The sequence below is a fragment of the Micropterus salmoides genome, unplaced genomic scaffold, assembly GCF_014851395.1.
Source record: "Micropterus salmoides isolate LMB-PRFRI ecotype aquatic unplaced genomic scaffold, ASM1485139v1 Ms_hic_scaffold_7, whole genome shotgun sequence".
NCBI classification, from domain to species: domain Eukaryota; kingdom Metazoa; phylum Chordata; class Actinopteri; order Centrarchiformes; family Centrarchidae; genus Micropterus; species Micropterus salmoides.
In genome coordinates, this window is record NW_024044459.1 from 6,924,469 (window position 1) to 7,068,647 (window position 144,179).

Consider the following 144,179-nt stretch of genomic DNA (forward strand, 5'->3'; position numbering starts at 1 on the left):
CCAGGCGACTGTCGTAAGGATGGTCAAGGGACAAAGGGGCCTTCAGATAAAGCAGCTTTTAGGGTGCCAAATGGAAGCTCCAGCAGTGGCACTGCTTCATGTCCGTCCTTTCCTCCCCATTCCCAGTCGCCCAGCTCCAGCTCTCCTCCCCTGCACACTCAGAGCCAGCCCCACAGACAAAGCCATTCCCCCTCCACGCAGCCCCCACCACACTCCCAAGCTCCGCACATGGACAACAAACCTGGGAGCTCAGAGCAGGTCAGCTCGGACAGTAACAACAGCAGCGCTGGCAAAAAAGTCTCAGATGCAGCTAAGTCGGGGATGGATGGGGCTCAGTTAGCCAACTCCAGCCACATACGGGCCAGCGCCAACTCCAGCAATGCCAGCTCTGCCAGCAGCCCGCGGCCGGAGAGCAAGGCTGACCCGCAGGCCTCCTCACAGCCTGGCTTGGGCTCTGGGCACATCGCACCTGTCTCCCCTTTTAAACCAGGACATTCTGTCTTCCCCCTTCCTCCTGCTACCATGGGCTACCACGGATCCATTGTGGGGGCCTACGCTGGCTACCCCTCCCAGTTTGTTCCCGGCTTGGATCATACCAAGTCAAGTTTGGGATTAGGACTTCCAGGGAAGCACCCCAGTTCCAGCCCACTTACTGGAGCTTCACCTCCATCCCTGATGCAGGGCTTATGTCGGGACCCATACTGTCTGACTTACCACAATGCACCCCACCTAGGAGGAAGTAACTGCTCCACCTGCGTCCATGATCCCTCCAGCCTCAAGACTGGTTTCCCCTTGGTTTACCCTTCCCACCACCTCCATTCCCTGCACTCCAGCTCCCTGACATCCAGCACCACCCCCACCCTTTCCCACCCCCTCTACACCTACGGTTTCATGCTCCCCAATGAACCACTGCCTCACGCCTGTAACTGGGTGTCAGTCGGAGGTCCCTGTGATAAGCGTTTTTCCACATCAGAGGAGCTACTAGCCCACTTGCGTACCCATACAGCCCTGCCTGGGATGGTGGACAGTAAGTTGTTGTCAGCCTACCCTTCATCAGTTTCATCAACAGCATCCTGCCACCTCCACCTGCCCCCACATAGCAGCCCAGGTGCCATGCCCAGCTCTTTCTCCCTCAGGGGCTCCCCTGGCTTGAGCCTGGCTCGCTACCACCCCTACAGTAAATCCCACCTGCCCGGAGCCCCAGGACTCCCCATGCCATCCCTCCCTTCTTCCACAGCCTATTACTCACCCTATGCCCTCTACAGTCAGAGACTGGGCTCAGCCTCAGCCCTTGGATACCAGTGATATAAGAAATTGTGTTAACGCCCACAGACTGCAGGCACCAGCTTGGACTCTCCAGAACGGCCCTGAAGCTGGATTCTTGGGACTCACCAGTCATCACCAGTACAGGGCATCATGCCTGATGGCCTGCCTGCCAGGAATACCACCTGTTAGCCTCCGGATTGTGACTGGCGCTCCAAAGGCATAAGACCCTGTGATAGATTGTCAGCAGCACAGAAACAACAGACTTGGGACACAGGCGAGACACAGAGCTAGAAAATGATGGAATTGTGGGATTATTACAGTCTTGATTTTGGTTTTTGTTTTGTTTTTCTCTTTATCTCTCTCCCAGAACTGAAAGTCTGTATTTATTTTTCACTCAAGCGCTTGGTATTCAACTCTAGGGGGTGGGGTGGGGGGGTTGCTTTCCAAATAAATTGTCCCTAAGTATTCTAACTGAAAGCGAATGATTTAAGTATAGTACCATCATGCCTATCATACACTCTAAAAATAAAAATCTTGCACCATGATGAAGATGGGGACCTCTTTGTATCTCCTTTTCTCTCTGCTGTTGTTTTTGTCTTTCCTTCATCTTATTCAGACTCTGGAGAATTGCATGTCCATGAGAATTATCTTGAACAATGCCATTATTTTTAACTGTAAATATGCAAAGATGTAATATTTTTTCAAGCTTACTTGGGGTCACTGATGCAAATGGTACAAAAGATAAGAAATGATGACATAAATAAAAACAATGAATGATGGCTGTGCTATCCAACCAACAGGAAGAGGTCTTATTTTGTTAAATAAATGATACATGATTGCATTTTAACTTGTTTTCTTCCTTACTGATTATTATATATAGTACCATGAAGTAGCTTTTTGTCACATGTGTCAGAGGATGGAGGAAATCTTGCCAGACTGCTGCACTGCCCTTATCTAGGTCTATCTATCATTACTGGCTGTTACAGCCACGCTATATGTGGCTATGTGTAATATTTCATGGCTCCTATCAGTTGACAGGGTTGTCCCAAGGAGGGTAGGCCAGGTCACATTAGCCCTGCAAGCTAGTCTCTGAGGACTCCCATCCATCCGCCGCTGTTCATCACCGACATAGCTTTTGTTGTTCCGAGTACAGCTTTTAATTGCTGATTCTTGTTTGTGAGGCCTGGAAACAGCCTCCTCAGCAGAGTGGATGGTTGTGTGGAGTGGCTGCTGGGTCACTGGGACTTCAATAATGACCTGAGGGAGGTGTCGACCCGGGATCTCCTCACGGGTCTGACGAATTGGCCTGCAACACAAAGGCCAGAGCTGACAATGGGAGGCGGTTAATAGAGAAATATTCATCAAAGTCCTGACACCTCCCCCGAGGAGAGCGGGCTCGCAAAACATGGAAGCCTCCGTCCTGATTGAAGAGCCATTTTCTTGCTGCTCTCTGCTGCACTTTGGTTTGACTGAAGTCAGCGTTCTTGACTCCCAAGCTGTTAGATACTAATTCAAAAGGAAGGAATTGGTCTATCTTAAAGCTGCACCACTGCCATTAGAGTGTTTCAGCCCTGATAATGTCTCTGTGTCTCCACTCTATTTGGCTGACAGGGTGTAGGTGGCACAGAGAGTGGAGTGGCTATAGTCTCCGAGCGGCTATTGACCCCGACTCCCAGACTCCTCTACTCTCGCGGTTCATTAGCACTCCAGACAGGGGAAAGGCGAGCACAGGTGTCACTTGACAGGACCATTAACAAAATGGATGACCCTCCCAAACCACATCCAGCCCCTGCCACACCAGCAAGGTCACAGCGCCCTGATCACCACTGTGGGCAGCTCTTTGGGACGCTACACTTATTTTTCTTCTTTAGAAACTCCATGGAGCCATACACCGGAACAGGACAGACTTACTTTCTTGTTGCTGCTTTTTTGATGGAGTTTATCAAGGAGCCTAGACAAAATAGGTCAAGGATATTCTGGTTTTAATGCTGTACTACACATATGTATTCAGTGCAACATATTTCTTTGTGACTTGCAGAATAGTGCCACTAGAACATACACTAGATTCTGTTGCCCCCTAAAGTTGTCTTGGTGCAGTACAGGTGAAAACTGTAAGCAGGGCACGTATCTATCTCACACATGAGGTGTGAGACACACCTACAGCGCTATCTTGCTTTTGATATGGATGAGTGTGGATTTTGGGATGCTGAAGTGGAGGCAGAGGATTGGTTACATTGGCTTAAATCTGAAGATGATTCACAACGGAGGTCATGCAGAGGGGAGAACTTTCAATCTTGTCGGGGAGGTAGAATTAATTCCACTGTTGCCAGTTTACACTCGTTCATCAAATGCCTCACTATTCTCCCCATCCCCACGCTCATCAGTCTCCTCCATCTATCTTTCCCCCCACACACACTCTCGCAGCTGAGTCAACACCCACACACTCCATTTATGTCGCCCGTGTCTGTGTGTGTGTGTGTGTGTGTGTGTGTGTGTGTGTGTGTGTGTGTGTAAGTATGTGCATTCAGCCCCAATCCTTTGTGTGCAGTGGGTGACACATGAGCCTGATTTTTGAGTCTATGAATCCTGTTTTAAGTTATTCGTTATTTGGTAAAAAAAAATGCAGATGTTATGTTAGAGCAATTCGTCAAGTTTTAAAATTTAAGTCTAATCAACCTAGTAAAGTTCAAATAAGCTCCAAACCTCAGAGACATTTCAGGAGACTTAGGGCCCCAAATTGTCACCAGTTTGTGAAGAAGAAGGAGTTAATATTATCATCTCAAAACATTTCAAAGCCACTGTCTGACTCTGCTTTGGGTACATATTTCTATACATCCATAGTACACAGAACAAATTTCCAAAGTAATTTAGTATTATATTATAATTTTTAACAATTAGACAGCTATTCCATTAGCACAAAACTATTCTGGTGGTGTACAGGGCCTTCTCACAGGTTTTTATTTAAATAAATGATAGTATTTACAAACACAGCAGAAAGTGGCATTTCACTTGAAAAAATATGTCATTATTAAGGGAGCAAAGGACAAAAATACTTCACGTCATAATCATTTAAAGGAAAATTGAGACTTGACCAAAATTGTAGTTTAAAACATAAAAAAAACAAAAAACTAACATGATTAATGTGAAGAAGTAACAGCTCTGACACAATGTCAAAGACGTCCCTGTATATACAGGTGCTGGTCATATAATTAGAATATCATCAAAAAGTTGATTTATTTCAGTAATTCCATTCAAAAAGTGAAACTTGGATATTATATTCATTCATTACACACAGACTGATATATTTCAAATGTTTATTTCTTTTAATTGTGATGATTAAAACTGACAACTGATGAAAATCCCAAATTCAGTATCTCCGAAAATTAGAATATTAATTAACACCAATACAAAAAAAGGATTTCTAGAAATGTTGGCCAACTGAAAAGTATGAACATGAAAAGTATGAGCATGTACAGCACTCAATACTTAGTTGGGCTTACTGCAGCAATGCAGCGTGGCATGGAGTCGATCAGTCTGTGGCACTGCTCAGGTGTTATGAGAGCCCAGGTTGCTCTGATAGTGACCTTCAGCTCTTCTGCATTGTTGGGTCTGGCGTATCGCACCTTCCTCTTCACAATACCCCATAGATTTTCTATAGGGTAAAGGTCAGACGAGTTTGCTGGCCAATTAAGAACAGGGATACCATGGTCCTTAAACCAGGTACTGGTAGCTTTGGCACTGTGTGCAGGTGCCAAGTCCTGTTGGAAAATGAAATCTGCATCTCCATAAAGTTGGTCAGCAGCAGGAAGCATGAAGTGCTCTAAAACTTCCTGGTAGACGGCTGCGTTGACCTTGGACCTCAGAAAACACAGTGGACCAACACCAGCAGATGACATGGCACCCCAAACCATCACTGACTGTGGAAATGCAAAATTTACTTTCATCAGAGAACATAACTCTGGACCACTCAGCAGCAGTCCAGTCCTTTTTGTCTTTAGCCCAGGCAAGACGCTTCTGCCGCCATGGCTTGACACAAGGAATGCGACAGCTGAAACCCACGTCTTGCATACGTCTGTGCGTGGTGGTTCTTGAAGCACTGACTCCAGCTGCAGTCCACTCTTTGTGAATCTCCCCCACATTTTTGAATGGGTTTTGTTTCACAATCCTCTCCAGGGTGCGATTATCTCTATTGCTTGTACACTTTTTTCTAGCACATCTTTTCCTTCCCTTCGCCTCTCTATTAATGTGCTTGGACACAGAGCTCTGTGAACAGCTAGCCTCTTTAGCAATGACCTTTTGTGTCTTGCCCTCCTTGTGCAAGGTGTCAATGGTTGTCTTTTGGACAGCTGTCAAGTCAGCAGTCTTCCCCTTGATTGTGTAGCCTACAGAACTAGACAGAGAGACCATTTAAAGGCCTTTGTAGGTGTTTTGAGTTAATTAGCTGATTAGAGTGTGGCACCAGGTGTCTCCAATATTGAACCTTTTCACAATATTCAAATTTTCTGAGATACTGATTTTGGGGTTTTCACTAGTTGTCAGTTATAATCATCAATATTAAAATAATGAACATTTGAAATATATCAGTCTGTCTCTATTATTAAGATAAGGTCTGACGTTACATGTGATTAGAAAAGAGAAGTATTAGTATTTTACACACTGAAATTCACACATGCACATGGACAAATGGGAAAACATTTTGTGAAATAATTGTATCCTCTTTCTTGCCAAAAGCTCTTATGGAACTTTATGTCGGGTTCTTCTCAACGGACACACGGCGTGTCAGGTTAACTACAGCAGCAGCTCCTTTTCTGTCTGAACTCAATACCTCTACAGCCAGTTAGCTCAGCCTAGCAGAAAGGCTGGAAAAAAGGGGGAAGAAGCAAGCCTGGCTCCACCCAGAGGCCCAAAATGCTGAATTATTCTTAGTATGGATGGTGGTCAGGAAAAACAGTGGAATAGTAACAAAAGCAATGGTTCGCAAATGTTGGTAGTAATCAAAGAAGAACTAGTAGTAGAGATAGTGATGGTGATGGAGGGGACTAATATTTTCCCCTTGCGCGTCAGTGCCACTGTGAGGTCCTGAGCAGCCGGCTGACAGGCCTGGTGATTAATGACGACAGGGTGTGGAGCTGCTCTTCAATTAGACGCCAGCTCTACCCCAGCTCACCATCCCTGCTGACAGCTAGGACGGAGAGAGAGAGAGGGAAGAGTACTTAGTCTTTCTCTCTCTCTCTCTCTCTCTGTCTCCAGAACAAAACATTAACCTCAACTCCATGACTACCACCTCTGTGTTTAACATCAGGACACAATATAGAGCCTTCGGCATCCAACAGTGACCGCAGTGATAAAGCAACCCAGATGGCGTGAACACATCCCTCATCGGGGCCTGTCACACAATCTCTGCTTTATTTCTCCACGTAAACCCTGTGACTGAGTATTTTACATGTCTCCTTTGACTCCCCTCTCATTCATGTCTGCAGTCAGCCATGCTGTAATGCTTGCTACAATAACAGCCACATTAAAGACTTCCAGGTTGTTTAGCAGGTTTTGTGCTGGTTGGAGCAACTTCCTCCCACAGTAGTGGGAGTACAGTAATGAACAGAGGAATAAAACGATCATAAGAATGTGACTTTCTCTTTAGTAGTGTGCAGACTTGTTCCAGCATTTGGTTTATGAAACTTGCATACATTAGCCTACTTCAGAATGCTGGTTACTGCTTTCTGTCACGGGTGGAATTAAATGATTGTGGACAATTGTGATGAATGTGATGATCATAATACATGTCATAAACATAACATGAAATTAAAGTTTAACAAAGCAAACTGGAAGGAAATAGATTTGATTAACAATTTTCTAAATGGGCCACTCTGTGATATAATGGTTCATGTTATCTTCTGGTTTTGTCCTAGAAAATAACATGCAGGCTTCAGGCTCTGTTACTTCAGTGTTTCAGTGTTGCTTCAGAGGCAGCTCAACACCGTCTCCGTACCGTTCATACAGCGCAGCGAGACAATGGCATATTAGCAAAATACTCCTGGAAAAAAAGGCACAGCGGCTGTAGACAGACAGGGAGACAGCTTCACACAACATCCTGGAAACTCGGGTAAACTCCCACAACGTTACAGGAATATTTTTATCAGCTTGAGGTTGAACTAATCCATGCTGGTTACATGTTACATTTACTGCATATACTGTATGGTGAGTTCCATTTGACATGACTTGGTTTGAAATTCCCAAGTTCAAAGTCGGAAGTCAACTTGGGAAGTCGGGAGAATCCAAGATGGCTGTCGGGGTATCAACAGTAAATGAAAGCTGTAGTTTATACTGTTTATTAGCACTTCTGTGTACTTGTGACTCATTGAAATGTTCGTACACAAAGTGCTGTCCAGCTGCCGACTGTATAGTTAACCTGGCTAGTTGTAAACAACGGAACGTAGCATTAGCCGACGTGCTACATCATTGTTAGCTCGCCTGTCTGCTTTTCAGTAACTAACTTTACTATTTCTGTGTCTTTCGCTGGAGTCTCAGCAATGTCAGCACAGCTACATGTACTGGATGGTAATGAAACGGTTAGTGAACTAGACTGAATATTTTAAAAGATATTGTTGCTACACTTCACAACAGTTAGGCTGCAGTAAGTAACTTTACTGTAAGTGGATGAGTCTTCCTCTGGGTTCTTGTGGCAGTTTTGTTGTAGTATTGTATATTATGTGGGTCACGTTAGTTACAGCAATTGAGACGGTGGAAAAGTGGGGACCTGGGTATCGGTAAAATGTCAATAAATCTGAATTGAACGTTACAATGCAACAGCGACAGGTCCTAGTTAATGTAGCATTAGCTGGCTGTCCTGCCTTGCATCACTATAGGCTAGTAAACAAATCGCTCTACATTTGCTTTGTACCATTACATCACTTCTTGCAGGCTAAATCAACAATTTAACATATTACCGGTGCTACACAGGACAGATATATGGGTCATGTTAGCTGGTGAAGAACTTTGGAAAGCATACAACATTGCACCGGATAACGATAGCAACTCCTCTGCGTTAGCCGGCACGCTAACATGACTCTCTACATAACACAGCTTTTCTGATGTTCACCGACATCATCTGAATCTTGTTTGGTCTGATGGGCTTCAGCACATAAAAGGGTATTGTTGTTTTGTTTCCTTACGTGGAGTTTATGTTGGAGTCTGTGTTGTGCTAGGAGCCAGTTGTTTAGTGGGCGTTGTCGCTGTAGTCGGAGAGAGGCTCAGAAGAGTGCACAGGGCTTCATCCCGGCCTGGTGCCCTCATAAGAAGAAGTGTCATTTCTTAGTGAGGTTTGAGTCCATTGAAAAAAAAGACTACATATAGCCCCTTTAAAGAGAGAGTGGGCAATTTTACAGAGTAATTGTTGATATTTGAATTTAACTGTCAAACAAATACACCCCTCCATTTAGTGCTCCCTTAGAAGATCCAGCCCCAGACTGATGAACGTGCATTGCCTAGACGACCAACACTAATCTGCTGGCTGAGGGCACGTTAGCCTCAATAAGGTGGCATGTTTTTTGCAGTACTGTAGGAAGTTTGACAAAAAGCCTATTATAAGCCTAATATTTAAATATGTATTGAGGCAAAATACTTTTTTAAGCCTTTTTGTGTGAAACAGCAAAGCTAATGTTACTCACCTGTCAAGCAGAAACCTCCAGATCGGTTATTATTCCTTTCAGATCTCCAGCATTGAAACACCTCACCGATGTTAACACAGGAATTCGACCTTGCATGGTCATTTAACTTGTTTTACAATTTGTACTTTTCAGACCTTTTCCTCTTTGGCTAATTCTCAGCCATCTCTCCTTCCGGACAATGCCTAGAGTCCAGCCATGAATCCAGCATGTTCGAATGCACTGGTGTGAAGAACTTTCTCTCTCCCACTGTTCCTGTGCACGAGCGTAGACGCCACCGGTTGCTGATTGGCTGGAAAAATATTGTGGGGAAGGTCCGCACCATTTTCTTTGTTTTCCATTTACAGAGCAAGGGTGGTGTAGGAAAACCAGATTGTTTTTCAGAGCACACACAAAAGAGAGCTATCGAACCGTGAGGAAATATTAACTAAATTTAAGATATGTGTATTGGATTACAATCGCTTACTATCCATTTAGAGAAATGCTTTGACATGTTTGGAAATCCACTTTCTTGCCAAAATGTAGATATCACTCTCACATTTGTCTGTTAAATATGAAACTACTGCTAGCAGGTGGTTAGCTCAGCAAGTTCTGTCAAATGGTAACAGAATCTGCCCACCAGCACCTCTAAAGCTCCCTAGTTAACATGTAAGACTATATCTAATTTGTTTCATTAGTTTGACAAAAAACAAACTCTTTCCCCGTTTCCAGGCTTAATCCTAAATTTAGCTTACTGTTTCCTGGCTGCTCCTTCATAACAATCCTAACGATAGGATAACGGGTCATTATGGCATCTAAAATGTGTTTTGTCCTTGTCACTAACTTAACAAAGGACATTGGCAGCTCTGTGAAGAAGCAGAAAGGCCCTGTAATTACTGAAAAGGCAATAAATTAGGATGCTGAGAAATACAATAACAATACTGTATTGCAATTTATTTTAAAGCCTTAAAATTAGGCTTTAATTTTCAAAGCTGAAATGTGTTGCTACACCAGTTGCTTTGCATGATTGCCCACCAAGTTTACTACAACAGTTCTTGATAACTGACTTGCATTCCAAAATCCTACTAACTTACACAGTCTATACTCACATGCACACCTAAACATTTCAAATACTTGTTGTATGAGTTATTATATTTTGAAAATATTCAAAGTCTAACAAATGTAACTAAAAATGTACCAAAAATCTAAGTGATCATAAAATGTCTGGTCTTGGGTTGATCCATTTATTTATTAGCAACAAAGAGGGGCTGTTAGCTCATCTGTAGAGAAACAGTGGTTTTGATTTGATTATCAGTCAGCCCTGACCTTAGCAAAACTCACTTGGCTTTGACATGGAAAGCTGCCCAGAGCTGCTGTGGTCTCTCCAAAGTTCCAGTGGTGTGAGTGAGCACCGTTAATAGACATACCCTCCCTAACCACCGGTGGAGAAATGAATGTTTCAATTACAGTACGGTGCACTGCTAATAGCACTTGGACTGGGTGTCCAGCTGGATTCCATTTGTTGCCGAGCAGGCAAAGATGTCATGAGCATTCGGCAATGAACGTGCCTTGGCGGGGAATGAGGGGCAGCGCTGACGTTTGCGTTTCATGCTCTGATTGACAACTTGGTTTTTTCTTCCACTTTGGGACGGCCTGTGGTCATACTGCATTCACCTTAAGCATCATGGGCCTAATGTCTGTTTTATGTCGCCCCTGTACAGGAATCCTGTTTCAGAGGCTGCCGTTATGATGATTACACTCATCTTATCCACTGCACCGCCGGCCAGGACACACAGTTTATACCCACATATATAGTAGCTGCTTAATTTCTCTTGCAGGATTATTGCAGCCACTTTAAAGTACATTTCTGAAAATACCTTTATAGTAATATACTGGATAATAAACAATGTAGAGAAACAGGAAAGATCAATAAGAGGGAGGATAAAATGCAATAAAGGTCACCACTTAGGAATGAGCATGCAGAAACAAGGCCAAACACGCTGATAAGATGAAGTGGAATAAATTGCCTAAAACAATATATGTGAATCTGACTGTGTGTGTGTCCTAGCCAAGCGTTTTTTAAAAAAAGATATCAAACAATCTCTCTGTGATCACAACAACACACAAGAGATGTTTGGTAGCTGAGTGACAGCACAGTTAGCAAACAGTGTGGAGAGTGTCTGTGTGCCCCCATCACTCAGCTGTGTGGTATTCAGACGTAGTTGCCTCACAACTGTTCAAACAGATACATTATTCCACTTGTCAACACATTGAAGGAGCCCAGCCCAGACACACACTTGCTGTATACATTACACATCTGCATACATCATAGGCTGGACCATTTTTACTGGGGCACGTGCCCCAGTGTTTATATGCTGTGCACCAGTAAAATAGTCAAGCCCCCTTGGCGTTGGTTTTTAGCGTTTTTGGTCTTGTAGGGCTCCGCGGTCAAGTTAGCTATAATAAATATCCGGTTAAACTTTCAAAATAAAACTACTGGTTAATGGTTAACATAGTTAACGCTGTGAGAAGGTAAAGCTATTGTCAGAGTTTAAAAGTTTGATAAGAGGATGAAGAGGGACTATCCTTTGGGGACCGAGAAAAGAAAAAAAGTTTTGGGACCAGCAGTCAGGTAAACGTGTTCTCTCCTAACAAAGTCTGATGTCAGCAAATAACAGTAATGTTAGGTTAATGTGCAGCTGCAGTGCATCTCTCTAGTCTGTCTGTCTTGCTAACCCAGCAGGGCAGTGCAGCGTGCACGAAATGAAACTTGTGCATTCCAGCAGTGACATCAGTGGGACCAGTCCAGACCAGGCCTGTGCCCCAGTAGAGCTTTAAATCTAGCAACGCACCTGGCATACATTATGCAGTCAGTCAATACGTATAAGTTGTGTTTCCCTGTCTGTGTAACAGTGCATTAAAGCTATGAATAACTGGGTTTTTTGGATGTGTACAATGGCAACGTACATTTGGGGTGACTCTAGCCAAATTTTTGGCACCAATAATCATCTTGTTTTGTACAATACTTGTTTTTAGTTTTGCCAGAGTTTTATTTAATTTTCCAACTTAGGAAAGAAAAAACACTTTACATTACATCATACATATACTTATTATCATGATAAACATTAGTAGGAAAAGCACAGGTCCAACTAATAAACTAAATGGTGGCTCACTTCCATTAAGTGTCCTTGTAAACCATACAAGTGAGCTAGCATGTGAAACAGCAGGACCAGCTCTCCTAAATGGAACAGACCCATTCATTTTATTAATGATGGTATTGTGCTTACCCATGCTTTTCCAGCTGTGGCATCAATATTCCTGCCATGAGAACTGTATATAAATTTTCTTGCAAATTTGTTTGGAATGCATCAAAATGGTGCATTACAATCGATTCAGGTTAAAGGGTTACTCAAGCAATTTCATGTTGCACTTCCATAAAGTTTTTGAAAAGAGACAGATTTAAAACGAAAAGCCAAAATTTAATGCAAAAGAGGTTTAGATGTCTTGACTTTAGTCCTTAGTATGGGTCAGGCACAAAACACTGGATATGGCATTCCCATAACGCATCTTGCAAAACAGCCACATCTTTCAAATTCCATGCACATCACAGATTTATAGCGCAGAGTTTCTGTTATAAATTTGCAATCTCCAAGCTTGAGCCAAGGTTTTTTTTCTCAGACTTGGCTAAGCCCCTTCCCAGCCACAGAAAACTTTATACAATTGTTTTCAGGCTTAATAGTACTACCCATGGATAGTAATGTTTAGTATATAATAATCTAGATGTGTAAAATCAGTGGAGTGGCACTTGAATGATTTCCCCATGAGAAGCACTTTAATACTGTTCAGTTCTACAGTAAATATTCTGTAATTAGTCAGCCTGCTTTACATTCATCATATTGGAGGTAGACAAAACTACAATATGACTACTTACTTCGACTACCTTTTTAACTCGACTGCAAGTTGGAGTCAGCTCTAAATTGCTGAAATGTATCAGTAAAACACAACATTTTTCAATGTGACACTTTCAAATTCTGTTTTCAAAAATAAAAAATAAAGAAATACATTTTTTGAGGGGGGAAATTGAATTGTGGCTGGGTGTGTTGATTGCAACATGTAGGAACTCCTGGTCACATCAACTCATTACACACATTTTGCCTTACGTTTTCATATTTTCATTTACATGTTTAAGTTCCCGACAACCTTTACACACGTTCATAGTTCATGTTAGTGGTTCCACACCATCCATGAGTTTTCTGTGTTTAATCTAGCACGACTGTGTCAGTGTGAGAGTGTGTGCTCACACACACAAGTTTATATTAGCAGAGGCCTTGCGGTTTGTTGAGTGAGGGTGAAAAAAATGTTTTTCCACAGGCGGCGTGATTATTTTTACTTTTTTGGAGAAGCCTTTTAGACGTTGAGAGACCCCTCCCTCACCTCTACAGTCCCTCCTCCACCTTCTCCTCCTCTAATAGTGAGTTACCCACATGCCTATGATGGCGCTCTGGGCAAACAAAAAAAAAAATATATAGAAGAAGAAAATGGGGAGGGGATGGGAGGCAGAGCCAGGGAGAGGGCGGGAAGGGAAACAGAGCTGATTATCCAAATACAGTCATTAAAGGGGAAATGTGTTTTTCAAGCTGTCAAGATGATTAATGGGTGAGAGCAAATCCTCACAAATGCTCTTGTTTAGTCTAACTGGCAGACACGATCCTGCCCATTGATTTATGGCAGGCCTGCTGTGTGAGACCATAGTGAGGTTAGAGGGTGTGTGTGTGTGTGTGTGTGTGTGTGTGAGTTTGGGTGCACACGCATGTATTCATATGTGTGGTGGCGTGTTGGTCCACATGGCCAGAGGAGTTGAGGAGGGATCAGGCAACAGAGGAGAGCAGTGAGGGAATTCTCCTCGTCAGCTTTTACCCTCTGCTCTGACAAATCAGCTACACAAACCAGAGAAGGTTAGCTGAGCCCTTTTTTTTATTTTATGGCTCCATGATTGAACATCAACAACAGGATCGATGCTCCATAAAGAATGAATCAAACAGCTGTCCAAATGTACGTAGGCTTTCATTTGTCACTTGCCAATATACCTCCTCACAGATGAGATTGGAACAGAATAAGTAATATTTCTCTCATTGCTCAGCTGTAATGTTTATCTGGCCTGTGTTGTAGAAAACATTACCTAACAACACCTCTTTAAAGGGCAAGGAATTTACAATTGAATAAACAGCATGGTGTCAAGACATGTTTTTATGTTTTCAAATGTCTTAGGAATAATTTGTAGCATCCAAACTGTATCTGTGTGCTAAACATGAAGCCAAAGCCAGCAGCAAGTTCGCTTAGCTTAGCCCATACGCCCATACGCCCATAAATCTGTGGCTCTAAATCAAACTGTTCCTTTCAAGGTGGGAAGTTTGCACACATGAAGCAAGTTATTAGTAATTTAAAAGAATAGTTTAATGTGTGGAGTTTGGTGAAATTATTCTCACTAGTGCACGTTTTAACTGATATTTATTTTTTTTAGCTGCTGCCCCCTTCCATAGCAGTACATTGCTTAGCTTCTGTGCTACTATTCCTGTCTGCTTCTCCAAACTGGGGGTGTGCAGTCTGCCATAGCAATACACTCACTGCGTTTAAGCACCTGTGCGGTGCGGTGCCCTTTGGTGTGAGAGAGCCGGGTTCAAGTCCCTACTGTGACCCATCCACCAGTGTATCCCTGAGCAAGACACTTATCCGTTGCTCCAGAGGCGTGTGACCTCTGACATAAGCTGCGTTTCAACCAAAGGAACTATGTACCCCAGAAGTAGGAACCTTTGGAGGAACTCACTGTTTTTCCACTGGAGGGGCCAGGGTCTAAATGTAGTTCTGGGGTCTTCATTTTACCCCCCAAAAAGTACCTGCTCGGGGGGGGGTAGTACTTTCCGAAAGTACCGGTACAATTGGCGAGTAGAGGCTACTGGCTGTAACTGGAGAATGTCTGCTGACGACTGCGCGTCTCTTTTCCACCTTTGTTTGCAAACCAATAAATCACAATCAACAGTCAGATAGCCACACAAGTCTTGCCGATGTGTTTTAATAACCTTCCAAACTGTCGCGATTTTATTTTTGTGTTGCTTTCTCTGTGCTGGACTTATTTTAAGAACTTGATGGTTTTATCCAGTTTGTTATCCACGCAAGTCTCATCGATGTCCGCCTGAGATTGTATGTCGGCATTAAATTTATAGCTGGGAAATAGCAGCCAGCTGCAGCGGTGTGTTTACAGTGAACAGCTGATGGAGTTATGCTAAATACTGGGTCCTGAGTTGTTGTTTTAAGTTTTCATCAGCCAGGAAGTTTCTACACGGAGCCGAATTCCGTCTCCTCTCCGTAACAAGCGAAACAGCTGATTACAGCAGGTAATAAAGCTGGTTAAACATCCCCTTCTTCCAACGCAGGCGGACACAGACGTGATGCTGCAGCTGATCTGCAGCTCTTGTCGGCTGGAAATGTTTAATAACCTTCCAAACTGAGAACTTTATGGCTTTATCCAGTTTGTTATTAAATGTGTAACGAACTTTATCGTGTGTCTCTTCATTATAGCTCCCACACAAAAAAGCTGCTTTACTGGTTAAGCAAGCCTGTAGTTTTTCATTATATTCCAGTCAAATCCGATGTTCATTTATAAATGTTGCTCATGGATAGTGGTTACAAATAATGATGCCTGTGCATCACTTTGTATGGCTACAGCCTACGGCAGCTGATTAATTTGTCTAATCTTCGCAGGTCTTTAGACCACGGTGGAAACGCACACAACAGTGGGCTGAAGAAACCTTTAAGTTCCTTGAAAAGAGATCTGGGGACTTAAAAGTCCCCGGTACCTTTGGTCGAAAAGCGGCTATATATAGCAATTATAAGTCGCTTTGGATAAAAGCATCAGCTAAATAATTAAATGTAATGTAAGTACGTCATACCACCCCACTCAAAAGAAATCAGAACTATCCCTTTAATTAGTGAGCGTTACACATTCTGGACTTTTTTACCTTTGGTCTGAGATAGTCTTCCTGTTTCCCCACGTTTCCAGTCTTTGTGCTAATGTAAGTATCCTCACTGCTGGCTTTAGTTTCATATTAACCATACAGACATGAGAGGAGTATCGATCTCCTCATCTAACTCTCAGCAGAATGTTAAACTATTCCCATAAATTGCAAAAACATTTCTCCGTTTAGGCACAGAGAGGAACTTTTCTCACCTTGAAAGAAATATAGAAATAGCACTGTGGTTGCTTGGGTGTAGTTTCCGGCTCATAAATCAACTTGCTGTTGGAGGTACATAGTCTTTACATGATTCATGTCCAAAACATAATATATATTCTGTTTTAGAATGGTATTTCACAAAGGTTTGAGAGACTATATTGCAGTATGTTGGTACGCTTTCTTGCCCACAATCGTCTTGTACTGGAAGGTTTCCAAGATTTGTACTCAGTTTAGATGATGTACTGCATTATGTGCAAGGCTAACAGTAATAAACCAAAACATTTACACATACACACTCACCGGACACTTTTTTAGGTACACCTTGCTAGTACCTGGTCGGTGTTGGAAACATTCCTCAGAGACTTTGGATCCATATTGACATGATAGCATCATGCGTTTGCTGCAGATTTGTCAGCTGCAAATCTCCCATTCCACCACATCCCAAAGGTGCTGTATTGGATTGAGATCTGTAGTCTGTCGTGTTTAAACAATGCTCAGTTGGTACCTAGGGATAGCCAAGAAAATATCCCCCACACCACCACCAGCCTGACCCTTTGATATAAGGCAGGATGGATCCATTCTTTCATGTTGTTTATGCCAAATTCTGACCCTACCATCTGAATGTTGAGACTCATCAGACCAGGAAACATTTTTCCAATCTTCTATTGTCCTCTTTTGGTGAGCCTGTGTGAAATGTAGTTTCTTGAAATTCAGTTTCCTGTTCGTAGCTGACAGGAGTGGTCTTCAGCTGCTGTAGCCCATCTGCTTCAAGGTTTGACGTGTTGCGCGTTCAGAGATGGTATTCTGCATACCCTGGTTTTAACGAGTGGTTATTTGAGTTACTGTTGTCTTTCTGTCATCTTGAACCAGTCTGCCCATTCTCCTCTGACCTCTGACATTAACGAGGCATCGTCCACTGCCGCTCACTGGATTGGCGACCGGTCCAGGGTGTACCCTTCCTTTCGCCCGATGGCAGCTGGGATTGGCTCCAGCCCCCCGCAACCCTGTACGCAGGATAAGCGGTTGACGATGGATGGATGGACCATTCTCTGTAAACCCTAGAGATGGTTGCGTGTGAAAATCCCAGTAGACCAGCAGCCTCTGAAATACTCAGACCAGCCCATCTGGCACCAGCAACCATGCCATGTACAAAGTCAATTAATTCCCCTTTTTTCTGCTCGGTTTGAATTTCAGCAAGCTGTCTTGACCACATTTACATGCCTAAATGCATTAAGTTGCTGCCATGTGATTGGCTGATTAGCTATTTGTATTAACAAGCAATTAAAAAAGTGTGCCTAATAAAGTGGCCAGCGAGTGTTTATACGTTTGTTTTGACACTCTGTATTTTCCGTTGACATAACACCATAGTGATCTGACCTCTGACCAATTGAAATATTTTGCATTTGCTGAACTTAAATCAGTAAAACCTTGCTACTTGCTGCTGCAACAATCCATATTCACCATAGCCATAACTAAATCTTATTATTATTATTGCATTTGAATAAACTGGGCCTTCAAGGGATTTTAAAACAAACTCCATGAATTTATTGCAAATACTTATGTAGCCTGCTCTGATGGAAAGTCCCAGTGCACCCGTCCCCAGAAGGTGAATACGTCACTGCAGAGTGGTCTCGTCCAGCACTCAGGGCTGGTCCAGATGGATGGCTAGCAGCTGTTGGCCCTACAACCTCTTCCCTCAGCGCAACCATTAGTCCTATCTGTCTGCAATTTCCTCATTCTTCCACAGTTTCCTCTAAAGTCCACTCTGATCGCTTTCCCACACCCCCACAGCTCAGCACAGCAAATACACTGTATGTACACTGCAGCAGCGTTTGGCCTGAGCAGACCTGGGCACATTCACTGGACCAATTACCCTGTCCACCCACACATGCATGCACAAACACACACACACACACACACACACACACACACACACACACACACACACACACACACACACAGCGGACACCCATGAGGAAGATGTTAAAGGGAGATTTCTGCAACCAGGGGAAGATTAATGTAGCACGGCAGACAGAGAGGCCAGTTGTGTAACTTTGTGCTGGAACCTCCTCTGGGATTCTGCAGCACTGTGAAGAGCAGGACATCCTAAACTCTCATCCAGTAATGGTAACAGATGATACTGAGAAAACGAGAGGAGAGGGGAATGAGAGCAGGCGTCGAAACCTTTTAAGTCACCTATTATTATTGGTGTCACATCGTCCAACTAGAGTAATCAGGATGCAACAGACCGAATGAATTGCTCACTTTACTTTAAAGTTGCTGTTAAAAATGATCAAATTATTACTTATAATGTGAAATGGGTTGCTCATAGTGACAAGCCAACAGAAAATCAGACTCTGCAGCTCCTCTCATTTCTCAGTTTTATAACATCTTTCAAATCATTACTTGGGTTTTCTTGCCCACAACTCAGCTGTTTTGATTCACTCTCATTACCATACTTCTTAACTAGAGCAGGCAGCCCTTTTCAGGGAAAAACTACTAAAAACCCACTGTACACTACCTGCTGAGCACCACACAGCAGACAGCCAACGTTAGCTACTAGCTTGTGAACATAATAGAACATTTCAAAGCACAAGTATTTGATATATAAAGGTACCCTTCAGTGTCCGCATGAAAAGCTTTTTTAAGATGTGGTTAATGTTGTGAAGTGGTCGCAGTTTGGTTAGGTTTAGGAAAAGATCTTGCTTTGGGTTGAAATAAGTATGTGACATAACTCACATATGGAACGGTAAGTAACTTAAAATATAAGTCATCTTTGATTACACTGTGTTACCTGATGTGGATGGGTTACATTGGAGTTGCCAGGAGTACGCTGAGCATTTAGCGGCAAATAGCCAAATATTTCCCGCAGGATTTCCTGGAGACCAAAACAGGAGAAAGAATATTAGACTTAAATTCACCAGGTTCCTTAAAACATGACTCCAAATATTTGATAATGTAGCTCCGTGTCTGCTGGATGGAACAAGTTCGCCATTTCAAAGGTATAGCATGTCAATGCTGTGTTCACAACTTGCTTCTGCTGCCCTCGAGTGCAAAACATTTGCTATTGTAGATTAAAACTTAGTGGTTTATAATGCTGCTTTGCTTGCTGAAAGTTCTTTCAGATTTCAGGTTTTTAAGACATTTTGAGGACCGACTCATCAGAGAGAGGGATCCAAGATACAGAAGTCACTTGGGAGCAGCCCTACGCAAGTTTAAGGTAGCTTTTAGTGAGGGGACACACATGTGAAACCTTACAAAAGGATAAAGAAGGTGATGTTAAATTGCTATAAACTGTCGCCAACATTATACTTAAATGCAAAATCCAACCTAAACTGAACCAGAGTCTGCTAGATCAACTGAGTTCTGTTTGGGTACAAGTATGCAGCGCTGGAATGGAGGAGGAGTGTGGGAGCTTGGCGGGGGAGTGAGGCATGTAGCCCAGCTGTGAGCTCATTCTTTGTGTATGTATATGTACACACACACACACACACACACACACTATATATGTATTCACTTAATGCATGTATACATGTTCACTTGGGTTTATTCCAACTGCAAGCTCAGCACCAGTACCCCCCTCCCCCCAAGCCTCATAGCTACATGTACGTGTGTGTGTGTGTGTGTGTGTGTGTGTGTGTGTGTGTGTGTGTTCACGTGTCACCGAGCAGTGATTAATGACCCACAGCCCCAGCTTTCTTCAACTTCCTTCCTCTCCAGTCACGTCACACACGTCATCACGCATCAGCATAATGGACGCTGTCAGACGGCTGTAGCTGCTCCTGCTCTGCCTCGTGGACCCAAACAGACCATAACATCCTCCACATGCAAATACACACGTGTATTTACATTTAAAGCTGCACTGAAATTGTTTGCATGTCAGCAGCCCCATCATGTGACATCAGCAAATTGTGTCTTCCTCTGACCTGAAGTGGGGGTCAGCTTTATGGGGGTCCGGGTTTTTCTGGAGTCACTGACTGCAGTTTGAAGAGACCTTTTTATGTTCCACTTTGAAGTTTTGAAGTTGACAGTGCACTTGTCAAAGTAAGTGCTTAGGTTTTGACTATTCTCTATACTTGAGGTGCAATTTCATTTAGACAAAGGAAGAGAAGCTACATCAAGCATCTTAAAGGAACAGTTCAAACTACTCGGAACTAGTTATTTGCTTTTGAAGCACTGAACTAGTATTTTGCAGTATTACTTGTAAGTAATGAAAAGGTTCCTTAGATCTTAGCTCCTGTGGTGTTCTGTCAGACAACTTCAGAACACCACAGGAGTCAAAGTTAGGCTTTTATGGAACTTTACTTTCTTCTCAAAGAACACACAACGTGTCAGCTATTTTTCTATCTGAACTCCTTTTGGCATTTTTTTTTTTCAATTCTTCAACTACGGCAAGCAACTTAGGTCAGTATTAGAGAGAATAACATTTCTCATACCACTGTCAAATCTGTCCATTAAAGCGGATATAATTTACAAGTTGTTTTCACTTCTCCCACATGGCAAAAAAACATCTGGAAACAGCTAGCCTGGCTTTGATCAAAAGCAAACTATATCTTGTGTAAAAATAACAATTTGTGGCTTTACAGGGGGGTTAGGGTTATGGTTATTAGCCAGGATCAACCTTCCAGTCTTTATGCTAAGCTAATCGCCTGGCTTTATTTACATGAGAGTGATATTGATCTTCCATCTTACCATGGCAAAAGCAGATTTCCCAATATGTTGAAGTGGAGCTAATTAGCAGAGTTTCAGGAGCAGGACCACACATCAATCACGTCATTGCCAGCATTTCCATAAATACCCACACGTCCCATATCGTCTTCTTCGCTCTTGCCTCCTGATCTCCTTCTTCCTCTCCATAGGGTTTTAGAGGGTCCGTCTTGCCCGGGTGCTACGGTGGATATCCCTATCGTACCTTCCCCACAACGCTTTCGAATGTCTATTCAGCAACTGCAAGCCTCATACATCTTTCCATTTCGATCATCAATAAATCATTTAATCGTATCTGTTGATTGTGTGATCCTTCCTAGTGAATATTTCTTTAACAAGAGAACAAAGCTGTTAAACACTTATAATTTTAACAATAGATACATTTCAAGTCCTAGATTGCAACCAAGGAATATTAGACAGCTAGAGTCCGACCTACTAGACAAACATATACATGTAAATATATATTCCCTAAAAGGCACAATAGTACGCTTTGAGAAATGTTACACCAAGAAGAAGGAGGAAGAACAAACTATATTTGCACATTCACAGACAGACCCAGTGAACACATCTCATCCATCAAAGAATCACAGACTTTTCCAAAGCTGTCCCGTCACACACACTTATGTACATGACGCCGAAAGGAGAAAAAAAAGTGCTGCAAAAGGCAAGTGTGTGTTCGTGTGAGCACATGTGTCCTGGGCTGTGTGCTGACATGCAGCAATGTGCTGTAAGTGTGTTTGAAAGAGAGGGAAAGAGACAGATAAAAGAGAGAGAAATAGAAAGAAAGGGAGTGGTGCTGACAAAGAGAGAGGGAACTGGGGGATAAAGAAAGAAAAAGAATGAGCTGCAGAAAGAGAGGGAGAGGAGCAAAAGCAAAGGGAACAGCAGAGAGACAGAAAGCAAGCAAGTCTTGCATGTGTGTTGGTTCCCAGCCCTGTCAGGGCCCTGTCAGCCTGTGATTTATGGCACCGAGACTGGGAGCAGTCTTCGCTGCCAGCTCAGTATTGTTACAACTGACAGCTAATGAGGCCGGACGGGCTTTCAAGCACAGCACTTAACAGAGGCCTCCATCTTCACGAGTCACGAGCTCTCCTCTTTCTTTTCTCCCCTTTCTCTCTCCCATTTATTTCTTCTTCCAGGGTGGCAGCAGTGTGGTGAGCTAGCACAAGATTTCTGGGGGCGCAGAGAGAAAATAAGGCAGGACGACAGAGATATATGGGCGACACTCTGTTACTGCCGCACTTCCACTCTCGTCCTCCTGCATGCTATTAAGCCAGAGGCTCGGCTCATATAAATGAGGGAGAGAGGGTGAAATACACAAAGGGAGCCACTCCACTACTATATACTTCTCTTCCCAAACCAAAATATTCCAATCTTTCTACAATCGCCCTGTTGTGTTTGGGCCTGGGTATCTTCTCAGTCTCTCTGTGATTATGTGAGCGTGATCTTTGTGAAGGTACCTGAACTTTATAGCCTTGGCTCTGTGTGTTTTACCTTCAACACCCCTGGCCCGGACTGCTTGGACCCCGTTCTATAATCACTACCAGAGTCTCTGGCAGAGCTGCCCCCTCCCTCCCTCCCTCAGCCCCTGGTTTCTTGTCAGTCGTGATTAATGGCACTAGGGCCCCGGCGCGGCTTACGCTGCCAGTTCCAGCGATGTTCCCTTGATACTTAATGAACTCTGACAAACTTCTTTTCCCTTGCTCTGTTGTTCCCTTTCCCCTCCATCACCCCGCCCCTCCCTGTTTAAAATGCAGGGCACAGAGCTGCCACTGCAGCACCTTGGGGTTAGCTCTGGTCCTTTGTAAAATTTCTCAAGAGGCCAACGTCTAAAAATAAAGCACCACAGCCATTATAGTGTCAAGACCCTTAGCTGCGTTTCACTTCCAGTGGCTTGCTGCTGATTGCAAATTAAATATATAGACTTTTTGATTAATCTTTTTTTACAGCGATTGCTCTTTGTAATCGGTAGATTGTAATATTCTTTTATAAATGCCAGACTTTCTGCAAACCTTATCCACTGCAAATGAATGAATATTTAAAATAAACATCTGCTGCCAGATAGCGGTGAAAGTCTCCAAAATTCTAAAAAGCATGCCAAGATAGTAGGCCTAATGTGTGCTTTTCTACAGTTTTCTCATGATCAAATGAAGCTGTGCGTCTCTGCTGGTCTCTGTCTCCATCTGCTGTTCACATTAGAACACTTTTCTCATCAACTTTCACATCTTTGCTGAAAGATGGGAAAGACAAATATTTTTACTACTAGTAGGCAACTTCTACCTCCACAGTTTGCAGTGTTGGATTTCCTGGAGGCTCATTAACACAAGACTTTTGGCTTATTATGGGTTCAAATGAGGTGGACAGTCAAAGAAACCTTGCAACTAAAAACAACACTAATTTAATTAACTACTTAATTTAATAAACACTAATTTGCAGGACAGCTTTATGGAGTGTTGGGAAAAGGGAAGAACAGGAAGATATTAACGCCACTTTGTTCCATTGGGGGAGATAACAACAACAAAGAGTGTGTGTCCTTTTTATGATTTGGGAGGTATTTGTGCTTTTATTAGACAGAAACAACAGAGAGATGACAGGAAATGAGGGAGAGAGAGATGCAACAAAGATCACCAGCTGGACTTGAACCAGGAACAGTGCTGTTTATGGACAGCGCCTTAAGTCACAGGCGTGCCCCAAGAGTGTAAATCCTTGATCTTGTCGAAAGTATGCTGTTTTCTTTTTATGGAAAGCACACATTGTCCCCCCCGTGTACTGTAAATAGGTTGTTTAATTTCAAATAAACAAGTTAATCATATTTACCTCTCGACAGCAACGGCCCCAAATGACCAAATTACGAGTCGACTCTGGTCTCTGGAATCTGGTCGACTCACTCAATGGCTTGTTGACCACACACGAGAGGGCGCTAATGTAGCAACTTGGCTGACTAAGAAGAAGAAGAAGAAGAAGAAGACGACGAAGAAGAAGAGGAGGAAGACGGTAGCAGGTGTCTTCTTCTGTTTCTTATCTGTTGTTGGGGTCCTCCCGGGCAAAGTTACAGGTAAGACCTGTTGGGCAAGACGAAGATGTGTTACTCTGTATTTAATCAAAGTATATGGTATCCCCAGTCGTGTTTAATATAACAGTAGCTTGTCTAAAGGAGATGAAAAGTGCTGATATTGTTTGATAACTTAACGTTAGCAACGGGTCATCAATATTGGCCTTGTGTTGTGCTTTCACGCAAACGGTAACGTTAATAACAATAAGCGTTGCTAGGTTGTGACATCTTGGTAAACTAACTGATAGTATCACTGAACCGGTCTGCTATTTAAAACGCCTCCTCTTTTTGAAGCAGCAGTAATATAGTAACTTGCATTATGCTATCACAGCTAGCTCCGAAGCGCTCGAAACCAAATTCTGTTAAAATGTTTGGGTATTTTAAGTTGAGTTTCTAATCATTCACACATACCTGTCACAATATGATTAATTTACGGCTGTATACACATCTTTAGATTCGTCGCTTATATTCGGCATACATGTGTTACCAGAAATTGTGTTTTTTTTTTTTTTTTTAAATAAAGTTTGAACTTTGAACTATTCGAAAGCTGTATCATTAACGTTAGTTTCCGTGAAGCAGAGGAAGTCCACCACTTTTCGTAAACATTTTTATTCACACATGTTGTATTTGTTCGATAATTCTAAATGCTGGAATTGTCGGAATACCTTTTTTTATTCGTGCAAGATGTTAAACAATGTTGTATTTTGTTAAGCCGTTTTGTGCCTTTGCTACGATACAAGATGAGTGTTACCTTCTTTCCTTCTAACGACACACCTTTTTCTTAAAAAAAAAAAAAGTTCCTATTGCAGATCAGTTGATTCTAACATCTCACTTAATTGTATTTTGGTTCATTTACATGAAAAATTAGAATTTTCTAAGAAAAACATAATCGGCATCAAAACAAACAACAAAATACAAAAGCACCAACTGCAGAAAGGGAAATGTGTGTGTACCGTGTGTATATAATAGGATCTAACATGAAAGCATGAAAGAAACACTGCTGTATAAACATAATGACTTTTAAGACAAGTCCAGTATTGTGCCAGCAGGGTCACCAGATTGTATCTTAGCAAATCCTTACTAACCAAAGCTTAGAGACAGCTCCTCGTCCAATTCTTTCATCTTAAAATAGCTAAAATTAACGTTATCATGTGTTAGCGAATGTTGTAGAATGCACTGGCCAGTTTATTTTATGCATGACGAGAGGTTACAATGTTTTCACGCTTTAGCCTCAATCCTCTTTCAAGTGTGACAAGGTCACTGAGTCCCAGCTGATGCCTGGCTAAGCCTGAGCTGAGAGGAGATAAACCAGTGAGCAAGAAGCCAGCTCCAACGTATTACTGCAGTACTACACAAGCTGCTGACTGTGTGCAGGTCATGCTGACTGTATGGATAGACAGAGTTTATTTGTGCTAGTCGTTGGGAGCATTTGATTGTAATTAAGGAAGAACACTGCGTAAACACCAAAAGAGACACTCTTTTCCTTTCTGCTCCTTTCCACATGCTGTCTTCTCTTTGTGTCTGTCTGCCAGGATGGCACAGTGGGGTGCCATATTCTCAATAATCACTGCTCTCGGAGGAGCAGCGCTCTTAGCCTCCGTGCACAAGATCGAAGAGGGACACACTGGAGTTTACTACAGGTGAGACTGCCGCACATGTTGTATTTTTATTTTATTTAGATCAGACATTACCGGCATCAGCAGTGCTCTTTAAACAAATAATGGGCTGTCACTGACTAAGTGTGTCATCTCTTACGGTTAATGGTAGTGTCATCTAGTGGTCGACCGATATGGGTTTTTCAATGGCTGATTTTACACAGCTGGGCAACTGATGGCCAATATATAATACCAATATCTAAACAAAGAAAAGTCATGTATAATTCCATTATTTTCCACGCAGTGTGGGGTGATGATGGAACAATGGATAAGACACATACCTTTGGTGTGAGAGACCTGGGTTCAATTGCTCACTGTGACACATCCACCAATGTGTCCCTGAGCAAGACACTTAACCCCTAGTTGCTCCAGAGGCGTGTGACCTCTGACATACAGTACTTAGTAGGGCTGAACGATTAATCGTTTTCCAATTGAAATTGTGATTTTGATGTGATTAGCTAATCGTGAAGACAGATTAGCAGATTATATATTGCATCTGACCGTTTTAAACAGTCGTGTAGATTTTGCTGACTTGTTCAGATTTTGTTGATTTGTTTGGGTTTCCTTGATTTTTGTGCTTCTATTATGGTTAAGTAGGGTACATAGTAAAATTGTTCATTTTTTTGTCTGTGTCAACCATGTTTGTTGTTGACATACGACCAGGAGTCTGCACAGGATATTTTATTTTGAAAATCGACCGGATCATCTGCTCTGTGCTGCTTGACGCGGCTTCCGTCAAAAATAGACAGAATAGGCAGTGAATATTGAACTTTAGCCAAACTCTAAAAATGCAATCACAATATCTGGCATAAAAATTGCAATTGGATCCCCCCCCCCAAATCGTTCAGGCCTAGTACTTAGCAATTGTAAAGCAATCGCTATGGATAAAAGTATCAGCTAAATGAATATATGTAATTTTAATGTACAATCAAGTAACATGTTATTTTAGATGGAATTTTTGTTATTGAATTAAATAGAAAAATACATTGGGTTATGCTGTAGATTTTAGAATGTGATTGGTGTTTAAGGGAGAGTGGGGTACAGTTTGTCAGACATGACGTCATCCAGCTGTATTATACTACTGAGTACTCCCCTGACATTTTAGTAAATATTTGATTAACTTTTCATTTGACAACACTGAAGAAATGACACCTGGCTACAATGTAAAGTAGTGAGTGTACAGCTTGTATAACAGTGTAAATATGCTCCTCCACCTTCTGTTTGAGGAGGCCCCTCAGATGCTCAGTAGGGTTTAGGTCTGGAGACATGCTTGGCCAGTCCATCACTTTACCCTCAGCTTCTTTAGCAAGGCACTGGTCATCTTGGAGGTGTGTTTGGGGTTAACAGCCCAATCTCTGAAGGGAGGGGGTCACGGTCTGCTTTAGTATGTCCCAGTACATGTTGGCATTCATGGTTCCCTCAGTGAACTGTAGCTCCCCTGTGCGGGCAGCACTCATGCTAGGGATCGACCGATATGTTTTTTTTTCTGGGCCAGTCCCGATACCGAAAATTTTAAATATTGGTGTCAAAATTTAGAATAAAAGAAACTCCAACACAAAACTTTGTTAAAAATAACAAAATTAAAGTTAATTGTCATGTTTAATCTTTAAAATAGTAAATTAAATGAATTAGAGATCCATCCCAGAGATGGACTTGTTACCTATGATTGATAAATTGTCATGAACTTTGTCTTTACCTGCTGCCATTTACATTGTATTTATTTTAAAGTGTTTAGATTTTATTGATACATTTACTTGTTCTGTTCTTTATCTATACTTTTATTGTTTTTTCATTACAAAATAATTGTCTTTAAAAATATATATTATTTAAAAAATAATAATAAACTCAGAACAGTAATCAAATTTAATATAACTAACTGTTGACAGCAGCAAAGTCACTATATGAAATCAGTATCTCACTGGAAACAAATGGAACAAGTAAAATAAACTATATTTCTGACATCAAAATACTGAGTGAAGTTTAGAAAGAAGACATCACTCGATCCTCGTGTCCTCCTCCTCTCTCTGCTGCTTGTAGAGAGGAGCTGGTTTCTCTCAACAAGCAGCTGAGTTTACAAGGAGAAATTTTAAGGTACAGCATCTTGGCTAAACAGGTTACAGACAGAGATTTTGTTATAGCTTAATAACAAACTAGCTATAAGCCGAGCTAGCACACGTGCTTGTGTAAAACCAAAACACAGCTGCGGTGGATGAGACAGAGCAGATTAAAATATCACTTGGTGCAGGTACCTGCTTGTTGTACTGATAGAGTATCAGCCTTTTACTAGTGCTGCTGGTTTTGCTGCACTTACAGTAACGAGCATAATTATAGTCAACTGGTGTAAGCTGCACTGATCTCTGCTTACTTCGCCCTGCATGTGTATACTCCAGCACACAGTGTGGTGAGTACAGACTGAGAGAAGTGGCTGCATCAGAGCCAAAGGAGCGCATTTTTTATTAATTATTTATATCGGCTATCTGTTTTTAAAATGACCGTGCACATAATTGGAAAAATGATGAAATGAATATCGGCGCCGATAATAGGCCAGACTCATGTCTTGCCACAAATAATCCATTGTTTTTCTGTTTGTTACAAGCTAAGTGTGTGTGTGTGTGTGTGTGTGATGTAGGGGAGGGGCTCTCCTGACCACCACCAGCAGCCCTGGCTTCCATCTTATGCTTCCATTCATCACCACCTACAAGTCTGTTCAGGTAAGTCGTGAAGTCAAAAATCACTAATCTGTGCAGCATACGACACCTTCTGTTGTAAGAGCCTCAATTCAGATATGTGAAAACAAACATTTTAATGGGTTGTCCATGCTGGGAGAAGCAGACATGCAACACATATTGTATATACAGAAATACCAAGTGGAAAATTATTAATAATATATTCTGTTCATTTGTAAATGTTGTATTTGGGTTATTTGTGTAATTAGTATCAATAAAAAACAGGAAAATGCACAATCCGAGGAAAAACAATTATAAAATCCCAATAATACATAACAGAAACAAAATACATCCTACATGACTACCCGAGAGGCCATGTCTCTAGGTGGCCCTGTTTCCTTGCCTACGTTTACATCTGGGCAGGATAAAAAGAAAGGAAAAGAGAGGTATAGACAAAATCTTTCCCTAACCTGTGTACTTTCTGAATAGTCTGTATTAATTTAACCCTTTATAGGGCACTCATTGAAATATTTGGAAATTCTAAATTTTAACCTCAGAAAGCTAATGGGGGATGTTACAGGACATGAAAGAAAAAGTCTAAATTTTTTTTCATCTTTGCATTGCAAATCAAGGTCAATGAAGTTACCATATATGAGCACTTGCCTGTCGAGGGTAAAATAAATTACAGAGAGTGAATTTTTAAAAATATGAGAAAAACACACAAACTGCAAGGAACATTTATTTAGAGACATCTCTGTCTTGAGGTACTGATACTGGCATGACTGTCATACAAGAAAAACGCATACCATTCAGTTCAGAACTGTTTCTGGAACCGATAACAAGACCACTCAACATTGGCAAATAAGAAGTAAATAAATAATAATATGTGAAACAAACTTTATAATTGATCAAAGAAAAATAAATAAATCATAAATACTTGATGAATACAAAATAATTCTAAACAACAAATAAAATATCAGCAGCCATGAGGATCATGGTTAAAAATAAAACACGTTTTGTTTTTTAAAAAGTGCATGTATAAAAACTAGAAGAACATTTAGGAACATTGCATAATGAACTCATTTCTTCTCATGTCAGTCCAGTTCAGGCCATTTTAGGCACTTCATGGTACTTGACAAAGCAGTTGCGCTCAGCATTGAGGCACAGATGGAGCTGGCAGACCCTGCAGAGAAGGTTTGATCTCATGATGTTACCCTTCCTGCTGCATTGCTTGCAGGTCTGGAGGTTTTTGCTGTAGACAGGGGCACGGAACAGTGACGCATCAAACCGCACAGAGTAGTGTGGCACGTGACTGCGGTGTCTCCGGATAGGCTTGGGGATATCAGCAGAGGTGCTGGAACTGCCTGGCAGTGGTGCTGAGCTCCTGCAGGGTCGAGATGTCTTTGACTTTGAGCTACTGGCTGTCTTGAACACCGGGATGCTGAAGTTCTTCAGTGACAGGCCATCATTCACGCCTATACATTATCCAGGCATTAGTGAGGCTGACATCAATGGCATATGCAAAGAGCCGCATGTTCCATCTCTTGGCTCTCAAGGGAGTGCGGTAGAGGTGGACCAGCCTGTCACTCTTGTCAATCACTCCCATGTTTGCATTATAGCTCTTGATGAGATATGGACAGCTCAGTTGTCCCTTTCGCTTGGTTTCACTGCAGTACCTGTAGACTGAGGACCAAGGCTCTACCCCCATGTCTGTTGACATCAGATTGGCAACCTTGTTGTCTTTCCACCTGACCATCAGGATCCCATCATCACTAGTGATGTAGTCACAGGTACCACGAGGGACAGCCTTCTTCATCATCTCTTTGATGGGCCTGAGTGGAGAATTGCCAGTCCTGTTGTCCCTGACTGTTCCTGTGTACCGGCAGTCCTTGCTCTTGAGGTATCGCACAATATCTTGGCCACTAAAGTAATTGTCTGCAAAGATGGTTTTTGGGCTGGAGGAGGACATGGTGCTTGCCAAGACAGAGACTGTCACATGGTGACACCCATGACTTGTTGTTCAGGTGTCAGAGGGACACCGTGGGCCTCAAGTGTAGTCTGCCCTTGGTGTAGGATCAAGTCGTGAATGACGCCATCCTGAGAAGCCCTGGCAAATAATGTAAAACCCCATTTGTCTTGCTTGGATTTTATGTACTGCCTCAGGTTGCCAGCAGTCTTGCCTTTGTAGGCAACCATCACCTCATCAACAGACTGCTTGGGGGTCTCTGGCTCTTTTCTGAAGGCAGTAACCAGATAGTTCAACAATGGCTGGACTTTGAAGAAGCGATCATTGTTACTAGGGATCTGAGCATTGTTATTGAAGTGGACAACCCTCTTCAGTAACTTGAAGCGCTTGGATGACATCAGGTTTGCAACTTGTGAGACCCTGGTCTCCATTGCCCAGTAGTCATCAACAGAGGGCAGCTGAGCAATCCCCATGTAGATGAGTATAGCCACAAAGTTCATAATTTCTTCCTCAGTGGTGGCAAAGGTGGTGTTGATGTTCATCTGGGTTGCATATAAGTTGGTTTGATATGTTATGTTCGAGATTACTTCGTGACTGAAGTACCTGCTGAAATAATCAAATGGACTTTGGATGAAGTCAGGGGGAATGTGCTGGTATTCAGGCAGGGGTGGGTTGTCCAGGTCAACCTTCTTCCAGAGGGTTCTCCGGGGTTCTGGCTTCCTTTTGTTGGCTGGCCTCTTTGCTGGCTCTTGATTTTCATCATTTTCGTCCAGGTCCTCGTCTACAAGCACCTCCACTGCAGGCCGCACGCACTTCCTTTTGGCAGAAGGGCCATCGATGTCCAGGTTGTGGGTGGGTGGAAGGAAGTCGGGATCTGCCACATCATAGTCTTCTTCCTCTGAGCTATTATCATCGCTAATGGCAGGGAAAAAAAAAAACATACATTCATAAGGCATATGTCTAAAAATGGACACTTGTGCCACTCATGCTAGTCTTAGGTGAACGGGGCATATGATCAAATATGGTGCATTTAGTTTTAAGCCAAACATTAAGCTAATTTTTACAAATGCTATGCAAATAACAACAATCTTAATCTTTAACACAACTATTCAACCAAATAATTTGTGAGTTACATCAACTTACCATGTTTAGTTATGAGCAATTGTTGGGTCAGATGTACGACCAGGTTGGGCCAGTTAAGCCAGGTCCCCACCTTCACCAACTTGATAAACTTTGTCAAAAAATACTCCATTAGCTTTCTTTTATAGTCAATACATTTGCAATCAAAAACTTCTCTGGAGACGAGTTTATTCCAAAACAGGATACATAAACCCGTACAACATCCCAGCAGATCGGAGGATGAAGTCCATCCTATGGTCTGCAGACAGTCTTATATATATCTCTTCTTGGCTGGTTTGCCCCCTCCTTTCCTCATGATGAACTTCTTTTCCTCTGTTATTGTGTTATTTTTACCAATTAACACTGTTCCCCAGCTGTCATGTATTACTATATTGTAGACTTTCTATATCTTTATACTAGTGGATAAGAAGTTCATCATTTACATTTCATCTTCAGTCTCACCGTGTTTTTTTTAAAAGGTTACTGTGCTTAATTTGACACACAATTGTATTTTTTTAAAACAATTAATATAAGAATAACATAAGTAAAGTTGCATTTTTCATTAATGCTTGGTTTCTTACCGCAATCTTGATTATTAATCTTGTTATGCTGACTGCTTTCTGCTTATCATCTGTCTGTCGTGTTTTTGCAAAGCATGAATTCCTTCAGCAAGTTCACTCAAAGCTCACACAGGTCAAAAGCAAATTCACTCAAAGCTCATACTGGCTATTATAACCAGAGGTTGGAAGTTGACAGTCAAATCCCCTTAATCAGTAATTAAGCATATAGTCTTAATGTTAGCAGATTAACACCTCAGCAGTTCCTCGTGTAATCACAACAACAGTAGATGACAGTAGACCAAAGCATGCACTGTCACAGTGTCAGCAGATCTTACACACCTGCAGCCTCTCCTATGGTCATAATCTACAGTAGATGACAGTTGGACAAGGCAAACCATCTGCAGCCACTTCCTGCAGTCATTCCTCCCACTCAAGGATCTAACCACAGTGAGCTTGTTTCTGTGTTCAAGACTACAGTTCACTAATTATAAGTAAAAACCACATCTATGTAAAAAGAAAATGATTAAGAATGATGATATAAGAATTATTACTTAAAGTAACTGATTAAAGATAATAAAACTGATTAAAATGATTAACAATGATTATTAATATCGATTAAGGATAATCACTGACTGTTTCTTGACTGATGTCTAACTTTTTATCTGCAATGCTCACCCTCTCTGTGTCCTGGGCATGCCCTCTGCTGATCATGCTATTTTAACCAAAGCTCCAGGCTCCACTTTTGTTTCAAAATGAAATTAGGCAGCTTCCACTGGCAGTCATCCTTACAGCTGCTTTTGTACCCATTCATAGTGTATGTTTTTTATTAATGTACAGATGAAGTGTCATGACGTAGTAAAAATGAGTGACATGATATGTTTGAGTGATGATATGATATGCATGTGATTGTTTTGCCTAAGACTGTTGTTCAAACAGTCCCGACTTCCTTCCATAAGAGGAGGACTGCAGGACAAAACCTCTCATAGGTATATGAGTCCCATTTATAAAAATGACTAGCCGGGCCTTATGCAGAGGGTCTGTCCTTCATTAGAAATACTATACTTGCTGAATAAGCTCTGTGTACAAATGTGGAATGAACAAACTCATACGGGTTGCATACTATTGAAATACTATTCCAGATTGATTGCCTGTTCAGACCTGCTGCAGGAATCTGGATGTCACTTCTCCAAAAAAAGAGGCCTGTGAGAATCCTTAAAGAGGTCATATTGTGCTCATTTTCAGGTTCAAAGTCTTATTTAGGGATTGTACCAGTAAAGGTTTTGGTTTCATTTTCAAAAAACCCTGTATTTTGCTGGACCACAAATGAGAGCTGTTTTCAAGCAGAGCTTTGTTTTCTGTGGGAGATGGGAACTCCCTTTGGGATGGACTTTGGGCTCTTTCACTTTGCAAACCTATTTACATGCACAAAAACGATATTTCTCAATGAAGAGGGCAACAGCCAAAAGGCATAATGACCTCTTTAACTAAAAAAGTGAATAAATTCTGGCCACCAGACTTTTGGAACCTGATCTACATTGAATTGTGGTATGGAGGGAATGAGACGACAATCTACCAGTCAAGGGCGTAGCTGATCTCTGCCGCACATGAAAGAAGTTGAGCAGCCAAGAGGATTGAATGTCTTGAAATGTGCGCAGACCTCTGTGACCATAAATATGAGCTAATTTATGCACTCCTCTGCTGCTCCGAGAGGGGAAATGAATAGTGTCTTGGCCTATTAGCACACCACCTACATTTTAATGACAAACCTATGAATTAACAGCCCTGTAATGTGAACTACCTTTGTGAAGGATACAACATTAAGTTTGTGTTGACACATTTTGCCAAAGAGATGGTGATTCAGCTCTTAGTGTTGGCATATTGCATTTCATGATACTGACCAGGACTTCCTGTGTTGATGAACTACTTCACTGTGTTTCTGGTATTTTTATATTGTCAGGAACATGTTTTTGTGTTCCTGACAAACCCGTAAAGATGAATTGAACATGAATCTATGTTTTTGGCTCATAGACGACACTGCAGACAGATGAGGTGAAGAATGTACCATGCGGCACAAGGTAAGTCTGCTGTTTTGATTGAAGTAGAATCAGATGGTGGTCTTGATGTATTACACTGAGCATTCGTCTCACACCTTATGCAGTCCCACATAACACATTGACTGTTAACACTGCTGGAGTCAGAGGTTCATTGGCATGTAGTGTTGTAGTACTTGAGACCGGTCTTAAGACCACTTTTTGATGGTCTTGGTCTCGTCTCGGACTCGACCGCGTTTGTACTCTTCTTGTCTCAGTCTCGGAAATTGAGGACTCTGGATTTTATTTCAAGACCATAACTTTGGGAATTTGAAGAAATGGCTTTTGCATCATCTGATTTATTTGTTAACTTTGATTGGATGTAAAATGTATTGCTTCAAATGCAAACAATGACCCTAATGTGTTGAGTAAAGATGCTTACGTTGATTTCAGCTCTTACTGTTTGTATGTGGGTGTTTTAATGGGAATGTGGATCTTCCAGATCAATTTGAGAAGTACCTGTGATCTCGTTCCACATTTTATTGTGTGTCATGTAATGTGGGGAACTGGTCTCGGTGTTGGCTCGGTCTCGGTTTGGGCGGTCTTGACTACAACACTATTGGCATGCACCATTTTTATCTGGTGCTGGTGTTCTGGATAAAGTGGCTCGTGTTTTGTATTTTCTTTCTTTCAGTGGAGGAGTGATGATTTACTTTGACCGCATAGAAGTGGTGAACTACCTCGTTCCATCAGCAGGTAAACTCACGTGCCAAAAACATCAGTGTGTTTATCCTATACTCCCTCTTCATTTCTTTTTCCCATCTGAAGATAACGAGGCACTGACACACATTAGACATTATTTTGTTTCAGCTGCCTCCAGCAGAGCCAAATGTGTTTGTTCTCCTTCCTGACTCGTTCTCTCTCTCTATGCAGTGTATGACATAGTGAGAAACTTCACCGCAGATTACGACAAAGCTTTGATATTCAACAAGGTTCACCATGAGCTCAACCAGTTCTGCAGCGTTCACTCCCTACAGGAGGTCTACATTGGCTTGTTTGGTAAGTATGGTGGGCTGTGTAAACTAACTACTAATTTGAAAAACCTCCTCAGTTTCTTTTCTAAAGGTGCATATACATAAACAGCATGTCGCCAACCCCAAGTTGGGGGCTGGTATGAACTGAACCACCCTACCAGAATGTAAACACGACCATGGCCATGATGAGACTCTATACACACACATCGTCATTATAAGAGGAGTAAAACATTTAATTACAGTCTACAAATGAAAAGGTCCTTCTATCTATGTTAGTATGAATTAAAGTGAACCATGTTCAAATGCTGATAGTGTGTATCTGTATTTCAGTTCGGACCAATCCAGAACTGTTCTTAATTTCAAATCGGTTTTCGGTACCTATCCCTAGTCATGGTGAAGTGACGAAGAAATAGCAATACAGAGCAGAGTTTGCGTTAGACTTTCTCACTCAATTTTTTGTCATGATATATTGTTACTCATCATTTTAATTAAATTGCAGGCACCTCACAGGTCTATAAAAAAATTTATTAGAAGCTTCTTTCTTTTCACATACAGCTTTAAATGTTGATATTCATATCATAATTGTCTGTATGTTAACTCATTGGGAGAAAACTGGTAGTTCTGATAAACCTTACCAGTATTACTTGCTTGTCCTTCACTGGCACCGCATCAGTCCTTCTGTTTTTCAGAAGGATCAAAGACAAGACTACTAGACAACAGCTGTTTAATATGCACACTTGCCACCAACCGGACAGGAGGTCTACTACAGGTGGTCTACATGTGGTTATTGACCTTGTTGCATATAAGTTACTTAACTGCGGTAGATCCCCTTTAGTCTTAATCTGTTATAATGTTGGGAGAGATTAAAGAGTTTTCCATCATTGTTAAAAACAATGGAGAATATTAACGCGACCCCTGAGTCAGAGCACTCTATAAGCAGACCACTTCTTTTTAAGAATTAAATTTTGATATTGATCCCAGATTACAGACTGCATTTTGAAGCAGTTGCTGTCTGATACCACCGAGGAGACTGATGTGTTATGCACTGCTGTGTCAGAGAGAAGTTGACTATGCAGTATTTATATTAATGTTCTCTGCATTGTGTCTGTAGCCCCATATGAAATGTGTCCGTCCTCTGGGTGCCAGATTATTTGAGACTTGCTGTTTTTAGGTGTGAATTTAATGTTTTGCACAAACTGTATATAAGAAATGGACGTAGTCATCGTGACATCACCCGTTGGTTTGTGGACTGCCGTTTTGAAGCCTCAAGTTTGGCCGATAGAGCCAACGGCCGTGTGCAGAGCTAGCTAGCTTGCTTAGCTAGGTGCAGCTGTAACTCACGTTAACTGTCATTTTAACAGGGCTGATAACTTTGTCTAGCGAACAACAGTATTAAAACTAAATGTACTCACCAGAGAAAGTGAACAGCCAACTCCTAATAAGCTTTTTCAGCTGCACGGTGGGTGGGTACGAGTCGGCTCTAGCCTGATTGACAGGTCGCCATGGTAACGAGTTGTCAATCATAGATAATCCCACCCTGAAACATACTCTGCTTTGTGGTCTATTTTAAAATAAATGGGACCATAATTTACTAAATGAACATCATTTTGTGTTGAGGAAGACTTGAAACTAGTGACTGAGACCATAAACTCATCAGGAAAGTGTTTACTGAGGGAATTATTCAGTTGAGAAGTAGGGTCATTTTGCCATTATTTCTAATGGAGCCAGACTTCTTCTTGCAACCAGAAGAGTCGCCCCCTGCTGGATTTTCAATAGAATGCAGGTTTCAGGGACTTCCGCATCGGCTTCATATTGTAGACCGGAAGCTTCCCGCTTGGTTTTGTGACCCTGACTCAAATCTAACATAATCCACTCGTTCAGAGATTTAAATTAATGTTGCTACTTCTACCGCCTTGTGTGTCTTTCGTGCTTTACCCCCACAGACCAAATCGATGAAAACCTGAAGTTGACCCTACAAGAGGATCTAACATCCATGGCTCCTGGACTCATCATACAGGTACAGTAAGTCGCCTAAAGACTGCAGTCAAGACAATGTCCAAAAACTAGAGAAAGTTAATGTAAAGTCATGAGTAAACTATGCCAACCAAAAGGTCTTAACCTACCTAGATCCATCAGCTCTGTTAAATTAGCTATTGGTCATCTACTTTGTATTTAAAGGATCATTTTGACACTTTTTGTATTTGTGAGGTTATTTTTATGCCTTCATTACATGATTGACAGTAGAGAGAAATTGGGATTGACATGCAACAAAGCTCCTCGGCCAGACTTGAAGCAGGGGCATTGGGTTTCATGGTCAACACTTTAAACCCTAGACCACCATGGTGCCCTGGACCATTTTAGAAATTTGATGAATATTTATATTTCTTTACAAAACTGGTAGATGTGAACCTACATTAATGCTGTATGGATGTATCAATCAGTGCAAAAGATATGTAACAACATAATCTAAGTTCACTAACCAGCTTTCAACCAGCACTCAAAATTAAGGATGTCCCATTGTCCCGGAAATGAATCAATGAAGTGACACATCAAAGGGTGGAATCTGCTACCTCAAGGAAATTTATTGTTCTGAGACTATTTGTAATAAAATCCAGATCAGCTATAATATTAGTTCAGTTAGTTCATCAGTGCTTTTCGTTATTTTTGAAGAGAAAGCACAGAATTACCATTGTTTTATTTTCTAAAATGTAAAATAAACAATTATTTAGGGTACAGCAATATTTTGAACAAATCACTGATGGAGACTGTAATGTTGTGATGATGGAAATGTAAAACGGACGAAATACACAATTATTTACTGCATGAAGTTATGAACCACCCATAGCTAAACAATCAGCTGGTTACTGTTAATTAGTAACAGTAATAAGTTAGTTAACTACTCGTGCTAGCATACATACCTGAAGTCTGTGAACTACAAGGCAGGCAGTGGAAAACTATGTATTTCTCTGCCTGTAGTCTATATGATGCACTTTCCATAAATGATGGGACAGATTGCTCTCAAACATCTTCAGCATCGACTCTGCCACATTTACGTCTCTCGGCCATCTTGTGTGTGCTGTAGTTTTTGAGATAATGTGCACGTAGGCTCAGCGAGAGATCTCTCTTCTGGATTGTAAATGGCAAAAATGCATCATAGCTGTATAAATGTCTCAATCTTGTTACAAGTTAGACAGGTTTGGTGAGATAAAATATGCAAGACAACATTTAAGTAGCAATAATAACTAGGAAATGTATTTTCTTAACTTCTCCTGATCTGAAAGCAGAACCGATAACATCGGAGCTTATCGATACTACAGTCTTTCATAATTTAGCCCAAGGAAGGAAAACCTTTGAACTGGCGACAGGGCATGAACGGCCAAGGCTCATTGATGCACGTGGGGAGGTAAGGCCAGCCCGTGTGGTCTGATGCAACAGACCAGCTACTGTAGGGCACATTGCTGAAAAAGTTAATGCACTAAGAAAGTGACGGTTCCTCATTGTCGCCATGTCTCTCTTCAGAAGGATACTTTAAAAACTTCTGAAAGGCATCTATACCCAGACTAGACTGCGGTGCAGAACCAGGGCATTGAGGTTATAAATAGTAATGTCAACTTGTATAACACTGTATACAAAGCCCCTAATAACAATAACAGTTTGCAGCCTTATACTGACTTTAACACAACTCTCCTGGAATGTGTTTAATAACAAAACTTTGAAGGAAAAAGGTTTTGTAATGATACACACACACACACAGATGCACTCGTTTCATCCCTGCATGTTAAACACTCCACTGGGTTTTAATGCTCTTCTTTGTTTTTGTTTTTTTTGTTTCCAGTAAATCTCTAAAAATAACAATTGCAGTTTCTTTCTGAAACACCAGTAATCCCCCAGTTCAGAGGGTTTTGAAAAGGACTCTTTCTCTCCAGGCTCCTTGCCAACTGCTATTTTATTTTATTTTTATAACTCCCCTGGTAGTCATGTTTCTTGCTACTTCGCTGCGGTCTTTGTCTACCAACTTCACAGTGATGACTGTTTTTCTTTTTCATTGTTTCTGTCTCACTGGTCCACAGGCGGTCCGAGTCACTAAACCCAATATTCCAGAGAGCATACGCAGGAACTACGAGCTCATGTGAGTTTTCTTTTTCCTTTTGTGCTCAACACAGTGTTCCTTGAAGCCTGTTTAGTTTTCTCTCCCAAATGGATGGGCATGATGTTCCTCCAACACCCCCTGCCAAGTCCTGCAGTGGAGGAACACTCAATTTCATGCCTTTCATCAATCAACAGCATGTGCTAAGTCACAGCAGCTATTATAAAGAGGAAATGAAGGATTTGTAGTAAGCTGTAAGGTTCAGGAAAGTGGAAAGTGAAAGTCTTGAAGTCAGATGCATACATATTCAGGCAATGGACAGAATTTTGATACTGTTTAATGTAAAGGGCAGTGTGTCTAACCTGTCCCCCCCACAAACCCTGATTTAGCGTCAACTGCTCTGCTTTATTACCTCTCAGGTCTATTTATATTATGTTTTGATTGTAGTGGCTCTAACTCAGCGTTGTGAATACAGTCCTCGCTTCAAAGGAATGTCTTTAAGTTCTTTTTTCCATGGCATCAGCGTAAATTTCCTGCTGCTGGAGAGAAGCAAAGCATTCAGTTTTTTTTTTTTTTTTTTTTCTTCCTTTCCCTCAAGTTACACTCTCATACATTTGACATTTCTCTCTAATAGTAGTAGTTGAATTGAATTCAGCCACATACACAAATGTCAATTTAGTATTATTAAATGTTCATTTAAATGGTAGCCACTTCATGTCATTTTGCATCTTTGAAAGTTGTCTCCTTCTCCACACTGTTTCTTTGTTTTTGGTATTGGAGGGCTGGTGCACTGCTCACTTCTGTGGGATTTTTCATTGCTGTGGATGGAGTCAGGCAGCAACAGGGAGCAGTCAGACCATTGCAGAAGTTGTTACCAGTTTCCCACGTTGAAAGTTTTATTTGTATTCTGCTAAACAGCATTAGATATTGCAGAGCTACATCTGGATTTAAAGCTACTGCAAAAACTGTCGTATTTCACAAATGCAATTTCAGTAGGCAGTGGATAATTAGAATTTGGATGATCCTCATTTTGGTTTCACTTTCTAAGTGAGTCAGAATATGTTTAGATTAAGCTGTGTTTTTACTGCCTGTGAGACAGTCTGAGCGTTGGTGTCGCTCAACTAACTCGGCTCCAGTTATATAAACGGGTCTCGCCAGTTAAAATGTGATCACAGGAAAAAATGAGCCAGTTTGGAGCTGAAAGTGTTGAGGTTTTAGGCTCAGTCCCAATATCTGTCCTGGCTCAGACTGGCCGTGCTTGAGTGTCTGACTTTTTTCTGCGAATTACCTACAATGCATTGCTTTGTACTTTTAAAAATTAAATCTTAATTTAAAAAAAACACTGCCAAGAACAAGTTTACATGCATCAGTAAAGGAAATGTCTCGCCTGTGATGGCATCTAAAATCTGTGCCAGTACTGGGTGCTTCACTTTTTATAGGATTTACTGTAATTACCAGCCATACCCTAAATTGGCACCCTTCACATCAGCACCCAAGTCATAATTACAAATGATTGCTCAGATTTTTCTGAAAGCACCAATATCTGCATATAAAATAGTACTTAGCGCTGTTTAGCATTTTAACCTAACTATCTTTGCTGTCTGCCAGCAATGGCTAACCTAGCAATTATGAGTGCTTGAAACTTGTTGTATTGACATCCTTACTCTACCGACAGCAATCTATTGCTTTTTCACTTTATTCTGACAAATGGACTTTTACTATTATGAATGTCGTGCCACGATATTTCTCGTCAGGGGAAAATCTGTCTCGCGAGACGCATTTGACACTTTTCACATGCTGTCACACCACACATCAGTTTTCTTCTCACTCAGCGAAAAACAAGTGAACAACTGACAACGTTGACTCACTTCGCAAATCATCCCCACCTAGGTGACGCTGTGATAGTAATCAAGTGAACCCTCGTTGGCGCTTTGAGTCGCATCCAGTTTCTGACTGAGTGTTTGCGTGTCTGGTAGCGTTTTGCAATATAAACATCAAAAAACTGAAGTGTGCCCTGTTTGGGACTGTGAGCTGCACTTGGTGAGATTTCTGCCTCATCACAAGTGTTTTCAGTTGGTTTGGATTTCCACCTCTTTGTCTCGTTAAAATACGACGTCTGTGTAGAGAACACAGATGTGGGAGGGATTCTGAATGTGCAGAAAGTTTTGAACATGAGCAGAAAACCTGATGACACACACGAGCTATTGAAGTGCACAGGTTTATAACTTACTTTATCACTGAGGTGAAAAGGTGCCACATTTGAAAGCATTATAATCTGTTACATATTTATATTTTGAATTGTCACCTGCCACCTGAATTTTGTTTCCCTTTACATATATTTTTATTAGATCTTATATATTTATTACAATAAAACATTTCCATTGATGCAGGAAAAAATCACCAGAATGCAAGGAGGTTTCCAATTATCCAGCATTAAAGATTTCTTAAAAATAGTGTTAAAATCTGGTCTCGATCTCATGATTCCAAAATCCTGTCTTGTCTGGTGAGCTAAGTTTCTCGTCACACCACTACTAAATATCCAACTTTGTGCTTTAGTTATGCAAAGTGCCTATAAAGGCAAAGATTCACCTCAGCCAAAGTCCAACTCACGTCTCTCCAATCATACAGTGTCTTCACTTGTTGACGTGAACATGGGAAACATTGGGATTTTTCCATCGCAGTCCAACGTGCATAACGTGAGCGCAGCATAATGTCTTGTTCAAGAACTCCATAGAAGCACTGAATTTTAATTAAATGCCTCACAATCTTACTATAATAATAATAATTAGGCTTCTGATGATGTGCTGAAAATGTGTTCCATTTAAACAGTATTATTGGGAGAGTGAGGACGATGTCAGTGAAGCCGGCTCTTTACATGCCCGCACAGTCCTGAGGAGAGGTCTAATCAAAGTGTTTGTGTATGTCTGCAGGGAGAGCGAGAAGACGAAGCTGCTGATCTCTCAGCAGACTCAGAAGGTTGTGGAGAAGGAGGCAGAGACGGAAAGGATCAAAGCTGTGATAGGTGAGGAAGGAAAAACAAAAGATAACAATCATGGTTACCGGAAAAATTCATTGTACACGCTGCAGGTTGAACATTTCAATATGCTTCTTTGGTTTTTGTAGAGGCTGAGAAAGTGGCACAAGTGGCAGAGATCAAGTTCGGACAGAAAGTCATGGAGAAGGAAACAGAAAAAAAGATCTCTCAAATCGAAGGTTTGTATCCAGTGGTGAAAAAGTACCTAGACCCAGTAAAAGAACCAGTACAACAATGTATTTAAGGAAAAGTACAGAACTGCTTTCAGAAAAATATCCAGGTATTCGTGGTGAAGAAAATAGTTTGTTTAGTTATTGTGATGTCAACACTGGGAGAGATGCATGCAACCCTACACGAAAAAGAAATTAGTTTAAAGTCAGTTAGTGCCCCAGCCAGACTTTTTATAATGAATTAATATTACAAAGCAACCAAGGTTGTGACCCACTAATCTTAACAATGTATTGTATTATGCAAGCTTTTATTTCAATTTTTAATCTCAAACTAACTGTAGTTGTCAGAAAATGTAAAGTGAAGAGTAAAGAAATACATATTCTCTGAAATGGAGTGAACTAGAAATGTAAAGTAGCATAAACTGAAAAACAAGTACAAATGTCTCTAAATTGTACATTATTTACGAAAAGTAACTGAGTGAGTAAATGTACTTAGTTACTTTCCACATCTGTTTGTAGGTTCATATATATGTATGTGTACTAAAGCTCATAAGTACTTTCTCTCCTCAAGGCCTTTTTCACACAGACAATTAGCCATGTAATATCCTGAATAATGGCTGCATGTTATTTAGACAGTGTAATTGCACAGGCCTGGGCGTGTGCAATCTGACTCACTGGACATTATGAAATCCTTGATTAGAAACACAAGTTTTTACTGTAAGACAGACAAGATGAGCATCAGGAATCAATGCGAATAAAAAGATAACTGCTGTAAAGGTTATGAGGGAATCACGAAGGGCCTTTCTGCAGCTGTGTACATTCAGAATTGCTTATTTTCAAGCACACTTGTTTTGTGTGCTGGTTTGCTGTTCAAGTGTGGGAAGCAGCTGTTTATATGTAATTCAGTTTGGAGGGTTTCTTTGTTCTGTTTTTTTAAATCAAACTGCTGCTGTTGACTCTGACAGTGTTTGTTTCTGATTTATAGACAGTGCTTTCCTGGCACGCCAGAAAGCCAAGGCAGACGCAGAGTTCTATTCAGCACAGAGAGCTGCTGAGGCCAATAAGGTAAAGAGATGACACAAGCACATGCCGCACAACTTGGCAAGGACACATGGGGACTGTAAAGTCCAGACTCTGCTGTTAACTCTGTTGCCCCTCTTGCAGTTGAAGTTAACACCAGAGTACCTGCAGCTAATGAAGTACAAGGCCATCGCAGCCAACAGCAAAATCTACTTTGGGAACGACATACCCCAGATGTTTGTGGACTCTGGCTCTGCAGGGAGCTCTATCAAGGCCTCTGCAGCCATGGACATTGTTGGTGAGCAGATCCTGGACCTGGATTAGCTAGGAAAGTAGTGAGACCCACAGGACCATCCAGGGGTGGAGGACTACCTGCTGGAGAGCATGAGCCTGGCTCACAGGCTGGCTGGCAGGTTCTCCCTCTGGACCAGAGAAGCTGACTATGGCCCGTAATTCTCAAGCATTTCAGAATCACTGCTAGAAATCACATTAATTTTTAGGATGTAAAATTCTCCTACCTCACAGCAGAGGACTTGATATATTTAGGAAGAGAGGGATTATAATAAGCTCCCTTTTTTAAACTCATTTAGCCAAAATAATAATTTGAAGGAGTCGACACCGCTGCTGCTCAGATCATATGCATCAAGTGCGCTCAGTCCATTTAGCCACGGCATCAAGGATCACAGATCCATTGCTGCTTATGTGTTATCCATTTACGTGCACGTGTCCTCATTGAGCATTTGAAGCAGCAATAGTTGAAACCTGTTGATACTAAAGAAGAAAGCTTTAAGGAGCAAAGAATTCATGAAAGTAGTGAAGAACACATAGTTGTTTTAGCTGCTTTGTCCTCACCCCGTGAATTGACCGTTTGCTAAACCCCCAGGCACCCCTAGTTCCTGTTGCTATACCTGTCAAGTTTTCACAATAACTGCAGATTTACCACTCGAAATTGTCATTTGTCATTTTTGAAACGGTGGATTCTTGATTTCACACAGAGGCAGACAAACAGGCCTCTTATATCGAGCTGGCGACCTTCAATTTTGTCGAAACTGTCGCTAGCAGATTTTAGAAACCAAGTCTGGTTAAGCTAACGTTAGCTCCATGAGTTGGTTGAAAATGCTATTTCTACTGCCTTTTTAATGTTATCAGCTGATTAGTTTTAAATTCAGCATCCTCACTACTTCCATGTTGAAGACATGGAAATAAAGAAACCACTGTTCTTGTATTACTTTGAGGAGCTACTTAGCCATGGTATTTTATGTATGATGAGACTTCTAGGATGAGAACTAACGGATGTATTTAGCAAATGTTAAGCTTTCTCAGGTAATGCTGGTTGGGGTCACTGTAGTGTAAACTTTCCTAAATCCACTACTGTAACTTTTTTGTCCTCCGGCCAAATGGCTAGTGAAGGTTCAGACTCTACCCGCCACTCAATAGATTATCATTGTTTTTTTGGCTGGTGACTAAAGCAAATCTACCAGCCACTTGCAACTGGTGCTAATTTTGTGTCCTGCTTAAGGAAAGTCGCTGTTCGGTGGTGGGGTGTAGTAAGCGGTCAGTTGCAACAGCTTCTTCATTCACAAAACTTTAAATAAATTATTAAAATTTGATACTCCTGCTTAAAAGAAGGACCAAATATGTGTCACTCTGAGGGCTAGGCTGTGATTTCTTACTCTGAGCTGCTTGATGAAATACGGACCCTGACCAGATATGTCACTGTAGACAAACACAGGGATGATGAATGTACTGTGTGGTAGCTGCTGGCTGTCAGATGAAATATCATTTCTTTGTGTTGATATGTTTTTGTGAAATTTCTTTTGAGCACAGGGAACCTATTGAATATTAATTAAATATGTGCAACTGTTGTTGTTGCACCACATTTTTCTGTAAATGTAAGCATCACTTTGTTTTTCACACTGTACATTTAGTGGAGGGACTAATGTGTGCAGCAGTTGCTGTTTTGCATTAGGAGGTTTATTCAAAACTGGACCCACTTTAAGATTATGTTGGGTTATACACAAAAAACTGCTTTTGAACTCGAGGTTTTTGTAACCAAACTGCAGACATGTGATTTCAGCTTTTCACAGTAGACAATTTTCAACTTTTTTAATGATCTAAAGTAATCATTTCATGTGCGTCATGTAAGAATGTTTACAGGATATGCCCTGGAGGAGGTTGTTGAACTGCAGTACACAGGTTGGCTGAACCAGCTGTTTAACAGAGCTTAACTTAAGGACTCATTGTAGAAATGTTACCAACCCTGTATGTCAGAATGTCTGTTTTTTATTCATTCTGGATGCCTCAAAACCCTAAAAAAAAAAAAAAAAAAAAACTTCAGTTAATGTGTCACCCCCTGTCTTAGATGACTGGCTCAGTCTTTGTCTACTTGTTCACAAAATATTTAGTTTCCCAGCAAGTTTTTGTGGAATCATCTAAACCGAGGGTTTTTGGTGTTGCACAGAATGTTAATGACCACATGATGGTTTCCAAGGAACCATTCATTGCATAATTTACTTCAGGAAAAAGGTATGTAGGCATGTTTAGACAATGATTCTGGGAACTTGGTAGGGATATTTTCTATTGGTTGAGCAGACGCAGTGAGAAAATATGTCTTTAATCTGAAGTTAAATGGCTTGGTCTGAATTCACCGTAACTCAGTACAAGTTGCATTGATCATTTCTTGTGCAAACAGTGATTATATTATGTGGTCTGGGCTCTGTTATCTCTGTTGTCTAAAGTTGGTCCAGTTAGCCCTCAAAGTGACTTCCAGTTGTTCATTTAAAAATAATTTCTTTGATTGATTGAGACTTACAATGACTTGAAAGGCAAATGTCTTTGCACTGATTTCAGTTGTGAATGTGCAATCAGGATATTGTCAAATTGACAGTGAAGGTTTTTCTGTGGGGAAATCCATTGCATTAAGATTTTTAAGAACTTACATTGCAAGTCCACTGTGATGTAAAGGATGTTTGTTATTAATAAAAATGTGTTTCAGACACAGTAAAACATATATTATAAAAACAACTTGTAATTTCATTCAAAAAATTACTTTTGAGTAATAATTATACCATAATGAATGCTTCCTCACTGTTTGCATTTGTCATCACAAATCAATTTAACAAACTTCATTTTAGGCTTAAATATGAGTAGTTCCTTTTTATCCAGGTTGTAAGGGACAGTGAATTACTCTGATCAGATGACAGATATTAACAGAATAAATATGAAAGATACTTCAGTGTTTAGACTAGTGTTAATGCTTTTAAGTAGGGGGTGGGGTGGATAGGGTAATGCTTGTCAGTAAAGGCACAAGCGATGAGCAGATCAGGAGTGACCTGATAATTAATGGATCACTTCTAAGTAATTCCTGAATACCTCTGAAAACTAATCATGAGTAACTGGGAACGAACCTCTGGATCCTATTTAAATGTTTGTGTAATGATGAGATCATATTTGGGAGGTGATAATCACCAACTTTTTTCATGAGTCGCTCCTGATGAACTCTGATATACATGAATAATTACTTGGTTACTTTTTTTTTAGCCTCCTTACATAATATAGTACATCCTACTATGACTATTAAACTTTCATTACATCATCATTATCTTCATCCTGGAAACTTTATATGTTTTAACGTATGCTTTCCTGTTGACAAAGTAGGAGTTTGTCCACAGAAGGTTTTTTGTTTTTGTTACTGCCAAATGGTTGTTTTTCAGTAACCATTCAGGAAATGACTGAATATACATAAATATATAATATAACATAAAGAAGCAGCACCACAAAACATTGCTCTTTTGACCCTTGAGGTTCACATAGGCCTACAGTCCACACAGACTGGCCTCCAGGCTTTACAGTGTCTCCGCTATTTTAAAGGTTCAGTGTGTAAGTTTTAGTGACATCTAGTGGTGAGGGTTGTGAATTGCACCCCCCTCCCCTATCCAAACGAGCAGTATAGCTATGGTGCCTGAGACAGGACAAACATGTCATCTATGAGAGAAGAGATTGCCGTTCAAGAAATTAGGTAAAACTATGTTTTTCTGAATATTATTGTTACTTGTTCACTAATAAACAGCCACATGAAGAAATGAAGTGCTACATATCTCATACTCCTGTAATACAGTATTTTACATCTTGGGAGGGTTGGCTCATCTGGACTAACATACCAAAGTAAATGAAGAAATTCTCAAAAACTATCACATCTAGTGCATCAAGTCTGACCACTGACAGGTGTGATAGAGATAGACGCCTGCTGGGCGCAAGAAATGCGGCTGCCATCTTGAACCGGTCGGCAGACCATCGCAAACATGGCTCAGGGGATTACTTTTCACAAGTAAGATTTAACATTACCGTACTATTAGTTGTATTTTGTGAATAGAATATTACCAAAGAGTTGAGAAGGAGCAAGGATCTTTGATATTACTGTACTGTAATCGTAGCCATCTAGCTAGGCTAACGTTATGTTTACTGTTACCTGGCTATGAACTGAGACTTGATAAATCATATTTGTATATTAAGGTTGCTTTGTTCTTATTTTCTCTGCTCTGTAAATTGTCTTTGAGCACTGTGTAAAGCGCTATATAAATACAAGGTTGCACATTACAAGGTGCTGAGAAGTGCAGAGGTTGACCCCGAGCTTCAACTGTGCAAGTTCCTAAAGTGTCAACAGTCACACACATTATCCGGGAGGAGATTGGAACAGAGTATGCTGTTCTGCTCGGGAGCACATTGAGGAGACACAGTTTGGCATGGACAACCACCATTCTGATTTGACATTGGTTGTGTCTGTGTTTCTCAGAATAAGGCTGCACCACATTGCCAAACTCACCTCTCTTGAACTGCAGAAAGGGAGCACGAGAAAAAAGCTCTGCAAAACAGGGGTTTTAGCTCATGCAAAGCTTTCATGTGTGTGTGTGTGTGTGTGAGTGAGAGACAGAGGGACAAATATAAAAAGCTTCAAGTAGACTAATATAATTGAATCATATTCAAATCAAATCATAATCAAATATTGTTTGTTTGTTAAGCATATATTGTATTGGTTCAAATTATTAAAATAGCCTATCTGACAGTCCCCTTTTTTGGTTGCCTGTCCCTGACTAAATACAGAAAAAAAACTCTGAATAGAAGTAATAGGCAATGGTTCATTATGTGAGGTCTTGTTCATAGTAAACATAGTTATGGATCTTATATTGCATTGCTATCAATAGATCTACTAACTAACTAAAACTAGACACAATGTCATTTGATACATTGTTAATATAAAAGTATTGATTATAGGCTACTATATGTTTAAAAATGACATTGGTTAGAATTAAACAATGACTGTAGATTATACCCTGTGTAAATTTGAATATTTGGATAATTTACCTTAGAATACGTTTGATTTTGATGGCACAATCATTCAGAAATAATTCTGACATTTGTAAGGGTTCATTTGATTTTTCTTCATCGATGTCCTGAATCTTTTGTCTCTTTAAATCTTGCTTTCATACAGACAAAGAAAGATTTAAATGGTTTTAAGTTTTTTCCCCCTCTGCATCATTCATTATATCATTTTGTTAACGTTGTGCCATAGTTAAAGTGTAATCACTCTTTGTGTCAGATGATAATCAGACCTCCCCATTGCTAAAGAAATGGTCCTGTTATGTGACAGTATCTATCAGAAATCCCCTGAGTTTCCAGCTGCCAACTTTATGGAGGCGGCTCAAGTACATAAAGCGTAGTGGTTCCGTCTGGGGCAGTCACACCGTGCTTCCACATAAAAGATATAGGAGAGAGGCTCACTTTTAATTAGATTTAAACAAGAGCCTAGTTTTTCAGGCATGGGGCCCCTCCTACCAGCATATGAAGAGAAAACTTCTCCAGAAGTATGAATCGCCTTCTGAATGCTCGTGACAGCAGCAGAGGAAAAGTACCTAGATTACCTTATTCTAAAATGTGATGGCAGAGAGTTGATCCAGGATTGATCCTTCTGGAGTACATTCAAAGTGGAGACATATAGCCCAACGTATTTGAAGATCTTAGTTTGGAAAGGAAAAACTGCAGTATTTTTTATATTTAAAACATTTTTTTGGTAAAATTTGGTGATGTTGCTGTTCGCCATACAGAGGTAAAAGCCGTGATGGACGTAAGCTATGCAGAAGATGGAGAAGCATGCGCGCTCATCCTCCAGGGGATTTGGGAGTATGCGCGAGCAGGGCAGGAGGTTATCCTGCTGTCCCCGTACCTGCCTGCGTCCTACGCCTTCTTGACGCACGTCCTGCTCTGCGCACCTTTCCTCGCGCTGGACGCGCTGGCGAGCGTCAGTGAGCGGGTCCGGTCGTGGAGGATCGCGCCAGACTCGGGTCCACCGCCGTCTCTCAGACGATGGTTTGACTGTTTTTGGAGGGTACTGTACAGATACCTGACTACCGTCCTCCCCGCCACCGCAGTCTTTCAGACGCTGAGGAGCCCTGGTCCGTTACCGGAGCTGGCTCCGTCCTGCTGGCAGCTCTTTGTGGAAGTCTTCTCATGTTTCCTGCTTTTTGACATGCTCTTCTTCATGTGGCACTTCTCCATGCACAGGTGAGCAGATGCGCCTATGTTATGTTATGTGCCTGGGCTTCACCTTTATTCTACTGCCGATCATTGATGCTAAACTTCTTCTGAAATCTTTCCTTTATTTGTTATTGATCTGGGTTTCCTTTGGGAGCTGTAGTTTCCCAGTGATGTTGTAGACTCTTTTCCAACCACTAAAATACACACATTATTAGCCTGCTTTTGGGATTACTGGAGCAAAAAATGATCTGTTGGCAACTTCATAGTCCCCATCAGTCTATATGTCATAATCAGTGGTGGAAATAACTAAGTACCCAGCCATCCAATCTTATGAAAAATAGCTAGAATCATCTCCACCATGTGTTCTTACATGTTAATGGATCAGTAATAATAATGCAGTAGTATAATAATACTGTGACAGAGATCATTTTGCCTGCATAGTGGCTACTTTTATACTTAAACTACATTTTGCTGATACAGGACCTTTGCGTAATGAAGTATATTTACTGTGGTATTGCTTTTAATTAAGTAAAACTGAGTATTTCTTCTACATCTGATATTCGTTTATGCTGTATAATTATTACTTTTAAATACTGAAATAATTTGTACAAATCCTGTTTAGTTTTGTCTTGATAATTATCTTTTAATAAGATGTAGCATCATTTGTAATAGTTGTAGTATTGGTAGTAGCGATTGTAATAGTAGTATTAGTGTAGTAGTAGTACTAATAGAAGTAGAAAAATCAACTTTCTTTGAGTAGACTGCACTGACATTATACCATTCTGGGAATATGATAGTGATTTTCCATTGTAGTAACAGTAGCCTATAAGCAGAGACCGCTTTTTGTCTGTTCCTCATCAGAGTTCCCGGGCTCTACAAGAGGATCCACCAGCTGCATCACCAGCACCACACACCCTTCGCTCTGGCAGCTCAGGACGCCAGCTCAGCTGAGCTGCTGTCTCTGCTGCTGCTGGCTCTGACCAGCTCCTGGGTGGTGGGATGCCACCCTCTAAGCGAAGCCTTTTTCCACCTCATCAACAGCTGGCTGGCGGTGGAGGATCACTGTGGCTACGACCTGCCCTGGGCTCTGCACAGGCTGCTGCCCTGTCTGGGAGGAGCCCCCTACCACCAAGCCCACCATAGTACCTACAGTGGCAACTACGCCCCCTACTTCACCCACTGGGACCTCCTCTTTGGTACATACTGTACATCAGTGCTGCATTCACGTCCAGAGTGACAAAACTGTTGCAGGAAAATCTGTCAAGATGCCCTGATTTTTTCTACAGATTTTGGTTGTTACTGATCAACTTTCCATTGCACGCTCCGTGAGGGATATGGGATCCCACGGTTTACATCACTGCCATTTCAGTCACATCCAAATATCTTTTTAAAATGTATAATTCTCTAAGCAAGACTGCATACTGTCATGTTAACCTGCAATTTCTACAGCTGTTCTATATCAAGTGAATGCAGAACGAGATGAGGAGGGATGACACGTGAACTAATGTGCAACTTTGTTTCCCTGACATGGGAGTGTCTTTGGATGGATTCTTAAGCTTTCATATTGTAGATGTTAAGCAGATAATATGTCATAGATGTGTTTTGGTCAATGCTGATCATACATGTAGTTAAAAAGGGAAAACCACAAATCTGAGTGAATGTCTGCAGTGAGCTCTCATGCCGGGCCACTTTACAAACTGCTCATGGGAATAGTTTGACGTTATTGTGACATATGCTTATTTGCTTTCTTGCAGTGAATTAGATAAGAAAATTGACATCCTTCCCAAGTCTATACAGTAAATTAGAAGCTAAGCCAGTCAGCTTAGTTTAACACAAAGACTGCACTCAGGGGAAAACAGCTAGCCTGGCTCTGTGGAGGCTCCAGTAAGTGGCTACACCTGGCCAAGAAATGGTATGGCACATAGACTGTAAAACCACACATTTTTGTACAGATTAAACAAATGAGATATAACATGCTAATTGGTGAGCGGATCTTGTTCCCCTTGTTTCCAGTCTTTACATTAAGCTAAGATAAAATGGCTGCTGTTGCTTGATATTTACTGTGCAGACATGAGAGTGGTATTCATTGTCTCATCTAACTCTTGGCAGGAAAGCAAATAAGCGCATGTCACAAAAAGCTACTCCTTTAATATCACAAAATGATTTGATATCTGTCTTTCATTTATTATGAAAGGTAAAGTAAGTCTGTAGTTTGTGCAAAACTAAAATATGTAAGAGGCTGTCTCCAGTGTAAGAATAATGTAAACATTTGAAGTGAACAATCCTCTTTGAGCAAGTGAACCATATTTCTTAATTGTATTTATCTTGGCAAAGACTCTGTTATATTCAATGCTATGTTTGTTCCTTTACGCATGCTTGTAAGGCTTTTTCATGAATCATTATTTCTGCACAAATTTCTGCACAGCCTTACCAACATTGGGCTTGATGAGCATGAGAAAATGTATTAAAGCTGCACACAGACTTAGTGTGTTGTTATTCGCCTCAGGTTCAGGTTTCTGCTGTGCTGCTCTGGTTAGTGAATTGGATGCCCTGGGCTTTTCAAGTGTCTGTTCTCTGTAAACTGGTTCCACAGGGATTGCCGTAGCAATTAAAATCACATGTTTTTAGAGATGGGAAGCTTTTCAGTCACTATGCAGTTTTACCTTTGTTAAAAAAAAAAAAAAAAAACAAACAAAAAAACCAGCATCCTCAGCATGTTTTATACAAACTTCTGCTGGCATCATGCCAGAGGATTTGTAGCTGCCTGCTTTTGGAACTTAAAAGCACTTAATCACTCACGATGGGGTGCCAAATTTCAAAGTTCATATAGCATTACTGTCAGGATTATGCGTCATTTTGAGCATGATTTTAACATGTAATAATGCAACACTTTTCAATTCTTTTCACACGCAGCATCCTTCTCTTTAATGACCAATTATATATATTTTTAGGGTTATTACTTTAAATGAAGAGTGACAGTTGTGTTCTCTTTGTCCTGAGAAATCTGTCTGAGTGCAGTTTTTCTTGGCTTGCATAAAAGCATGTGATCAACATTGAACATCTGTTTTTCATTACTGCCTCTTGCAATGGGCTTTTTGAAATTGCGCAACATCAGAGTCAAATACAAATTGTTAAAAGGTGTTTGAACATTTGGAGGTACTTTTGCATATAGTCACAAAAGTAATAGTTGAGCACAGTTTTGTCTCCCTGGGAAATGAAGAGATTCGAGGAAAGAGCGAGGGGTGAGTACTGGGTGGTGGTGTTGCCAAGAGATGGAATGATAAACATGTGACCCAAAACGGAAACAATCAGGCCCTATTACAGACCCCACGTCAGAGTCAGGGCGAGTCATGCAGCTTTGGATGACACACCAAAACACACGTTCACAGCGAGACACACGTCGACGTCCTGCAGCCAACGTCAGGATGTCAGGCACGGGAGCATTACAGGATTTTGAAGCCCTCTGAACTGTCTGTACATTGGATGTTTGTTTACTTGTTGTAAGGTGTGCTCCTAAGTTAATCACGTAGGCTAAAGCCTTCACAAAATTCTTTCAACAGATGGAGCCCTGTCAAAACAAGACAGAGAAAAAGCACAGAGCACTCTCCAACAGTCCTTATCATTAGAGCAAATACTAAAGACTTCCCATTTCATCATATTTCCTGAAAGTTTGCCATTCAGTGACAAAGGCCAGATCCATATTTCTTCCACTATTCTGTAAATATTCAATTAGTGAGCTATACATAGCTGACACCGCCTGTTGTCACAGTAACTGGCCGAGGTTCTTGCCCTCTGGTCTGTAACCATTTTTAGACAACTTGTTTGCTTTCTGAAACATCTCAGTGCACTTGTCATTAGTGGGCTGTTGCCAAATACTTTTTGAGGAAGCTCAACAGCCAACATTATCATATGCTTTTAAAGCTGAAACTGCAGTTACAACACACACTGTATGTACAGCCACAAAAATAAAACAATAATTGTGTCAAAACAGGACACTAGGAGGTAGCAGACGCACTGCATAATCATCATCAACAGTGTAGCAATGGTATTATTGTTGCATATTTATAATATACCTCTCCCCGGCATTTTCTAAAATAAATAAATGACTAGAATAACTGCACTAACATTGATCATGGGTCTCAAAAGCCCTTTAAAGGAAATATGCTTAAATCTACAAATTCCACTTAATTTTTTTTTATATATACAATACTCACCTGCCTGCTACAAACCAATTTCTCCATTACAGACATATCTCGCTCTGTGTTTTATGTCTGTCTGCATCTTAGTCTTTGAATTTCATCTTTGACCTCAGTTCTGCCGCACAGACACACACGTGTGGGATACACGTTGTTAACATCAAAGAAATAATAGAAAGTTTTACACGTTTCAGGCAACGAACCTAACCTGTATCCTTTATTGTTCTCCTCTGCATGTTGACACATAAAAAAACCAATAGTGTTCTATGTGCTGATTTAACTATCATAGACATTTAAGGAGAGCAGAAAGAGATGCTGGAGTCCAGATGTTTGTTTGTTTTTTGTTCTCTTCACAAACAGGTTTTCCATCACAGCCGTCTGCATCTGCTAGCTGTCAGTGTGAGCAGCAGGCCATCCATTTTGTTCATTAGCAAGCCTTCCACTCAGTTTCCCATGGTTCTTTGTTTGTGTGTCATGTCTGAACTATGACCTGTGAGCTGATACTGTTGGACTGAATGATCTGAATGTCAGCAATGCATTGTATCATTGGTCCAGCAGCTTCTTCCTAAAATAATGGAAAGGAACGCTGACAGACCAAGATGCTTTGATTGACAGCTGTAATGTGGGAAATAGATCATGTACAATTAACTATGAAAAATAACATCAGTGTGGCATTTTAGCTCCAAATGTTTGCGTTCATCTTGAAACGAGATAATGACATTTTTAAAAAACATGGTATGTAAACTTTCTGAAACAGTAAGGATCAGTGATTCATTCACAGATAAGGAGACATTTTGCATTTAGGATTTGTTAAGCAGCTGCTCTTTATTGTTTTAGAAATTGTTACCATTTCTCTTCCCAACAAAATGAATATTGTTCTGCCAATGCATTGTCATGGATACAAAACCTGCTCTACACTAGGTAACTTACAAATTTACATATATAGTTATCTACTCTGTTGTAAAAATTAATAAATTAAAACAATAAATAGTCTTTTATTTGACACAAGCAGCAGAGGTATCAAAAGGCTTTTAAAAGAAGGTGTCCCCTTTATCCACTCCTGATTTGTAGCCTTCAGATATTAACTGTCCAAAAAGGCATTTTTACCATAAAAGTGATGGATAACTCAACTGAGGAGCTGGAGACATGTTAGGGGCACATGGTGCTAGGTCAGTGAGTTGAGACAGTTGAGATTGTTTGTTGCCTAGGAATGTGGACAATCCCTGCCCCCTTGTCCTGTCCCACTCCCCCATCCCACCACCTCAGAAGTTGCCCAGAATGCCGTCCAATGGTGGCATACATGTTTCTCAACCCCCCACACCTTGCTATCGCTATAGCTCAGGGGAGTGGAAAAGAGGCATGTGAAGTGGGAAACAGGGTTGGGTAGATAACCCTGCCAGTAGGACCCCTGCACAGCGCCTACGTATCAGGAGGCTGCAGGAGGCAGGAGCTGGGCCTGGAGAGTTCATGTCTTGTCAGGTTGCCTGAGGGAGGTCATTTCACTGCGCCAGGACACATGAAGTTGCTGATTAGTGTTTGCATCGAGTGGGCAGGCCAGAGATAAGTGGAGAGGGAGACAGATGTCAGGGGGGATGAGGGGGAGGGGGACAACTGGCCCACAAGTTCCCACCAGGCTGCACACACTTTAGAATGTGCTTGGTTCAGTCCTTTGGGAAATTGTGTGCCTTTTATTCTTGTGGGTATGAGGACACACCTTGACATCACTACTGGCAACATGTTGACACACGATCTCTCTCACGCTGTCTGAATGATATTCATGGCTTTAGCTGTGTTAGATGAAGTCCTTCTTTCTGTTTTGCTGTTTAAAACATATTTGTCCTTACTCACTGACTTGGAGCGCACAAAGTTTCATGAATAGTGAATGTGCACTTCCAGTGTCACTGAGTAACCCTTACAGAGATTCCAACAATTGTCCATTTGTTGAAGACAGTTTTGGTTTATCTCCTTTTCCAGCTTTTTGTTAGTTCTGTGTCTTTACTCTTACTGTAAGACTTTACAAACTGTTGAACCCTCTCAAAGCATGGACTATCTGCAGCCACACTCAGCCACCACCATGCCTTCAAACTTGTACTTGTAGGTGACCACGCCTGTGTCATCCAGATACAACAGGGAGATGGGGTCCAGCTTGGTGGGCACGCAACAAGCTCGTGCTGCCTTCTGAGGACTGTTGATGTTCACCAATGTCTGGACAATGGCATGCTTGGTGGGTGTGACGTGCTTGGTCAGAGGAAAGGAACATATGCCAGTGCACTCAAAGGCATCGTAACCGGTGGGTGCCAGAATCCAACTGTCCCATCCAATATCTTTGAACTCTACGTACAGAGATTGTTTCTTGCAATGGTTTCCCTTGGCATTGCGACGAATTCGGGATGCTGTGTCATAGATCAGATTGGAGCGCATTTGGATGAGGTCCTCTTCATCTGGCTCAGCTTCTTCAACACCCTCATCCCTGTCCCTCCCCTGCTCCCCCCACAGCCCATTCAGGCCAGTCCCCAAGTCATTCTGGAGAACCATGTTAGAGGTTTCGTGGTCAATCATCTCGTTCAGCTCACGCTTGTCATCACGGTGATCACTACTTTGGTCATCAGAGAAAACAATCAGCAGAGGTTTGTGTTTTTCCTCAGGGCTGGTGTCAATCTTCATGTCCCCTTCAGGTGGATTCCTGTCTTTGTTGTCCCCTGTCATCCCTTGAACATCCTCTTCATTAGCCATGCTGGAAATGTGCACCTCCAGCCGGTGCGTGCTTCCACGGTCAGATTTACGCCAGCGTTGAACAGCAGCAGTGAGGTCAAAGGCCTGCCAGCCGTTATCAGTGCCATAGACCTGACGTGAAGCCAATTCCACCAGCTCTATCCGCTCTCCTCCCCCTCTGAATTTGTCGCCTCTCACAGTGTTTTCATCTGTCACGTTGTCATCTCCGTCATGCGATTCCAGTTCATAGATAGCAACCTTGCGGTCAACACCAGCATACAGGTGGCGGTCAGTCTGGACAAGGGTGTAAAGGCGAAGCTCAGCTGCTGTGATGCGTTCATGATGGGGGACAGACATGTTGAAGAGGAGTGGGTGACGCCTCACTCCTCCAACTCCCACAACACTGGGAGATGAATCTGGGGAAGAGAAATAAATGGTTGGTTAAAATTATGCACATTTTGTATAGTCGTTTTATCGAGGTTTTCACTTGAGTTCTGCAATGCATCCTATCCCTATCTAACCTCATCCTAAGAATGTCAGAATAAGAATCGCATTTTGATTGGAACATTGCCTAGCAAAGAGAAGTAACAAGTAAGCTTAGATTTAATCAACAAATTATTTGTTCGTACACACTTGAAGCTACAGTCTACTTGAAAAACTACACATGTATACAAGAAGACTCTTTTTGTCTTACATTCTACTTACATTTGGCCTTGCAGAACAGAGAGTGATGAGAAAAATACAGATCATATTTAAATGAAAAAAAGCTCAATAAACATGCCAGCAACTAAGAAAGAAAAAGTAGCTCTCGTTTTTAATCAGTCTGTATGATCAACAGGTGCATCATCATGTGGAGCAGAGGATCTTTACCTTCATTTTTGAAGCTGCGGATGATGCTGGCGGTGGGCATGGCAGTGCGGTCATTAGCGAAACGGTTATAGAGCTCCATCATGTACTCAGGGGGCTCTTCTCGCATGCTTCCAGGAGGCAGGGGAGGAGGACTCATGCCAGACAGGTTGAAAGTCCGCAGAAACTGTTCCTTCAGACTCTCCAGCAGGCTCTGCATGTTCATGTTGTTGCCCTGCTCCAGCAGTGACGGATCCACCACGCCTCCATGACCATCTCCCAGCCCCGGAGCAGAGCGATGCCTCTGATGGGTGTTGGAGATCGGCTGCTCTGTCCACGGAGAGGCCCCTGGAGCAGCAGGATGGAAAACACCAAGAGCAAAGTCTTGGAGCTGCAGATGGTTCCCGGTTGAGAGACCCAAATGCTCGCCATGGGAAAAACAATCCGCAGCTTTCTATTGTACACCCCCGGGATTGATGCAACAGCAAAACAAAATTATTGTGATCTCTGAACGCCTTAATCCAAAGGTTAATTTAGATTGTGGTCAGTTCATCTGTAGTCTAAGAAAGTTCTGGTTCCCTGGCAGTAGGCAGTAGTGTTGTTGACCCTTGCACTGACCAGTGTGAGCGCCTCTGCAGGAGTGTGTATTCCTGCTGCTCTCTTCCAGATCTCACAGCATTTATTCTCATGCACACCTTTTGATGTCCTTTGCGACAGGGCTGCAGTTCCGGTGACAGGGTGGCCAATGCTTGGCTCTGTCCGCCCAAGTCATCTCTGTTGTGTCCTCTCCTCTGTCAGTCTCTCTCTGTGCTCTGCGCTCTTCTTCCCAGCTCTTTCTTTCTGACTCTTATCTATGATACTGTGGGCTCTGCATTGCTCAGTGCTTATGGTCTCTTTGCTGGTGTGTGTGTGTGTGTGTGTGTGTGTGTGTGTGCATGCGTGCGTGCCTTCAACTTTGTGTGATGCACATGAGCGTGTGTTATCTCACAACTTCCTTAATGAGGATTTTGTAAACATTGTCCTGTAGCCTCTTCCTTGTGGAAGCGCTATTTTGTTTGGGTGGGTGCTCCATGGTTGATATTCTTCATTTGTTTATTTGCTTTGTAAATGGTGGAGTTCTGTGAGCTGCTGTCTAGGCTCCATTGACCATTTCTTTTTGACAAAATACACCAAGGGTCTGTTGATATCGTTGAATGTAACAGGATATATCTATTAGACAACACTTGTTCAAATGAAATTGAAATGCAATGAGGTGTGAGGCCTTAATGATCGAGGATGAAAGATACTGAGCGTCTGGAAAACATTTCAAGTAGACAGCAGAGTTGTACAAAATAATTATTGTAATGTGCTCATTCAACAATGTAACAATCATCCCCCAACCCTTACGCCCCGCCACCGCCACCACCCACCCTGTTGTGCTTGCTAAAATGTTCTGTGTACTTCCTCTTCTGGTAAGTGGACACTGTGTCTGAAATTGGTTATCTGGGTACAAGAGGCTCCTTCGAAAAAAGTGCAAGAACAAGGACGTGCACCACAAGAATAGATGAGGCACATTCTCAAAGTTTCATGAGGGGTACACGTACACATTCCTCTTGATAAGGGAGACACCAAGTCAAATGTGATGTAGGTATGGGAGCTGGGTGACTCATGGAGAAAGACTTCCACCATGCAACAAGTCCTTGTTGAAACAGGCTGGCACTGGTTTGTTACCTGAACCCTCATCCCACTACACAACTTCCTGAGCTTCTTTGGGTGACCTGCAGATACACTCCTGAATGCAGTGCGTCACAGAGATGGGAAGGAATGAGCTTTTCCTGCCTCTGCCACTCATCTGCCAGGCTGACAGATGACAGACATGCTGTTATCTGTCACTTTGTTGAACTGCTGTCGCAACAGACTATCACATCTTCCTGATGGCCGTAAGAAGGCTTGATAATGCACACACACACATTCACACAGTCAGCCCCATCCATATGGTCTGTATTATGGACCTCAGTTGTAACAGTTAAAGGGGTGGTATTATGCTTTTTGGCTTTTTCCCTCTCCTTTATTGAGTCTTGAATCTTTTTTGTGCATGTAACAGGTTTGCAAAGTAAAAAGCCCAAAGTCCAGCTCAAAGGGAGTTCCCATCTCCCACAGAAAGCTCTGCTCTGAACTGCTTGAAAACTCGTTAGTAGTCCAGCCCTTCACTTCCTTTACTTGTGACGTCACAATGAAAAGGCGTCATAAAGCTTGCCAAGCGGCTAGCGGGGTCAGGCACGTCCTCAGACCAAGCTAGTCTGAGCGGAGGCCCTTTGGCTCGACTTGCCTTTGTTTGGGTTTCCATTGTAGAAATGTTGCACCTGTACCTGCTTCCAGGTACTTTTTTTCGTATCACTTCACCTCCGTCGAGGTTCCAAGCGAGCTGAGGGAAACTAAAATGTAACGTGAAAACACGACAGACTGCTGATTGGTCAGAGAGAATATTCACTATTCACTGCATCATCATTGCTGCGCCAGACAGAGGCCAGCAACAGAAAGTTTTATATTTTACAGTTTTCGTATGGAATTTCATCACTAAATCCACTTCTGAGAAGTTTTGAGGTGAGAAATCAGCTGTGTAGATTTTGAATATTGACAGTTTTACGAGAAGTGATGGCGGAACAAAAATGTGCTTGAATATTTTCGGAGTTGAGGAGCTCACAGAGCCCTCTGCTCCCACCGTCACACAGACCGCTGCAGCAACAACGGCAGAGGAAAACACAGCTGGAAGGTTTTCATACCGCTTATCTGTCTTCTGAGGAATGTTGAAACATTTTAACTTAAAAAAGAGAAAGCCGTGTGGATCGCTGGTGTGTGTCGCATTGAACATTATGTCACAGCAGTCGTGTGTGGCGTCGCTATGACGACAAGCTACGTACTGTCTCTGGGTACTATCTGCAATGGAAAACGGAGAGTCGAGTCTATCGATTTGCGCTATGGTAGCATTTTTTGGCAAGGCAGCATAGAACGTCAGAACACCGGCAACAGTTCAACGTTTAGTCCTAAAAGACGATGCAACTCCGACTCTGTTTGGGCCTGGAAATTCACAACCACAACCTGTAAGTATGCTTTATTGGTTGTGAATTATATTTAAAATAAACACTGCAATGTAAGTTCACAGACTGTTCAAGTGCGGAGTTGTTGTAAACGTTGGCTAAAGTTATAGCTATAATGCTAATGTTACACCTGATGTGAAAGCTACTGATTAAACGTTCAAATTGTTTGGCCATTTTTTATGTAAAATTGAGATGAAATATGATGATTTTTGTAGTGGTTTATGGTAAGATGTGGAACAATGATATTGTGTGGTTGTGGACTTGTGAGTAACTTACACCATCTGCTAGGTTACGGTCGCAGTCTGAAGCGGCTTTGTTTGGATCACACTACCTTGTTTCTTACGACCCGCCCTTCTCTGCTTCTGATTGGCTAGTAGTCCTTACCTTATATGTGCAACTCCCAACAAAGATTTTGTACAAGTAAGATGCATCACTCTCAAGCTCAAGAGCGGAGCGAACAACACACAGGGTGAAAAGAGGAGCTGCAGCAATGTGCAGTATGACAAAAATATGGTGTTTTTTTAAATTAAACCATGTAAACCTGTTCTGGTATAACCCCTAATTAAGATTTTGAACCTGAAAATGAGCAGAATACCACCTCTTTAATTTAGGAATGCCAAAGTTGCTATTTTTGGATTGAACCTTCCAAAAGGAAATGTATTGTGCTGATATCCAATGTCCAAATTTCATGATTTTCTTCTGCATTTCCCAGTGTTATGTTTTTTAGAATGGGAAAACTCCCAGATAATACCATTCTCACCACAAAATATCTATTAAAATCCATTAAGGTTTTTTCAGTCCACCTTACAAAACTAGGTCTATATACGCTTTTAGTTGATAGGGTTAGGGTTACCCAATCAGAAGCAGAGTAGGGGGCAAGACTTGATGCAACGCTGGTGTCCGTCAAGTGAGACTTGTCAAAAATGGGGAACAAAATAACGTGTGCCATAGGTGGTTAGCCTCTGTCTGCTAGCTCCATCCACACTCCAGCTCTTTACCCATTTTTGGATTTGTCATCATTTCAGGGTTTGTTTAATTATTTCCTGTGTTGATCAAGTCCTTTCTCATATGTCTTTGTTTAACTTCACTTACTGTTTTGTGTTTTCCCACCTGTGTGATTGTTGACTAGCTCTCCTCCCCTCACTAGTGTATTTAGTCTGTGTGTTCCCCTTCCTCAGTGCCAGCTCGTCTTCGTCCCTGTTTCAAGCGTTCTTGCCATTCCTTGTCTGTGGTTCTCTGTGTCTTTGGATTTATTTCCCTGGTCTTTGCCTATCGTTTGGATTTGGCCTGCTCCCTGTTGGATTTATTTGCCTGTTTGGTCTGCCTTTCCTGGTTTTGACCTCTACCTGCCTCACCATCTTGTTAACCTTTTGTTCACTGACTTGCTATTAAATCAAATCAACTGCACTTCCTTTGCCTCCCAGTCTGCATTTATGTCCAATTTCTTGCGTTCCCTGTTATCCTGCTTGCACATCCGCGACAGGATTAGCTGGCTGCCAAGATGGCAGTGGCTGGAGCCAAGGCACTGAGCTTCATAATTGCTCTTCTGAAATGTCAAAGGCAGTCATCACTGCTTCTTAGCAAAGTACAAATACTTAGGGTACAATGTTGTGTTGGTATAGTAAATATGTGGTGTATAATTTTATACATCAACAAAACACTCACATTTGTGCTGTTTTATTAATTTACCACTTAAATGAAACATCAAATAATATTTACTCCAAATATGACAAATAGTATTTTGTGTGGCACTGGCACAAACAAATGAGCCAATAATTTATCCAATCCCACAATCCAGTGTCCCACTAGAGGACAATAGTACTTCCCATAACCAGTTCATGGGAAATTAGCTCAGAGTCATAAATCCATATACTAGTGAGTCTGAAAATGACTGTTAGGTAGGAGTATGTGGCTTTTTGGTGAGGAACTCCTGAATCTCTCTTTGCAGCTCCGCATTGCGTCTCTGGGCCTCGTCCCGGCTGCGTTCTGCATTTCTCAGGCAGATCTCCAGAGCAGCCACACGGCGTCGATCTTCCTCCAGAGCCGACTGGAGCTCTGCTACTGTGGTCTTCAGTTCCTCATTCTCCTTTTGCAGACTGCAAGAGAAAGTGAGAGAAAAAGAGGGTTCAGACATTTAGTAAAAAGTCCAAAAAGCAACTTTTATGGAAACAATGCCCTGTAGTGTACAAAAGAATCAAGTCCAAAAAGACTATGTAAGTAATAAGCCCTAAAATTTTTTTTTAAAACAACCCAGGGGAGTGGGAATACTACTGCTGTTTTTAATATAAATCAACTTGTTCCAAATGTTTTCTGCAATAGGTGTCATTTTCTTGACAATATTCCCAACACAAGAAATACTGCACTTATGAAAAATCTATTAACTCATTATTTCACACTGCTATCATGTTGAAAGAAAAAAAAATGGCTGAATATGAAACAAAATTAGATGTCAAAACACACATTCTTTTGAGTATAAGATCAAAAGAGCCAAATGCCCCCAGAAAATTTTTTTTTGTGTACCACGGGTGTGTAGTGAGTTAGTTGTGAGGTGGTCACTGTGTCTCCATGCGGTTCCTCAGCTGAACTCACCTGTCTACAAGCTGCTGGCTGTCTTGCTTCTTCTCACACCCTCTGTTGACCTGCTGAACTGAACCGCTCACTGTCACGGTCCCAACACTCTGTTGATGAGACAGCATCCGAGCAGGCCCGGAGTCACTGACAGGTTTTTGGGAGCCAGTAGTAGAAGAACCTGTGTTGTCACTTCCTCTTCTGGCTGTTAACCTATCCTCTCCTTCCTTTTTAGTCATCGGAGACCCCCCGAACAATGAACCTGAACTCCGGAGATCCAGTATCTTAAAAATGTCCTCTGACAATGTCCCGCTCTTCTCCTCCACGGTCTCCTGGATGTTACTCCACCGGTTGAGGGCGTCGGCCTTGGCTGCCATCCCGGTGAGCGGGCAGTTGAATGTGGGCAGGGTCTGCGTGCGTTTGCGGGGACTTCCAAGCCAGTCGTCTGTGGTAGATGAGAGAGGCTCCTGAAGTGTTTTTTGGGAGTTGCAGTTTCCCCTGTCTAGACCTGGACTGTCATTGTCCTCCTCTTCTTCTGGAGACTCGGATAGAGATGCGTCACCCATCTGAGACAAACGCATAACAGAAGATTAATTACAGATACATATACAACATAATTGATATACTGTTTAGTGTATATACATGTATATACTATATAGATGTATACAGTATATACATGTATATACTATATAGATGTATACAGTATATACTTGTATATACACTTCGGTTTGATAAGGCTATAAAGCTATTAGCCTCAATCTATCTATCCATTCATTTGAGAGCACATAACCAACAAAGTGTTGGTAAGCAACTGCTAGAGAAAATGCATTAGACACATTTTTTTAATCTATCAATAAGAGCAAAGCTGGGTTTTTCAGAGATGTTGAGACTGAATCAAAATAAATGCAAAAGCATACATACATATGTTAGAATTTAATGATGGCCTAGATGAGAAGTTTTCAAAGTGGGAGACGGGCATCGCAGGCGAGCTCCAATGAATGGAAGTGAAAACTGTGACCTTAGTTATTACATTAGTTATGGAGGAGATGACACAGAATAGCCAAAATGTGTGTGATTTGGGCAAAGAGGGAGTTCAGAGACAGCAGTTTTGGGGACGTTTGCTGTCTTTCCCACTTTCCCAGAGACAAAACTTAATGAATGCCAGACAGACCTTTTTTATGTTTTTGGTGTAGTCTGAAGTCATGTCAAACAACAATATTAATCTATATTGGCTCAGTGTCTAGGATCAAATAAAATATTCATCATCCACAGACATCCAGGACTTCCAAGTAAACTAAGGGGGGTGAGTGAACGCCTTTTTCCACGCTTTGACTGATGTGAGGCTCACAGAAGCCCCCTGCACTAGATAGTAGCATTTTATGTAGCACACAGTTACCCAGGTATATCAGTACCTATGCCAGCAGATACTAATACTACAATAGACTGTAAATTTGTAAATAGCTTCTCAATTTTAAATATCTGCTAGTATTCAGATGAAGAAGATCAGCTAGCATATAAGTGTGTTTTCACCATTTTCTTTTTTACCAGACTTCACGGCATCACAGGAATAGTTTTGGGAAACAAGCTTATTCACTTTCTTGCTAATAGATCACAACCACTCTCATATCTGTCCATAAAATATTAAACTACAGACAGTTGTCTTAGCTTAGCTTAAAGACTAGGAACAGGGGAAACAGCTTGCCGGCCTCTGTCCAATGGTAGCACAATCGCCTACCAGCACTTCTAAAGTTGATCAACCTGATCAATAGGCTATCCCATGTTTAATCTCTACAAAAATTTACAATTTGCCATGTATATTCTACTTGGCCCACAAAACAAGATTGGCTATAATTAAAAAGTGAGCTTTAGAGGTGGCAGTAGGTGGATTTTCTTACCTTTGGACAGAGCCAGGCTAGTTGTTTCATCCCTTTTCTCACCTTTATGCTAATCTAGCCGGGTGCTGTCACCAGCTACGTATAAATGGACAGACATGAGTTTGGTATTGGCCGGCAAGGAAGTCAATAATATTTCATGTTTGCCACCTGCCACTGTAAACAACTCTTGACGCTTGTGAAAACTTGTTTCTGAATGTGTGGCTGTTTTATCCAGATTTTGTCAACAAACTGTCACAGCTGATGGAATTAGCACTGTTTGCCACATCTAGCCAACTTTCACGATGGATACATGGCAACTTCTTCCTACCAGCACAAGTTGTATTGGATATGCTGGTATGTGTTCTATGGATTGCTTTGCCCTGTTTTCAGGATACGTCATGTAACACCAGAACATGTCCTAAAAATCAGATTTTAAAAACAGAAGCTCAATGTGTGGTCAGCTGCTCGTACCTCTGCAGACTCCCAGCCCACAAAGCTTCGTGGAGTGTTCTTTTGGCTTTCAGCCTTGCTTGAAGGAGGGGAGGGAAGCACATCTTTGGAGAGAGGAAACAGAGCCTCATGCTGTCTGATCATCACTGTCATCAGCTTCTGGATCTGAGGAGTCGCTGCAAAAAAAAACAAATACAAATGTGAAAAGATTATGATCACAATGTCTTATCTTTAGGTTCTTATGCAAATTCTTTCTTCTCTTTTTTCAGTCTTCTGAAATTTTACTTTTTTTTACAGTTCAGTTACAATATAAATACTAAATAAAAAGAGTGCCAGCAGCATTACTGAGATCATAGTTAAAGTTTATGGAACTGATGAAGTAGCACACGATTTGTGTTACATCATCAGTTCCACATATCATGGGTTTCTAAATGAGACATGCCTTGATAACTTGTGAGGTATTTTTTTATATAAAAGGCTGGGAGTTTTCCCCCACTAAATATAGTGTCTAAAAAAGAGAAGGATGTAGTCATGTTGCAGTATTGCCACATTTCATTGCTTAATAATGTTACACATCAGTTGAATTCAGTGTGTTTTCTAGATGGTGAGCGACAGTTTTCACAACCACATCATTTCATGGTAAAGTAAGATAACACATGTTCAGGACACATCAGTGACCCGTTCTTACCCTTCATCACAGTGATGGGGTCTTCTATCTGAGGTTTGAGCAGGTTGATCCCCATCACTGTAGCCAAGTTCTCCACATTCATCTTATTCACCTTGGAGTGCAGCTGCACCTCAAACAAAAACCTGCGAAACAAAAAGACATGATCAGCATAATTTACAGGAATGGGAACTGACCACAGAATGGCATTTAGCTGATGTTTTTAACCAGAAGGACCTCGCCCCTAACCTCAAAGGCATAATGTTTTTTCTCTGGAATGTCCCATAACTCTTTGTGCTCCAGCTTCTACTCACCGGCAGACATAACTGAGGAGGTTGTAGTTCATTCTGGGGAGAAGAGCGATTTGTTTCTCCAACTTTTCCCAGCCCTGAGAGCAGACATGAGAGGGTTAAAGGACCCACACACTCACCTCTCCTTCATGTACAAACATATGCACACATATGCACGCACAGCACGAGTGTTTGCATTCACTCAGATGTATACTGACTTATTGTAGCCTCTTTTTTTTAAATAAAGCGTACCTCCGTGTTGCTGAAGTCCAGCAAGTTGGTGCAGTCAAGGAAGTCTTGGTACTGAGTCCAGGGCACCACAGGCTCAGGTAGCTCTCGCAGGTACAACTTGAGCAGTGACGCCACTGTGTGGACATCTGTGTCACTGCAGGTAATGACACACATCCAATGAACGTCCACTTAAAGTATAACTGACATTTAAACCTTAATCACAGAATGCAATATTAGACCAGTGTGTAATTTGGCCTTGTACATGGAGCTAGCACTGATTCTACGAGTCTTGCATGTATTTTATAAAAACTGGAACCCACTACTTCATAGACATGCAGTTTGCTTGATTACCTGCTGTATATGGAAGCCCTGCACCTGGCTTAAATGTAATGTCTTGCATTTTGTGCAAATGTGTCTACTCCAAAAGTGTCCGTGAGTTTAGAGCTTTATCTTTTTTTTGTTCTTGACAAGAGCTGTGTAAATATTTTACTGGAATCATAAAAAGAATTTGCATTCTGGGATGTTGTATAAACAAGTTCCTCAAGATTCTTGCTGTTTTTGGACGTGTATATTTAACTGGTGCAGCAGTCTTGGGTTCTGTTTTGTTGTATGGACTCAGGGGAAATCGTAATTTTGGCCTGAAAGTTGACCTAAAGAATCATTCAGTATGCCTTGCTGGCTGTCCTTTGACCTGGCTCTGGCCATTTGACCTGGCTCACACTGGATTATAGACAAACAAGGTTAGGTTAAATTGATGTTTTAATTAAAAACAGTGCTCTGTCAGAGAAGCTAGTGATGTTGAGTAATACAGGCTTCCTCCTGTGTGCCTGCCAGAACAGGATGTGGTATCACCTTCAACTCTGAGCAGATAAAATCAGCCGCTGTGCATCTCTCTCATCTCTCCTTGCTTTCTCAGAAAAAAAGCTGATGCTTGTGATTGACTAAGGTTAGGATATTTTTTCTCCTTATATAGTAGTGACTTTCTTAAGCATTTACCAACCAGGTTTAAAGAGGGCTAAAGATTATTTAATTTGAACAGTTTTTGAGATGTGTGGATAACCCTATTTCATATGTAGTATAATGCTGCATACATATGCACTATACCACTACTACTACTCAAATATTGATCAGGTTCAGGTTAAGTGCTTCCAATAAACAACCGGTGTAATAATGAGGTAAACATTATTAAAATCATGACTTCTGTTTATCTAATAGTTTATATGGCTTTAGTCTGTACAGAGGGAACCATGGGAGTGTTACCTGGGGAAGGAGGGCCTCTCTCCTGCATCAAAGGCATCTCTGAACTGTTTGACAGCATTGTCCTGACCCGGGAGGCGGAAGATGCCCTCCTCATTCAGGCCATGTTCTTTGATGAACTCCACACACTTCTGCACCAGGATTGGCACCATGTGGGGCCCAAACCGTTGCTCATACGTTACTGTGTCCATGAGACCCTTTCCAAACACTGCAGAGAGGCATAGAGATAAGACATGACATATTGGTAATGTCCATAGAGTATTATCAGGAAACGGTTATAGACATTTAAATGAACTCCATTATTATCCTTTTCACATGGTCTTTGTAGCAATTATAGGATGGTGCCTGTGGTTTAAACACGATTTGTCAGAGTGAAGTTTTTTTTATTTTACGTTATGCTAGAATACTTCGACATTGTCATGTGGGGACTACTTGTTGGCAGCAAGCAGTGACTTTCTGACTTCCTTCTTTTTATCTTGAGCCAAGCTTCTTTTCTTTTTTTGTACATAGCCAAGCTAGTTGTTTGCCTCTGTTTCCAGTCTCTATACTAAGCTAAGCTAATGATGATGGCTCCAGCTATATATTTAGCTTACAGACATGCAAGTGGTATCAATTTTGTCACCTAACTCTGCAAGAAAGTGATGTCCAAATAAATATCCTTTTCATTTCTTGAAAAGTCTAGTCACATAGGATAGTTGTAGTGTCATTAATAACCTAATTTTCTATAACAAGATAAGGATTTACTGAACCTCCGCTTGTTGGTACTCCAATGACCTTGCGCAGAGCGCGGACCCACTCCTCCATGTCACTCTGGGAGTTTGCCATGAACACATAAGGACATCGCTCTCTGTCTCCACTTGTACCTGCAGAATTGTGGGTTTTGCAAATGCATCTTAGTACAGTGAAACCTGAAAATATCAAATGTACATAAAGATTTCCAGAGTAGATTGTGACTGCTATCAGTTTGTGGTCGTTTCTGGCTTGCTACTGTGCAGGTAAGTGTTGTCCCCTACAAAACACTGGCATACAAGAAATGTTACTTAAATCTGTCTGTAACTTACGATGCAGAAAGATGACTCAAGGCAATGGAGAGATGTATCACTGCCTTCACACAAAACCAAAGTCAGTTTTGCTCCCTTTAAAGGGTCAATTGAATGCTTACGTGGTATAATCTCGAAGAGGTATTTCCCAGGGTCATCTGAGCTCAGAGGGAGTTCATTAACTTTACTGAACCGCAGCTGGATGACTCCCTGGAGACCAAAAAGCAGGAGCACAACACACAGAAAGAAAGCACATTAGTGTAATAAGAAAACCCCAAACCAGGTGTCTGTCATGTCAAGAACCAACCACTAATGTTTTATTCGCTACATCCATTCATACACCACCATTATGCTACCATTAACATTAACTGTTCACTTTCCGGGTTACCAGAGAGTCCATGCAGTCTGTGTCTCGTTAATGTAGAAAAGGCTTCAGCAGGTATTTTCACTGCAGGTGTGAGGTCCTTTTATTGTGGCAAAAATGTATCACTGTGGCTTTTTTGCAAATGTAAATCATATTGAAAAGTGCAAGAAGATGATCACTGCTGATGCATTATCATTTGATTTTGGGTCTATACATGTTCTATGAGCTTAAATTATAGCATGTACAGTACAGTTTATAACTCACTTCAACCTGTGCGTAGCCCACTTCCTTTTTCTCCACCCACAGTCCCACACCTTCCATCAGCAAAAGTGGAAATGGCTTTTGGGGCTTATTTATTAATATGGTCTATATATCTGACCATGATCTCTGCATGGATAGTTATAGCACAGTAAGGGATTTTGCTTCACCACATGCATATCCACCCCCAAAATGCTAGCTAGGAATGACACCATAAGAGTGTAACAGCATTTTTTGCCACACATGGAAGGAGAGGATGAACATCTTGTATTTGTCCCACATAGACAGATCTATAGCATAATAAGGTCTTGGCCTTTCCTTGTTAAAACATGAGCATGAACCAGTGGATTGGACATAAACGTGTAACAAAAAAGGACTTTCAATGGCAATAGGCCTCTCTTGTGAGACTTCAAGCACCATTAGTTTTGTTTACAGGAAGTGTGCAAAGTTAGCCACACAGCTAGAGTGTTTGTGGTGTTGATTGGAAATGATAAAGGACACATGTCTTATTAACCCATGAATTAATCTATAAATGTACAAGACATTTAATGTAAAAGTACAAAATTTAGATTACTAAATGTTGTAGTGAGATAACGCTGGTTCGCCTTTATTTCATCACTCAACGTTAAAGAAGTAGAATATTGACGTGTAACAGAGACCTAGAAATTATTTTGACCCATTTGATGGGTGACATGTGTCAAATTCAAAACGTTATTGTAGGCTTTTAATTTTGGAATATGTGATATTTGTATGAATTGCTTTGGAAATAATGTGCAAATGTGTTTTATGCCAATGCAAATGATAAAAAAAAAACTTTGTAAGGGCTAAAATTAACTAATTTCCCAGTGTCTCACCTGGACAGTGGTCTCCTTGTCATCTTTGTGGTAGGTCAGCGTGCTTCCTCTCAGCACAAAGTAACGCTGCTGCCAGTTCTTGACTAAAGACCTCTGCTGTTTCTTGAGCCAGCCGGCCTTCAGTGGCCTCTCCATGGACCTGGGGGAACGGGGGGAGCCCTGGCAGGGGCCTCCCTCTCCAGGTATAACACTCTTGGATCGCGCTGCCAAACACCACAAGAAAGCTGTTGGTTAAAGTAACAATGTGTTGTGTCACAGCCGGAGCTGCGGAACATTACCAAAACATCAGTGCTATTGTCAGCTGCAGCACAGCACTTCCTCTTTTTGATATGAATGCGCATCAGCCTATCACAGGGCTTGCTCTCTGAAGCCAATTTTTGTTCCCCTCTATATAGGAAATTGCAGGTCTGAGGTGAACAGTTTCCTGTGGAAGGTGCAAGGTGAAAGCATCTGTGATTGTTCTACATAAATAACATAGTGGTCTGCAAGAGACTGATCAGCAAACAGTAAGCTAGAAAGGTCATAGATTAAGTTCTGTGTGGACCTAAGATGAACTGAAACTGACACATAAATGTCATCCTATTTTGAGGCTTTTTAAGAATGTCACCCTTGACTGATACCCTTCAATTCTGTGCCTGCGAGAGGCCATGATATGATGGTTCAATGGAGTGATGAAAGAACAGAGGCAGAGGTCTACGTGGCCCAGAGGAGAGGAGTCAGATGGAGACGGTCTGAATAACACGCAGGGTGGTAGGACTGCAGCGATAACTGGATTGAGATTGTGCCCACTTGCTCAGTTGTTCTTAAATTCACCGTGTCTTGTCAAGCAAGATGACAGAGGAGAAGAGAAGAAGAAGGGTCACACTGGAGTAAACAGGAAGCAGCCACATCATTGCCGGAGGGCCAGCGACACTTTGAAGGTCTCCACCTAGAAGTTTAAGTCTTTGGTCTAATTTTAACAGCATCACCCTCCCTTGATTAGTGGAAAGTTTAAGTGCTGTTGAGGAACACTCAGCCCACACACAGAGGCAATGTCACAACACACAATGCGTTTTGGACAAAAACACACACAGCTCCTTTAAACTGGCCTAAATCTGTGATGAGTCTACAGTCCCACTGCACCTCAAAGATGTGTCTCAGTTCCCACCATCAAAAGGAATTTATGTCAAGACAGAGACAGAGGAGAATGATATTCAGAGTTTCCCACTGACTGTGTGGAGGCTTTTTACATATATCACTACACCTAAAGACATTTGTAATTTCATCAGATTTCATGGTTAAATGTTCACCTGAAGACATTTTAAAGCCTGAATTTCCATTATTAAGCATGATAATTCATTGATGATAGGATCAAGATTTGTATGCACTTCCTCACGGATTATGGTCTGGCAGCATTCAAGCATGACAGAATTAAGACTGGAAGCAGAAGCAAATAGCTAGCCTGGCTCTGGCTAATGGACACAAAAATCCACCACCTTACTAATAAAACATTTTCTTGTTTAATCCTTACAAAAACCAAATTGTAAAAGTGGATGTTTTACAGGCCTTTATCTGGACCATATCTAAAAGTTTTTTTACTGGAGCTATTTCCCTCTTTCGAAGCTTCATGCTATGCTAAGCTAACTGGCTGCTGGCTGTATCAATATCTATATCTATATCTATATCTATATATAGATATAGATATATATATATGTAATAATAGATCAAATAACCCATAGCTTATCATGTTTACACTTAAACAAACAAGATGTACATGTTAATTAGTGAGCTTTAGAGATGCTAGTAGGCAGACTTTGACATCTTTGGACAGAGCCATGGCTATCTGTTTCCCTCCCTGTTTCCAGTCTTCATGGTAAGCTTATATGACCGGCCGCTGGATGTAGCTTCATTTTTAATGTACAGACATGTGAGTGATATTGATTTTCTATTCTAACTCTCGACAAGCAAGCAAATAAGCATATTTCCCAAAACTATTCCTTTAACCATGCATGAAACAGTGGATGAATGGATTTTACTGCATTAGGAAGAGTCAGTGTCAGTTAGTTTGTAATCTGTAAATCAACATTCACTCCTGCACGCTGACAGGTTTGTGGGTGTCCTTTGAGATCTTTATGAAAGGACAGATGCAGTATCGCACACTCACATGTACGTAGGCACAGTTACACACAGACAGCCACAAAGTCAGAGACGTGCAGGAACTGTGCACTTGCATCAGTTTCCTGCTGAAAGCCTGTGTCACTCGGGTGCCAGGACATAAAATCTGTCATGGTCCACAAAACATCTCATGTTAAACGAATCATGAGGCGGCCATCAGCTTTCAGTTATGCTTTCATGCTAAGACAAGAGCATGATAATAATAGCAGCTGATATGGAGTCAACATGAAGCAGATTATATAAATGTGCTACAGGCAGCAACTTCCTTCCACAGTGCTGAGCAACCCCATTGATTGCAAAAACGATCAGAGCGAAAATGATGCACATTGTGAACAATAGCAGGACTGTAGTGTATAGAGCTTCACTCCCTGTGTAATATAACTAATATTATAAAGAGTACGGCCTAGACCTGCTGTTTGTGAAAAGTGCCCTGAAATCACTTCTGTTATGATTCGGCGCTATATAAATTAAATTAAATTGAAAAACCTCTATTATCTGAATGTTGTAACTGTTGCGGCATCCTGAGAGGAAACAAGGCATGTTATTGCACTAATTCCACCCTATGCAAACAGCGGTATGCACGGTATTAGTAAGTCTAGACTGCTTAACATGAACTGTAAATGCATGACTGCGCATAGTTTTGCATGCACACACAAAGGTTGGTCAACGTCTTATTGCAACCGCCAGGACTTACTTCTGAGTGACTGAAGAAAGGCGCTATGTTTCAATATAATATATAAATATAGTCATTCTAAATTAGACGGCAGTGATTTGTGTAAAGAAAAAAATGGTCCAAAACAACTCTGGTTACTTTCACCGCGTAACAAACAGCCACCAACCAATAAGCTCAAAAACCCACACTTAGAAAACAAGGCACAGAATCAGTCACCAATTATTATCAGATAAAAATCTTCTATGATAAAACTTTAATTTTACCTAAATGATGCTACCTTAATTACACTGTATATACCATTAATTGATTCGCAAAAAAAAAAGTATTTTCTTGAAGATGAGTAACACCATTTTTAAAAAGTGTCTGCTATGTGGATATACATTTTTACTCTACTATCATTGGTTTCATGAAAAATGAAACATTGTATCTTATTTGACTATACATCAGTTTGCATGCCTTTTGAGGACGATATCAGCTAAATGTCAAAAGTATAAAGTGCCTTAAATGTGAGGTAAGCACTGCACCCACACTGCTGACAGTGAAGGCAGCACGGCCACCGGCTTACCTATGCGAGCTGTCTCAGCCTTGAAGGTGCTGAAGTCCCAGTTACGAGGTAGTTTTAAAGACATTGTCCTTAACTCATAGCACAGGTCAGTGTTTCATTTCACACGAACACCCCACTGGAGCACATACACACACATACATAACACACACACACATTGATACACACTCAAAATACACACAAACTGGAGATATCGCAGATCACACTTCCTACTTCCTGTGTTAATCTTTCTTCTTCTTGTTTTTTTTTTTTTCTTTTTCTTTTTCAGCCCTTCAAAACGCGTCTCCTCATGTTGCCTTTACTTCCATGTCCATACTTGTTCTCATACAACAGAGGTTTCTGGTTGGGCTTCATATAGTGGGGAGTTTTCAAATGACTAATGTTCACTAGTGTCATAAAAAAACCACATGCATGTCTTCAGAAGGGAAATAGTTTTCACCTCTGGGTTGGACGCCTTCAGTGAGTCGGTTCACAGCTCAGGCTGCAGCAGAGTTAAGTGTTAACAAAGCTGTATCTTAAAGTCAAAGCTAAATAATACAATTGGTTGTTAAATGAACTGAACATCTATTTCGAAATGGGGAAGAAGACCAAAAGGGAAGAAACAAGGTCACACACAGAGCACGCCACAGTTTTTTTTTTATACCTTTAATTTTTTTTTTTAAACCAAGGCAAAGCACATTTTCAGCATCAAAGAGTACAACTTTTCTCTAGACAAGTGTACATCTCAACACAAACCATTGCACAGTTTAAGAATAACATAATGAAATCATACAGATTTATAAGAAAATCCACTTAATAAATGAAATGTCCACAAAGGGGAGCCTACAGTATGTGGGGGCAGTCACAACTCCCTACATTCCTTTTAGAGGGTCCTGGGTAGGATTCACAAAAGCAAAGTGGCACTGTGTTGATTAAAAAATGGCACCAAGGTGTTTCCTGGGGTGCCATGAAACAAACTAACAAAAATAATAATCAGTAGTAGTATGATTTACCCCTAATAGCCTCCATGTGGGCTTAACTGTGGGGGAAGTGGAATGTATCAAACTGCAGTGACAAAAGGGTCAAACCTTTCTGCTCAGATGCAGCATCACGCCACAGACCACAGGAGCTCCAGCTCTCTCTAGTGGCTGTCTGTAACACTCGACAGAGAAATGGCAGTACAGAGCTGCAGGGCTAAAACTCCAACATTAAACCACCACAGGGGCGATAAAGCTCAGGAAAGACAAGATATCTACGAATGCTGATTCACCAGTCACCACGTTACTTTCCCGGAAACTTCCCGTCTACTCAAAGGGAGACAACGTAACACAGTGCTACGAGTATCTACGTTGATTCAACTTGCACTGCAACACAGAAGTTGACACACAAAAGCTACCAGGGAAAGAGCCTAGAAAACACCCAACTGCACTAAAGCCACAGCAAGAACAGACAGAGAAAAAATACTTTCCTGCTATCTCAATAATCTCTCCTATATGGCATTAATGCCTTAAATATTCCTCTAACCAAAAATACTAAAGAACACTCAACATCTTTTTAAATGTACAATATAGTAACTTTGAAAAGGTTTGATTTGCTCACAGTAAATAAAACAGATGAAATGACAAATCAAACTGAATGGGGTGACATTCAAATATGGAGCAAAACACCTAAAGCCATACTTGGTTTACACAGCGGTTCCTTCCATCTGAAAAAAATACTGAAGTCATCTCTTACAAACTGATTACCATAATGAAGCAAAACCTAATTTTGGGTTACAAAAAAAAACAATTTGCTCAAAAATATATTTAGATTTTTGAGGAGAGACCCCGAGGAGAGGACATTTAAGGGATGAATAATGAGATTACCATATATAGACACCTAGACTCTGAGCTCCACACCCCTGCTACACTGACTACTGTATGAATGTTCATATTGCTGATTTGTCAAATAACACCGGGTACAGAAATAGTTGTGCCTGGGTTACATTAACACCTACACTCAACGTCCAGAGTTCATTTGGCTTTCACTGACAAGAATCAATTCTATTCTCTGATTGGATAGAAACAAAATGATGAATGTGATCATAATGGACAGACTGGGGTGCCTGGTTGATTAATGAGTATGATAGGCTGATTCCAGCCTAACCTTTGTCTAACCAGAGTTGGACCTACATACACTGAATATACCATTAGTCAGTGTTAGTCATCAGTCAGTATGAGTTTAAATGGAGGCAATGGATCAGATGTAATATCAAAATATTTTCAAAAAAGTATGGGGGAAAATAAACTTCCAATCAAACTTCCTTATTTAAAATAAACAAAGCAGACTGTGTTAGTCGTTTTAAAGTTTATAGTACTCCATCAATTTGGGGGACTCAATTTGGGAGACAGACTAAAAGAATGATCAAAACAGATGCATCAGAGTCAGAGATATCCTGCCTTCTAGTGCCTTACCCTACATTTCCCATAATGCAACACAATCACGTTACATAATTTGTAACACAGGCTTTCTGTTACAATTTAAAGCCTCCAAGATCAATCCAAAATAACTCTGATAACATCACTATGACATAATCAAGGATTCTATTGTCTCAGACTGAACAAAGCTTCAGTTAATTCATTTACGCTTAAAAAAAACAAAACAGAAATGAACTCAACACTGGAGACTCTTGAGCTTTTATATTTTACCACCAAATGAAACAAACATTTGTCAGCTGCATAAAACTCCCAGAATCCTACTGTAAAACCTCTTGAACACTGACTGCTGTGTATTCAGTAACAGACTCTGTTGGTAAACTCCAACCTGACCATCAGATGCACGAGATCTGACGATCTGACTCACACTGACTCACACTGACACACACTGACACACACTGACACACATACACAGACACGTAAAGTTAACCAGTAATAGTCATATTGTCGGTTTCTGCCCCAAAGCTGTGACCACGGCAAAGTCCAACACACAGAAGCAGGTACTGGCAGTGTAAGAACCACATTTGTGCCTCACTTGTACTGTCCCAAACCAACAATGTCACAAACAGAAGCCAAACTGCAACAATCCCACCACCATACTGAACATGTGTAAAACACAAAACAAACAGCTCCTTGTTAGAGATAAAAAAAAATATTAACACAGAATTGGTCAATTAAAGGTGCTGGTATCTGTCGCCCTGGCCTCCAGAGATATCTTTTGATTCCTAATTTTTTTTTTAAAAAAATTGTATGGAGCATTGCTAACTGCTCTTACGGCACATACCCAGCAGACAATTTGGGAATTACCAACTTTCAGACTGGATTCTGATTTGGAAAATGCACTGATCCCATAAAACACTTCAGGGAAAGTTAACCACTCATCTTAGGACATGCTTTCAGTGATTTGGCTGATCAAGAGAGGCTTTGAAATGATCACTGGCAGTGAAAACATGGGAAAAAGACACACACACACACACACACACACACATAAATGCACATGGCAGATGGCAAGGTGAATTCAGTCTGAATTTAAAAAAAAACAGACACAACATTAAGATATAGTAGAACATACCAAATATAAAAACCATCTATGTATAAATAGAAACAATCACAACAAAGAAAATTAAAACTTAAATTTGGCGAGGGGGTGCAGCTGGATTACAATACAGTGATAACAGGGCTGAGAGCAGTGCATTAAAACAAAACAAACATTTCAATAAAATATAACACATTAATAGGTATATAGAGGATATCCTGTAAACGGGTAGAAATGTACAGCTGACCAACATTTTGTCAAACAGTGTGAATAGATACATGTTGGCTATAATGGAAATGTGTGACAGTACAGTAATTTACTAACACAACCTGAAAACACTGGTGTCAGAAACATGATTCACATGATTATGGACACAAACGTGCTCCACCCTCACACCCAGAAGAAATGGAATGACCCATGGCTGTAGTTTTTTGTTGTTGTTGTTGTTCATTTTGTTTTTCTCGCTCACACAAAGCACCACGAGTCTCCCAGAGCTTTGGGGCTACGCGGGGCCCTCGGGTGCTGCCCTCCTCTCTGGTCTCCCTCTCAGGGCGAGCCGGTGCGGGTGGCTCTAGGCGGCGGCCTCCTCCAGCGCTGGCAGCAGGCCCTTCTCTGTCAGGTGAGCCTTCAGGGAATTGAAGATGTGGAGCTGCTGATCGACACGGAGGGCCAGGAGCTGCTGGATCACCTTGCTGGGGTTGGGGCCCCTGAGAGGAGGGAGGAGATAATCAAACATATATATCAGCAGAATGGTCTTTACTAAATCCCTTGTCCAAACAGTGAAGGTCAAATACCTTAGCAAGAGTAACTACTTGTAGGGGATGGATTAAAAAGTGTACTTTTTGCTACTATGACAGAGTTTAGGCTAGGTTAGTGGCTATGTACTGCTCATGGTAATTACTGGAGTTAGGGGAAGTTTACACTCCAGCAACTGCAGCCAAACATGCTATCCAAGATAGTGTCACTTTTTTAGCTAGTCCTCGTTCTCAAAGCCACTTCTCTTGTATAAATGAAACATGCTGTTTGGAAACAGAAATAACGCATAAAACAGACCATGCAGTTACTTGTCCAAGAACGTTATTCACTAGCGAGCATTCAAAAAGGGTTATGTAGAAACAAATTAACAATCTAACTGTACATTTTTCCTTATCATGAATTATGGCTGGGCGATATGGCCAAAAATTTTATCACGATAAAAACATTTCATATCAATCGATATCGCGAGTGATTTTATTGGTTTTATCATAATTGTTCTGAATGTTCTACCTCAGATTTGTGAAGTGATCCACTGTTTGGCCTCAAGTGTTGAACATAAAGGAGAGTTTAAACCACTAAACATCAGGTTTCTTCAACTTTCACTCAGGAGCAAAAATCAGCCTTTAAACACGGAAGAAATAACGATTTGATTCTTATTGTGATAATTATCGATATCGAAAGATATGAAACGTTTTAATCGTGATAACATTTTTTGCCATATTGTTTCAGCCCTAGGTCAAATTATTATTCCTTTCAAGTTTAAGAAACCAGATGGTTAATTATGCGATTAAACTTCTTTATTGTCAGAATGTGACAAACACTCGATGCCAAACAGTGGATCACTTAACAAATCTGAGGTAGAACATTCAGAACAATTATGATAAAATCTTTTTCAACAAATATGACTAATAAATCTTTCAGTCCCTTTTCCACAACAAAATAAATATTTTAATAGAAAAATTCAGTGCCAATGTTTTCGTGATTCAAATGAATTAAACCAAACATTTATTGACGATATATTGAACATTTATTATATTGTTATTGAGGAAAATTATATTGCGATAATTATCATTATTGTTTTATTACCCAATCATGAAGTACTGTATGCTAAGGCTAACTAGCTACCATGCAATATCTGGGACCTTTAAGCTTTACCTAATAGCATTGGTTTAGCACATCATGTATGTAGCCATCAAATTCACATTTAACACCCTTCTACTGGGATCTAGCTACAGCTGATAAAATGTGCCACAGACAGTTGTCATTTCAACTGGCAAAAACAATGTTAGCCGGCGAGGAATGAGAACCTATTCGTGTCTACCTGTCTGAAATCAAGGACCCTTTGTATTCTTACCTGATGAAGCTAGCAATGTACACATTAACAAATGTGGCCATGAGGTACTGGCAGTCAAATCTGTCCATAATGCCACCATGACCCGGGATAGTGTTGGCAAAATCCTGAAAGGACAAAGGAAAGTACATGTGCTTGCACTGGTCCTCCAAAAACAGAGAGAGCAAAAACGACTCACAACAAACAGATGTAATATATAATCTTAGAATAGAATATTTTATAAGTAATTAAGGACAATACACTGTATACTCCGTACAAATCTAATACTATCAACAGTTGGACTTAACAGAGACAAGCAGACACACGGTGAAAGTACAGGTGTCCTTCATCCCTACCTTGATCTTGAAGGCTCTCTTGAAGCCGCTGGCAAAGAAGCCACCGAAAGGTCCCACAATGGAGGCAAAGGAGGAGAGAGCAATGCTATGGATCTGGAACGGATAGAGACGCACTGTGGTCTGTGGAGACAAAGAGCAAGTGTTAGACAAAAAACAGAGACCAGCTGTTATCAACATTCAATCAGCGTCTGAACGTGGAACAAACAATTTTTTCTTTTGCATATCTTAACATGTTCAACTGTTCATGCATGAGCTGAAACTACCAACTAGATCCTGGCATAGACAAAAATAATTATATACAATAATACAAGACATATTACATTATATTTTCTTTTAATATTTTATTAGAACTTATAGAATTATATCAGTTAGGTATTGAAGGATTCTGCGCAAATACACTACACCATGAATATCTTCGATCCCTCTCACATTTTGGCATACTGACAATCGTACTGTCTTTTGAAATGTCGTTATTTAGTAGAGTAATGCAAAAAGACACAGTAAAGCCAAACAGATTATATATATATATATATGAGTGAGAGAGTGAGAGAGTGACTTTAGTAATTGTTTTGTTTTTACATTTGATACTGATTTCTTTTTTGAAAATTTATTATTTTTTAATCAATTAATTAGTTTAAAAAATTTTGTCTATTAATAAATATACACACACACACACGTTACTGTGTAATTTATTATTTAAATATTTTTAATAATTTTTATTTTTAAATACACACACACACACACACACACACACACACACACAGGCTTACTGTTGTATTCATTTATTTTATTTTTTCTTTTCTTTTTTTTTTTTAACACAAACGCATACACTTTGATAACTTTATGCTTTAATTACTTGTTCAATGAAATGTATGGGGTTGACTGTTCTTATGTACACTGCTCAAAAAAATAAAAGGGAACACTTTAGGCTGATTTATACTTCTGCGTCAAGTCGACGGCGTAGGCTACAGGGCTACGCAGAGGCTACGCCGTCACCTGAAGTGCACCTCCTCCAAAACGTAACTACACGTCGAGTCAACGCGGACCGTAAGCTCTGTGATTGGTCGGCTGGGTAGCCTCGCAACGTCCACTTAGGAAGCAACACTGATTGACAAGTCAGCGTAGTGTCCAGAGCACGGAGGCGCTACCAGGAGATAGGCCAGTACATCAGGAGACGTGGAGGAGGCCGTAGGAGGGCAACAACCCAGCAGCAGGACCGCTACCTCCGCCTTTGTGCAAGGAGGAGCAGGAGGAGCAGGAGGAGCACTGGCAGAGCCCTGCAAAATGACCTCCAGCAGGCCACAAATGTTATGACTCCATGAGGGTGGTATGAGGGCCCGACGTCCACAGGTGGGGGTTGTGCTTACTGCCCAACACCTTGCAGGACGTTTGGCATTTGCCAGAGAACACCAAGATTGGCAAATTCGGCACTGGCGCCCTGTGCTCTTCACAGATGAAAGCAGGTTCACACTGAGCACATGTGAGAGACGTGACAGAGTCTGGAGACGCCGTGGAGAACGTTCTGCTGCCTGCAACATCCTCCAGCATGACCGGTTTGGCGGTGGGTCAGTAATGGTGTGGGGTGGCGTTTCTTTGGGGGGCCGCACAGCCCTCCCTGTGCTCGCCAGAGGTAGCCTGACCGCCATTAGGTACTGAGATGAGATCCTCAGACCCCTTGTGAGACCATATGCTGGTGCGCATGTGGCTGGAGTGTGTCAGCAGTTCCTGCAAGAGGAAGGCATTGATGCTATGGACTGGCCCGCCCGTTCCCCAGACCTGAATCCAATTGAGCACATCTGGGACATCATGTCTCGCTCCATCCACCAACGCCATGTCGCACCACAGACTGTCCAGGAGTTGGCGGATGCTTTAGTCCAGGTCTGGGAGGGAGATCCCTCAGGAGACCATTTGCCACCTCATCAGGAGCATGCATGCCCAGGCGTTGTAGGGAGGTCATAGAGGCACGTGGAGGCCACACACACTACTGAGCCTCATTTTGACTTGTTTTAAGGACATTACATCAAAGTTGGATCGGCCTGTAGTGTGGTTTTCCACTTTGATTTTGAGTGTGACTCCAAATCCAGACCTCCATGGGTTGATAAATTTGATTTCCATTGATAATGTTTGTGTGAGAGAGAGTGAGAGAGAGAGGGAGCGCGCTGGTGAGTCTTACCCATCCAGTGACAGACTCCAGGATGCTGGGCAAGGCGTAGTCCTGGAGCTGGAAAAGATCTGATGGCTCACAGTCCACCTGGAAACTGTTGGAGTCGTTGTTGAATTCCACTGGACACACAAAGTAGCGCCAGCCGGCCATCACGTAGGAGAGCTGGGAGAGGAGCAAGCTTCAGTTACTCTGCAGTCACATCACTGGCCTGTGGCTCTTATTTTTAAAAGAGCCCAGTACCTTCCTAGTCAAATTATGTCAGAGAAAAGATTATCCATCTAAAAAAGGCACAAGAAATAAATCCCCATCTTACCATGATGCCAAACACGATGGTGGAGAACAATCCACCGATGAATCCCTCCCATGTCTTCTTAGGTGACAGCTGCAGAGGACACGGTCAGGCGTGTGGATACCAGATTAATATATTACCATGTACCACACAATAATATAATGTGTCCAAAACATGGGTCACCCAGACCGCTTAGGCCCTAACAATGATTGCTACACAGTCCTGACTTGCCCCGACATGACATCCAAAACTGCAGAGGAGAATAATCTTCACATATTGGGTAGTGATTTGCTAGAAGTATATGAGTGAGCTTGATGACCAAATAGTCTGGACAAATGGTGCTTGTATTAATAGTTTATAAAGCTAAGAATAACGGCGAGACAACCAACCTTGATGAGAGGGGTGCGGCCGAAGAAGAAGCCAAACATGTAGGCCATAATGTCATTGCAGATCACACAGGAAATTGGCACAATGAACCTACAAAAAAAGAGTTTACATTAGAGTCATATGAGACTAAGTGAACATATGTTTTAGGAAACAAGACATGTGCTGAGGCAATTTGAGTAAATTTTTCTAGATACTTGTATTGTACAGTGTCTTTGGGGCAGCTGTGGCTCAGGAGGTAGAGCAGGTTGCCGAAGTATGCCTTGGGCAAGATACTGAACCCCGAATTTCCCCTGGTGACTGTTCCACCCGTGTATGAATATGTGTGAATGTTTCTGTTCGGTTTGAGCACTTAGGTGACTCATTGTGTGAATGTGATGTAGTGCAAAAGCGCTGACTGGTCGAAAAGACTAGAAAAGTGTTGTACAAATACGGAGCTTTAACATTTAAATTATAATTTTTGGATTAGTTGGATTTCAACATAATTGGATTTTACTTACGGAGCCATTTTACTGCAGAATTAGTTCAAATGTACAGTATCAGAGGAGATAAGGGACTGTTAACATACCAGATCATCCCCTCGAACAGGTTGTGAATGATAAGGTGAGACTGAGTCACCACAATCAGCAGAGTCACATGGGTCCAACCAAACTGTGCAGACAACACAACAAAATTAACCAAGTGTGTTTCCACTAGGATACGTTTCAATTAGCTTGCAAATCAAACCTTCCTATTCATGTGCGAGTCTTTATTACAACATTTCTCAAAAGACTGGACATATGCTAACAACATATACTTGTGCTTTCCTGGTGATACACCACCCAAAGATTACTGTGAACAGTGACCAAGATGGGTTCTGCGAGGACAACACCTGGTAGCAATAACAGCTAAAATGTGACCAGATAACATGCACAATGTGATTGGGAAATGTGAGTGGAGGAAGTGCCTCCTCCTCGACATCAAGACCTAGCTACACTCCTCACATACAGACAACTAAAGCTTGTGGGCATGCTTAACTGATAGGTGGGAATGTTTGAGTATGTGAAGCTGTAAAACTGCCTGTGATGTGCATACCCTCCCAGGATACATATTTAATATACTACACTGACACAAGAGCACTTTCAGCATGTTTTACAGCACAATTCGTTTTCTGGTTAACACTGAACACAGTTGCAATGACTGTGTGCCAGACATTTATTATTAGGGCAATTTCTAGCCCACTTTTACAAACACTTGATTGTGTTTTAGCTAGCTATCAATAACTCAGTAGCCTTGGGGCTAGAGGCCAGGAGCAAGGATGGGGGGCACTTACCATGTAGAACTGAAGCCGGTAGTGCTTCTTCACCAAACTCAGCACAAACATGCAGAAACCTGCAACGAACGGACAAATGTCATGTGAAATATCTTATAATAATAAGCACACAATGAGGAATGAAGCGCCCGAAGGAAGAGGGAGATTAATTAAAAAAGAATCACGGTCATCTTTGGTCAACTCTAACTAAATTTAGCTTGACCTATTTCAGACAGAGACAAAGCCCAGAGTTAATGTGCAGTGAGTGACCAAGATTACTGGAGCCATTTGTTTTATACTGTACACAATCCTGAGGTGAGGAGAAAGGCTGAGAATATGTCAGACAAAAGTGCTTTTACTGGAAGAAATTATCTTCAAAGCTTCTCTTCTCGGAGATGACGTGAGAAAGCCGGGCCATTCGGTTTCACCTTGAATCTAGTAGGCAAGAAGCAGGGGTTTGCTTCCTTCCTGTCCACATCCTGTCTGGCAGCTATATTAGCAGTGAATTACTAAGTGACAACCTGCAGCTCAGGAAGCGGGACTTCTCAGGTAAGCGTGTGCCTGAAATAACCAACTCCAAAGTATCTAAACTAATAATGTAAAGTTATCAAGTTTGATGTTCTAAAATGTTTCGATTACTTCAAAGTGGAAATATTTTGATTGGACTCCTAATATTAATACTATATATTTATATTTCCCTTCTTGAAAGTCAAATGAATAAATCAACTTCATGTGCTTAGACAAGCCTGAGAGATCCTGATGCAATCCTGTCTTTTGTCATCAATATCATTAATATTTGACTAAACATTAGCTTCACTCATTAAATATACGACCTTTGCCTATTTCTCTGTTCCCCTTAAGTTTAATGGTTTCAGTTGATAAAATGTAAATGTGTTATTTGCTAACTACTAGTCATACCTGTGGCACTTTTAGGCCACAACAGAATTTACAGCCACTTTCTCCTCTGTATGGCAGGATAATAGTGTTGAGTGTTACTGTTTTGTGGTAACCAATGTGTGACTTCTGCTCTGCCCATAAACCTGTCAGCGCAGTCGAACAAGATCAAAATGTGGTCGCTGTATAACAAACATGACACGAGTCAATAATGAATGACCTAAATGAACACGTTTTAACAAAATGCATAATAACTGAACTCAGTCTAGCTCGAGTCTCCGTGTTTGTACCTGTGAGGTAGAGGGCAAAGGAGATAAAGCGATGGTATTTGCTGAGGATGCGAAGCGGCTCCTCCCTTTGCACCAGTGAGAAGAAGTAATCTGTCACAGTTTCACCATAGAAGAAGTAGTTCACACACAGCAGGAAGTACCTGTGGGGAAGAGGGGGTGAAGCGAATGTACACATCTCACAGTTACACAGCTACTCAGACTCTGCATTCAGTATGCCTGCAGAAAAACCAGTGAGACATTTAATCTGAAGAATCTTCGCTCACTGACTCACTTCGTTAGAAGGCCAAATGTTTTGTTAGTCCACTGTACAAGGGATTCAGCTTCGATTTTTCATCCAATCCTTTCTGGCTCATGGCATAGTGAATGTCAGGGCTCTGCTATCTATCACACTAATACTGTACACAACTATTGCTTAAAAATCAAACAGCAGTGTCGAGTCACAATATGATTTGCCATGATTTTGCTGATTGGCTTAATAATCTACAATCTACTCAAGATTTAAACAGGTCAAAAAACAAACCTCAGGAAGTCTGCAACAAATAAAGCACGAGACAACATAATAAGAAAGAAGCAAGTGAGGACATACAGCTGTATAAAATGTGTGACGTTGTGTTTGTGTGCATGCTCACCAGCTCAACGTCCTGAACCAGGGTAGGTGGTAGGAGTGGTACACACTGTAACCGATGGTGATGATTTCCTGGAAGCACTTGATCTGAACACAGAGGACCTGCACAGAGAAAAACCGTATCACCTACGTCCTGGTGTCCTAGTGACACAAAATAGCCGACAGGCCTATTTTCAAGGAATTCCCAGATGAGAGGAGCAGACTTCTTGCATGTTACTAGAGAGCCTGGATCCCATTAATCCATGAGAACATGCTGCAGAGAAAATTAACTGCACCTTAACATAAATATGTAAATAAACAAGACCATGGCTCAATCGTTACATTTTAAACCATGAATTCTGTGTAATTGTTATGCATCTTTGTTCCACTGAAAAAAAAAAAAAAAACTTTCACATTTTCTGTGGGGCAACAAACTCAAGTGGTGTCCCGGGCTTTTTCACAGCACCATCAGCGTTGTTTGTACTCACAATCATCATAAGCACCATGGGGCCCAGGTAGATGATGATGAAGAAGAAGGAGATCATAGCTAGTGTGAGGATACCTCGTACCCACCAGTTCTTCCATCTGAAGGAAACACACACACACACGCAATTCAGTCCAAAGTTCTGAACAAACACACAGTTTAATAAAACATATTTAACCATTTGTCTTAAAAAAAAAAAAAAAAAAAAAAAAAACAGTGAGCACAGGTAACAGGTTTCAGTGTTTCTCTGCCACGTTTGTCCTTCAAGACATCTTGATGTAGGGTAACAATTATATATGTGTGGTGACTGTGAATTATCCACATTACATAGTGATTCAACAGCAGTGTAACTGTGTCTCAGACAGGGACATACCAAGTTTGACATTAGTAATGTTTCTGCCAGGAAGACAGGCTCAACCGCTCTGTGATTCATAGCTGCTGTTAATGAAAACTACGTTGAGGTTTCATTTTCTGACTCCTCCAAATGTGTAGCAATGTGAAATCCAGGATATCAAGGGCCTCATGTTTAGGCTGGCAGCTCCTTACACAACAATGTAGTGACTCGTGGAACAATTCAGAACAGAGCAGTTTATTAGATGAAAAAAAGTGTCAAACTTCCAGAAATATTTTGACATTTCCTGCTGGCCATCACCAACAGCCTGTGCACTGTAAAGAAAGTTTTAATTAGTGCAGACAAAACTCAGAAATATGGTTTTGACAGTGATGGTACCTTGAGGAGAGTCCAGACAAGGCCTTGTTTAGTACCACGGGGGTGTCATCAGAAGTGACCGGCACCTCTGGGACCCCCGAGTCCACCTTGGACTCGCTGTCTGACACACCATCTTTTTCCACCTTCAGCTCACTGTCTGAACCCTGACAGACAGAGACACAGGAGAAGACACTGAAGATTTTGAAAACAAGTGCAACCACAGAATCATAAGTGGATCTTCAGTGTTTGTATTTAAAACATTTAGATTTTAGTTTGTTCTATCCCATATTTGGGTTGATTGCAGCAGTTTAACAATAGCTCTTATTTAGATAGTCATGTGATAAATTCAATTGATAAGTTCAATTAATTTTGCCTCAAAATTGTTTCTATTTTTTCCTATTTGAAACTATACAAGAATATGACTTTATTTACACATTTCCAGCAACACAGGGCCTGTGCAGCTAAAGGAGTGTAAATGCAGTTCCTCAGTGTAAACAGTCAGCGTGGAAGTAAATAGTATTCACATGACAACTCAAACATTAAAACTAAATCACATGATATGGTATGTAGGTTAGAGGTATTTTTCCTCTTAACAGCATCAGTACTGGTGCAAAAACGGTTCCCCTCTGAAAAAATATGAGCTGCCTCAGCTGACAAATTTGATATGTACTCAAATATTGATATGTCACTGAACAAACAGCAGCAGGGGCATCATATCAGGGTGGACACAGCCTGCAGTACTAAGCAAACAGCAGCTGTATTGCCAGTGCAGGGGTACGTGTGGGCGGCTAAACAGTGCGTCAGATCATCTCCATTCACTTTGGTGTTTTCTCAGAACAATCTGTTCACTGATTAAGATGCCTTTTCAAAACACACTGATCTCTGCCTCTCCACTTTGTCCTTTCACTTTTCACTCCCCACTGACCTCTCTCCTGCCGCTGACCAAATTAGGCTCGGAGTTCTCATCTCCCGTTCACACAGCAGATGGTCGGCTTGCTGTTTCATGACGCCCACTCAATCTCTATCTAACTATCCACACAAACACATACTGCCACTGGATATTTTCTATATTACTAACACACCTGCGTTGCTTTTTGCCTTCACACCCTGCCAGTTATTTATCACTTTACAATACTATATGTTATTTTGTGTCTCTTTCCACACATTTGCCTTTACAATGGTGATGGCAAACATCCCGCAAAGGCTAGGTGGGAACATTTCTGCCATTATCAACTTTTGTAGGACTTTATTTCCCTTTCTTAAATAGGTTAAAGGTGCATTATATGAGACTGTGACAATGTAGAATCAACCACCTCGCAATCGACCGACTCGTTAAGCCCCGCCAATTTCTGATCTGTGCTCGAATAACAGTTGAGCAAGCTTGGTTCCCTTTCCTGATGTGCTATGTGCTAAGTTCGTCTATGTTGAAAAGAAAAACAAATCTTGAAGATGGTTAAAATATGGGGGACCTGTAAAAGCAACACTTGACATTGTCACATCTTAAGTTAGCTAATGTTAGCAAAATGCTAGCTAGCATTCGCTTAAGATCATCAGCCGGTTTGTTTCCTCCTTTTTTCTGTGGCAACGGTAAAGACATTTGGGAAAGGACAGACACATCTTTTTAAGACTATCATTAGCCGGATAAGATCAAGCCTAACATTGCTTTGTCAGTATTATCTCTGTAAGGCTATGTGATGCCCCGAAGTACCTTTTGGTGTTATTTATTTGGATATTCATAACGTACATGGATATCATATTGAAATGTTTTATCATTCAGAGGCTTCTCATGAAGGTGTTTTGAAATGCTTCTCCAATATATTTTCCAAATTGTACACTTTGTAGTAACACTTAAATTTAATGAAAATACACACCTACAGTTTTAGAGCATGATGGTCCAAGAAAAATGTCTAGTTTTACAAAGGTCCTTTTCATGTTGCAAAGACATATTAAACATAGACACCAAAGTATTCCGTTTTAACAAGAAACTACATGTTATAACAGCACATCAGAAAATATATCACTAAAAATGGATATAATAATAATTTGACAAATGTGTGAACACATGGGAAATATGTTATAATGTGAAAGGCACCTCATTAAAACTATAAAAGGGTTCTCTTTTTTCCCGTGGCAATAATACTCTGCCATGCTGATTCGGCTGGCTCTTTAGAGAGAGATTTAATATTGACGTTGGGGATCATGTCTTAACAGCTGCAACAGTCAGTGTGTGTCCACCTTTGTTTCAGTGTACCTAAACTGATTCCTTAACTGGATCAACTCAGCTAAAAGAAACCAGATCTGCACATTTTCCAAGATTTGAAAAATTTCAGTGACTTCCCTTCAAATCATATGAAACACTCTTACAAAAGTAGCATACGCTATTTAATAGTTATCAAACCCACCAACTCAATACAGAAGCATGCACACACACACTCACAGATCCATCCTCCGCCAGCTGGTTTCTATGGAGACAATATCGTCACTCAGGATGCTTGAGTTATAAATAGCTACTCCTCCCCTTTCCTGCTTTCTGCTACACCACCGTCAGTCAACACTGAGTGCGTCTGTTTTGTTCATCTCCAATTCATTGGAAACAGCTAAATCTGCAAGCTGTGTGAAAGGGTGAGCACATTTATGTTAAGGCCATCTCTTCCTGAGAGCTCAACCCACTAGAGAGTGGGCCTTCACAAATGAACCACAAAAGGAAATAAGGAGGTTTGTGATGCAGGTTTTCAGCTGCTATGATTTCATCAGCCACAAATATGTAAGGGGAATTGTTTTGAATAGCTGATGGTTATTTAGAATGAGATTTCCCGACATCACCTGGACGTCAGCGCCGTTGCAGCTGACTTTTGAGGCATCTTAAATGTCTGTGTTTTGATGTTTGTGGTTTGATGGCTCATTCATAAATGCGTGAACTGAACATCACTCCATTTATGCAAACCACTGTAAAAATGATCTTGCCTAAACTAATGCCAGCCTCACTTCATAAAGCAATGTCATTATCTTTAGAGTTGTTCTTATAAAGCTGATCCAGATAAAAAAAAAAGGTCATAGCAGGGCCAGAACAGATTTAATAATCACCTTTTTTAATAACCCCCCCCCACACACACACACACACACACACACACACACACAAACCGTTTACTTGGTATGATCACTACCACCAGAACCCACCAGAACAGCTTTATGTCCTGCAGTAATACATATCGCTTATAGTCTTCACCTAAAAGCACATGACAATTTACTGTTTGCCTTAATTTCCACATAGGACACTTATTGTGGCATTCAATTACCATGCTCTCCACACCTGCACTTGCATTTTGCCCAGCTAACACCACACTGAATAAACCCTAGTTCTGCTCTGGCATTTGTACCAGGTGGGGGGACAGGTCAGTGTCAGACTAACCAGGACGTTGTCTTTACATGGAATATAGCCGGCCACATTCTGCTTTACACTGGTATTAACTCTACGTGTAAAAGCTGCTTTATTATGTCACAGATGTATGTAGTCTTGGCATCCAGATGTTTGCATTTTGAGCTTTACTTCACAACTTCTGAAACAGAATAGTGCATGGGTATTCTGTAATAGTAGGTAGGTATTACAACTGTTATAAACCAGATCATACTGAACACAAATAAAAACAAATTGTTGAAATGGTGATAGAGAAACATGCAATAAATAAAATCAGTTTGACAGTGAAAGAGGTGTCAAATTGATTTTATTTATTACATGTTTCTCTATCACCATTTCAACAATTTGTTTTTATTTGTGTTCAGTATGATCTGGTTTATAACAGTTGTAATACCTACCTACTAATGTGTCAGAATCTTACCTAAAGAGCACTATACATAATGATTAAAAGTAATTAACTGATTGCATAACCTGACAGGCACTCCAAATTAGTACCACAAAAAGAAACTTCATTAAGCGGTCTCTGGTGGGCTGCTCTAAAACATACCAAAAGACAAAAAAAATTATAAATGAAACAAATGTCATAGCTGTAAGTGGGCTTCACTAGTAAATCACCATTCCCCTCACATGCCTTGTGTGTTTGTTGTTTCTCTGTAGCTAATGCCCATCTGCCTTTAGCAGTTTCTCTAATCATGTCCTCTCGTCCTAGATAGATCCCCACATCTATCACACCATCGCCACGCCCCTTCCCTGGCTCCGACTATTCACTGGGAAGCAACTTTAACATCTATGTTGACAACACAATGAATTAATATCCCTTTACACTGAATCCAACACGAGATGAATTATAATATGCCGAACGCAGGTGTTATTGTTGTAGCAGCAGCAAGTCAAGCTAATGTTGTTACATTGGCAGGGACGATGTCAGCGAGCCGCCGTGTAACGTTAACGTTACGTTAGTAAACAAGCTAAAGAAAACAGTTGACTTTAGCTAACGCCTTTGGAAAAATAAATACCTCAGTTAGTTAACAGCAATATAATCGTCTTCCCTTGTTATCAGAGGAGGCGACATGGAGCTTTTCACAATTCAACGCATATGCAGCCCTGATGAAAGACCGTGTCATAACGTTATGGCTAACGTTAGCTGCAACACATCAGTCAAATATTTTACAATTCACTGTTGCTTTGCTTGGCATAAAATATAATCACCGGTTCAAATACAACTTAAGGCTTTTTACAATATAAGGGGAGCCGTTCTGTACGTCGGCGTATACCTGATAAAGAAAGCATTGACAATATGGATAAAATTTTGCTTTGCTTGTTTTCACGACGAAAGCACACCCAGGAAGAGCATCAGCCAATCAAGTGTAAAAACTAAGTGGTTTGGCGGATGATTTGTATGGCGCATTTCAGTGGCTTTTAAGATATTTTAAGTTTCCGCTGTTATACAACTAAGTAAGAGGCTGTGCCTAAAGGAAACATAATGTTAAAATGCCGGATTTCACCGATTTAGGCATGACATTTTCACTAGCTAACGTTACATGAGTAGTATAATGCACTAGGAGTCTGATGGCTAGCTGGCTAGCGTTAGCATCGCTTCCAAATGGCAGGGCTGACGTTACCTTGTCCTCTGACGGCTGCTCTTGTAACGCTGGGTCGGTGTCTCTGGCTCCACGGTGCCTTAGCTCTGTCATCTTAGCAGATCGTAGCCTAACGACAACAGCGAAGGTCCTGTGGCTCCGAGACACGAACTCCTTATTTGGACTGGTAGATCTCCTGCTAGGTTTCTTGCTAGATTTTGCACAGCAACACTTTTCACTCGAAGAACCCAATCGGCGTCAAGTCATAATATCTGCAGACAGCTTCCGGTTTTCAAAATAAACTCCACGTTGATTACATTTTACACAGTGATTTTTTTTTCTCCATAAGCGGGTGACTCTAACTCTGTATGTAAAATCAACCTTGAACAAGATATAAAAACACTTAAATCTAACAATCTACTTTCCTACATGTTCATGTACCAGCTGTGCTCTTGCAGCTGGACCAGTTGATCTTGATTGGGTGAGCAGCAGAAACTGTACCTGAGCAGGGCTGGCATGGGCGTGTGCAGCTCTTCTCTGGAGCAGGTGTCCCAAAGTGTCATTTTAGTCGTTGTCTCTGTTTTTCTGTTGTTTTTTGTTTTTATTTTATGTGTTTGGCGGTGTGATGTGTTCTTGAATAGGCCTACAATGAAACACAAATAACGGACTCATGGCTGTGCACGTTTTCAAAGTGGTCAGTGTGCTTTTACTTTGAAGGTTTAGTCCCCTAATGTTTAGTTGTATTCTGGCTAACTTGACGTTGCAAGCAGAGTCCTCTGAAGTCATGGGAGGTGTGGGCTATATTCAAAACAAATACTTTGTAATGTGTTTGGAGTGCAACAATTGTAGATGATCAAAAAACACAGCATTATAATTCTGTGTTGCCAATTCTTCATTACAATATATAACAGTGACTAACTGGTGACGTTCAGGCCCCCAGTTAGTCTTTGACCTAGCTTTTAAATCTTAGTGAAATGAGGCCTTTTGAAATTTTACTATTGCTCCTGATACACACATTTTCTTAAAAAAAGAAAAAAAGTGTATTACACTAATTTTTTTAGTTTACTCATTCACACTGTATATATGTTGACTGCAGCTCCTAGGGTCAGAACACAACAACAATTCAGAAAACACAAACATATTTCTAAAAACATGAAATTTCACTAAACACAACAGCAAAATACCACACCATTCTGAAACATGAGGACATTTCACAAACGCAACATTTCACAAAAGACAACAATACTTACGAAAACATGACATTTCACAAAACACGACATTTTATAAGACAAGATTTCAAAAAACACAACAGCATTTCTGGAAACACAACATTTCACAAAAACACAAGGACATTTCAGATTACAGAAAGGGTGGTCCAACACTTCTTGTTTATGATTGGACAGAACCAAGTCAATTTAGAGTTTATTCAATAGATGTGTTGAGGTGGGTTGGTGCTAGGTTGGATGAGCTGGATGACACACTGCAGAGAAGAAGCGGGAGCAGGAAATGTACTTGTCAAGGCGTAACTTTTTCAGTAAAGCCAAGGGCCCAAACACATTTAGACTTGTAATTTGCACTTTCAACACCAAGTGGCAGCAAAAGCACACTATAATTGTGTGTGTGTGTGTGTGTGTGTGTGTGTGTGTGTGTGTGTGTGTGTGTGTGTGTGTGTGTGTGTGTGTGTGTCAGCTCTGTGGCCTGACAGCACCCAGCAGTCATAAATACTTAATGGTCTACCACTGTTGCAGCAGAAGAGAAAGGGGGTGAGCATTGCAGCCCAAATACAACAGCTCAATAGGATCTGACATTATAGTGTACGGTGTTCACTTTCTCACAGGGTTGGATGACTGGAACAAGCACCAATGAAGGAGCACACGGTTGTTCAGGAACATTAGGGTGATGCAAACCACTCGGACAACAATCTAAAAGATCTGAGACTAATCTTAAAGTTATGTTTACTAACTGAAAAATGTTTTAATGGAAGGCACCACTGTCCCTCTTCTGTAGCGATTCGCCCAACTTTCTGCCATTTCTGCATACATTTCTTCTAAATACGTTACTAATATTCCTCCAATGAACACAGTTGGTGCAAGCTGAAGCATGACTCACCAGATCTTTACTTCAGCATCATGGAGAGCAGATTAAATAAACCATAGGTGATGTTCAGAACATTCAAAATGACAGATTACAGAATAACAAAACTGTGTAAACGAACCTGTCAACATCCTGAGGTTTGTCTAGCTTACTTTTAACTTCTATCTTAGTTTTTTTTTGTAAATTGTATTAATTGTTTTTTATATTGTCTTGTGTTTCTTTCGGATTTCTTGCTCATGCATTTTCATGTTTTATGTACATCACTTTGAACTGCCTTGATACAAATAAACTTGCCCTGTAATTTCGATAGTTTTCATTAAAGTTTCTAGCTTTACTGGCAAGTTGACGATCCCATTCAGCCACTACAGAGCATATGACATTATGAAAATTATTAGTCAGTACCAGTATGTCTTGTCTCCTCTCACTTGACAAACTCCTTCCACCTCTGTTTTTTCCTATGTTACTATTGAACCGTGATGTTAAAAGGCTCCATTAAGCTTCTATCCTGTTCTAACTTACATCTGCTGTAGTTTTACCAATCTTTAAATAGTTGTAGACTAATAGTAGTAGACCTTGGTCAAGTGATGTTCAATACATCTCCTTACCAACGTTATTATTAAGTCTTAAGTCTTAATGATTTATTACAATAATTTTGCACGACTGGCATTAGCAAAAATATATATATTGGAGTGATCATACAGTATAATTAATGCTGTTATTGAAGGTGTTTTTATTCACGATCCATGCTTGAGGTTTAAAAACATCTAAAGCTTCTAAAAAAATAAATAGACCATGACTCAGCAAATCTTTTAAAACAAGAATGTAAGAACGCAGGTGAAATGGTTTAGAAAAATTAGCATGACAACAAGAATACCCCACCACACGCTCCCTTACCCACCCACACAAAGATTATGACTGCAGTGGTTCTGACGCTAATCTGTGAGGGGCACTTCATCCTTGCTGCAGTGTGATGGCCCAGACGTTGCTCAGCCGTGATGCGCACAGACTGCACATGTAACTGTGTCATGCTGTAACTGTTCCATCCGGTGGCACACAGTTAGTCTGCAGTTTCTGCTCACCCGGGGTTCCGTGTCAGACAGGCAGTCTGAAATTTTGGCTGGGACTCCTCAGCAGCTCCTCCAGAACTGCAGGGCTCTGGGACATCTGCAATGCAGAAGTCTATATATAGCCATGGAGTTAGAGGGAGAGAGCAAGAGGGAGACAGGGAGACATAGACAGACAAAGAGACAGAGGGATTACGGGAGATAGAGAGGGGAAGGACAAGACAATTAATGAAAAGAGAAAACATTGAACTGAAAGTGAGCTGGAGACTAAGATAGAGCAGCTTTGTAAAAGCTTCTGCCAGATTCCAACTTTCACAGCTTCTAAAAATCGAATTTGTAGTTTAGGCAAACTGAAAGCTATGAAGCATTCTGTAGGAGCCCAAGTGCAGTTTATTGATTAATAGAAATATCCGACTAAGTTGCATGCAGTAATTTAAGTTCATATGTAAAACACATTTAACATGGGTAATGTCTGGGAAATAGACAACTGTGATTGTTGTTTCCTATTAACTGCACCTTTAATTGCTTGGGAATTCTCTCACAAGAAAGTTTAGGAAGTAATCTTAGAGGACAGTCAGGCAAACAGAGAGTGGAGCCACACAGCTTTTTGACCTCTCTCCCTCCCCCTCCTTTTCTCTCATTACTCAATCAACTCTTGTTTCTGTAATCTTCCTGAACCAGTGTTTTTTTGTATCTAAGTAAATTGATGTGGACACGGACGAGGGGAATAGTCAGAGCGTCAAGCTAAGGCTTCATTTAGTGGAAACCTACACACTCTTTTTAGTCCAAGAAGACCCTTCAACCACCAAGCCAACCAAGTGTCCACACAGGATGTCAGCACTTGCAATGCCAAGGACATAGTGAATTGTGTTTGCCAGTATCATGGTGTTTAACTCACTTAAAAGAGGAAATGTAATTACATGCTTGTGGACTCACAACAGGAACAGGGAAGGATGGTTGTTAAATGCTGAGGTAGAGTATTTATTGCTTTATCTTTAAGGGTCTCAGGAGGGCAGTGGAGGTGGAGGAGGAGGAGGAGATGGAGAAGGAGAGCAGTTCAATAATGTATGCAACTCCACAACAACAGAATCTGCTGACAGCCGAGCTCAGCACGCACATAGCAGCAGCACAGCCAAATCAAGGACAACTCCTGTGTCCGGCCAGCCTGCCGAGCTGTGGGATTTATCAGACTCTTGAATTTTCAATAAATTCAAGAGACACACTCCATGTCTGACTCTGCACCACAGAGACTCATGCCGAGTCATAACTCTCCCTGTGTCATGGCCGAAAAATAGAGCATCAATCATCCTGATTCCAGTATTCAGAGAGAAGGAAGGTTTGAGTAGCATATATTTAAACACTATACATCCATCCATCATCAACCGCTTATCCTGTGTACAGGGTCGGGGGGAAACACTATACAGTACTGTGTAAAAGGTTTTGCCAGGTGTGGAAGAAATGCTGTAAAGTAAGAATTCTTTCAAATAGACACATGTTAATATATTCTAATTAATCAATGAACAAAATGCAAAGTGAGTAAACAGAAGAAAAATCTAAATCAAATCAATATTTTATTGCAACCACCCCTTGCCTTCTAAACAGCATCAGGTACTCTAGGTACACTTACTCAGGGGTTTTGTGGGCATATCGTCAGATGATTAACCATTTATAATGAAGGCATGCTAATGATCATAAATTCAATATGCAGGTCAAAACACAATCATTAACAGGAACAGAAATAGCTGTGCAGGAGGAATACAGCTGGATGAGGAACAGCCAAACAAGGTGTCAAAAGTCATACAACATGGCAAGTGATCCACAAGACACAAGTTAGGCAGCATGGATCTCAGCAGGTCTCTCCCATGCAGAGATTTCAAGGCAGACAGGGGTGCAGGCAACAGTGAAGCATGTCGGAGGTTCCTGCAAACGGAGTTGGGGATTTGGTCAGAATGACAGACAGATCACACCAAATACTGATTTGATGTGTTTCTGTTCACTCACGTTGCATTTTGTTCATCCGTAAACATAATCTATTAACATGTCTATTTTTGAAACAATTCTACCTTTACAGCATTGTTTCCAACCTGTCTAAAAACTTAGCACAGTACTGCATGTTTAAAGGAAGGAGTATTTTAACACCATAGTTAATGCTATAGAAGCTGATAAGAAAGCTGTACCATCTTTAATTTGAATGGTGTATTATTTAAAGGAAATCATGGACATTTTGGGAAAATGCTCTTATTTGCTTAGTTGCCAAAATTTAGATGAGAAGTTTGATACCACTCCCATGTTGGTGTATGTAAGGTACGGTAAATATGAAGCATCTTCTCATCAAACTTGCAACAAAAAGAGAAGAAGCATACTTCCCAAGATGTCAAGTTATTCCTTTAACATTATACAGTACTTAAATTGAATGGTGTGTCATTCAATTAAAGTTTAAGAAATGTAATGAAAAATAACTGAACAATGGCTTGGTGGCCCCCTGAGCTGTACACACATATTCATTTGTGCAATTTATGACATTTGGAAAGTAACACTCTCTGCAGATATAGAAGGACTAATGGGTCTGACTACTGTCCCAAACATGTTCAAGGTAATATTTGCAGCTCTTGACCTTCACTTTGCTGTATCACATTGCATTTTCTCTTCCTGATACTCACGTGTGCTCATTTTCATTTAATACTTTAGTCAAAAACAAAAACATTTGTCCTTGCTACTTTCCCCCTCCTTTTCTTACAGTTTTATTGATTTTCCACTGAGCTGACACCCCCCACACACACACACACACACCATACACACACTCTGACACAAACAGGACTACAGTTTGTAGTAGCAGGGAAACAAACTCTCAGGCTGTGATGAAGTTCTTGCTGGTGACAGCTGTGCTGGTGGTCCAGCTTAGCAACTGCCATCCATCTTAGGCTGCCCCATCTTTCACCCCTGGGGGCGGGCAGGCAGAAGCTGAGATGAGCCGATAGTAACACCCAGTGGACATTCTGCAGCTCTGCCCATTAATGAAAATGTGTAGACTGTCGCCTGAAGGAGCCAGGCGGGCTTGTGACTGGACAGTTTTGATTCCCTCTGTGCGGGTGTAAGTAAATGCTGTCCAGGTGCCTTTGAGCAAGGCACGTCCTTTAACTGCTCCAGACCTACATTAGGTGTAATCACATCAGTAGGCCTTTTTCCCAGAAGCCATTTGGCACCTCACTGTAGGGAAAGCACAGGAGCAAATTATAAAATCAATGACAGCTGAATTCCATTTAGCTGCTTCAGAATGTGTGATTTGTGCATTGTCATGGTTAGGTAACCTGAGTGGCCTCAGAGTCCTTCACTCTTTCACATGCTTTACGTGAGGAGGCTCTGGGTGTCCGGAGGTACAGATAAGACCAAGACCTTGGGAAAGTTCCAACTCCCATGATGGATGGGAAATGGTCTTGACCGGATGACACATTGCTACCTCCTCCCTCGTGGCGTGAATGCACGCTGTACAAAGATCATTTTAGATCTGCGTTAAATGAACTTGTTCTCTATATTTAAGTAAGGACAACTGAGGCTTATTGACGACAGAGAGTACACGTTTTCCTCATCAAAAATCATGAAAGAAACTTTCTCCCTCCATGATAAGACATAATAAATTATGACTAATCATGCAAACATTAATTTTAGGGATTTTACATGTTGACATTCATTTTCACATAGAAAACTTAAGGGAATGTGAATATTTTGAAAAGTAAGTTCTTCTAGTCCTATTTCATGACATTGAAGACACAGAGATGTAATGAATGTTTGGTTAATAAATGGCTTTATTTGGCTTTGAGAGGAACTTCACTGCATGAGATAGCAGCACACACAGTCACAGTTGTATAGCAGAGGGCTGGAAAGTATCAGCACTCCTCAGCCTCCCCAGAAACACGTGAGATGCAGGTGAAAACAAGTTTTATTTTAACTTTCAGTCATGGTTAAGGCAAGTTTTTAAGTTTTTAATTGAACACACAACAAGCAGAAATCTATCCCATCCAGCAGATATTCAAGCTCCAAGAGTCAGGCCATGCATTCATGCCCATTGGTTGATTCATTCGTCAAAAAGAAAAGCCAGGGGGGGGGGGGGGGATGAACAACAGTGAAATATATCAGTTTAGGGCAAAGCGATAGAAAGGAGTTATGATGAAAATAGCCCTTGGATGCGACTCTGTACCATCCGTACCATATAGCCATGACCTCTGTGGCATCGGCCCAACCTGCCACTTACAGTCTGACCTGAGGGCTGTCACTGTCATCATCAGCTGCCTGACACCGACAGCCTCGTTCACCTTCATCTTGTTTCCTTTATCCAGCTAAATTAAACAAAACCCCCACCACATTTGTATGAGGAGAAAGAAAAAAAAGATTGATTAGCTCTAAAGAATGAAGGGAAAGAAATTAAGCAAGTAGACTTAAAAAATCAAACTGACAGGTGAGATGGCTGATAAATTCATCGACAAATGAATCAATCAAAGGGGGGGGATAATTCTCAAATAATTCCCCAAAAAATATATATAGCGGCAATTTAAACTCTACATTTTTCATTCCCAAAGATGCACTTCCTCATGGAGAAGCTGCAGCACTCCTCCTTCCCAGCAACTGAAAATACCACCGCCCTCCCAACACATTTGTATGTACAGCTTTTGCTGCTGTGCTGTGATGCTGCAGTGAAATAGAGAGATTGACAAAGATCTTGAATGGTTAGTGGTACATTTCATTTTGTCGAGGTGGGATGAGATGCAGAACCAAGTGGAGAGTAATGAAAGGAAAGGAGTGGAAGAAAGAGGGGAGTGGAATGCCTTCACCTGCCGTGGGAAATGTGGGGTTGGACTTAAGAGTTCAAATAGAAGCAGTTTTTCCTCCAAACTTTCCTGCGCAACGAGCCGTCATTCAGGAATGAGCTTCGGTCTATGATGACATCTTATACTTACAGTACTCCCCAACTTTTATATGTAAAAATCAAATAGCACCATAAAAGTTGGACTGGCAAGAGCTGTGCGTTTCTCCTAAAGTCTGTGTGCTGACAAAGTTGTTACTTTCAAGGTTTGATTGCTCTCACCGTGATTATTGATCAGGAATGGCACATTTACTGTTGCTCATATGAATTATCATAAAAATTATCAGTTTCTCATGTGACATCATGCTAGCTATTGCTATTACAGCTATTCTGCAGGTCTCTCTGCACTGAGGGGATATTAAATCATGACGACCTCTGCAAAGTATGTAAATGATTTAAACTCTTCTGCCTTGCAATATATCTATTCCCTTCTAAAGCTCCTTCTCCATCTACTAAAGGAATTACGGAGCAAAAAAGAGTGAAAAACACAGCAGGTGTGAGGCATCTGGAGGGTGCAGAGTTGTGCAGTGTGTTTGTGTGTGACGGCGATGATGTGAACAGGGACCAGATCCATATAAGTGATTGGCGGAATGAGGAAAGTGTTACTAATAATGATGAAGATGATGATGTTGACACAAGCAGTTTAGCTCTTGCTGTTCTTGCCGGTCGGACTCTCCTTCTTCTTCTCCTTCTCCTCTTTTTCCTCCTTCTCCTCTTTTTCCTCCTTCTCCTCCTCCTTCTCCTCTTCCTTCTCCTCTTCCTCCTCTTCCTCTTCCTTCTCCCCATCCTCTCCCTCACCCTCACCCTCCTCCTGGTCATCTCCCTCTTCTCCCTCCACGCCCTCCTCCTCGTTCTCCTCTCCCTCTTCCTCCTCCTCTTCTTCCGCCTCCTCTTCCTCCTCCGCAGGCTTGGCTGTGAACTTCCTGGAGGCTCCGAGGGTGTAGGTGCGGGCTGACATGTAGGAGAAGCCCGGGTAGCCGGACTGGACCATGGCTCCGCCAACGGAGCTGAGGCGGCACTCTTCACCTTCCAGCAGTTTCCTACACAGACAGAGAGAGAGACAGATGGGGGACAAGAGATGACATCTCCTCTAGTCTGGTTTCATTGCTATTATTATCTCAGTGGAACTTTCCTGAGGGATTTAATGTCACTGGAGTATCAGTGGCAGTGCCTCTGCTGTCTGTTTCAGTATATTTGCCCACACATTATCACATTTCACATCTTATTACAGTGGAAATCCATTTGCATGAAAGAGGGACTATGAGATTGTTGCAGTATTTAAGTGAATTCTAAGTGATTTATATATATGTAGATATAGACATACACACACACACACATCAATACAACAATAGTACTAGGCAGGAATTAAACTGGGGACATCGCAATTACTATGCATCGTAAAAACTAAAACTAGAAAAACTAGGACACCAGTCGCCCCAGAACAATTTAACTAAAAATGCTTCATATAAATGTTGGAGTGGAAGTGAAGCTCATTGTAGTATCGACTGTATTGTTAAGATTGTATCAGCTGAAAACTTGTGCTTAAAATTCTTACCTCTGAAATTTAATTTTAAACAATTAAACATTAAACAACTAAACTTTTTTGCCTCATGCAGTGGATTTTAAAAAGGTTTCTGTAAGCCAAGAAAGTGGATGTATCTAATAATTTTCTCTGTATGAATATTTAAAATAAGCAAGGGGTGGGGGCATGTATGGCACAGTGTAAAAGGTAACATTTAAATTCAGTTTAGTTCAATCTCCCAAACTGACTACTGCTGTGTTTGTTATGTAGACAACCTGTAGGCAGCGATCTCAATGTCCAGCGCCATCTTGACGTTCAGTAAGTCCTGGTATTCACGCAGGTGACGGGACATTTCTCCTTTGGTGCTGCGCAGGGCAGCCTCCAGCTGCTGAATGGTATCCTATACACAAACAAACACACACAATCAGATAATGAAATACTAATCATTTTGTCATGCTCTTGTGAACAGAGATAGTTTGAAAATGTGCCACTATTTATCCTGTCACACTGAACAAGGAGTCTGTTCATTTCTAATATTAGTGATTCATAAAAACGCTCCTCTAATTACAGGCCCCATGTTGTGTCTGATATCTCTAGCAAAATTCAAGACCATTGTAAATTCTGTGGTAAATGACCCCATTGTTAATTTATTTATAGTTATTAACCTACTTTTAGCCTTATGAGATATGTGGCTTGTATCATTAACTGTATTAGCACTGAGAAATCTCTTGTCAGATTTTTGTTGGTTTTGAAACTTATTATGCTGCATTATGCTTTTATCTTGGTCAGGGCCAGGGCCCCATAGCCAAAAAAGGTTTCCGACCTCAATGAGACTTACCTGGTTATATTAAGGTCAATTTAATCATAAAACTAAAATTTAAAAATACCAAAATCTAGCTACCCTGTGTTATTTACATACCTGCATCTCTCCCATTTCGTTGTTATGACGATCCTCCATCTCAGCAATCTGCCTCTCCAGGGCCTCGTTGTGGCCCCTGAGGGCCTCGATCTCCAGGGTGCGGGCCTGTACCTGCCTGCGGTACTCACTCAGCTCCTCCTTCGAGTGCTTGATGGAGTCCTGGTTGCGGGCAGCCGCCTCGGTCACGCTGGCAAACTTGGAGCGGTACCACTCCTCTGCCTGGGCCTGGTTCCTGGCCGACAGGTTCTCGTACTGAGCCCGGATGTCCTTCAGCGCAGCAGTCAGGTCCGGTTTGCTCATGTCCATCTCCACTGACACCTGGATGTAGGAGAAGGGAATAACGGAAAGGCGCTTTGTAATATCAGCATTTGTTGTTAGTAGGTTAGGACATAGAAGTTACTTCTGTTCATAAATGTTGTACCATTTAAATTTTTTTCTTTTTCCTTTTCTATGTTTTATAGGCCTACTGTACTTCTGCTGGTGACATGTATGTATGGTGAACAGCGTGTTCATGAGCTGCTGCAGCAGGACTGATGAATCGACTGCTGACTCAGGCTTCTCTGCTGGAGAAAGCTGTCCTGTCAGTAGCTTACACGGCAATAATATTCCCTGCAGGGAAGAGGAGAAACCCTGGAGAAATCTACAAACCATCACTTCACAGCATGAGGTACTTAACATCACTGCACATTCAATGAATTGATTTCTGCTCAAAGTTGCAGGGAGACTTGCTGCCTTCCTTGTTTGCTTCAATGTCTTTGCTTCTTTTTTTCGTTTGCTCCATCTGCATCATGATGACATGATACATAATAGCTTCTAACTCGAGGAGCTACTATATTTGTGCAAGAATCGATATTATTGATGATTTTGTAAATGAAAACAGACAGCCTCAGTGAAAGACACGCCAAACCTTTTTTGTTGTCAGTCTGTGAGAGTATTTTCACTGTTGTGCTGCTGTTAAAACAATTTAGCTTGAAATGTGGGCTACACAAAAACAACTGCTTGTGTACCTCACAGGGTTGGTCCTGCCTGCTGCCCCCTTGGGACGACCACACCCCAGTGGAAAATGCGCTATTTCTCCGCATTTTTACTCCCTCCCAGCCACCCTCCCCCCTCTCTGCACCCCTTCCTGGCCTCCAAAAAAGCATTATCCCCAAAGTGTCAGCTGGATGCGTTAATGACAGTAGCCTACACGACGTTTATATTCACCTTGTTGAACAAAGCGTAGCCTACGGACATTTTAAGAGACACGTACCCCTGTAACATGATACTCACATAAAATTCCCTCAGACAATAAAGTTTTACGATATGCTTTGTACAAATTGGCACCGACGACTTAGGTACGGGTACCGCTGGAGGGAAAAGACACTCTTTTAGCCTAAACATCTTGAAGTTTGCACGGGGGGCGTGACGAAGCGCGCAGGACGCTGCAGGGACGCTCGAGATCCCCCAATCTAAGAGAGGAGGAGGGAGGGACAGCGCGTGGTGCTGAAACGGAACTGCAGTGCCATCAATTATCCAGTGCGCAGTGTTCAGTTTGAGGAGGACGCAGCATGTCGTGCACACAGAAAAACCTTGAAGCCCGCTATTATAGTCGACGTTAATAAAAAAGAACCCTGTTGTGGTACCTAGCAGGTTATTGAATTCCTGGAAAACTTGCTGATATATAAACTGTAGCCTATAGTCTATAGGTAAAGCTGCTGCAGTGGACCTGCGTATAGTCAAACTTTAAATAGCCTATTGCCTAGGCTGCTGCGTAGGCCTATTTGACTTTGAATATGTGTTTGTATTATTATAAGTAGCCTACTCCATCTGGCGTTTCTATAATAGGCCTACTATTTGCAGTATTATCTGAGTGTTATACTCTAGTGAAGCCATTACGGAATCCAGGGAATAGCCTCCCATCAGGTTTGATAAATTCAGTCCTCAAGCTTCAGTCCCTGATTGATTTGTTGGCTTATGGCAAAACATGTATGGATATCACTTTGAAAACTGAAGGCCATGAGGACTGAGGAATATTAGTGTTTATGGCAGTGTGACACTGAAGACTAGACTAGACTAGTGGCACCAAAGTACCACCTGTCAGTGTATGGACCTGCGGGTCATCAGCGGGAATGGGATGTGTACCTGTGTGGCCTGCAGAGCAGCTTGCAGCTCCTGCAGCTCCTCCTCATGAACTTTCCTGAGGAAGGCGATCTCGTCCAGCAGAGACTCCACTTTCTTCTCCAGCTCCAGGCGCGCCAGGGTGGCGTCGTCCACGTCCTTCCGGTAGCCCTTCAGGGTGTTCTCCGCCTCCTCGCGCAGCCTGGTCTCCTCCTCCAGCTTCTCCCTCACGCGCTCCATCGTGTCATTCATCTGCACGCAGTCCAGGTGCATTTGGCTCTTCTCGTGCGTCAGCTCTTCCACGCGCGCCCGCAGCTCGCGGATCTCCTGTTCGTACAGCTCGTGCAGACGCGAGGGCTCGTTGTTGCGCTGCCGCAGGAGCGTGACCTCTGCCTCCAGGACTTTATTCTGCTGCTCCAGGTTGTGCACCTTCTCAATGAAGGTGACGAAGCGGTCGTTGAGGCCCTGCAGCTGCTCCTTCTCGTTGGTGCGGATGATCTTGAGCTCGTTGGTGACCGCGGTGGACTGGGTAAAGTCCATCATGGAGTCCTGCATGGAGGAGAAGACGCGGCCGGGCGCTGCTGTCCTGCGGTAGGTGGTGGAGGACATCACGGAGGGGGAACCATAGGTGCGTTGGCTGCTGCGGTACCCCGCAGAGTGCAGGCGGGACGGGCTGCTGCCCAGACCCACGCGGCCGGACCGGGGGGCATCTCCGAAAATCTTCCGATAGGAGCTGCTGCTGTAAATGTCGCTGGAGTAACTCATGTTTCCTTTACCTTGGCGGTGTGCGGTCCCGCTGCTGTGTACTGTCAGAGAGAGAGAGAGAGAGAGAGTGGAGTTCAGGAGTGTGTGAGGGTGAGTGAGTGTGTGAGAGAGAGAACGTGAGATGCGAGTGAAGTCTGGCCAGGACAGGTGCTTTTATAGTGAAGGCGCCGGCGCATCATTTGACGCAGGGACAACAGAAGATGAGGGGAAACCTGCAAGCTTTTGCAGAAAGCCTCCACCCTCTGGGGAGACACGAACTCACTCATGCAGCTCCGCTTTTCACACACAGCAACTCTAAATGAAGATCACGTTTTGTATAGGGGCTTGACGTGAGAGCTCATCTATTGAACTTCACTTTTCACTGATTTATTAACCCACGATTTCCTTTCATGTTCTGACTAAATGCCATGCAAGTACAATCGCATTATGACAAAACCACATCTGTAATCTCATTTTCCCACTGCTCTTATTAACCATGGACTGTCTCATGTTTCTTTCCGTCCATACTGTCCACTGTCATTGCAGTTTTTCTTTGCTGTCCCAGCAGAATGGCAAATGGGATCGATGCTTAAAGAGCGGTGCGCCAGAATGTGTTTTGGTGCTGCAGTCTGCATCCAGCCGCCCTCACCCCCCCCCCCCCCCCCGACCTCCGCAATATCGGAATGCGGGATGAGACTCATTATAGTGGCCCGATTCTTGCATTCCCACATCACTGGTCTCATCTAGGGTCTTGGAAAGTGGAAACATCAGTGATGGATTGGTAAATTGTAAGTTGTCTATAAACGACTTCCTGTCGGTCTTCACGCACCACATCAACAAAACATTCAATTTTATAAACGAGAACATTATTAAGTTGTGACCCCCCACGCAACACTGCAGTGCTCATCATAAGTCACCACAGCCACCAACAGCTTGTATCTTTGCTGTCCCCCTATATCAACTCTATTACTTGACCTGTAAGTGTACATGGCTGCTTTTAAATGTGTGTAATCTTGATTTCACAGATTATCAGATCCGGACAGAAGTTTCTCCCCTTGGCGTGTTAACATTATATCCAAATGTATAAGATGCAAACAGTTGCCCTGAACCACAGTGCGCTATCACCACCGTCCTCTCTGTTGGTGAAAAGTCAAGTTTGGCCTGTGTGGTGTTACACTGCTGCGCAGAGCAGCCGCTTGTCTTGGTGCTGATCCAGGCAGGAGGCAGGAGAAGGACCACGCCCCTGCAAAGGAGAGAATAGCCACCCACAGGACTGCAGCCTCACCACCTCCAAACACCACACAAGGCGCCCTCAGTGTACCTCTTCACACTGCCAATCTGGAAGACTGCCCGGACAGTTAAAATGTGCAACACAGCCACTGCCAAGTGATCCTAAATCACCTTAGACCATTTCTGATGCTGCTTTAACAACGGCAATGAATCTCATTAAGAAAGTATTGGCTCATATTAATAACAAATCAACTGTCTTGAATTCATGATTTAAAAATTTAAAATTTAAAATTCTTCATTAAGTGTGAGACAGTGTAGTTGCAGTTGATATTAGTACAGATCAGATTGGTTCTGTATTATACATGTCTTACTGTTTATGAAAAATCATTTTAAGTTGGTCCAATATCTAGTGGTATTACATGTTATGATGACATTGGAAGGACACATGTTAACCACTAGGGGATGCCAAAGCATCAGCGGTACCTCACATGTCCAGCAGACCTGAGCCGCTGCTGAGCACGTGTAGGCCTAATCAATAACCACATCCTTGCTCTTTTTACAGCACCTCTTTCATGTTATTGATTCTTCGTGAGAGGTCACTGCCTTCACTTGTATATAGCCTACACACAGTTACCAGTTTATCAGCTAAACCTAGTAAAAACTAATGCGGTCTACTACAGTCCTGCAATCAGTCCTATCTTCATGAAGGTTATAATGTTTATGTCATGAGGGTATGATGCATGACAAAAACACCTCTCTGTGTAGTGCAATGCAATTAAACAGCAACACAACAGCCTCCAAAATGATCATACACCTCTCTGAAAGAGTCTGAACAAAAACTGAACAGTATAACCTTCATGAAGGGAGCATTTATTGCAGGACTGTTTTATTAGGCTGCATTAGTTTAAGCGAGGTGTACTGGATAAACTGTAGCGTGTAATTGTGCAAATGACTGTGGGTATAATGTGGACACATAATCACGCATTTAAGCCTGCCAGGCAGCAGCCAGCAGGTCTATAACACCTGTCTGTAATGGAAGACTGTGATTTATTGGCCAGCCCCCAAGGTCAGCTTCCACGAGGATGTAAAGCTACAGGGCATCAGTGAAAGTCTACAAACACACCACATAATGACAGCTAACTCCTTGCAGCTCATGTTTCAGCTTCCCAGTGGGGGTCAAAAACTCAGTGGACCACACACAAGATCACAGTTCAGTTCATCAAGACTCAGGAGTCATCATTGAATACACGCTCAGACAGACCATTTCTGCACTCTCTCTCTCTCTCTGATCTCTGTGTGTCCCCATGTCTGTCCCTCTGTGTGTGTGTGTGTGTGTGTGTGTGTGAGGGGGAGGGAAAGGGGGAGACACTGTAGCATTTTGCCTTGGCCAGTGACTCAGCAGGAAATGACAGGTAACCAGAAATGGTTACCAAACAGCACAGTAACAGAACAGACGCCACCTTTCTTTAATTTATTCTACCGAAAGCATCAAGTCACCCATTAAAGTGCCATCAAATCCTCATTCACTCTGTCAAGTGATGTAATCACTGACGTTTGCTTCAGTGTAGAGGTCATTAAAACTGAGACAACACTGTAATAACAAACAGTAACAAACAAGACAACAGTTGGCCTTTTGCGTGCAGACAGTGGCCACTAGTTGGTTTATCACAGTGAATAAGCTGTGGTGTTTTTACAACAAAACACAGGAAGGGGGAGCTGTTCCTCCAGCAGGGACACGAAAGAAGGCTTTCAGGGTATGTGACAACAGTAAATGGTGGAACAAGTGAAAGGTTGATGGAAAAATTACTTCTAAAATATATATTCGCTTGAGTGTCAAGAGGGAAAAAAGACAACGACGCATGGACACATGAAAGGTACTAAACCTTTTTTAACAGCAGACATTTTAAATTGTCACTGTAAGAAAAGCACACGCTGATAATGTATTACTGCATTACACTCATTCTGTCAAATTCTGGGCCCTTTTATTGGGCGTACTGGTTCATGGCATGGCTTACTGGGGAACAGAGCCATCATTTAAGTTATTCATTACACATGTGAAAAAGGCCTGTAGGTCAAGTACCACATAATTGTTACCAGAAATGAGAGAAAACCTTCAACATCCTAGAGTAAGATAGTGATGTCCCGTCATTTCAATTCAGATATCATTCGTCCACAGTTATTATGTAACAGCTTGGCTCTTTCCGAAAGTAATTAACATGTTAACGGGTTATGTGCCCGTGCCAAACTGTTTCTTGGTGCAGTAACTTTCTGCAGTCTTGTCTCCAGAAGATTTTCAGGCAAACAGCAGAGACTCCTGGCCAAGAAATAGTCCAGCACATAGACCTTGGAAAACCACAACTTTTTACACATTGGCTTTTGTTACAGATTAATTCAACAAGATATAATGTGTTAATAATTGAGCATTGAAGGTGCTGCTAGGTGAATACTTCTATCTTTGGACAGAGCCCAACTTTCCAGGCTTCATACATGGCATACAGACTTGAGAGTGGTAGTGATCTTCTCATCTAACTCTCGGCAAGAAAGCAAACAAGCGGATGTCCCAAACTGTCAAAGCATTACTTTAAAATACTATAAATAGAAACTATTGGCAGGGAGTGAAAGCCCTAGGCAACAAGGTCCTTCACTCTGCATGCTATACTACCATGTACTGAGGGTGAGGAAAGAATATTGTTTATTTACCCTGTCCTCCCACCTACTCTGGTGGGATTCAAATGTAGTGACCATCCCTCCAACAGCCTCTAACCTTTCTCCTTCTGCTGTCCCAAGCACCGTTGCTGCCATCACGACCACACAGTCGACTGTGGTTTCATCTAACAGACTTATGAACACTATTCCACACATCGGCCATCCAATAGCACAACGACCACAATTACTCTGAATTAGGTTTAAAACAATATGTAGTAGCACTGAATAATAGATATGGCCCAATCAGTGTGGTCCACCTCTGTTCATGTAGTTTGATCAACACATCTATTGAATTAAGTATTGGAACGGCCATCTGCATGATTACTTGTGCTTTGATGACAGATTGAAGATGTCATTTGACCACATGTACCGTATATTTTATCAATGAGAGACATTATTTTCTCTACATATATAATGCTATTTAATAACTCAGAAATTCCCAGATCTCCATGGAGGCCCCACACAAAACCCTCTCCAGCAGCCCTGCTCCTTTGAAACTCTTTTCCCTTCAGTGCTTTGATGTGCCAGGTGTTACTCACAGGCACTAAGTGAGGGATTCTGTGAAGAGCTTTACTACGTGTCACGTATAGGCCACTCAGCTCACTAGCTTTTGTTCTACCTTGGATGCAGTGATCTTGTCTGATGTGCACTCTTCACTCCGGTCCCCTGGGACCCCTTCCTCTTTCCCCGAACACAGAAGATCTCTTCCATCTGTTTTTGCATATACACACATGCAAAGCACACACATACACACACTCAAATGTCTATCTCTTGATCTGAGCTGCCAGCTGTGATGGAGGATGATCATGTAAGGCCGCTGTCACTCAGCCCCTTTCTGCACTGACTTTATGATCAGACATAGAGCTGTACTGTATCTGGCTACTGCAGGATTTCAATTCAGGTGATGAAATCCAGTGAAGCTAAGATAAATTCATTCACTTGTGATGAAAACTGTCTAACTGAATGGTGAATATGGATATGTAACACGATATGTGCCATTTACTATTCATTGATCGCTTTCCAGAGAGAATCTGTGGTCCAACTTCAAAATGATGGCCGATACAGTTTGACTGATTACATATTTTTTGTATAATAAATTGTTTACATACCTTTGATTGTCATGCAAAGTAAAAAAGCTACTTTTTCACTAAGTTGGGGGCTTTTTTTGTGTTTCACAGTCTAACAACAGGATTACAAAATGTGTTGAACTGCTCTTCAGACCAATAATGCTTGAGAATACAGATGATCCTGAGCTACAAGAGTCATTCTAAGATAATAAACATTTTGCACAGCAGACATTTTGACATTTTTCAAACACAGGGGCAACTAATATCAGTGATAATTGATTAATTGCAATGCAATAATCGCTGGAAGTGACACATTCTCAATGATAGCGTCAGTGCTTTAATGCTAACCAAATAACCTACAAGATGAGCTGAGCATCCTTTTGTAAAATTGCTCGTTTTGTTGCACATACTTGTACTATATGTTGTAAATTATTTATGCACACAGCAACACTATACTTTTTTAATGATCTATGTGACACATAAAGCTTGATTTTGATTTGATTTGAGATGGAAGAAAACTGGTGATGCTAATTAAGCAAACACGTCAGTCAAATACAAAATATAAACAAGTGTATCGCATATGTTACTCTCAGTTTCATTGTGGTGAGACTTGTGCCTTTAGTCTGGAAAACCTTTAGTACTGTTGCCAAAGAGCATTTTTCATTTGCGCAAAAGAAAACAGTAGAAATGATTGGTTACAAGAAACACACCATTTTTATTCTCAATTGAGTGTTACTAATTAAAAACATTCAATCCTTTTACTTAAATAAAGCAGCACAAGTTCATTTTTTGACCATTTGGAGGCAGCAGAACGACCTATAAACACACCAATGAGTCCGCTGTCTATATCACTCTCCTTTTAGCTCTGTTTTTGGTCTTCACCAACTAATGAGGGACATGTGTTTCTTTAGTTGCTAAAAGCTCCACTGTTCACTAGCTAGTTGATAACTTTGTCTGCTGGTTATTAGGAGCTGCAGGTAGCATTCAGTCAGTTTATCTGAGCTTAATAGCCAAAAACATCTGACTACAGCAGAAACGAGGTTGATGAGAGCAGTGAGAGCTAAATAATGATAAAATTACACTGTCTGCTCTTAATACATAAAGTTATTTAATCTATTGTTTAAACCATAAAATTAATGATTACTTCAGTGTTGGCCGGATGGTGTGAAAATGATTTGGCTCAGGCGTAGCAAGTCATTTTGCCACAGCCATGTGCGAGACCCATAAAATATGAAATTTTCGCAGACAGTTTTGCAGTTGCATTATATATTTGAAGGTTGTATTCAGGCTGTCAAACTGACTCAAAAGGACGTGAAAAAAAATGAAAGATAGAAGCATACTGATCACATAGTACAAGTGAACCACCGCTTTCCCCCGACGATTGAGACAAAAGATAACGATATTCAATTCAATTCAATTCAATTTTATTTATATAGCGCCAAATCACAACAACAGTTATCTCACAGCGCTTTTCATAAAAGAGCAGGTCTAGACCGTACTCGGTGATGTTATTTACAGAAGCCCAACAGTTCCCACCAAGAGCAAGCACTAGGCGACAGAGGCAAGGAAAAACTTCCTTTTAAGAGGCAGAAACCTCGAGCAGGACCATGGCTCAGGGTGGGCGGCCATCTGCCTCGACCGGTTGGGGTGTGTGTGTGTGTGTGTGTGTGTGTGTGTGTGTGTGTGTGTGAGTGAGTGAGTGAGAGAGAGAGAGAGAGAGAGAGAGAGAGAGAGAGAGAGAGGAGAGAGAGAGATGTAAGGAGAGAGAGAGGGGAGGGAGGCAGCCTACACAATATACACACAGAGGTACAGACAGTGAAGGTAATGTTGCTATAGACTAAATGAAAAATGGTACAGATATTTATAATAGTGTTAATGGTAACCATCGTAATGTTAATGATTATAATAACAATAATAACAATAAGACTAGCAACAATAGTTGTAGCAGAGGGTGTCGAGCAGGAACACAGGGGCAGCAGGTGACCCGCAGCCACAGATCCAGACTCCACAGCTCCAGAGCCAGAAAACCTGCAGGAAGTGATAGGAGAGAGGAGAGAGACGAGAAAGCACAAGACTACCAGAAAGGGGAGAAGTTGTGTTAGTAACATGCAATAATGGGATAAGGTTGCATACAGAGGGAGAGAAAGTAGAGGAGAGAGGAGCTCAGTGCATCATGGGAAATCCCCCGGCAGTCTAGGCCTATAGCAGCATAACTAAGGGATGGTTCAGGACTACCTGAGCCAGCCCTAACTATAAGCTTTATCAAAGAGGAAAGTCTTAAGCCTACTCTTAAATGTGGAGATGGTGTCTGCCTCCTGAACCCAAACTGGAACCTGGTTCCACAGGAGAGGAGCTTGATAGCTGAACGCTCTGGCTCCTAGTCTACTTTTGGAGACTCTAGGAACCACAAGTAACCCTGCATTCTGGGAGCGCAGTGCTCTGGTGGGGTAGTAAGGTACTATGAGCTCTTTAAGATAAGATGGTGCCTGACCATTAAGAGCTTTGTAGGTAAGAAGAATGATTTTAAATTCTATTCTGGATTTTACTGGAAGCCAATGCAAAGAAGCTAAGACAGGAGAAATGTGATCTCTTTTCCTGGTTCCTGTCAGAACACGTGCTGCAGCATTCTGGATCAGCTGAAGAGTCTTAATGGACTTTTTCGAGCAGCCTGATAATAAGGAATTGCAGTAATCCAGCCTAGAAGTAACAAATGCATGGACTAGTTTTTCTGCATCATTTTTAGACAGGATGTTCCTGATTTTCGCAATATTACGTAGGTGAAAAAAGGCGGTCCTTGAAATTTGCTTAATGTGAGACTTAAACGACATGTCCTGATCAAAGATAACTCCAAGATTCCTCACAGTGGTGCTGGAGGCCAAGGCGATGCCATCCAGGGAAACTATATCTTTAGATAATGCGTCACGGAGGTGCTTAGGCCCCAGAGCAATAACTTCAGTTTTATCTGAGTTTAACATGAGAAAATTACAGGTCATCCAGGTTTTAACATTCTGAAGGCACATTTGAAGTTTAGCTAACTGATGAGTTTCATCTGGCTTGATCGATAGATATAACTGAGTATCATCTGCATAACAATGAAAGCTTATGGAATGTTTCCTGATAATATTGCCTAAAGGAAGCATATATAAAGTGAAGAGGATTGGTCCAAGGACAGATCCTTGAGGAACTCCATGAGTAACTTTGGCGTGCATGGAGGACTCATCGTTAACATGTACAAACTGAAATCGATCTGATAAATAGGACTTAAACCAGCTTAGAGCGGTTCCTTTAATGCCAATGAAATATTCCAGTCTCTGCAATAGGATCTGATGGTCAATGGTATCAAATGCAGCACTAAGATCTAATAAAACCAGTACAGAGACAAGTCCTTTGTCTGATGCAATAAGGAGGTCATTAGTAATTTTCACCAGTGCTGTCTCTGTGCTATGATGAGCTCTAAATCCTGACTGAAAATCCTCAAATAAACTATTGCTCTGTAGAAAGTCACACAGCTGTTTAGCAACTGCTTTCTCCAGAACCTTAGAGAGAAATGGAAGGTTAGATATAGGTCTATAGTTGGCTAAAACATCCGGATCAAGTTTGGGCTTTTTCAGAAGAGGTTTAATTACAGCTACTTTAAAGTACTGTGGTACATAGCCTGTTGATAAAGATAGATTGATCATATCTAGTATAGAGGTGCTGACTAAGGGTAAAACATCTTTAAGCAGCCTAGTCGGGATGGGGTCTAAGAGGCAGGTTGATGGTTTAGATGAAGAAATTATTGAAGTTAGTTGGTAAAGATTGAGGGAAGCAAAACAGTCTGTATCTGGTTCTACAGCTGTTTCTAAGGTTCCTGAGTTAAGAGATAAGTCGGTGCCAATTGAGGGCAGGTCTTGGTGAATTTTGTCTCTAATAGCTAGAATTTTATCATTAAAGAAGCTCATGAAATCGTAACTACTGAGAGCTATGGGAATACTTGGCTCAATAGAGCTGGGACTCTCTGTCAGCCTGGCTACAGTGCTGAAAAGAAACTTTGGGTTGTTCCTATTTTCCTCTATTAATGACGAGTAGTACGCTGCTCTGGCATTACGGAGGGCCTTCCTATAAGTTTTAAGACTATCTTGCCAAATTAAATGAGAATTTTCCACTTTAGTGGAACGCCAATTCCTCTCAAGATATAAGGATCAACACTGTTCCTGTAAAGCTGGGTAGGCTATATGTTCACTATTACAATCGTTAAAAAGCAGAACAGTAGGGATTTATAAGGTTACATTCAGTAGGAAGTTAGCTAGCGTTAACTAACCAGCTAACTAACATCACACAAGCCTATATTTATCTGGATTTATTTTAGGTTTTGGAAAGACAATAAATCGAACTTCTCCTTTCAGTCTCTCTGGGTAACAACTGTAACTATTACAAGTGCCCCAGGAACAGCGTTTGAGCATATCTTGGAAAAATACGGCAGAAGAAAGCCAGAAAACGACGCCTTTTGCATTAGAGTGAATGTAGCGCAGCCATGAAAGTGTCGGACCTCAGTTAGAGCAAGTCCTATACTGCGCTGTGATTGGCCAGCTGTGTATTCGGGGCGTGGCTTAGCGAAGGGTTAATTATGTGCAAAGTTTGGTGAGTTTTTGAGCATGTTTAGGCCCCCAAAAAATTGCATTAAAAAGAATTCCTTCAGTTCCAATAGGGACCTTGCATGTTTCATGCTCGGACTCTAATTAATGTAGCCAGGTGAACCAGGGGTACAGAGTTCAAAAGTGTTACGTGTATAATGTTATGTAATTGCTGGTGAGATTATTTCAGCAATAACGTTCCTCTCTGTTTAATGTCACTGTCACTTCAAGAGTAGTACGTGGGACGGATCACGTGCGAGGGTTGAGTTTCCGACGGGACACGGGGAAAAACGAAAGTGTCGGCCCTGTGGTGTAGTGAAACGGCAAGGGATGTACAGTGGTTTATTGATACGGAGGATATCTCAATAAACCATGGTAAAGTACATTAATAATCCTTGAGATCAGCAAATGAAAGATTGAACTACCTAGCGGACCAAGGTAGATGCATGAAGACCTGGGTGTCCCAGCTGATTCCTGATGATTGATAGATAGAGGGGAAATTGCGGTGTTGCAGCAGCAAATTGACACAGAATACAAATAATTTACAGACCAGACATATTTACACAAACTAACATATAATGTACAAAATTTCCTTTAAAAATATATTTACAATGTATATTTACAAATATGAGATGTATACACAAGTGCAACTGTGCGCATATTCAGGATGTGCAATTAAGTATCACTTGCAAATATTGAGAGTGTTGAGTATGATGTTTTACTATAATGTCATGTCCTTTATCAATCACGTGTCATTCAGTCTCCTCTCCCTGCCCAGAGGAGAGTTGTTGTGTATTGTGGCATTGTGACAGTGGGTAGGAAGGACTTCTTGTAATGGTCCTTGCTACAGTGGAGTTGTAGGAGTCCACTGTAGCATGTATGTGTGTGTGTGTGTGTGTGTGTGTGTGTGTATCTTCGCCATGAGGGGAAGAGACTCTGACCAGCGAAAACAGCATGAGTGGCAAGGTGTGTTTACAAACAAAATGGTATTATATTAGTGTATACTGACGCTGTAAATAAATTGTGTGTTTTGTACTTTTCTGCTGACTTAGAGGGGAGATACAGGTGTGGGAATTCCTGGTGTGTGTTGGGGGGGGTGTCATTAGATGACAGTGGCTTACTGATTTCTTTCATAAAATATTAATTCTCAGTTCCTGTACAAAGTGTTGGGCAAATTATATTTTGTAAATGTATTTTGTGTTTTCTGGTAAGTTCAAATATTTTACCATGACTTTATGACCTTGTGCGTTGTGTGGCAAAATTAATGTATTTATTTATATTTGGTTTTTATTTTCTCTATTTAGAAAAGGCCACTACTGTTATCTAGAGTTGACTGTTGTCAAGATTTTGGTGTTTTCTAGACGTTGTTGTTTTCTAGACTTTGTTGTTGCTCTCCAAAGCCTGTAAGTGATTGAATCACTTTCTTCTCACTCAATTGTTCTCTAGGGCTTTGTGATGTTGTGTTTCCATGGCACACGGGATTTGTTGTATGATTGTGATGCTTTGGTGTGTGTGTTCTCTGCATGCAGTTTGCTTGTGTGGGTGTGTATATGTATGACTGGTCGTGGCAGTCCTGGGAGGCGATCAAAATAAAACTAAGCTGGGCGTGTAGGTCCTGGATAAGCTGCTGGATTTGACTAAGCTGACAAGCGAGGTTGTGGAGAGGTGGGTCAGTAGGTCCGTGACTCTGACACACACCCGCTAACAAACACACTTAATTACACAACTCTGTCAATAACATTTCTATTCACGCACTCAGAGGCAGGCAGGTAATGTAAATACACTCAGCTGGAGTGTGTTATGCTTGGCTGAGACTAAACTGCATTGCGGTGTCTGGCTCCAGTTTCATGTGCAGATTAAACATAAGGTGTGTCTTTTGGTGGATGCTTTTAATATTACCTATCTCTATAGTATTTCAGAACAATATCAGTCCCCAAAGAATGTTGTTGTCAGTGAAAACTAAATATCACAGTGTCTCTTTTGCTATTGCTAATGCTATTGTACCAGTGTATAATTCAATTCATTGACCAGATGGATTTTGGAAAATATTTTAGGAGAGAGAGAACGAAGCAGGAGATTGGCAAGGCTGCTGATTCTCAGGTCAGTAGTGGACTACATGTCAGTAGTTTTTGGCATGTCTAGGCACCTAGGCATCACCTAAACTAAATTATATCATGATATTTATTATCTTTGCTATATTCTGACCCATTTAACTTTCTGCATTCATTGGCTGTAATAAAATAAATAAATATGTAGATGTTGCCTGAATGTAGGCTAGGATATCCATGAGCATATACCCACAGATACAGATACACACAAGAAAATATAAGAAAATGAAAGCAATCATACATACATGCATAATCGTTGCTCCAAATCTTTTATCCCTTTGGCCATCAGGTTATTAAATTCAGACAGTAGCCACTTTAAACAGGATCCTTATTAACAGCTTACGTATGTATACTTGTATGAAACCAAACCACAGAGCAAAATCACACTCTGATTGAACCAAGGTACAGTGCAGTAACAGTAAATACTGTAATTAAATAACCTTCTTTGGACCTGCAACTTATCTAATAGAGAGATGAATTATATATGGTATTACTTTATCACACATTTACAAGAGTAGCTGGACAGCATTTAAGTCATAGCCTACAGAAGAACTCAGTCTGGCCTGAGTGAATTCCCCCCATGCAGCTATGATGTGTCTGAAAGCTAACATTACAGTAACTTTGATCAACAGAGGAGAATGGGGGAGAGAATATATCGCTTTTTACTGGTTGTTCACTGGTTGTAAGTGTAGTTCTAATACAACAACAAAAGATGTGAGTGTAAAAATTTTGCAAGCGCAAGGTAAGAATTCCCTGAAGGTAACCCAGGAGGAAGGCAAGCTGGTGGAGGCAGTGTGATGCTTTGGGCAATGTTCTGCTGGGAAACCTTGGGTCCTGCCATTCATGTGGATGTTATTGTATTGCAGACCATGCACACCATTTCATGGAAACGGTATTCCCAGACGGCAGTGGCCTCTTTCAGCAGGATAATGCTCCCTGCCACAAAGCAAAAATGGTTCAAGAAGGGTTTGAGGAACACAACAACGAGTTCAAGGTGTTGACTTGGCCTCCAAATTCCCCAGATGTCAATCCAATCAAGCATCTGTGGGATGTGCTGGACAAAAAGTCCGATCCATGGAGGCCCCACCTCACAACTTACAGGACTTAAAAGACCTGCTGCTAATGTCTTGGTACCAGATATTACAGCTCACCTTCAGAGGTCTAGTGGAGTCCATGCCTCAACAGGTCAGGACTGTTTTGGTGGCAAAAAGGGGACCTACACAGTCTTAGGCAGGTGGTCATAATTTTATGGCTAATCAGTGTAGATGCAAATGGTGGCGAAGATGCGCCCTTCAACCAGAATGAACTGGTTATGTGTGAGTATTTCTCCATTTGGAGAATCCACTTCTGGAACTCAGTCCAAGACCTACTATATATTGAAATGGCACTGGAGCTAACATGGAGTTACAGAGCTACCCAAAGTCTTTTCCTATGTCTCCCTTCCCCCTCAGCAGTCAGGGAGCTCCAGAAGGGAAGCAGGATGCTTTCCAAGATGCTCATCCCCTTCCATATTCTCCTTTTCTATGCTTTGCGTGTGTTGGTAATTGAGCAGCAGTCAGATGGTTGGACAAACCTGTCTTACAAACCTGGGATTTGGCCAACAGATTACTCTGAAACACACTGGATGGCTGGCAAGGATAAGCCCCCCATGGAGGCTTGCTTTGATCTGCTGTGCAAAAACCTCCTCATTATTGTCTATTCAGCCTCTACATGACGATTATTCATTGTATGAGAAACTGGTGGGTTGGGCTCAGCGGTTAAAGCCTTCATTTGCTCTTACAGTGTAATTACTGTACAGGGGTTTGTGTCTCGAACCACAAATAAAGACAATGACAAGGTGATAGGTAGGTAAACAAGGGTTTCAAATGTTTTATTCCTTTAATATCAATGGCAAATATAAATTGCTGCTCCACAATTCTCTCTTAAATTTTTGCCCCTTCTACATTTGAAATATTTTTTTTTTGACTTTGTCCAAATTCTCCAATTCTTAAAAATTAAGTGCACAAAATGCCCTCCTTTAAGTTGTTGTTCAACAAACAGACATTTCTGAAGAAGAAAGGTGGCAGGCGACGACGATGCTCATGAAATTATGATGGGTGTGTCTGTGCGGTGTAATGGATGAAAGCACCACGCCTGAGACAGTCACATTGAAAAGGAATGGCCTTTGTGATACATGTCGATATATCATATACACTCATAAATGTCATATTCTGTTGGGTCATACATTTGTGTCTGTTTTAAGGCATTTTTAGCCACTTTGTATGCAGGGATAAAAAGGTGCAACAAAAACAAAACAAATATACAAATGAACATTGAGTTTCCCCTGATGCTGAAACCTGTAGCTTAAACAACTGGTCTGACTGTAGTCTTGTTCTTTGAGGGATTCCACACCTGCTTCTTAAGGCAGATGCTGAGCGCACCAGGGTCTTTTTTTTTTTTTTTTTTATTGGGGAAGTGAGGAGCAATAGTTGCATGTGATCACTGACACATACACTACCCCCACCACACGCCCCTGCCTCTCCTGCACCATGGATGCCAACGCAGCATGTGGAGGAGAGAGTCACGCACGCACACGTCGATTGGCGAAAGATAAGACGACAGGCCATGGATGGGAATAAGGAGGAAACAGGAGACTCCCATAGACAGACATCAATGCTTTGGGTAATACATAAAGTCTTTGTCGAGGACTTTTTTTTTTTTGCATTTTACTAGTAAACAAATGAACAGAAACATAGCCTTACAATTTTTTTTAAACCACCCACCCTCTACAACCCCCAAAAATTCTCTCTGAAGACGGTGACGAAATAAACACACACGTTTGCACAGGCATTCACCGACAGACATTTCAGTGAACACACCTGCCCACTCACACCTAATATTCCACACATTTCCCCGTTAGTCCCCCTAATAGCGTGGCTAAACAGTTCCTCTCCGTTTGAAAAAGGTTTCAATTTGACAATAAAAGCAGCATTCCACACTCAAAACTAAACAACCCTATATCTATTTTTCTGATTCATCTTCATGCTTTAACTGAGATTTGCAAGTGGTGGCTGCAGGAGCGGGGAGGTTTCCTTTGGCACCGTGCTGCCACACTGCAGGGTGGAGGACATCTACATTCAAGAGCTGCAATCCTCTCCCTGCCCGCGATGATTTGGAACCAAAAACAAAAAGGGCTAAAATCTCACCTGGTGTAAGCAGCCATTTTGTTTTTTAAGGTTTCCCAGGCACCGAGATGGGCGAACAGGAAACACACCTTTTGCCAGAGGAATCATCACCGCCACTCAACCTGGCCACCGACTCCTCTCTTTTATACTTTTTTTATTCACATTTTTATCAATTATTCCGATTTTTTGTCCTTTTATTCCCCCCGTTAAAGGGCAACATGGCTTTGAAAACAGAAGAAAAAAAGATCATCAACCACAAAGAAAACATTTTATTTTCTAGGAGCACCGTGTCGAACAGACACAAAAGCCTCGAGGCACAAGAAACATTTCTAAATATTCTATGGACTGACTAGGCTGTGCAAACAAACTACACGTTGGAAACTCTCAATAAACCTCACAGGAACATAGGCTATGACTAATTAAATATATTTATATATTCATCTAGATATTTAGTATATGTAATAAATACATTTGCTGATAGACATAGAGATCTTTCTGTAAACTATTTACATTTAAAGGTGTACATTTTTTGCAGAAACAATAAATAGCTATGAAGGCAAGGCAAAGGAGAGAAAATCTGTTGTTTTAACATTTTGGTGCTTTTCATTTGTGAACACAGAGAAAGAGTTGGGCCTTTCTCAGTGTGTTCCCACTGAAAAGTTAAAGCCAGTCCTTCTGTTTCTCGACTCGGCTCGTCTCAAACTGAACTCTCCCTTCATAAATAATTGGCAGGAACATCCACTCGCAAAAAAATAATGCTCTCAATCTCACCTGCCTGTCCTCTCTACATAATGGAATGTGCTCCAGTCTCTCGACTGCTCTCAGGGGATATGCTCTTTCCTTCCTATTAATACCTGGTGAAGGGGGCAGTGAAGAAGTAGTGTACAAAAATTTACCAGCACCTGCCGAAATATACCAGCATTCGGCCTGGTGGCTGGTGTTTAAAGTTTCCAAACCTGCTAGTGACCCCTGTCGTCGCCAGGCTCAGACGTGACATACATACATTATGATAAATGGATGCTTTAAAAACGCCACAGTCATCAGAGAGAGGCAAAAAACATCAAACCCACCCCAAAACCCTCCCACATACCCCGGCCCCTTCACAATCTCATGCTGAACTAATTTTTTGTTGTTGTTGATTTTGTTTTTACTTTTTCCTCTGAATGGCAGGTGTGGACAGAAAATTACAGGGTAGTTATGAGCCTGCCTGCCAAAGCCTTGGTAATAAGGGGCGTATTGCTGTCGGACCCTGACGGTTAAACAACACACACAGTCTAGTTTAGTTTCCACAAACTCTGCTGTGCTCTGCAGCACAGCTGTGGCGTAGTTTTCCCACTTCATCTGGCAACATTACTGCAACAGCTGTAGTGGGAGCCTTTAAGTTTTGTAAGAGACCGGAAAGTGCAAAACACCGTGGCTGACTGGTGAGCAGGCCAGAAAGAAAGCCTGACATCATGTCAGCGTCACACCTTTTGGGAGGACTCTGTCTCATTGGACAACTAGGAGCGATGGAGGGGTATGTGTATGTGTGTTTAAGTTTGTGTGAAGTAAGGGTGAAATCAAGTGCTTCCCATGGCTCTTGAGGCATAGAAAAAGAGGCAGTGGGATATTGTGTGGTAACATTCTCTGGCTGAAAGTTGTGTTTCTGACGGACGGAGGGGTGGAGTGTCTTTAGAATCCTTGTCTGACTGGTGCAGAGCAAGTGACACCCTAAAGACTGACCGCTGATGATGTGCTGGATGTGGGCGGCTGTCTCAGAGGTGTTGCAGTCTTTAATGGAAATCTCCGTGGGGACAGGAAGTCCGCAGAAGCCCGGCTGGAGGAGAGGCCTCAGACTCGATTAGTCCTGGTTGGGATGGAGGGAGGGAAGGGGATGAGGTCTGAGCGGGACCAGGAAGTGGCGAGACAATCTTGTGATGGGATTGGCTGAGGCCGGGAGGCGGGAGTTGGGTCAGTAACCAGTGCTGTCTATAGGCTGCAGCCCAGCTGCTTGGCCGTCTCCTGAGTGTCCTGCAGGCGCAGCAGGCTGGCGCTGGAGTAGCCCTCGTCGCTACAGCTGCTGCGCAGGCTGCCCCTCTCATCCCCTGAGTCGCTCACACTGCTGGTGCTCCACTCCAGGTCACCCAGCAGGTAGTCCGTCCCCTCCACGTCCACATCCAGGTCTTCTGTTGGAACAAAAAGACACCACTGTGATATGGCTGAATGATTCAATTCAATACTATCATTTATCAATACAAGTTTTTCTGAAGGTTGCTCAAAAGCTCATTTTACTACTTTAATCTTTCCTGAGCAAACAAGGCCGGGTACTACCTCTTCAGTCATTTCTTCTAGCACCTGGACTGCAAGACCCTGTGTACATAATACTTTTTGCTTTGCACCTTCAGCAGCCCCCCCCCCCCCCACTATACCTTGATAGTATTCTAAATGTGGGGGGTGGTGATGAGGCAGTGGATAAGGCGCATGCTTTGGTGTTCAATCCCCTACTGTGACACATCCACCAGTGTGTCCCTGAGCAACACACTTAACCCCTAGTTGGCGTGCGACCTCTGACATGTATAGCAATTGTAAGTCGCTTTGGATACAAGCGTCAGCTAAATGAGTAAATGTGGTTAACATAGATTACATTAATGCTTATCTTTGATGGTCATATTATACACTACAGTAGATCATTTAGTTTAGTGATTTATTTTCTGATGATCCAAGCAGGCTCATATACAACACATAGTCATTTTGATGGAGGGATCATAACCTGCCTGACTGACTTATTCTGAATTATTTCTCAAACCCTGATACTATTATTTGTATTCCTATCGTTTTTGCTCATTGCATTTATAAAGACTGCCTATGACTTGAGAGGACACACTCTGCATTGTCAAATCTTACAACATTTTAACATGTTATTACAGATTATTTTGGTGGACGGCAGCTGTGAGACCTCTGTACTAACAGTGAAACAATGATGTGCCACAACACTATGTTACTGTTTGCTGCATTCTTAACACTGCAGATTACACTGGATTTATTATTAGTTTGACAAGAGGATTGACAAGATTTGACAAGAGAATGTATAATTTTTATTTTAATAAATAATTATTTTTAATAAATAATTTAGTAAACAGAACGAGTTTAGATTGTTTAGTTTAACAGAGACTCCAAAACATAAACTTTATTGCGCATATTCAGCAGTCTTTTCTCAAGACAAAGATAACAGGCGCTCGAGAGACTTATAGTAATGATAATTAGCCCTTTTTGTTTTGAATGATCGGCCAAACAGCCCCCCCCTCCCTCCATCGTCTTTTCATTATTGCATATTTTGATTTATGATAAGACAGCTGTTGGCTCTGGGGTTGTTTGAGCTTCTCACAACGCGACGATATCACTTACAATCTCTGAATAATTACATAAATAAAACATCCAACCCATTGAAAAGACACAAATGACCACAGTAGCGTAAGTAACATATAATTTGTTCTCATCTGCTTTCATGGAGAGCAGTGAGTGTGTCGTGTCTGCGTGCCTGGGTGAAGGCTCACCTTGGTCAGAGTCGGACTTGTCAGAAGACCGAGTGGAGCCGGTACTGTCCGTGCGGGTTCTCTCCACCCCCAGCTGCTCCAGACGCCTCCTCAGGTGTCTCTGCTCCCGCTGTAGCTGCTCCACGGTGTGCTGAGCTCTCCTATCGCTCTCCTCCAACCTCTGCAGGGTGAGGAGGGGAAAAAAGTTGGGGAAAAAGTTGCTGTGTGTGTTTTCCCTCAGTGGCTTATCTAAGAGCTTTTAGTCACTCAGTCACACACTGCTAACACACTTACCCAAATTGCCCTCTTCACACTGATTAGGTGAGTACCAGACACACACACATATATATATATACACACATATATATATACACACACATACACACATATATATATACACACACATATATATACACACACATATATATATACACACACATATATATATACATATATATATATATATATATATATACATACACACACATATATATATATGTACACACACACATATATATATATGTACACACACCTTGATATGATCTTTGGCCTTCATCAGCAGGCTGAGGGTGGTGTGCCTGTTAGCATCTGGTCCTAAGGGAACGAGGGATTTCAAGCGCTCTAAACACAGCCGTAGATGTGCCCGTCTGAAGAGAGAGCAGAAGAAACAAAGAGAGACAAACTGTCAAACATCATTAGCATTTTTTCAAGTCAGATCCACACAAAAAACAAGCATGTAATTTGTTGTGTGTGAAAGTTCATAAATGGCCTTGGAAATGAATAGAATACAAACAAACAAAAAATAACTCGTGGTCCACTTCCTTAATGTTTTTTTTCTGGAGCTTTCTCATGGTCTTCATCAGTGGAGGGAGTTTGCTCAATTATATGATGACAACTGAGCCATCTCATCGTGACGATGTGCGGATGAAGACCATGAGATGCGGTTGAAAGCTTATGCAAAAAGCTAGCAAGTTGATCTTGATTTTTATTTTAACGTCAAACGTGATTAGTAATTGATGCAAGGCTGCATAAAGCCTTAAGTAGCTTACTTATTATAAAGGCTTGTCTTGAATTTTTCATTACTATTTCCAATAAGATATCAAATAAATACCTTTTTCAATACCTTACTTTACTGTTTTTTGACCATGCAAGTGCCTCAGCTCTAAAGGATGGCAATGCCGGTCGGTTGGCCCACCTTTCTGGTCCTGACTGAAATACCTCAACAACCAATGGATGGATTATCATGAGGTTTAGTGATTCCTTAACTTTCATTGAGCGCCATCATCAGGTCAAAACCGAATCCCTGCAAACCTAATTATGCGCCCATCACCCTCACAGTGCTTCGTGTTCAAAACTAAGTTGGTCAACATTGTCATTGTGAGCATGTCAGCATGCTGATGTTAGCATTTGGCTCAAAGCACCAACTACTACTCATGTTATTCAATAGTCTTGTTATACAACAGAAGCCTAACCTCTAAAATGTTAAATATTGTCGACACACAAGCAGCCTTACAAGCACTGTGCCTAAATACAATACAGTCTATTATTAAAATATTATTATGGTCTGATTAAAGAATAAGTAAAGTGTGTATCCGAGTATGCACTCAATGCTATGTTTAATATTTGACAGTTTCAGTACTTTTATTGTATTGCAACAGACACATTTTTGGCTGTACCAAAGAAGTATTCAAGTACCCCACCCACCATAACACATCACTGATGTAACTTTGGGATCAATCGATATAGAAAATAAATATCAGCCAAAAGGAATTCTGGAGAATCATTCCCCAAACAACAGGGAAAAAATAAAAGAGCTTCCTCTGAGCTACTGTGTGTTTTGGTTACTCAGGTTTTTGATACAAGAGTTACTCACTCACATTAAGAGGTAGTGATGAGATTCTCCTGTGTATGTCTTCAACATTGTAACATTATGACATATTGTTGCTACATAACCTGTGTAGTAATATCCTATTAGGATATTTCATTGAGCTGATCCTCCCTTGACAAGAAGAAAACAGAAATGTGCTTAAATCCAATCATCATCTGTGACATATGTCTAGATCTGAACTCATTATTAATGTCACCTGTCCTACAACAACCCCCCCGCGCGTGCGCTCTCAGCTGCTCTAAGCTGGCAGCCTTGGCAGTTGCTAAGGTCTGGTGGGTGTTTGTGACCACTTGACCCCACTGTTACACAACACACACCTCCAGCTCCAGCCTCGGCGGAGTGTGTACGTGTCTGTATGCCTGTGCATGCCTCAGCGAGTGGGCGTGTGTACGTCAGACTCTTCCTGAGAGCGGCTGTAAAATCGTTTTTTTCGGTGGTAGAGGGCTGGCTGGATGAGTTGTTCATGTATTGTCCGCTGCAGGTAATCCTGAAGTGAACGTCACGGCCCAAAAGAGTTTATTCAAATCAAAATACTTATTTTACTGTGCGCAGCGAATCCACATAATATATTCGCACCCCCTTTGCCCTTTTAAACACGCACGCGCGCACGCACACACACACACACGCACACACACACACACACACACACAGCAAGTGGATCCCACACACCCACAAAAAAAAGCAGTAGTCAGCGGCTGAAACCAAGTGCCTGTTTCTCAGCTGACTCAGTCCAAAGGGCAGATTGTCATTACATAACATGGAAATGCCCTTGCCTGTGTTGTTCTGACATAATAAAGGGATCAGCAGGGCTACATAATGTTTGTTAACGAGCAGCAGACTCATGAAACGGCACAGGTCACATGGTATCTAAGTGGGAGGAAAACACTGCGGACATTTCAGCAGCAGGTTATTCTGGTTTACTGTGGTTTCAGTGCAGTGTGTCAATAGGTGAGCATGTATGTGGAGCTATAGGCTGGATGCTACATTTCTCTGAACCCAGTTTTACACTTAAATGTACCACCTGTACATTGTACAACAATTTCAACTCGCACCTGACTGTGTGAGTTGAATTTGTTGCGTAAAAGCGGTTGGGTTACCGTGAGTAATTTACTACCTGCCTATAATGGCGTTCTACCATCAAGCTACTGTTGGAGAAACTGGCTAAAGGCTAGGAATGTTGTCAAGTTATATTACGACGGGGCCATGCTCATAATTTTTACTTACTGCTGGGTGTAAGGTGTCTCCATACACACACACATACACACACACACACACACACACACACACACACACAGTGCTAAATCCCAGGCACAGGCCTCAGTGCCATGTATTATTTAGGCTGTCCACCTAGCTGCTGGTTTGGATCAACTACCACAGGGTGGAAGCGAGTGAAGCGAGTGACAGGGACATAAAAGACACTAATTCTAGCAGAAACTACTGAAAAACAGCAGCAGTTTGATTTTTGTTTGTGTAACTGTGACATTACTTTATTATAGTAAAAGTATGAATTTGATAGGAGGAGTATGGGTCTATAGTAGCTCTGCTCTGTGAAGTAGCACTTTGGCACAGCGGTGCTTTGAGCTAAATGTTAACACCAGCATGCCAACATGTTCACAATGTCAGTGCTAAAATGAGGATGTTAACTGGTTTAATGTTTACCATGTTGACCGGCTTAGTCGCGCATGTTAGCATGCTAACCTTTGCTAATTAGCAATAAGCACAAAAGTACAGCTGAGGCTGATGGGAATGCCATTGGGTTAAAATGTTAACCTGTACTTAAACAATATTAATTTATTCACTATTTTCTCTATTTATTTGAATACTGGGTAAAATCATCCTCCATACTTAACAGAGATTCTTAATCTGATAGAAAAAAAACATTCTCCGTCGACATACCATAATTTACTGACACTTTACATGGTGACAGCAGGGTGGAGGGTGGAGTGCTATTGTTATGGTTTGAGGAACAGCACAAACACACAAAGACATTTTTACATACCTGTTTTTTTCCATTTCATTGTGCGTGGACCTGAGGAGATAAAACACATATGAGAAACCACACATAATATCAGAAGCACAGATTAAACAGGTTTCCTCTCTGCGTGCCATCAATGCAGTCCAAAGCCTTACTGCAGGGGAGTGACAGAGAGAGACGCTGTGTGGGAGTTTATGAGCAGTCAGAACGGCAGACAAAATGAGATTCTAGGAAATCAGAAGAGCAGGCTGGGTATTCTGATGCCAGAGGCTTGTTCTACCGACGAAACTTGTGCTTTTTAAGGACCACACTCAAATACGTGATGAGGAGGCCAGGAGTGAACATAGTAACAGTAACTACAAACAGAGGGCAGGAGTAGACGGGACTAAGCACCTACATATTGCCTGATTATCCACTCTGCATGTTGTACTGAGAGAGTCGGAGAAAACACAGTGCTGAAGGCTGGAAGATGGAGGTGTGCTGCAGCATAAAGCAGAACACACACAGACAGACAGACTGCAGAAACGGGGAACAGCGTAGTGTTTGGAAGGATTGTGCTGGCCTGACCTGTGTGAAAAGGGGTGAATGGGTGGTGGCATTCCTGAACTCTAATCTATCTCCCCTGACCTCCTGACCCCCCACCCCACATCCCAAAATAGCCTCTGCACCTTCAGCTGTGCTAGACCCCTACACTGTCATCATAGACTCCCACACACACACACATTCTTGTACTTCTATAGTTGTGAGGACCCTCCTTGACATTATGCGTTTCCTGTACCCTTACCCTAACCTTAACCATCACAACTAAAATGCTGAGCCTCACCCTAACCAAAACCAAATTATACCCTAACCCTTAAAACCAAGTCTTAACCTTCAAACAGTCCTTTGAATTTGGCCAAAATGTCCTCACACTGATGGTTAAAATCTTGTTTTGCTCCTCACTACGTAGGAAGTACATGTACACACACACACACACACACACACACACGTTTGTTCCTCTATCCCTCTGGGGACATTTTATTGACATAATGCGTGACCAAGCCCCTTACCCTAACCTTAACCTAATTCTAACATGAACCCTAAACCCATGTTTTAACCCTCAAACAGCCCTTTAAACATGCATTTTGGTCCCCACAAAGCTGTCGGATCCCATTATAGTGCAATCCCAAATATAGTAAAACACACACACACACACACACACACACACACACACACACGGTCATGTCTAACAACTTACTTTCAAGACTTAGCTTAGAACTACTGTCTTCTACTAGGCTCAGTCACAACCTCTGAACAGCAATGGGTGTCATGCCCGCGTGTGTGTGTGTGTGTGTGTGTGTGTGTGTGTGTGTATGTGTGTGTGTGTGCGTGTGCGTGTCAGCTTTGGGGGCTCTCTATCTCACTTGGCCCCTCCAGTCAGTGTGCATTCCTGTGCACGGCAGACAGCCGCTGGTGACATAACAGCACTGGCAGGGAAATGATCCCTCTGATTCCAGCTAGATTTCAGGCTCAGGGACATCTCCCACTTCCTGCCCGAGTCCCATCACCCTCTGCCCCTCCACAAGTAACACTGAGTAATGAAAATATTGTTTTTTGTGTGAGCCATGTGGAATAACATATGGTTTGCTCTAATTCCATGTCAGCACATGAAACTGGATCCAAATACCACATACACCCTGGGACCACATTGACTACATCGAAACTCAGCTTTAGCCAAACTTTACCTGCCTCAAGCTTTGTTTCAAGATTTCCATTACTATTTGGGATACAGGCAGTATGTTTACAAAAGTCAGTGTGATGTAGTGGGAGAGGGGGAATTAAAAAGGGCGCCCAAGTGGCTCACTGCATATAGTCGTCTGTCTCTCTCCAGCTGGCACTATCGTAGTGAGGCAGAAATTTGGACAAAATTATCTTAAAAAAATCTGTTCAGAATCGCTACTCTTACCTTCTGCGATCCTGAACAGATTCTCAACTTGCAATATTCTTTTTTAAAGAGGTGGTATTTTGCTTTTTGGCTTTTTCCCTCTCCTTTATTGAGTTATATAAAAACCTAATAGGTTTGCAAAGTGAAAAAGCCCAAAAAGAGTTCCCATCTCCCACAGAAAATTCTGCTCTTTCTGGATGAAGAATACTTTTGTTACAGATTAATAACTCTCAACTCTGAAACTCTTGCTCCAGTCTATGTTGCCAAGCTGGTTCAGCAACATGTACAGCTGAAACGAAGCCGTGTTTACTGTCTTCTCATTGGCCCACCCTTCTCTGCTTCTGATTGGCTAGTAGTCCTTAACTAGGAACTGCGCATGTGCAACTCCCAATAAAGATCATCATCACAAGATGTATCACTCCATAGCTAAAACGAAGCCTTCAACACAGGGTGAAAAGAGGAGCTGCAGCAATGTGCAGTATGACAAAAATATGGTGTTTTTAGAAAATTAAACCATGTAAACCTGTTCTGGTACAACCCCTAAATAAGATTATGAACCTGAAAATATGCATAATACCACCTCTTTAAATCTTATTAAATGTTTCATTATTTATGCCACCTTTTTTATTTATTGGAATGAAGAACTGATTTTGAAAAGAAAAAACTACATTTGAAACTCTGTAATGTCGACACTGTTTCTAAATAACCTCAAACCTAGTTTGGCATTTCTATACTTAGGTTTCTTGTTAGTCATCAGTCAACATACACAGATACTGATATACAGTATCTCTGCAATAAGCTTAAATCATCACTTATATCAACCTGGCTGATTTATCAGTATCACTCCAATTGCCACCACTGCTATGCAAATCAGCTACAATCAGGATGTGCAGTGGGGTCTCATTGTGTCTTATATTCATATCAGTTATTGACCAAACTAAGTGTTAATATCTGGGAACATGGCGACAACTCTACAACACAGTCAGATGCAGTCAGATGACCAGACGGGTTGTAAAGAAGCCGACTGCGTAGCTAGAATTACCACTTTGTTTGGAGGTTAAACTGTAAGTAGCACACCTGAAACTTTCCTCTAAATAAGAGAAAAACGTCCGATTGCTTATATTTCTAGCCCTATCCACCTTTTTTAAGCAATTTCCCAGATTTTAGTGATTAACTTGGTGACTACAATTCCACCGACAGGAATGATGCCCATGTTGTATGAAACCTGAATGTGGGTTTGAAGTTAGCCTGCTTCTAGACCTCTAAATCCTTGTAAGTCAACTTCAGAAGTAACAACTCTCAAATTGGTAAATTTTTTTAATTATTGGGGAAAATATAATGTTAACTGCTCAAAGCAGCTACTACCACAGCATCAAATGAAAATGGCAGTGAAGGGATGTAATAAGGGACAGGATAAGTCGCTTGGTACTTACTGGTCAGGGCAATGTCAAGAAAATGAATGACTATTCTAAAAATAAGCTTCAGTCGTATAACTCCACACGCAGTGTAGACCCTCATTTCACACTTCAATCTTCCCATACGGATTCCTGGACAAAGTCTTACTACATGGGATTCATGGGCTATTTTACAGGGGTGCATGACAGAAAGTTTATGAATCAGATAATACTGGATCACTGAACTGTAGAAAAATGATTCACCAGTGTAGCTTTCCTTCGGCTCGGTCGACAACAAGATTCTTCTACATTAATCTACCATCAAGTGGAATTTTCACTTGTGAAGCCTTGCTGTAGCCTCACACAACAACAACACCAGCACAGGGTGGTTAGCATGGAAAGACTACAATTGCCTGCTCAACAAGGATGGCAAGATCACTGTATGTTTTCCATAGTGCACTGAAGTTGCGTGTGTGTGTGTGTGTGTGTGTGTGTGTGTAGGGTGTGTAATGGAGGAGCTGGTGCTCTCCACAGCCTGCCAAGAGTTAGAAGAGAGCAGGAAAGACACAGAGGGGCGGAGGAGGTGAGGAGAGAGCGAAAAAGCAAGAGGGAGCGAGAGATGGGGGGGGGAGTCACCACTACTGGCACACATGCACACATACATGCCAGAAACACAGTGACTCCCCTCCCCCACCGCACGCACATCCATGCCTCGGAGAAACGACGACTTTAAATACATCCATTCCACGTCTGCCTGCCTTACATTTCAAGTCTCAACAGCAACAAAAAAACCAAACAAACATCATGCCTGATCAATTAATGATCCGCTCTTCTCTGGCAGAAATCAAACCCCCCTTCCCCCCCAAGAGGCAAATTAATTGATAGCAATAGTGCTGGTCTGTCTATTAAAGAACAAGAGCCAACATCATACCAGACCATATCAAATCATCTACGCTGAGCAGAAACCTGTCTTAAGAACAAGCTGCCCTTAAATAGTAATGGCTGATAAAATGCTCATAGCTGGTGGGTGAGTTGCTGCAGATTAACACAACCCTGTGCTCAAACAACAATAAATGGTCAAAGTGAATGCTGGTGAGCTAAAGCATGACTGGAAATATGGACAAACCTGCATCAGCTGTTCAGCTTAGTCGATTGGCATGAAATTAATTGGCAGCAATTGTGATTATCCAATTGCCAAACATGCTCTAGTTGCAGCTTCTCCAATGCGAGGATTTGCTGCTTTTTTATATCGTTGTTTATATCACTGGGTTTTGGATTGTTAGTCGGTGGTCAGATAAAACAAGACATTTGATGATGTCACCTTGGACTCTGGGAACATGTGAAGGACGCTATTCAATAAACAACTACTACTACTAATAATAATCAACTGATTAACCGATAATGAAAATAAATTAATCGTTGCAGTCGACACACTGAGATGGTGCAAAAATAAGTCTGATTGCATTGCAGTCAATGACAAAATGACTCTACTTCTCACTTTATTTATTACCTCAGTAAACACTTTCCTAATGAGTTTATGGTCTCATTTGCTAGTTTCAAGTCTTCTTCAACACAGCATGATGTTTATTTTGTAAATTATGGTCCTATTACTATTGAGTAGCTGCCACAGCAATCTGTCAATCAGGACAGAGGTGAATGGTATCTACTGCAGTGTATACATTAAAGAGTCGTGAACTTGTTTTTGACTGTTTTTTCGGTGTTTTAGTCTAAAAACTTCAGTTCATGAAAAGGAAGTGTAACATTTTGGTCACCTAAAAATGTCTACTAAAACACACTGTAAAGTGCGATTTATACTTCTGCGTCGAATAGATGGCGTAGCCCAGGGGTCAGCAACCTATGGCGCGCAAGACAGCGTGGGCACGCAGAGACATTTTAAGTGGCATGTGAGAAAGCTACATCCTACAATACTGACATATGTCGCTAAATATTACATTAGGTTAGTGAAAAAACAGATGATCAACAACCATGATGAATTAATTTTGACATTATTATTAGGGTTGTCAAAATGATAGAAATATAGAAAAAATAACGCCTTGTATTTTAACACAGGATTAATTGTAGTATGATCCGCGACCGGGCTGGTCGACCGGCTGGTCAGCTGCAGCGGAACGCTCTATGTGTCTGTGAAACTGGGCCAAACTAAAACATTCAATTTTGAGGGGGAATACTAGCGGCCCCTCCCAACTTGGACTGATCCTTGTTTTTGGCCAAACGGCGTCAATCAACAGAATTTGCTTTCGATCCGGTTTGTGTGACAAGTGCAGCAGAGATGGGAAATATGGCGAAAAAATTCGAATTAAAAAAAAAATGTTGGCACAAGGGGCATTTGTTACTATTTTAGCCTTCTGACTGACTGTTCACATGACATGTTGGTAGTTAACAGTATACTGTGACTTAAGTGTTCCAGCTCAGGCTTGACCTGGTCTTGTTCAGTACAGTGGTGACTTCCTTATTCAAACTTGCTTATTCGAACCTGGGAGGCAGGTGTCAATTTTACTAGTGGCCAAACCAGCGGCTGTAACACGGTGGATCAATATATTTGACCGTCACAACCCGAGCAAAATGACTCATTTCACTATCAAAATGTGATCTATTCGGTTGATAACATTTGAAAAGTCTATAACAGCCGCACATATACAATTTTACCCCCATTCACGTTAGCGGAGGGCTAAACCGTGACTTAGCCTGCTCGGCCGGCAAAAGTCAACACAGTGGACGCTGTAGCGTGTAATTGCAGAACGACTGAGACACAACACACAACTATAAATGCATGGCCTATAGTGAGAGTATAAATCAAGCTTAAGGAGTCAGCTGTTTTTCCAGTGAGTACATTTTGTTTTAAACCTGTTTCGCTCTAGCCAAACTTAGCATACAAATTAATATCACAGTTAACGTGAATTACAGGTGCATCTTACTAACCAAGCTAGCTTTAGATCGACCCTCTCATCCGAATATGGTCACTTCTGGTTCCAAAAAAACAAGATGGCGATGACAAAAATATACAAACTCGAGGTTTCAAAATCGTAGTCGACAAAACAATGGGGAACATCACGGTGGCTACATCCGTCATATACGTCTTTTAAATAGTATATTGGACGCTTAAGGTCAGGTTATTCTACAAACCAGTCTGTAGTGGTTTAAATGGGATTAATGCACACACAGTCTCTGAGACTAAATTTCAGCCAAAATCTTAGCCAAACCAAATTTTCGCAACATCAAGTTCCTTTAACTGAGCATGTCTTTCTGGTCTGATTGATGAGGTGAAGATAGGAGGTTCTGCTTTTGCTTATCAAATCTACACAAAGACATGCAGACAAGTTCAAGGATGTTCATGGTTTGAGACACTGAGCTATTATTGATTATCAGAATGGTGCATATACAAAGTATAGCATGCCAATATGTCAGTGTAGGTAAGAGGTTTTATACATCCAAAGAACTTGTATAACAAACAGACCAGGAGCCATATTGCAGAAAGTGCCTATCTTAAGTCTTGATAAGATAGGAAGAGTCTAAGATAGGATTTTTTCTAATTTGGTATTACAGAAGCAAATCCTAACTAACTTTAGGAATCCAATCTTATCTTACGTCATTCTATCTTATCTCAGGTTAGGGAATCGGTTATCAGCTTTTATGCTAGGTATGTTACCTAGCAAACAATGCCACTTTTCTTATCTCGTGAGCTAAACGGCTTTTAATTGCCGTTTTCTGGTTGTTTTTTAAATGAAACATACACTGAAAAATGGAGCAGAAACAACAACTATCATTGGACTTCAAGTGTTGGTAACCTCCGTCGAGAAATCCAAATTCCCATAACGCTTAACTTAATTTTGTTAATTTTGTAAAGGCAATAAAAGATCGGCAGGTTAGGAAGTTTCTGTAATACGGCCCCAGGTGACTAATTGAGACCAGTGTTTATTTGTCAAAAGGTATAGCCACACTAGGCCAGTTAAAGGGACAGGCGTGTAATTGGAACTTTGATTGAAGTTTTAAGGCATTGTATGTTCTAATCCATTGCCTATCTCTACACACTTGGCAGTGTATTCGCCTTTTTCATTTTTATAACTTTCTGATTAAAAAGAGGCATGCAACAGTGGGTGGCAGCAATATGCCAGTGCTGTGTCTACTGAAAAAGTAAGTCCCCCAATGTCACTGTTTATCTGAAAAATCTAATTTCATCACATCTTTCTTTCATTACATACTTTTTTTGCGCTAATTAGGTGGGTTTTCTGGTGTTTCCCTTTAGGGCTGTTCATGTGCATGTGTGCATAAATATAGGTGGACATAAACATACTCCATTAAATCTTTTAAATCATCCAGAAGGGTTCCATCAGTGCTGACTTTGATTGTGGTGCTATTTCATCATCTCCACTGGAACAATCAACACAAAAAAGCAAATTTTTATATTTGCCTTATCAGTGTACATCCTGTACAGGCCTTAACTCACTACACAGATACAGCATGGACATACTGTATGTCCTCCGGCATCTAATCCCGGAGCACACATTGATCTGTGGGGAGTGGATGCAACACAAATCTGTCCCGATATGATTGATTTATGGAATTCCAGTTACAGACTCTGAATGTACACTATGCGTCTACAGTAAGTTTCCATTGAGGTGACTAGAGCTGTCAAGACATGGGCCCCTCGCTGAAATGTCTTCTGCAGTCACCTTGACTGACCCAGTTTGCCTTACCGAGTGGCCATTCACTTTAAGCCGGACTGATGTTTGCTGCTGTCAGTCACACGCTTTGTGGGAGGAGTCAAAACATGGCCTCAACGCCAACAGACTCACACATGCAGCCACAGCTTGTAATATCAGAGGACCTTTTCTGTAGTGTCAGGTACAAATGAGCCATTAGGGCACAGAGAGAATTAGGGCTGAGAGGTGTCAACATTTTCGCCTTGTGATTTTGACTTTGCAAAGAAATAGCAATGGGGGAAAAAAGTAAAACATCCACACAACAATGGTGTGCATGTCAGCACTTATCTGCCACACATAACTGATCAATCTTTGCAAAATGAATCTAAAAAAAACAAACTGTTACCTGTGCCCACCAAACAAATGAGCTAAAAGTATCTACAGCATGTGTTGACGACATATTAACCTCTATGCTTCTGATGCTACACCACACCACTTTGAGTGGAGAACAGCCAAAAGCACATTCTTTTGGTCACTAACTATATTTTCTCAAAAACAATGGTTAAGGTCGTATCAGGCAAACAAGTCACAGTATTTTTAAGCATCATAATTATATACTGTACAATATATATCTCACTAATGATTAGGCTGCCCTCTTCAAGATGGTGGTGAGTTAAATTTCATATCACTCTGGTTTGAAATATGTAATTTTAAGTGCTGCATCAAAGAAATGCTGACTCAACACAACATGCGATTTGTTTTTTAAAAAAAACCCAGGAAACACTTGATTAATCCTGCTGCACTCACTGGAGGAGGGGATATTATGAGACTTGTTGCAGAGTTGAAAAATTAAACAGTATGCATTTTATGGCCACAAGGAGTCAAATGGCCTTTACCTGCTACTTGTGTTCTTCTTGCTTTTGCTTTTCCTTTTCAAGCTTTCCCTCTCTCTGCTGCTGATGAAGGGCGGCATGGAGGCATAGCCATGTTCCGCTTCTGCAAGCAAATAAACACCATAGTGGTCACATGTCCAGATTTCTGGCAATGCAAAACACAGCCACAGTGAAAAGAAGCCGACCAATAGGAGGACTGCAAAATGTGCCACATTTGATCATGAGCATTTTGGAATTCAGTAGCAATGTCTTATGGTGAAGCGCAGGCATGCAGTGAGTGGATTTCATGCGGTATCTTTATACAGTATTTTCTCCCCTCTGCCTGGACAATGATGTCATCTTGAACTAGAATAAACCCCACTAGCAAACCACAACAGAGGGAAAGGAGGGGCCTCCATGAAAACAATGTCTCCCTGCACATCTCACTGCATCTGCCACATATGCATTCTTTCTCTCGTGATCAGAAAGGCAAATGCACGTGTGTTTTTGCACATTTGCAGTTTATCCCAAAAAATAGTGATTAGCACCTATTTTTGGTGTAGGCGATGCTTTACTGTGCAAAATCAGATACTGTTTCTGTTTTTAATGCATGGCCCGATTACTTCATGTAAATACCTGAAGGACATCAACAGGATTTAAGACAAGTTTTAAAATGACAAGTGCATAAATCATCGTGAGTTGGAGAGGGGGTTGCCATAGTAATTTTTCAGAAATATAACAGACCGTAGAAAACAATACAATTACACTTTACCTCTTTCCCTGCGTTCAAGGTACTCGGCCGCTTCGATCAACATCTGCACCAGTCCGATCGCCGCCATTTTCAACAATAACACTGATAATATAACAATCCGATGAGGGATTCCGTGGCTGTAACACAACCTGCTTCAGGTCCTAACACTGGCTCTCCTTCTAACACTCAGGTGGCTTGCTGATCTGTCAATTATTATTATTTTAAAAGGCGAGAGGTGACGGTAAAGAGTTCCTCCTGCAGTGTAAGTTCTCAAACGGGCTATTTAAAAGTTAAAGGTCTGGAAGACAGCACCAGTCAGTTTTTGAAGCTGAAATAGTCTCCTCTTTAATGATAAAAATGTTCAGGTAACGTTAATGTTAGCTGGCTAGTCAAGGCTGACGCTAACACCTCTTCAATAGCTAACGTTAACGTTTCTGTGTCCTCGTTATTATTACCTATTTATTAAGCACACTGTTTGCTGAATAGTGTTGGTTTTCTATGTACTTCTTCGAGAAAAGGCGGCTTGTTGACAAAAACAAAACAAAGGGCTGCTTGACATATAAAAATAAGCTGAATGGTTGGCAAAAATAAGTCGGTCGACGTGACAAGTCGTCAAATTAACGACAAAAAAGTTCTTGCTAGCTTGGCTGTAACGTTATATTGTAAAGACTCAGCCAATCAAAAAAACAACAACGTTGGCTTGTTCCGCTGTCACAGACTTGCCTGAATGAAATGATAGAAAAACGAGCTAGCTGTCTTAAAGTTCAACCGCCGATGTCATCCAACCTTATCGGTTCGGGGCTTTGTGGCTGGCTAGTTTTGTGCTGGTTTATCGCAGATCACGCGTGATACGTCTCGCTGGAAACGCAGATAGCGACTGACATCAACAGAGGAACAGTAAGTGTTTATCAAACTGCTTCCAAAATAGAGGCTTGTTGATCTGGACGACAGCTAACTACTGTACTTCACCACAAAGCTTCTGTGTGCGGCGATTATGATTGGGTACTGGACATCACAACCCGAGCTCCTATTGGGCGTTTAAGCCGTCAATCTTCGGGAGGATGGGCACCAACTGCCACCGAGGGCTTGGTTCAGCCATTTTGGTTCTAATTCACATTGGCTGTTTCTGCACTGCACACGCTCGTGCACCGTGATTGGTTGCTTTCTGATAAACTTGTTAGCTATTGGCCGCAGTGCCCACGAGCTAAAGAGACAACGCCCGCTTCTGACAGAGGACACGCCTCTCTGCCATGCTGTTTCGCGGTGTATGGCGATGATTGGCTGCCACGATGTTGTCTTATTTCGCGTTCAGGGATTGGCCAGATTCACATGCTCTCTTTTTATTGGTTTCTCGCTTATCCTATCGCTAAACATATAACCGCGCAGGCGCCGGCCCACGGCTTTCTGAAACATGATAGCTGTAAAATCCTGCTTCAGATTGGGACGGATGCCCATTTTAAAGCCAGAGCACAAACCCTGGACCTACACTGCGACAACACAGAATTGGTTTGTCTGCTGAAACACGTCCTTCGTCTAGGACTAAATATAATCCTTGACTGATAAACCCTTTAAACACTTTAGTGTCACTATAAATTGACAATTATACATCAGAAAATGTTCCTGCATATCATGGCTCTATTGTTTTTGTCATAGTCAGTAATGCAACCATACATTTTTAAATGCTTTTATTTAAAATAAAAAAAATTACACACGCCTCAACAACACAAAGCTCCATGCATTGTGTCCTTATCAATACTGAGCCCGGCTCACTTCAAGCACTTCTATTTACATTTATGTGTTTACTCATGAAAAAAAAAAAAAGGAAGCAAACAAAACAGGAAATTGCTCAATATCATCCACTATTGTGAGGAGGACAATGGAGGGAAGTTTCTCAGGTACTTTCAAGCGATGAAGTCCAGTGGTCTGTTGAATCCACCCTTTCTGTTCATGTACTGCCTAAAAAAATAAATATATGAGAAAACATTACATCACTGTTACCCTCGCAACACTTGCAGATTACATCATCGAGCACCAATGGGAGAGCCTGAATGTCTGCATAGAAACACCTGCGGAGGTGATTGGCTACAATAACTGTGGTTGATGCTCAGAGGGCTCACAGTGAGGGGACTGAGGAGTTGACGTTTTAACTCAGCAACCTGACCAACAGCTGGGGTTCAAATAAGAAAACATCACTATATAAGAAAACAAGGGCTAATGAAAGATTTTCAAAAGTTGTCTGTGGCTATGGGCAGCACTGCTTTGATGCTGCGCAATCAATAAACCACACAAGTGGAAACATTGTTTTGTTTTTGTTGACGTACCTGTATTTTCTCTTCATGGACACGTTGATAGCATGTGCATTAGCTGATGCCTCACTTTTCTTCCCCTGTTTGAAAACAACGTTACTGCCTCTCACATTCAAAACATCACATATTACAGTTCAAGCTCAATGGTGACATGTTACTAATCAATGAAATGTAGAAGTCTCGGCTTGACTTCCATCGCTCCTTTTATTCACAAAAGTAGTTTGTGAGGATCATTTGGAAGATACGCCTTTGCAAAACTTTAATAAATTCTAAACTACAGTAAATGTCCAACTGTTGATCCACTGAAGAGTACCAAGAGATTTAGTCCAACATTTGTACCAAAAAAGGGGTTACATCTCAGTGGCTAACTGAACATTTCCTTCAACATCACATGCCTGTAGCTGCTTCCAAGTGAAACACTTTCAGCTGCTGTGAAGAATATGATGTAAATTTAGTTTGAAGTTGGCGGTCTAGCTTTTTGTCCAGTACAAAAAGTTATGATTTGTATAATTTTTAGCACCCCCCCCCCAAATACATAATTAATATAGTAATAGAGACGTGACCTTCATCATACCTTCAAAAAAGCATGGCAAAGGGTCAAACACATGAATAGTGACCGCATATAATGAGGAGCTACCAACTCTGTGACTCCAGCTGCACTGATGAGTTTGTGGAAATTCAGAGCACAATGCCAAAAAGTGGGCAGCTGACTGAAATTAATGCAATATGCAACAGTCGGCCTGTCTTCAGTTCAGCTGTAGAGTGCAATGAACTTTATTTGAAATAAACTGCGCCACCTTGTGGTAACAAAGGACACCCTACTGCTCTCACCTTGGTGCTGTCAAAGGAAGCAAAACCCATCAGTTTCATCATCTCAATCTCCTCTTCTGTCTTGCCCTGCATGTCTTCCTCTGTCAAAAAAAAAAAATGATGGTATTGAAATCTGGTAGAAACATCAATGCTGCACTTGTCATGTCACATCAAAAAAGCTGAATATTAGGGATGCACCGAAATTAATCGGCCAAAAATAGCAAAAAAAGAGCTCTTTTGGTGTTCGGCCTAATAAGTCAAAAGGCCGAATAAATTTTGACCAACAATTACGTTGACATGTCGGCAGTGTGCAAGCATTTTAAAGAGTCTGAGAAAGACGCAAAAATTGTCGTTTGCAGACACTGTTCTGCTGAATTGTCTCCCAGCACATCCACACCATCTGTGGCTGACTTCTTAGAAAAGGCAGAAAAACGGTCTTACCCACTTTGAGTATTTCCGTCACTCGTTTGTGACAAGGCGATTAAGCTAGCCGCACCTATACTTGGAGTGCACATGTATTCAAGCCTTTGTGGTAAATCCACTGAAACGGCCCAGTGCCAGCTGACAGGCAGGTTAGCGACTTTATCCTGTCAGTTTCTCTCTTTACAAAGACAAGTGTTGCAGTATGAGAGTCCTACCTGAAGAGAGGCCGTGAAGTCTTCAAGTTACGTGATACGAGAACCACATACAACATTATTTATCAAACTGGGTCGGACTTGATGAATTTTGCGCGATGATACACATGTGACAATGTCTGGTTTTAAAAATAAGGTGTCTATACAGTATCGAAATAAGATTTGATTATATTTAGTGAAAGTATAAAACATGTTACATGTGTCCATTAAAAGTAAATTGACACACATGTATTTTACTTTACCGGACCCTATCAGGCTTCAGACCCACCCACCATAGTCTCTCCAAATCCTGTGGGAAATGCTGAGTAAAAAGCTCATTTTGACTATTTAATTAATGCAATGCAAATAAATGGAAAAAAGTGAGAAAAACTTTGTTCAGTATTCTGGAAAGTTTTTCTTTATATTCAGTTTTGGCTTCGGCCAAGAATTTTCATTTCGGTGCTCATTTCATTTCCCTCCTGAATATCCTCCTCAATTTATATGAATATAGCAAGAACAGAAGCATATCATTCATCTAATACCTGAGATCTGAATGGGCTTCGCTGGCTTGTCCTTAACATCTTTGCGGTCATCTTTCTGCCTTGTAGGAGAGAGGGAGGAGGAGCGATGACGTCGAGGAGGCGACCTGCTGAGGGAAAATAAATATGGCTGCAGGAGGGTTACCTCGACTACTGAATATTGTTCATGGTTTGTTAAAGTCTGTTTAGGATGCAGATACGTGTGCTTGTTCTCAAGGGCAAAGACCACCATTAATGCACTGCAAACTATCTGAAAAGACAATGCTTTTCTATCACAAATCACTAAGCCCTATCTGATTTGGGGATCAGATGATTTTGGTAATAGGTAGTAGCTGAAGTAGGTTAGCACTAATATTTGGTGACAATATACCCAACCCTTTCTCCTACATGTTTAAAGAGGCCATAAACTAAATGGCACACCAGAAGCAAGAAAAAAAATTAATGGACTGGTCACAAAAAACAGAAACGGTGGCAAAGAGAAAACTATCGGTGTTCCAAAAACTGCAAAAGGCGTTTCCTCACCTCGAGCGCCTCCTGTGAGGAGATCGTGAGCGACTTCTGCGCCGGTCTCGGTCCCGATCTCGAGAGCGAGAGCGATCTCTCTCCCTTCGCCTTCGCTCACGCTCCCGCGAAGTTGAGTGGGAACGCCTTCTCTCTACAGGAAAGGAGGAAACAAGATCATGACATTAGTAGCAAACTGGAATCTGGGAATTTAAAACCTAAAGGAATATTGCCATCCACACACTGCATTTTCTCCTTCACATTGTTGGACTTTTCTGCAACATGTTTTAACATTCTAATCCTAATAGTCATCCAACTTGTAAAAATGTTACTGGCACCAAGTGAGTCCTATTTTAGTGTTGCACCTACAGTTTTCTTTTACAAATGTGCACAAGCAAAAGGTATTGGTAGGTGGCTGGCGTCAGATTTTGACAGAGAGGTAATATGCTCCGAAAATGCCAATACTTTGTTCACTTATGCATTTATTATTATATATATATATAATAACATTTCTTTTACTCTCCATCCCTTGATCACTCTACTGAGTATGCAAGAACACAACAGCATAACGTTACAGTTGTTGTTGTGCATGAAAGATATGGCTCTGACCAAACACTCTTTATAGGAAAACTATCACTGCTCCATCATGAGGTCCAGGTCAACCAGAATACAACACAGAACACAGTGGCATAACGTTACTCAAAAAGACATCCAGCCAAATATCATCGATCGCTTCGGAAAAGCATCGAGCCCACATCTAGAGTAATTTAGAGTTCTCCTGTTAGCTTCCTTTGAATAACTAAGCTAACGTTACGTGAATATCTAACTTTACGTTAGAGCGTTAGAAAAAGGTGGCATTCAAGTTATACGCAGTGAGTCACGTGTTAAGGTGTAAAGTCAGCGTTAAGGAAAGAAAATAAGTTAATTAACATTTGTTCTCATTTCTTTCTCCCGGTGTAGAGAAAACAGCGTTGTGGCAGCTAACGGCCACATAGCCATAGCTGCGTAGTGTAAACGTTAACGATACCTGACTCAAGTTTCTTACCTCGTCTCGGTGGAGGAGTTCGGCTCTTGCTCCGGCCCATGTCCCTTATAGATCAAATCTTACCCTCGTAGACCAATGACACGAAATAGAAAGTAATTCCTGGTGAGAACTATGAACAAACCGCGGGTTGTTTGCAGCCTATACTCTAAACGTTGATTGCTGTTACTTTAACAAAGGCTCTCTATCATAGACTGTACGGGGCTTCCGCTGACCTTTCTGCAGAAGAGCGCCCTCTGCCGGTTCGGGGGACAGTTCATAACATCACATTATGGGCTGTGGTGTAGGATATGGCAGGGCCGGGTGCAGCCGGCTGCATTGGCAAAGAGTATCGAATCAGTGTAACGAGAGTCAGTGTAAGTTGTTTGATATAAGGTTCTGAAGTTCTATATAATATTAGGGTGGGCTGGTAGAAACAGAGGTTAAACAGAGGCCCAGAGGTAAGAGAAGCAAACTAGTAGTCCGAAGGTTGTGGTTGACATTGTGCCCTCAGGCTCCTCCAGCATGGCTGTGTGTTTGTATATGGGGTGTTTGAATGGGTTAAATGCAGAAGATTAATTTCCCCATGTGGATTAATAAAGTAGTATTTTTTTTGTTTTGTTTTGTTTATTCTACTCTAATTTATAAAGAATAGAAGGTCTGTATGGAGGAGTGGGCCAAAATCCCTGCTACAGTGTGTGCAAACCTGGTCAAGAACTACAGGAAACGTATGATCTCTGTAATTGCAAACAAAGGTTTCTGTACCAAATATTAAGTTCTGCTTTTCTGATGTATCAAATACTTATGTCATGCAATAAAATGCAAATTAATTATTTAAAAATCATACAATGTGATTTTCTGCATTTTTAGATTCCGTCTTTCACAGTTGAAATGTACCTATGATAAAACCTCTACATGCTTTGTAAGTAGGAAAACCTGCAAAATCAGCAGCGTATCAAATACTTGTTCTCCCCACTGTGTATATGTGTGTGTGTGTGTGTGTGTGTGTGTGTGTGTGTGTGGATAAAGTTTCACTTTTCTCAACATATTATTTATATTTAGCCTACAGTATATATTATTTCTTTATTTCATTATCACTTTTATTCTATTAGCGAATATTGTTGTTCACATTCATGGCGGGCAGCTTTGTCAGCTGCCAACCCAATCAGAAGTTTGAAATGGTACTGTTATTTTCTGTGTAATATTTCCTGAACAGAAAAGAACTGATTTGGGCCCCCAGCCTCATATGGCACACAGAGTTGACAGATAAAACTCAGGGAGAAGAAAAAGAAAGCCCCTGTTGGGTCCAAACTCCAGCATCAGCTAATAATGGATAGTACTCAAACTA

At 41.4% G+C, this 144,179-nt stretch overlaps 9 protein-coding genes and 1 long non-coding RNA gene across 11 annotated transcripts in view; 3 read left to right on the plus strand and 7 right to left on the minus strand.

Annotated features, from left to right (window-relative positions):
• znf703 (zinc finger protein 703) overlaps positions 1-2,113 on the plus strand; it is a 3,566-nt gene extending 1,453 nt beyond the window's left edge. The window contains exon 2 of the mRNA XM_038704249.1: positions 1-2,113. This exon is cut by the window's left edge and continues 204 nt beyond it. Coding sequence (XP_038560177.1) covers positions 1-1,305 — 1,305 coding nt within the window. The 3' untranslated portion in view covers positions 1,306-2,113.
• A 15,544-nt stretch (positions 2,114-17,657) lies between these two features.
• LOC119891654 lies at positions 17,658-23,766 on the minus strand. The gene is made up of 2 exons (XR_005442479.1): positions 23,663-23,766; positions 17,658-19,016 (listed from the first exon to the last, which is right to left on the minus strand). It is a non-coding gene; the product is annotated as an uncharacterized LOC119891654 (long non-coding RNA).
• A 38-nt stretch (positions 23,767-23,804) lies between these two features.
• On the plus strand, positions 23,805-44,811 carry LOC119891653 (erlin-2). Its single transcript, XM_038703447.1, has 12 exons — positions 23,805-23,900; positions 25,430-25,537; positions 28,182-28,263; positions 33,892-33,938; positions 34,588-34,649; positions 34,827-34,952; positions 36,871-36,944; positions 38,998-39,056; positions 41,945-42,036; positions 42,138-42,227; positions 43,204-43,283; positions 43,383-44,811. Exons 2-12 carry the CDS (start codon positions 25,431-25,433, stop codon positions 43,560-43,562), a joined length of 999 nt encoding a protein of 332 aa, XP_038559375.1. The 5' UTR covers positions 23,805-23,900; position 25,430; the 3' UTR covers positions 43,563-44,811.
• A 4,168-nt stretch (positions 44,812-48,979) lies between these two features.
• LOC119892469 (cholesterol 25-hydroxylase-like) lies at positions 48,980-51,259 on the plus strand. Its single transcript, XM_038704732.1, has 2 exons — positions 48,980-49,796; positions 50,631-51,259. The coding sequence occupies exons 1-2, from the start codon at positions 49,354-49,356 to the stop codon at positions 51,004-51,006; spliced, it is 819 nt and encodes a 272-aa protein (XP_038560660.1). The 5' UTR covers positions 48,980-49,353; the 3' UTR covers positions 51,007-51,259.
• A 3,016-nt stretch (positions 51,260-54,275) lies between these two features.
• LOC119891270 (bone morphogenetic protein 10-like) lies at positions 54,276-58,385 on the minus strand. The gene is given in 3 exon segments (XM_038702733.1): positions 54,276-57,093; positions 57,548-57,853; positions 57,856-58,385. Coding segments are annotated over 3 exon segments (1,488 nt in total). The 5' UTR covers positions 57,956-58,385; the 3' UTR covers positions 54,276-56,011.
• Positions 58,386-62,261: 3,876 nt separating this feature from the next.
• On the minus strand, positions 62,262-73,906 carry arhgap25 (Rho GTPase activating protein 25). Its single transcript, XM_038702732.1, has 11 exons — positions 73,843-73,906; positions 70,451-70,653; positions 69,097-69,184; positions 68,684-68,797; positions 67,938-68,142; positions 66,699-66,831; positions 66,471-66,544; positions 66,181-66,302; positions 65,514-65,668; positions 63,190-63,734; positions 62,262-62,696 (listed from the first exon to the last, which is right to left on the minus strand). The coding sequence occupies exons 1-11, from the start codon at positions 73,904-73,906 to the stop codon at positions 62,495-62,497; spliced, it is 1,905 nt and encodes a 634-aa protein (XP_038558660.1). The 3' UTR covers positions 62,262-62,494.
• A 728-nt stretch (positions 73,907-74,634) lies between these two features.
• On the minus strand, positions 74,635-92,139 carry cds2 (CDP-diacylglycerol synthase (phosphatidate cytidylyltransferase) 2). Its single transcript, XM_038702734.1, has 13 exons — positions 91,917-92,139; positions 86,901-87,043; positions 86,175-86,271; positions 85,712-85,809; positions 85,083-85,222; positions 83,920-83,978; positions 83,176-83,258; positions 82,613-82,700; positions 82,248-82,316; positions 81,944-82,096; positions 79,771-79,890; positions 79,439-79,542; positions 74,635-78,035 (listed from the first exon to the last, which is right to left on the minus strand). Exons 1-13 carry the CDS (start codon positions 91,986-91,988, stop codon positions 77,900-77,902), a joined length of 1,362 nt encoding a protein of 453 aa, XP_038558662.1. The 5' UTR covers positions 91,989-92,139; the 3' UTR covers positions 74,635-77,899.
• A 6,678-nt stretch (positions 92,140-98,817) lies between these two features.
• On the minus strand, positions 98,818-105,378 carry zgc:65851 (uncharacterized protein LOC321113 homolog). Its single transcript, XM_038704743.1, has 4 exons — positions 104,456-105,378; positions 102,332-102,649; positions 101,688-101,812; positions 98,818-100,930 (listed from the first exon to the last, which is right to left on the minus strand). The coding sequence occupies exons 1-4, from the start codon at positions 105,194-105,196 to the stop codon at positions 100,534-100,536; spliced, it is 1,581 nt and encodes a 526-aa protein (XP_038560671.1). The 5' UTR covers positions 105,197-105,378; the 3' UTR covers positions 98,818-100,533.
• A 14,936-nt stretch (positions 105,379-120,314) lies between these two features.
• LOC119891674 (max dimerization protein 1-like) lies at positions 120,315-138,000 on the minus strand. The gene is made up of 6 exons (XM_038703478.1): positions 137,062-138,000; positions 136,314-136,413; positions 127,463-127,492; positions 124,108-124,222; positions 123,597-123,756; positions 120,315-122,228 (listed from the first exon to the last, which is right to left on the minus strand). The coding sequence occupies exons 1-6, from the start codon at positions 137,126-137,128 to the stop codon at positions 122,032-122,034; spliced, it is 669 nt and encodes a 222-aa protein (XP_038559406.1). The 5' UTR covers positions 137,129-138,000; the 3' UTR covers positions 120,315-122,031.
• Positions 138,001-138,710: 710 nt separating this feature from the next.
• snrnp27 (small nuclear ribonucleoprotein 27 (U4/U6.U5)) lies at positions 138,711-143,046 on the minus strand. Of its 2 annotated transcripts, none has more exons than XM_038704574.1 (6): positions 142,856-143,046; positions 141,832-141,964; positions 141,313-141,419; positions 140,178-140,257; positions 139,362-139,426; positions 138,711-138,996 (listed from the first exon to the last, which is right to left on the minus strand). In XM_038704574.1, exons 1-6 carry the CDS (start codon positions 142,893-142,895, stop codon positions 138,942-138,944), a joined length of 480 nt encoding a protein of 159 aa, XP_038560502.1. In that variant the 5' UTR covers positions 142,896-143,046; the 3' UTR covers positions 138,711-138,941. The 2 variants fall into 2 exon arrangements, with proteins under 2 accessions (XP_038560502.1, XP_038560503.1); XM_038704575.1 differs by having other exon boundaries at positions 141,313-141,416; positions 142,856-143,045.
• Between the last annotated feature and the right edge of the window lie 1,133 nt (positions 143,047-144,179).

Bases quoted from the DNA above. Each gene is read 5' to 3' on its own strand.
- LOC119891653 (XM_038703447.1), top strand. From the start codon at position 25,431: ATGGCACAGTGGGGTGCCATATTCTCAATAATCACTGCTCTCGGAGGA. The intron at 25,538-28,181 runs GTGAGACTGCCG...TGTGTGATGTAG, and splicing joins CACACTGGAGTTTACTACAG to GGGAGGGGCTCTCCTGACCA. The intron at 42,228-43,203 runs GTTTGTATCCAG...TCTGATTTATAG, and splicing joins AAAGATCTCTCAAATCGAAG to ACAGTGCTTTCCTGGCACGC.
- LOC119892469 (XM_038704732.1), top strand. From the start codon at position 49,354: ATGGACGTAAGCTATGCAGAAGATGGAGAAGCATGCGCGCTCATCCTC. The intron at 49,797-50,630 runs GTGAGCAGATGC...GTTCCTCATCAG, and splicing joins TGGCACTTCTCCATGCACAG to AGTTCCCGGGCTCTACAAGA.
- arhgap25 (XM_038702732.1), bottom strand. From the start codon at position 73,906: ATGTCTTTAAAACTACCTCGTAACTGGGACTTCAGCACCTTCAAGGCT. The intron at 66,545-66,698 runs GTACGCTTTATT...GTCTGCTCTCAG, and splicing joins TGGACTTCAGCAACACGGAG to GGCTGGGAAAAGTTGGAGAA. The intron at 66,303-66,470 runs GTGAGTAGAAGC...TTTGTTTCGCAG, and splicing joins CTCCTCAGTTATGTCTGCCG to GTTTTTGTTTGAGGTGCAGC.
- cds2 (XM_038702734.1), bottom strand. From the start codon at position 91,988: ATGACAGAGCTAAGGCACCGTGGAGCCAGAGACACCGACCCAGCGTTA. The intron at 83,259-83,919 runs GTAAGTGCCCCC...TTGTCTGCACAG, and splicing joins ACCGGCTTCAGTTCTACATG to TTTGGTTGGACCCATGTGAC. The intron at 82,317-82,612 runs GTTGGTTGTCTC...TGTCCTCTGCAG, and splicing joins GCCGCACCCCTCTCATCAAG to CTGTCACCTAAGAAGACATG.
- zgc:65851 (XM_038704743.1), bottom strand. From the start codon at position 105,196: ATGAGTTACTCCAGCGACATTTACAGCAGCAGCTCCTATCGGAAGATT. The intron at 102,650-104,455 runs GTACACATCCCA...TCCTACATCCAG, and splicing joins CTGCTCTGCAGGCCACACAG to GTGTCAGTGGAGATGGACAT. The intron at 101,813-102,331 runs GTATGTAAATAA...GTTTGTGTATAG, and splicing joins ACGAAATGGGAGAGATGCAG to GATACCATTCAGCAGCTGGA.
- LOC119891674 (XM_038703478.1), bottom strand. From the start codon at position 137,128: ATGGCGGCGATCGGACTGGTGCAGATGTTGATCGAAGCGGCCGAGTAC. The intron at 124,223-127,462 runs GTATGTAAAAAT...CTCTCTCTTCAG, and splicing joins AATGAAATGGAAAAAAACAG to ACGGGCACATCTACGGCTGT. The intron at 122,229-123,596 runs GTGAGCCTTCAC...TTGTTCCAACAG, and splicing joins CAAGTCCGACTCTGACCAAG to AAGACCTGGATGTGGACGTG.
- snrnp27 (XM_038704574.1), bottom strand. From the start codon at position 142,895: ATGGGCCGGAGCAAGAGCCGAACTCCTCCACCGAGACGAG. The intron at 141,420-141,831 runs GTGAGGAAACGC...ATTTTCCCTCAG, and splicing joins CCTCACAGGAGGCGCTCGAG to CAGGTCGCCTCCTCGACGTC. The intron at 140,258-141,312 runs GTATTAGATGAA...TTTTTTTGACAG, and splicing joins GAAGCCCATTCAGATCTCAG to AGGAAGACATGCAGGGCAAG.